General features: G+C 36.5%; 1 pseudogene across 1 annotated transcript; it reads right to left on the reverse strand.

Moving 5' to 3' along the window:
• Positions 1-35,011: 35,011 nt before the first annotated feature.
• On the reverse strand, positions 35,012-99,114 carry LOC309870348 (ATP synthase subunit d, mitochondrial pseudogene; annotated as a pseudogene). The gene is made up of 2 exons: positions 99,108-99,114; positions 35,012-35,598 (listed from the first exon to the last, which is right to left on the reverse strand). The product of its transcript is annotated as an ATP synthase subunit d, mitochondrial pseudogene (transcript).
• Positions 99,115-144,179: the final 45,065 nt, after the last annotated feature.

The raw sequence follows: 144,179 nt of genomic DNA on the forward strand, positions 1-144,179 counted from the left end.
ATGATTTTTCTGCATCAATTGAAGGACCATGTAGTTCTTCTCTCTTCTCTTATTAATTTGCTCTATTACGTTGATTGCTTTGCAAATGTTGAACCATCCTTGCAGCCCAGAATGAGTCCCACCTGGTCATGGTGGATAATCTTTTTAATGTGCTGTTGGATCCTGTTTGCTAGGATCTTGTTGAGAATCTTAGCATCCGTATTCATATTTGATATTGGCCTGAAATTCACCTTTTTGATAGGGTCTTTATCTGGTTTGGGGATCAGGGTAATGCTGGCTTCATAGAAGTAGTCTGAAAGTTTTATTTCTGCTTCAACTTTTTGAAACAGCTTTAGGATAATAGGTGTTATTTCTTCTTTGAACGTTTGGTAGAATTCCCCAGGGAATCCGTCAGGTACTGGGCTCTTGTTAATTGGGAGGTTTGTGATCACCGCTTGAATCTCATTACTACATATCGGTCTATTCAGATTGTCAATTTCTTCTGGTTCAATTTTGGGAGTTCACCCTGGAACGTTTCTGAGAAATCCGGATTCCCCACCCAAATGAGGGAAAAAAGAAAAGAAAAAGAAAAAGAGAGAGAGAGAGACAGGAAAGAAAGGGAAGATAAAAGAGAAGGTTCAGCCCAAATGGGCCCCAAATTAAGATTGATGAAGTATACAAACAAAACCGACAAACAAAAAGACTGATCAAAGTATATGACTAGAGAAAAAAGTATATATATGCAAACAAAGGAAGATCCTCGTCAAAAAAAACCCCAAGTATAAGATTTATATACTAGCAGGACAAACACAAAAACACAGAAACACTGGCAGAAGAAAAAGATGGGAGAGCGGTTATAATTTCTCAGTGTGGGCCAGGAAGGTTGTTTTGATTCTTCCTGGATGGATCTTGATATCTTTGTTAAAGGACTCATCTTTCCTAAGATAAAGGGGGATTAAAAATTGGTTTACCTATAGGGGTGGCATTGATTGGGGAAAGGGAATTACCTTGAAGTTTAACTCTATATGAATATTAGAAAATAAAAATAAAAAAGGAATAAAATAAACTAAAATTGAAAAAGAAAATTTAAAAAAATAGAAACGCAAAAGGAATTACACAGGTGTAGGTATCAAAAAGTACAGGTTAGAAGGGTATTATGGAATTTGATGTACTGGACATCTCACTGTGATGGTAAATGGGTTAAAAAATTATATATATATATATATATATATATATATATATATATATATATATATATATATTTAAAGAAATGAACAAGAATAATGGTAACGAGTTAAAATAAAAGTTGTCCTAGGAAGTAGTAGTGGTTCTTCTCTTGTAGTCTATTTCTTTTTTTTTTTTTCTTTCCTGGTTGGTTTTCTGGGGGAGGGGCCTGGCACATGGGTTTTCAGTAATGATGTTCCCTGAGTAAAGTCCCCCAGCCCCCCTCAAGGGGGTGGGCTCTGAGGAAACCGGTTTTTTCAGGCTTTTGTTCTCTGGAAGTGTTTATGTTTGTTCATTTTTTTTTCTCTTGCCTTCACCGCTTTTGATGGGTTTTATAGGTTTAGAGGAAAGCAAACTGCACCCTGACCTCCCTCTCAGAGAGAAGCCACTGTCTTGAACCCTTGTGGGTGCTGCATAGCCCATATAAATTTCCCCCTTGGCCACTGGTGGAGCAGGTTCCAAGTCGCGGTCCCTGGGGACACAGGATCTTCTGCTTGTACCCAAAACCACAGCAGCAACAGCTGTCTGGGCAGATCCAGACCCCCAGAGAGGTTCCAAGCAGCGATTACACACTGAGATTTTCCCTCTGGCCTGGGCTGGGAGTGCCTGGTCTCTCTGGGTCTAAGAGTGCCAGGCTTGGGCGCACCTCTCTCAGGGGAGGGTCTGGGGTGCATGTGCGTCTTGGGCTCTGATACAACAGCACGGGTCTAAGAGCGCCGGGCTGGGCCTTCACGCACTTTTCTTAGGGGAGGGTGAGAGGCACGTGCATCTCAGTCTCTGTTAGCACGACTCAGCCTTCTGCTGTCTGGTGAGGCTCCCAGCCCCGCACAGGAGCCAGACCCCACGCATTCTCGGGCACGCTGGCAGCTCAGGGACCAAGACCTGGTTTCTCCGCCACACTGTCTCTGGCTCCGCACCAGGGGAGGTTGTCCTGGGTCCAGGGACTTAAGCCCCTGCCCCTAGCTGCCCCGCTTCCCCCAATTTCCACCCTGTGATCCTTTGCTCTTTTAGAGTGCTTTCAACCAGTCTCCAAGTTAATGCTGGTCCCCAGATGCAGGGCACTCTCATATTATGGGTATTACGTTTCAATCGGTCACCTCTGGTGGCTCCCCCCCACTTTTGTTTATCTTCCGATATCAGTCTGACATTCCCATTCCACTTTACCTGCCCACTGGCGTCTTCTGCCCCTGTAGAGATCCAGACATGTATAATTCTGATCTCAGGCTGGTTTCATGGGTGATCAGAGTTCTTTGGTAGGTAATCAGCTCACTTTAGGGTACAGGTTGAAATGGCGCCTCCTCCTACTTCCCTGCGATCTTGTCTCCCTCATGATCATAGGAATTAACTGAGAATATCACCATTTCCAGTGTCATCTGGTTTGGAACACCTTTCTCTCCTGCAGAGTTCTACATATAAAAGCTAAATTTGAAGCTGGCTAAATATAAGAATAAGTAAATTAAGAAGTATTTGCATGACTATAGTCTATTGAGAGGAGATTGTATCTGTGTTCTAAGATAATTTAAATATCAATATAATCAGAAAAATAAAAGACATTGTAGGATTAAAATCATGTTTAAAGGAAGTCCCCAAATAACTACACATTTGAGGTTTCCTAGCTCAAGATGTCTGACTCAACCTATACATTTTTTCTGACCTCCAATGAGACACTATTAAAGTGACAATAAATGAATTAAAGGTTATAAAACCATTAATGACAAAAGAAAAAGAAAGAAGGAATCCTTGGAAACGATGAAAAGTTGATAAAAGGACGGAAATGATTAAACTAGAGATAGAAGGCAAATTTTATAACAAGAGGTGGAAACTAAACAAGTCTACATGTTAAATGAGACTCAGAAGAACAAAATATGGGAGTGAAAATAACATGAAAAATCAAAGGGTAAATTAGTTTCTTTAAAATATAAGTGGAGGGGCGCCTGGGTGGCTCAGTGGGTTAAAGTCTCTGCTTTTGGCTCATGATCATGAGGTCATGATCTCAGGGTCTTAGGATTGAGCCCTGCATCGCATCAGGCTCTCTGCTTGGCAGGGAGCCTGCTTCCTCCTCTCTCTCTACCTGCCTCTCTGCCTACTTGTGATCTCTGTCTGACAAATAAATAAAAAATAATCATAAATAAATACAATAAAATACAAGGGAAATCATAGATTCCCTATCATTTCATGCCTCATTCCATCTCCTTGTGCAGAGCAGAGGGTACAGGTTGAACAGCATTTTGGAGAGTTGTTCTCTATAAAATGACAAATAGTTTGGGAAAACTAGGGCACTTAAAATAGATATTATCATCCTAGAATAAAGGAATAATGATTCTGGGATTTCAGAGAACCTTTTTATAAAGGGCAGCTTCTTGCTCACTCATGCTACAGCACTTTTTGAACATCTCCAAGCTTGTTGACTATCCTAGCCTCTCAATATAAATTATAAAAGAAAAAAAATAAAGACAACTAGATATTTGAAGAATGCCTCCAGCATAAATAAAGACCTAGATAAAACTAACTCAAAAGAAGCAAGTATCCATGTGAAAAAAAAGACATTTAGAAAAATCAATAAAACCGCACCTCCCCTTAATAAGTTTCAGTAAGTATTTTGTGATAGAGGAAAAACTCAACATCAGAAACAACCAAAAGAAAATTATATGAAATAAGCTAGTCTTAGAAAAAAAGAGGGGTGGGGGTACAATGGATTAAATTATGAAAATCAATAGATCTATGAGAAAATAAAATTGGACTTTTCCAAGAACTTAAACTAAAGGACATAATTTATTAATCTAGAAAATTCAGTATCTGACTAGGTAACTTTCAAAAAAAAATAAAAAAAGAATGTAGGGGAAAAGAAAGGGAAACTATCAAAGAATAATGGAAGAAATTTTCCCCAAGCTGAAATAGGACAGATTATTTTAAATACGTTGCATATTTAAAGAGCCCTCTAAGTACCATTTCATTTTATTTTTAATTTTTTCTATTTATTTATTTTCAGAAAAACAATATTCATTATTTTTTCACCACACCCAGTGCTCCATGCAATCTGTGCCCTCTATAATACCCACCACCTGGTACCCCAACCTCCCACACCCCCGCCACTTCAAACCTCTCAGATTGTTTTTCAGAGTCCATAGTCTCTCGTGGTTCACCTCCCCTTCCAATTTACCCCAACTCCCTTCTCCTCTCTAACACCCCTTGTCCTCCATGCTATTTGTTATGCTCCACAAATAAGTGAAACCATATGATCATTGACTCTCTCTGCTTGACTTATTTCACTCAGCATAATCTCTTCCAGTCCGGTCCATGTTGCTGCAAAAGTTGGGTATTCATCCTTTCTGATGGAGGCATAATACTCCATAGTGTATATGGACCACATCTTCCTTATCCATTCGTCCATTGAAGGGCATCTTGGTTCTTTCCAAAGTTTGGCGACCGTAGCCATTGCTGCTATAAACATTGGGGTCCAGATGGCCTTCTTTTCACGACATCTGTATCTTTCGGTTAAATACCCAGGAGTGCAATGGCAGGGTCATAAGGAAGCTCTATTGTTAATTTCTTGAGGAATCTCCACACTGTTCTCCAAAGAGGCTGCACCAACTTGCATTCCCACCAACAGTGTAAGAGGGTTCCCCTTTCTCCACATCCTCTCCAACACATGTTGTTTCCTGTTTTGTTAATTTTGGCCATTCTAACTGGTGTAAGGTGATATCTCAATGTGGTTTTAATTTGAATCTCCCTGACGGCTAATGATGATGAACATTTTTTCATGTGTCTAATAGCCATTTGTATGTCTTGATTAGAGAAGTGTCTGTTCATATCTTCTGCCCATTTTTTGATATGATTATCTGTTTTGTGTGTGTTGAGTTTGAGGAGTTCATTATAGATCCTGGATATCAACCTTTTGTCTGTACTGTCATTTGCAAATATCTTCTCCCATTCTGTGGGTTGCCTCTTTGTTTTTTTCACGGTTTTCTTTCCTGTGCAGAAGCTTTTGATTTTGATGAAGTCCCAAAAGTTCATTTTCGCTTTTGTTTGCTTTGCCTTTGGAGACATATCTTGAAAGAAGTTGCTGTGGCTGATATCGAAGAGATTACTGCCTATGTTCTCCTCTAGGATTCTGATGGATTCCTGTTTCACACTGAGATCTTTACGATTTCTCTTCTCCTGCTGGGCTTAGGGTTTCTTTCTTGTTCTATCTCCAGCTCCTTTAGGTGTAGGGTTAGGTTGTGTACCTGAGACCTTTCTTGTTTCTTGAGAAAGGCTTGTACTGCTATATATTTTCCTCTCAGGACTGCCTTTGTTCTGTCCCACATATTTTGAACCGTTGTGTTTTCATTATCTTTTGTTTCCATGATTTTTTTCAATTCTTCTTTAATTTCCCAGTTGACCCATTCATTCTTTGAAGGATGCTGTTTAATCTCCATGTATTTGCTTTCTTTTCAAACTTCCTCTTTTGATTGAGTTCTAGCTTCAGAGAATTGTGGTCTGAAAATATGCAGGGAATGATCCCAATTTTTGATACCGGTTGAGTCCTGATTTAGGACCGAGGATGTGATCTATTCTGGAGAATCTTCCATGTGCACTAGAGAAGAATGTGTATTCTGTTGCTTTGGGATGATATGTTCTGTATATATCTGAGCTGTCCATATGGTCCAGTGTGTCATTTAAGACCTTTATTTTCTTGTTGATCTTTTGCTTGGATGATCTGTCCATTTCAGTGAGGGGAGTGTTAAAGTCCCCTACTATTATTGTATTATTGTTGATGTGTTTCTTTGATTTTTTAATTTATTGGTTTATATAGTTGGCTGCCAAGCATCTCTGTCACTGGCACACAACCCCACCTGGAGTTTCCAAACCCTGCAGATCCCTGAGCTCTTCCAGGGGTGTCTCCCCACATCTTGTGGGGTCTCCTCCCAGAGCAGTGGCCTTTGCCATGGACCACAATATAAGGTGACCCAGAGTTGAGAGCTCACTCCTCGGCTCCATCTCTGTAGCCGGCTTCCCTGCTCTAATACCTGTGAGCTCTGTGACACTCAGACACCCCCAATCATTATGTGACCCTGCAGGACCTGAGACCACGCTGCCCCTGTGTGGGCTTCACCCCAGCTTAGCCTCTGGATGATGTCCCTCAGTGGAACAGACTTTTAAAAGTTCTGATTTTGTGCTCCATTGCCCCGCTGCTTGCCGGGAGCTGGCCCCTCCCCCCAAGGTCTATGTTCCTGTTGCTTTGGATTCACTTCTCTGCCTGTCCTACCTTTCAGAAAGTGCTCAATTTTCTGTTTCTAGAATTGCTGCTGTTCTTCTCTTTGATCTTCTGTTGGATTTGTAGGTGTTTGGAATTGTTTGATAAACTTTCTAGCTGATCTCCTGCTACCTGAGGTCATCTCAGCCTGCTACTTCTCCGCCATCTTGACCCTATCTCCAATATGTGTCCTCCTTAAAAGTCACTTCCAAGATCACCTAATCCCCCAACCCCCACCCCTACAACCCTCGGTTTGTTTATCAGAGTCCACAGTCTCTTATGATTCGTCTCCCCCTCCAGTTTCCCCCAATTCACTTTTGCTTTCCTTCTCCAAATGTCCTCCGTGTTATTCCTTATGCTTCACAAGTAAGTGAAACATATGATAATTGACTTTCTCTACTTCACTTATTTCATTCAGCATAAACTCCTCCTGTCCCATCCCTGTTGATACAAAAGTTAGGTATTCATCCTTTCTGATAGAGAAGTAATATTCCATTGCATGTATGGACCATATCTTCTTTATCTATTGGTCTGTTGAAGGGCATCTTGGCTCTTTCCACTGGTTAGCAATTGTGGCCATTGCTGCTATGAACATTGGATACATATGGCCCCCCTTTTCACTACATCTGTACCTTTGGGGTAATTACTCAGCAGTGCAATTACAAGGTCATACAGTAGCTCTATTTTTAATTTTTGGGGGAATCTCCACCATGTTTTCCAAAGTGGCTGCACCAACTTGCATTGCCACTAACAGAGTGGCACCTCCTCTCCAACACATGTTGTTTCCTGTCCTGTAAATTTTGGCCATTCTAACTGGTGTGAGGTGGTATCTCAATGTGGCTTTGACCTGAATTGCCCTGATGGCTAATGATGATGAACACTTTGTCAGGTGTCTGTTAGCCATTTTAATGTTTTCTTTGGAGAAGTGTCGGTTCATGTCTTCTGCTCGTTTTTTGACATGATTATCTGTTTTTTGAGTGTTGAGTTTGAGGAATTCTTCATAGATCTTGGATATCAGCCCTTTGTCTGTAGTGTCATTTGCAAATATCTTCTCCCATTCCGTGGGTTGCCTCTTTGTTTGGCTGAGTGTTTCCTTTGCTGTGCAGAAGGTTTGGTCTTGATGAAGTCCCAGAAGTTCATTTTCGCTTTTTTTTCGTTTGATTTTGGAGACATATCTTGAAAGAAGTTGCTGTGGCTGATGTCAAAGAGGTTACTGCATATGTTCTCCTCTAGGAATTTGATGGATTTCTGCCTCATGTTGAGGTCTTTTATCAATTTCGAGTTTATCCTTGTGTATGGTGTAAGAGAATGGTCATATTACATTCTTCTATAAAGAGCTGTCCAATTTTCCCAGCACCATTTATTGAAGACACTGTCTTTTTCCCACTGGATATTTTTTCCTGCTTTGTCGAAGATTAGTTGACCATAGAGTTGAGGGTCTATATCTGGGCTCTCTACTCTGTTTCCCTGGTCTATGTGTTGGTTTTTGTGCCAGTACCATGCTGTCTTGGTGATCACAGGTTTGTAGTAAAGCTTGAAATCAGGCGATGTGATGCCCCCAGCTTTGTTTTTCTTTTTCAAAATTTCCTTGGCGATTCGGGGTATTTTCTGGTTCCGTACAAATTTTAAGGTTGTTTGTTCCAGCACTTTGAAAACTGCTGGTGGAATTTGGATCGGAATGGCATTGAAAGCATAGGTTGCTCTGGGCAGTACAGACATATTAACAATGTTTATTCTTCTGATCCATGAGCATGGAATGCTTTTCTATCTTTTTGTGTCTTCTTCAATTTCCTTCATGAATATTTTGTAGTTCCTTGAGTACAGATCCTTTACCTCTTTGTTTAAGTTTATTACAAGGTATCTTATGGTCCTTGGTGCTATAGTAAATGGAATCGATTCTCTAATTTCCCTTTCTATATTTTCATATTAGTGTATAAGAAAACAACTGATTTCTGTGCATTGATTTTGTATCTTGCCACAATACTGTATTGCTGTATAAGTTCTAATAGTTTGGGGATGGAGTATGTTAGGTTTTCCACACAAAGTATCATGTCATCTGCAAAAAAGAGAGAGATTGACTTCTTCTTTGCCAATTTGAATACCTTTTATTTCCTTTTGTTGTATGACAGCTGTTGCTAGGACTTATGGTACTATGTTGAACAAGAGTGAAGAGAGTGGGCATCCTTTTGTGCTCCTGATCTCAAAGGGAAGGTGACTGCTTTTCCCCATTGCAAATGATAGTCTCTGTGTGTTTTTCATAGATAGATTTTATGAAATTGAGGAATGTTCCCTCTATCTCTACCCTCTAAGGAGTTTTATTCAGGAATGGATGCTGCCTTTTGTCACATGCTTTTTCTGCATTAATTGAGAGATCAATGTGGTTCTTCTGTCTTCTCTTACTGATTTGTTCTATCACATTGATTGATTTGTAAATGTTGTACCACCCTTACATCTCAAGGATGAATCCCACCTGGTCTTGGTGGATAATCCTTTTAACGTACTGCTGTACCCTATTAGCTAAGATCTTGTTGAGAATCTTGGCATCCATATTCATCAGGGATATTGATCTGAAATTCACCTTTTTCATGGGGTCTTTGGCTGGTTTGGGGATCAAGGCAATGCTTTCTTCATAGAAGGAATCTGGAAGTTTTCCTTCTGTTTCTATTTTTCAAAACATCTTCAGGAGGACAGGTATTATTGCCTCTTTGAACATTTGGTAGAATTCCCCAGGGAATCTGTCAGGTCCTGGGCTCTTGTTTTTTGGGAGGTTTTTGATCACTGCTTCAATCTCATTATTAGATATTGGTTGATACAGGTTGTCAACTTTTTCCTGATTTGGTCTTGGAAGTTTACAGGTTACCAGGAATGCATCCATTTCTTCTAGGTTGCTTGACTTATTGGCATATAGCTGTTTGCAATAAAATCTAATGATTGTTTCTATTTCCTTGGTGTTAGATGTGATCTCTCCGTTTTTGTTCATAATTTTATTAATTTGGGTCCTCCCTCTTTTCTTTTGGATTAGTTTGGCCAGTGGCTCATCAGAGTTATTGATTCTTTCAAAGAACAAGCTTTGAGTTTCACTGGTGTGTTCCTCTGTGTCTCTAGTTTCTAACTCAATGATCTCTGCTCTAATCTTGATTATTTCCTTTATTGTGCATTTGTTAACTTAATTTTTTGTTGACTGTCCAGTTATTTAAGGTGTAAAGAGAGCTGGTGCATTCTGGATTTTCCAATTTTTTTGAGTGAGGCTTGCGTGGCTATGTATTTCCCCCTTAGGACCGCCTTTGCCATATTCTAGAGGTTTTGGAGCAATGTGCCTTCATTCTCATTGGTTTCCATGAACTGTTTCAGTTCTTCTTTGATTTCCTGGCTGATCCAAACGTTCCTGAGCAGGATGGTCTTCAGCTTCCAGGTGTTCAAATTCCTTCCAAACTTTTTCTTGTGGTTGTGTTCCAGTTTCAAAGCAAATTCTCAAAGTCTGAGAATATGCAAGTAATAATCTCAATCTTCTGGTATTGGTTGAGCCCTGATTCGTGACCCAGTATGTGGTCTATTCTGGGAGAAAGTTCCATGTGCACTCGAGAAGAATGAGTATTCTGTTGTTTTAGGGTGGAGTGTTCTGTATATATCTATGAGATCCATGTGGTCCAATGCATCATTCAAAGCTCTTGTTTCTTTATTGATTTTCTGCTTAGATGATCTATTGCTGAGAGTAGTGTGTTAAGATCCCCTACAATTAATGTGTTCATATCAATATGACTCTTTATTTTGATTAACAGTTGTCTTATGAAGTTGGCTGCTCCCATATTGGGGGCATAAATATTTACAGTTGCTCGATCTTCTTGTTGGATAGACCCTTTAAGAATGATGTAGTGCCTTTCTATACATCTGACTACAGTCTTTAGCTTAAAATCTAATTTGTCTGATATGAGAATTGCTACCCCAGCTTTCTTTTGAGGCCCACTGGCATAAAAGATGCTTCTCCTTTGCTTTACTTTCAGTCTGGATGTATCTTTAGGTTCAAAATGTGTCTCTTTTAGACAGCCTATGGATGGGTCCTGTTGTTTTATACAGACTGCTACTCTGTGCTGTTTTAAGGGAGCATTTATACTATTCACATTGAGAGTGATTATTGAAAGATACATTTTATTGACAACCTGTTGCTTGTGAAATCCTTGTTTTTATATATTGTCTTTGTAAATTTCTTTCCTCCATGTCACTCTTGGGTTCTTTCTTCTTTTATAGATCCCAGCTTAATATTTCTTGTATTGCCAGCTTGGTGGTCACATAGTCTTTGCAACCCTGCCATCTTTATCTCTCCATCCATTCTGAATGTCAGCCTTGCTGGAATAAGTATTCTTGGCTGGATGTTCATCTCATATAGTGCTCTGAATATGTATTGCCAGGTGTTTCTGGCAAATTTCTGGAGATGTCTGACATTATTCTGATTGTTCTTTCTCTCTATGTAAGGAGTCTCTTCCCCCTATCAGCCCTTAAGTCCTCCTGTCAGAATTTAGGATTCCTGATTTTCACTATTAAGTGTCTCGATGTCCTTCTCAACTTATTGATTTTGGGGGGTGTCCTCTCTGCCTCTAGGGCATGAATACTTGTTCTATTCTCAGATTAGGGAAATTTTCATCCTGTATTTGTTTAACTGTATCTTCTAGTCTTCTCTTTTTCTCCACTCCCTCAGGGATCCCAATAATTCTGACTTTGGAATGTTTCATGGTATCATTTATTCTCCTAATTCTGTTTTCACAACTTCTAAGTTGTCTGTTCCAGGCTTCCTTCAGATCCCTCTTTTCTATCCATTTGTTCTCTAGATCACTACTTCTCTCTTCTGCCTCAGTTACCCTAGCTGTTAGAGTATTTACATTAGACTAGTTCTTATTGATAGGATTTTTAACTTCTGCCAGATCAGCTCTCACTTCTGCTCTTAGAGATTCTACGTTACCATTAATGGTCGTCTCCAACCTGGTCATTGTCTGGATAATTGTTACCCTGAATTCCATTTCTGACATAATATTTATGCCTGTATCCAGTAGTTCTATGGCAGAGGTCACAATCTCTGAATTTTTCCTCCATTAGGTGTTCCTCCTCCTAGTCATTTTGGTGAAAAGTGGTTTCTGGGGAACTATAGCTGAATATATCAACTATGACCCAGTCAAGGTGCCCATTGGAACGTCTTGGAGCAATCAAAAATCACCACCAAAAAGAAAGAATGAAGAAAAAAGAGAGAGAGAAAGAGAAAAACAAAACAAAACAGCCAAAATGAGCCCCCAAACTAAGATTTATAAAGTACATAAACAAAAATGAACAAACAAAAAGATTGATGGAATTAAAAGAGACAAAGAAAAAAAAAAGAAAATCCCAACCAAAGTGAACCCCAAGAATAAGATTTATATAGTACAAAAATGAACAAACACACAGAAACACTGAGAGAAGAATCAGATGGGAAAGTGGTTATAAGCCCTTGATGAGGACAAGGAAGTTTATTTCAGTATTTCCTGTGTGCTTCTTGTTATCTTAGTTAAAGGACTAAGCTCTTGTTTATATATAGGGGCAGTATTGAATAGGGAAAACATTACCTTGAAGCGTATAACTATATGTGTATTAAAAAGAAAAAGAAACAGAGGTATATGTATGAAAAAAGTTCAAGTTAAGAAGTTGTTATGTAATGTGTTGTATTAAACATCTAGTTGTAATGATAAGTAGGCTTAAAAAAATAAAAGAAGAAGAATCATGAGGATGAATTTTTTAAAAAGGTGTTATCTATGAAATATGTAGGCTTGGGGCAATACAAGGGCCTTAATATATTATTTTCCCCTGATATGACGGTTTTACAGTTTTATGGGGATCCTGTGGATATTTTTCTCTTATTTTTTTGGCTTGTCTTCTGGGGGAGGTCCTGCTGCATTGTTTTACAGTCAGTATTTCTTGGGCTGGGTCACCCTACCTCCTATTAAGTGGCTGGGCTCTGTGGAAACTGGTTTTGGGGGCTTTTGATCTCTGGAGGCTTTTGTTCTTTGGTGGCTTTTTATGGGTTTTCAGAAGATTAGTGCAAAGTAAACTGTCCGCACCCAGTTCTTGGCATCAGAGAGAAGCCTCTATCTGCTCTCTGGATGGTCCAGAACACACAGATTCTGCCCCTGCAAACTCCTCTGAACGGCACAACCTCCCACAGATGCTGTGCACACCCAGGCACCATCTCAGTGGTCACCCGAGGGCCCTGCTTGTCTCTGAACCCCTGTGCCACCAAAACCACAAGTTATATTGGCTCAGGGAGCCCGATCCTGACAGCTGCCATTGACAGGACTGCTGTCTGGGGTCCATGCCTATGACTCACCTGGCAGCAGCGCAGGTCATGGAAGGCTGTGTGTCCAGTGACTTCTGGCAGGAGCCTGAGCCAGGCTTTCTCAGGCATGGGTGTGGGTGCATGCATCCCCAGAGGTGGTGCAAGCGGCAGAAAGCCATGGGCTCAGGGACCACTGACTGGGGCCCATGCCTTGCTCTCTCAGACATGGGTGGGCACCAGCTATGACTGCCCTGGGACTTTGGGTTTATATCCAAAGTGGATATGCTTGTGGCTGCCTGATTCCACCAGTTACCCCTTAAGACCCTTAGCTCTCTTTGAGTGCTTTTAACCAGACCCCAAGTTAATACTGGTCCCCAATCACAGGGGACTTTTGTATTGGGGTATTACCTTCCAAGAGGTAACTTCTGGCGGCTCCCTCCCCATTCTGTTTATCTTCCAATATCAGTCCAATTGCTGACACTCGGCTGACCTCTCCACTGATGATCTTCTGCTGCTGTAGAGATCCAGAAGTGTATAACATTACATCTCAGGCTGATTTAATGGATGTTCAGAGTGTTCTGGGAGATATTTAGTGCAATTCAGGGGACCAGTTGAAACAGTGTCTCCTACTTCTCTGCCATCTTGCCCCTCCTCATTGAACTTGAGTTTTCTGCCAGTGGAGGCATTTTTTTTATTATTATTTTAAGATTTTATCCATTAATTTGAGAGAGAGAGCCAGAGCAGTGGGGGAGAGTCACTCAGACTCCCTGCTGAGCTGGGAGTCCCGTGTGAGCCTTAATACCAGGACCCCAAGAGCAGGACCTGAGAGGAAGGCAGATGCTTACCTGACTGACCACCTCACAATCCCAGGTAAATATAATACTGAGCAATCAGTGTGGTATTGTTATCTTCCCTTCTTTTCTGCTGTTAAGACCTCATGCCGTACACCAAAACTGATATCTCTAACATCAAAGAAATTATATTTCCCTTTCATTCTTGTCTATTAAGTGGTTATAATAAGACACATTCTATCTTGCTTTAAACTTAGGTAATATTTTTCTTGGGCACGTTTTTGTTTTCCTGCAATTTGAGATTGCTTTCTATTTTTCTTATTGCAATATAAAATCAATGCCATATTTATTTTAACATCTTGCAAATTCTTATATTTTAATCTTTCTTTGTACTATTCTTTTATATTGCATGCAACGTCTTTTTTTTTTCTTTCCTGTTTTCCATCCTGGTTTTGTGAATGTACAATTTTAAATTCTTCCTCATGGAGAATGCTTTTAGGATAAAGTTAATGAATCTGTTATCATATACAAGATTTATTCATACTTAGACTTGATCATATCTTGACTAAAATCATAATTTCAGTTTCTTAAATAGATACTTCAATCTTTTAAAAATTCTATTCCCTGTGTTGTAGGATATATTGTTTTTGTAAAAAAAAAAAAAAACCAGATGCAAAACTGATTTTGTTTCATGTTTTTAAGAGATTTTATTTATTTATTTATTTATTTATTTATTTATTTATTTATTTATTTATAGAGAGCAGGGTGAGAGCCGGGGTTGGGGGAGAATTACAAGCAGGCTCCATACTGACTAGGGAATTCCACTTGGGGCTTCATCTTATAGCCCCAAGATCATGATTTAAGCCAAAACCAAGAGCTGGATGCCCAACCAACTGAGTTCCCCTAGGCACCCCAGTGATTTCTGTTTCATTATAGAAGATGTTTTATTTTGTTTTCCTCTACAGAATGTAGACTCTTGTTTAGATATATTCAATACTTCAATAATTGATAATTTTCCTGAGTGTAGATCTTTTTCAAATTCTTTTAAAATGGTACTTAGAGAGGGGGACAAGATGGCGGGGGAGTAGGAGGAGGCGCCTTTTCAGCCGGTACCCCAAAGTGAGCTGATTACCTACCAAAGAACTCTGATCACCCATGAAATCAGCCTGAGATCAGAATTATACACATCTGGATCTCTACAGGGGCAGAAGACACCAGTGGGCAGGTAAAGCGGAGTGGGAATGGTGGACTGATATCGGAAGATAAACAAAAGGGGGAGGGAGCCACCAGAGGCGACTGGTTGGAAAGTAATCCCCCAATACGAGTGAGAGTGCCCTGCATCTGGGGACCAGCATTAACTTGGAGACTGGTTGAAAGCACTCCAAAAAAGCGAAGGTTCACGGGGGGAAATTGTGAGAATCAGGGTGGCTAGGGACAGGGGCTTAAGTCCCCCATCCCAGGACAGCCTCCCTGGTGCTGAGGCAGAGAGAGTTCGGCGGAGAAACCAGCTCTTGGTCCCTAAGCCGTAGCGCACCCGAGAATGCGTGGGTTCTAGTTCCTGTGAGGGGATGGGAGCCACGCCACTAGGCAGAACGCATGAGCCCTACCACAAAGCTTGAGATACGTGTATGCTCCTCTGAGTTACAAAGGCCCCGCCAGCACTCTTTGACCCGCACCATTGTTTCAAAGCCTAAGCCCTGCGCCCCAAACTCTCCCATGACAGAGGTGCGCAAAAGCCCAGCCTGGTGTTTACAGACCAGCACCCAGTTCTCAGTGCCCGAGATGCGCACCACCTCTGAAAGAGGTGCATGCAAGCTGGGCACTCTCAGCCTGGGCCAGCGGCAAAATCTCAGTGTGCGATCGCTGCTTGGAACCTCTCTGGTGGTCGGGAGCTCCCAGACCGCTGCCACTGCCTTGGCTTTGGGTACAAACAAAAGATCCTGTGCCCCCAGGTCTGCAACTTGCAACCTGCTCTGCCAGCGGCCAAGGGGGAACTTATTTAGGCTCTGCAGCCAGACTGAGGCCTCTCTCTGAGAGGGAGATCAGGGTGCGGTTTGTTTTCCTCTAAAACTACAAAAACCATCAAAGGCGGTCAAGGTGAGAGAAAAAAAAAGTGAACAAGCATAAAAACCGCCAGAGAACAAAAGCCTGAAAAAAACCAGTTTCCTCCGAGCACCCCCCTTTCGGGGGGTGCGGGGGCGGGAGGACTTAATTCAGAAAACATCATTGACTGACAACCCACGTGGCAGGCTTCTTCCTCAGTAAACAAATCAAGAAAGAAAAAAAAAGAAAAGAAAAAAAAAAAAAGACTACAAGAGAACAACCACTACTTCATAGGAAAACTTGTATTGTACACTTGTTCTCACTATTCCGGTTCATTTTCTTTTTTCTTACACATAGGTAATTTTTTTAACCTATTTACCATCACAGCGAGTTGTACAGTACATCAAACTCCATAATAACTTTCTAACCTGAACTTTTTGATACATACACCTATGTTTTTCTTTTGCATTTTACTTTTTGAGTTCCTTTCTTTAAATTTTAGTTTAGTTTAGTCTAGTTTATTCCTTTTTATTTTTATCCTCTAATATTCATATAGAGTTAAACTTCAAAGTAATCCCCTTTCCCCAATCAATACTACCCCTATAGTAAAACCAATTTTTCATTCCCTTTATCTTAGGAAAGTTGAGTCCTTTAACAAAGATATCAAGATCCATCCAGGAAGAATCAAAACAACCTTCCTCGCACACACTGAGAATTTATAAGAACTCTTTCATCTTCTTCCACCAGTGTTTCTGTGTTTTTTGTGTTTGTCCTGATAGCATATAAATTTTACACTTGTGGTTCTTTTTGACGAGGTTCTTTATTTGCATATATATATTTTTTTTTCTCTTGTCATATACTTGTATCAGTGTTTTTATCTCTTTTTGTTTGTCTACTTCATAAATCATACCTTGGGGCCCATCTGGGCTGAACCTTCTTTTTAATCTTCCCTTTATTTCCTGTCTCTCTCTCTCTCTGTCTTTTATTTTTTCTTCTTTTTCTTTTTCTTTTCTTTTGTCTCTCATTTGGGTGGGGAATCCTGATTGCTCAGAAGTGTTCCAGGGTGCACCTGGACTGCACCACAGTTGATACATCCAGCTACATCTGTTCAGTCATCTCCCATCAAAATGACTAGGAGGAGGAATGCCTAACAGAAGAAAAATACAGAGGATGGACCTTCTGCAACAGAGCTAACGGCTATAAACATAGACAATATGTCAGAAAGAGAATTCAGGCTAACAATTATCCAGGAAATAGCTAGGTTGGAGAAAGCCATGGATGACCAAACAGAATTGATTAGGGCCAAACTGAAAGCGACCAGACAGGATGTTCACAATGTTAGGGCGGAGCTTAAAGCTACCAGGGAGGAGGTTCAAAATGCTCTCAATGAGTTCCAATCTAATCTAAACTCTCTCAAAGCTAGGGAAACTGAGACAGAAGATAGAATTAGTGATCTGGAAGACAAACAGATAGAGAGAAAGGATCAGGAGAAATCCTGGAACAAACAGCTTAGAAACCACGGAAACAGAATCAAGGAAATAAATGATGCCATGAAACATTTCAATATCATAATTATTGGAATCCCTGAAGGGGAGGAGAAAGAAAGAAGTCTAGAAGATATAGTGGAACAAGTCCTTCATGAAAATTTTCCCAATCTCGTGAATGGAACCAGCGTTCACGTACTAGAGGCTGAATGGTCTCCACCCAAGATTAATCATTCCCCCCCAAAAAAAATCACGACACGAGATAGTCAAATTGAGGAATTATAATTGTAGGATCCAACAGCACATTAATAAGATTATCCACCATGATCAGGTAGGATTCATTCCTGGGCTACAACGTGGTTCAACATTCGCAAATCAATCAACGTGATTCAACAATGAGAAGAGATAAGAACCACATGGTCCTCTCAATTGATGCAGAAAAGACATTTGACAAAATCCAGCATCCGTTCCTGATTAAAACGCTTCAAAGTACAGGGATAGAGGGAACATTCCTGAACTTCATCAAATCTATCTATGAAAGACCCACAGCAAATATCATCCTCAATGGGAAAAAACTTGCAGCCTTCCTGTTGAGATCAGGAACACGACAAGGATGCCCACTTTCACCATTCTTGTTCAACATAGTATTAGAAGTCCTAGCAACAGCAATCAGACAACAAAGAGAAATAAAAGGTACCCAAATTAGTAATGAAGAAGTCAAACTCTCTCTCTTCACAGATGACATGATTCTTTATATGGAAAACCCAAAAGACTCCACCCCCAAACTACTACAACTCATACAGCAATTCAGCAACGTGGCAGGATACAAAGTCAATGTGCAGAAATCAGTGGCTTTCTTAAACACTAACAATGAAAATAAAGAAAGGGAAATTAGAGAATCGATTCCATTTACTATAGCACCAAGAACCATAAGATACCTGGTAATAAACCTAACCAAAAAGATAAAGGATCTGTACTCAAGGAACTACAAAACACTCATGAAAGAAATTGAAGAAGACACAAATAGATGGAAGATCATTCCATACTCTTGGATGGGAAGAATAAACATTGTTAAAATGTCTATACTGCCTAGAGCAATCTGTACTTTAAATGCCATTCCTATCAAAATTCCACCTGCATTTATCAAAGAGTTGGAGCAAATAATCCAAAAATTTGTATGGAATCAGAAGAGACCCGAATCGCTAAGGAAATGTTCAAAAACCAAATAAATCTGGGGGCATCATGTTACCTGATTTCAAGCTTTATTACAAAGCTGTGATCACCAAGACAGCATGGTACTGGCATAAAAACAGACAAATATACCAGTGGAACAGAGTAGAGAGCCCAGATATGGACCCTCAACTCTATGGTCAATTAATCTTTGACAAAACAAGAAAAAATATACAGTGGAAAAAATACAGTCTCTTCAATAAATGGTGCTGGGAAAACTGGACAGCTATATGTAGAAGAATGAAACTCGACCATTCTCTTACACTGTACACAAAGATAAACTCAAAATGGATAAAAGACCTCAATGTGAGACAGGAATCCATCAGAATCCTAGAGGAGAACATAGGCAGTAATCTCTTCGATATCAGCCACAGCAACTTCTTTCAAGATATGTCTCCAAAGGCAAAGCAAACAAAAGCGAAAATGAACTTTTGGGACTTCATCAAAATCAAAAGCTTCTGCACAGGAAAGGAAACCGTGAAAAAAAAACAAAGAGGCAACCCACAGAATGGGAGAAGATATTTGCAAATGACAGTACAGACAAAAGGTTGATATCCAGGATCTATAATGAACTCCTCAAACTCAACACACACAAAACAGATAATCATATCAAAAAATGGGCAGAAGATATGAACAGACACTTCTCTAATCAAGACATACAAATGGCTATTAGACACATGAAAAAATGTTCATCATCATTAGCCGTCAGGGAGATTCAAATTAAAACCACATTGAGATATCACCTTACACCAGTTAGAATGGCCAAAATTAACAAAACAGGAAACAACATGTGTTGGAGAGGATGTGGAGAAAGGGGAACCCTCTTACACTGTTGGTGGGAATGCAAGTTGGTGCAGCCTCTTTGGAGAACAGTGTGGAGATTCCTCAAGAAATTAACAATAGAGCTTCCTTATGACCCTGCCATTGCACTCCTGGGTATTTAACCGAAAGATACAGATGTCGTGAAAAGAAGGCCATCTGGACCCCAATGTTTATAGCAGCAATGGCTACGGTCGCCAAACTTTGGAAAGAACCAAGATGCCCTTCAATGGACGAATGGATAAGGAAGATGTGGTCCATATACACTATGGAGTATTATGCCTCCATCAGAAAGGATGAATACCCAACTTTTGCAGCAACATGGACCGGACTGGAAGAGATTATGCTGAGTGAAATAAGTCAAGCAGAGAGAGTCAATGATCATATGGTTTCACTTATTTGTGGAGCATAACAAATAGCATGGAGGACAAGGGGTGTTAGAGAGGAGAAGGGAGTTGGGGTAAATTGGAAGGGGAGGTGAACCACGAGAGACTATGGACTCTGAAAAACAATCTGAGAGGTTTGAAGTGGCGGGGGTGTGGGAGGTTGGGGTACCAGGTGGTGGGTATTATAGAGGGCACAGATTGCATGGAGCACTGGGTGTGGTGAAAAAATAATGAATATTGTTTTTCTGAAAATAAATAAATAGAAAAAATTAAAAATAAAATGAAATGGTACTTAGAGGGCTCTTTAAATATGCAACGTATTTAAAATAATCTGTCCTATTTCAGCTTGGGGAAAATTTCTTCCATTATTCTTTGATAGTTTCCCTTTCTTTTCCCCTACATTCTTTTTTTATTTTTTTTTGAAAGTTACCTAGTCAGATACTGAATTTTCTAGATTAATAAATTATGTCCTTTAGTTTAAGTTCTTGGAAAAGTCCAATTTTATTTTCTCATAGATCTATTGATTTTCATAATTTAATCCATTGTACCCCCACCCCTCTTTTTTTCTAAGACTAGCTTATTTCATATAATTTTCTTTTGGTTGTTTCTGATGTTGAGTTTTTCCTCTATCACAAAATACTTACTGAAACTTATTAAGGGGAGGTGCGGTTTTATTGATTTTTCTAAATGTCTTTTTTTTCACATGGATACTTGCTTCTTTTGAGTTAGTTTTATCTAGGTCTTTATTTATGCTGGAGGCATTCTTCAAATATCTAGTTGTCTTTATTTTTTTTCTTTTATAATTTATATTGAGAGGCTAGGATAGTCAACAAGCTTGGAGATGTTCAAAAAGTGCTGTAGCATGAGTGAGCAAGAAGCTGCCCTTTATAAAAAGGTTCTCTGAAATCCCAGAATCATTATTCCTTTATTCTAGGATGATAATATCTATTTTAAGTGCCCTAGTTTTCCCAAACTATTTGTCATTTTATAGAGAACAACTCTCCAAAATGCTGTTCAACCTGTACCCTCTGCTCTGCACAAGGAGATGGAATGAGGCATGAAATGATAGGGAATCTATGATTTCCCTTGTATTTTATTGTATTTATTTATGATTATTTTTTATTTATTTGTCAGACAGAGATCACAAGTAGGCAGAGAGGCAGGTAGAGAGAGAGGAGGAAGCAGGCTCCCTGCCAAGCAGAGAGCCTGATGCGATGCAGGGCTCAATCCTAAGACCCTGAGATCATGACCTCATGATCATGAGCCAAAAGCAGAGACTTTAACCCACTGAGCCACCCAGGCGCCCCTCCACTTATATTTTAAAGAAACTAATTTACCCTTTGATTTTTCATGTTATTTTCACTCCCATATTTTGTTCTTCTGAGTCTCATTTAACATGTAGACTTGTTTAGTTTCCACCTCTTGTTATAAAATTTGCCTTCTATCTCTAGTTTAATCATTTCCGTCCTTTTATCAACTTTTCATCGTTTCCAAGGATTCCTTCTTTCTTTTTCTTTTGTCATTAATGGTTTTATAACCTTTAATTCATTTATTGTCACTTTAATAGTGTCTCATTGGAGGTCAGAAAAAATGTATAGGTTGAGTCAGACATCTTGAGCTAGGAAACCTCAAATGTGTAGTTATTTGGGGACTTCCTTTAAACATGATTTTAATCCTACAATGTCTTTTATTTTTCTGATTATATTGATATTTAAATTATCTTAGAACACAGATACAATCTCCTCTCAATAGACTATAGTCATGCAAATACTTCTTAATTTACTTATTCTTATATTTAGCCAGCTTCAAATTTAGCTTTTATATGTAGAACTCTGCAGGAGAGAAAGGTGTTCCAAACCAGATGACACTGGAAATGGTGATATTCTCAGTTAATTCCTATGATCATGAGGGAGACAAGATCGCAGGGAAGTAGGAGGAGGCGCCATTTCAACCTGTACCCTAAAGTGAGCTGATTACCTACCAAAGAACTCTGATCACCCATGAAACCAGCCTGAGATCAGAATTATACATGTCTGGATCTCTACAGGGGCAGAAGACGCCAGTGGGCAGGTAAAGTGGAATGGGAATGTCAGACTGATATCGGAAGATAAACAAAAGTGGGGGGGAGCCACCAGAGGTGACCGATTGAAACGTAATACCCATAATATGAGAGTGCCCTGCATCTGGGGACCAGCATTAACTTGGAGACTGGTTGAAAGCACTCTAAAAGAGCAAAGGATCACAGGGTGGAAATTGGGGGAAGCGGGGCAGCTAGGGGCAGGGGCTTAAGTCCCTGGACCCAGGACAACCTCCCCTGGTGCGGAGCCAGAGACAGTGTGGCGGAGAAACCAGGTCTTGGTCCCTGAGCTGCCAGCGTGCCCGAGAATGCGTGGGGTCTGGCTCCTGTGCGGGGCTGGGAGCCTCACCAGACAGCAGAAGGCTGAGTCGTGCTAACAGAGACTGAGATGCACGTGCCTCTCACCCTCCCCTAAGAAAAGTGCGTGAAGGCCCAGCCCGGCGCTCTTAGACCCGTGCTGTTGTATCAGAGCCCAAGACGCACATGCACCCCAGACCCTCCCCTGAGAGAGGTGCGCCCAAGCCTGGCACTCTTAGACCCAGAGAGACCAGGCACTCCCAGCCCAGGCCAGAGGGAAAATCTCAGTGTGTAATCGCTGCTTGGAACCTCTCTGGGGGTCTGGATCTGCCCAGACAGCTGTTGCTGCTGTGGTTTTGGGTACAAGCAGAAGATCCTGTGTCCCCAGGGACCGCGACTTGGAACCTGCTCCACCAGTGGCCAAGGGGGAAATTTATATGGGCTATGCAGCACCCACAAGGGTTCAAGACAGTGGCTTCTCTCTGAGAGGGAGGTCAGGGTGCAGTTTGCTTTCCTCTAAACCTATAAAACCCATCAAAAGCGGTGAAGGCAAGAGAAAAAAAAATGAACAAACATAAACACTTCCAGAGAACAAAAGCCTGAAAAAACCGGTTTCCTCAGAGCCCACCCCCTTGAGGGGGGCTGGGGGACTTTACTCAGGGAACATCATTACTGAAAACCCATGTGCCAGGCCCCTCCCCCAGAAAACCAACCAGGAAAGAAAAAAAAAAAAAAAAAAAAAAGAAATAGACCTGTACACAGAGACCTGACAAGCCAGAAAGAAGTAGAGAAGAACCACTACTACTTCCTAGGACAACTTTTATTTTAACTCATTACCATAATTCTTGTTCATTTCTTTAAATATATATATATAGATAATTTTTTAACCCATTTACCATCACAGTGAGATGTCCAGTACATCAAATTCCATAATACCCTTCTAACCTGTACTTTTTGATACCTACACCTGTGTAATTCCTTTTGCGTTTCTATTTTTTTAAATTTTCTTTTTCAATTTTAGTTTATTTTATTCCTTTTTTATTTTTATTTTCTAATATTCATATAGAGTTAAACTTCAAGGTAATTCCCTTTCCCCAATCAATGCCACCCCTATAGGTAAACCAATTTTTAATCCCCCTTTATCTTAGGAAAGATGAGTCCTTTAACAAAGATATCAAGATCCATCCAGGAAGAATCAAAACATCCTTCCTGGCCCACACTGAGAAATTATAACCACTCTCCCATATTCTTCTTCCGCCAGTGTTTTTGTGTTTTCGTGTTTGTCCTGATTGTATATAAATTTTATACTTGGGGTTCTTTTTGTTGAGGTTCTTCCTTATTTGCATATATATATTTTTTCACTTATCATATACTTTGATCAGTCTTTTTGTTTGTCGTTTTTTGTTTGTATACTTCATCAATCTTAATTTGGGACCCATTTGGGCTGAACATTCTCTTTTATCTCACCTTTCTTCCTGTCTCTCTCTTTTTCTTTTTCTTTTCTTTTTTCTCTCATTTGGGTGGGGAATCCTGATTTCTCAAAAGGGTTCCAGGGTGCATATTCACTGCACCATGGTCAATACATCCAGCTATACCCGTTCAGTCATCTCTCACCAAAATGACTAGGAGGAGGAATGCCCAACAGAAGAAAAATACAGAGGTTGGACCTTCTGCAACAGAGGTAATGGCTATCAACAAAGACATTATGTTTGAAAGAGAATTCAGGCTAACAATTATACAGGCAATAGCTAGGTTGGAGAAAGCTATGGATACCCAAATAGAATTAATTAGGGCAGAACTGAACGCCACCAGGGATGATATTCAACTGTTAGGGCAGAACTGAAAACTACCCGGGATGTGGTTCAAAATGCTCTCAATTAGTTCCAATCTAATCTAAATTCTCTCAAATCTAGGGTAACTGAAACAGAACATAGAATTAGTAATCTGGTGGACAAACAGATAGAGAGAAAGGATCAGGAGGAAGCCTGGAAGAAACATCTTAGAAGCCACAAAAACAGAATCAGGGAAATAAATTGTGCCATGAAACGTTCCAACGTCAGAATTATATAAATCTCTGAAGGGGAGGAGAAAGAAAGAAATCTAGGAGATATAGTGGAAGAAGTTTTTTTAATGAAAATATTCCCAATATCGCAAATGTAACCAGTGTTCATGTACAAGATGCCCAGCGGTCTCCACTCAATATTGTAGATTCAAAAAAAAAAAAAAATCAAGGCACCTGATAGTGAAATTGAGGAATTATAATTGTAGATACAATCTCTTGAAAGCCGCTAGGAAAAAGAGGCTCCTTGCTTACAGAGAAAAGCCCATCAGAATAATGTCAGACCTGTCCACAGAGACCTGACAAGCCAGAAAGGGGTGGAAAATATATTCACCATGCTAAATGAGAACAACATGAAGCCAAGAATACTTTATCCTGCAAGACTGACATTCAAAATGGAAGGAAAGATAAAGAGTTTCCAAGACCAGCAAGGCTTAAAAGACTATGGTGACAATGCAGGAAATATTAAGGGGGGATCTGTAAAAGAGGAAAAATCCTAAAAATAGCATTGAACAGAAATATAGAGATAAGCAACAGAAAGAAAGACTTCAAGGTAACATGATGACAATAAAAACATATCTATCAATAATCACTCTCAATGTCAATGGCCTAAATATGCCCATAAAATGACACAGGGTTTCAGATTGGATAAAACTACAGGATCCATCTATATTTTGTCTACAGGAGACCCATTTTGAAACTAAAGATATACCCATACTGAAAGTAAAGGGATGGAGAAGCATCTTTCATGTCAATGGGTCTCAAAAGAAGGCCGGGGTAGCGATTCGCATATCAGATAAATTAGATTTTAAACTAAAGACTGTAGTCAGAGATACAAAAGGACACTACATCATTCCTAAAGGGACTATCCACCAAGATGATCTAACAATTGTAAATATCTATGCCACCAATATGGGAGCAGCCAATTACTTAAGAAAACTGTAAATCAAGATAAAGAGTCATATTGATATGAATAAATTAATAGCAGGAGATCTTAACACACCTCTCTCAGAAATAGACAGATCATTGAAGCAGAAAATCAATAAAGAAACAAGAGCATTGAATGACACATTGGACCAGATGGACCTCGTAGATATATACCAAACATTCCATGCTAAAACGATAGAATACTCATTCTTCTCAAGTGCACATGGAACCTTCTCAAGAATAGACCACATACTAGGACACAAATCAGGACTCAACCGATACCAAAAGACTGAGATTATTCCCTGCATATTCTCAGATCACAATGCTTTGAAACTGGAGCTCAATCACAAGGAAAAGTTCTGAAAGAACACAAACACCTGGAAGCTAAAAACCACCTTGCTTAAGAATGCTTGGATCAACCGGGAGATCAAAGAAGAACTGAAGCAATTCATGGAAACCAATGAGAATGAAGACACTTTGGTCCAAAACCTATGGGATACAGCAAAGGCAGTCCTAAGGGGGAAATACATAGCCATCCAAGCCTCCCTCAAAAAAAAAAAAAAAAAAATTGAAAAATCCAGAACACAGCATCTGTCTCAACACCTTAAAGAACTGGAGAATCAACAGTAAATCAAACCAACCTCACACATAAGAAGGGAAATCATCAAGATTAGAGCAGAGATCAATGAGGTAGAAACCAGAGATACAGTAGAACGTATAAATGAAACTAGAAGCTGTTTTTTTGAAAGAATCAATTAAGATCAATAAACCATTGGCCACACGAATCCAAAAGAAAAGAGAGAAAGCCCAAATACATAAAATTATGAATGAAAAGGGAGAGATCACAACTTACACCAAGGAAGTGGGAACAATCATCAGAAGTTATCATCAACAGTTATATGCCTATAAACTAAGCAAACTAGATGAAATGGATGTATTCCTGGAAAGCTATAAACTTCAAAAGTTGAACCAGGAAGAAATTGACAACCTGAATAGACCAATATCTAGTAACGAGATTGAAGCAGTGATCAAAAACCTCCCAAAAAACAAGAGCCCAGGACCTAACGGATTCCCTGTGGAATTCTACCAAACTTTCAAGGAAGAAATAACACCTATTCTCCTGAAGCATTTTCAAAAAATTGAAGCAGAAGGAAAAATTCCAGACTCTCTCTACGAAGCCAGCATTACCCTGATCCCCAAACCAGGCAACGACCCTACCAAAAAGGAGAATTTCAGACCAATATCACTGATGAATATGAATGCTAAGATTCTCAACAAGATCCTAGCAAACAGGATCCAACAGCACATCAAAAAGATTATCTAACATGGCCAGGTGAGATTCATCCTTGGGCTTCAAGGACGGTTCAACATTTGCAAATCAATCAACGTGATAGAACAAATTAATAAGAGAAGAGAGAAGAACTACATGGTCCTCTCAATTGATGCAGAAAAAGCATTTGACAAAATCCAGCATCTGTTCCTGATTAAAACGCTTCAAATTATAGGGATAGAGGGAACATTCCTGAACTTCATCAAATCTATCTATGAAAGACCCACAGCAAATATCATCCTCAATGGGAAAAAGCTTTCATCCTTCCCATTGAGATCAGGAACACGACAAGAATACCCACTCTCACCACTCTTGTTCAATATAGCATTAGAAGTACCAGCAACAGTAATCAGACAAGAAAAAGAAATAAAAAGTATCCAATTGACAAGGAAGAAGTCAAATTCTCTCTCTTCACAGATGACATGATTCTTTATGTGGAAAACCCAAAAGACTCCACCCTCAAACTACTAGAACTCATACAGCAATTCAGCAATGTTTCAAGATACAAAGTCAACGTTCAGAAATCAATGGCTTTCTTATATGCTAACAATGAAAATACAGAAAGGGAAATTAGAGAATCGATTCCATTTACTATAGCACCAAGAACCATAAGATATCTGGGAATAAAGCTAACCAAAGAGGTAAAGGAACTGGACTCGAGGAGCTGCAGAACACTCATGAAAGAAACTGAAGAAGACACAAAAAGATGGAAGACCATTCCATGCTCTTGGAATCGGAAGAATAAACATTGTTAAAATATCTATACTGGTATGTGCTTTGGTGAGTGCTGTGAAGTGTGTAAACCTGGTGATTCACAGACCTGTACCCCTGAGGATAAAAATATATGTTTATAAAAAATGAAAAAAATTAAAATGCAAAAATAGTATATCTATACTGTCTAGAGCAATCTATACTTTTAATGCCATTCTGATCAAAATTCCACCAGTATTTTTCAAAGAGCTGGATCACATATTCCTAAAATTTGTATGGAATCAGAAGAGACCTCGAATCGCTAAGGAAATGTTGAAAAACAAAAATAAAACTGGCGGCATCACGTTACCTGATTTCAACTTTACTACCAAGCTTTCATCACCAAGACAGCATGGTATCGGCATAAAAACAGACACATAGACCAGTGAAGCAGAGTAGAGAGCCCAGATATGAATTCTCAACTCTATGGTCAAATAATCTTGGACAAAACAGGAAAAATATACAGTGGAAAAAAGACAGTTTCTTCAATAAATGGTGCTGGGAAAACTGGACAGCTATATGTAGAAGAATGAAACTCAACCATTCTCTTACACCGTAAACAAAGATAAACACAAAATGCATAAAAGACCTCAATGTGATACAGGAATCCATCAGAACCCTAGAGGAGAATATAGGCAATAACCTCTTTGAAATCAGCCACAGCTACTTCTTTAAAGATATGTCTCCAAAGGCAAAGGAAACAAAAGCAAAGATGAACTTTATGGACTTCATCAAAATCAAAAGCTTCTGCACAGCAAAGGAAACAGTCAAGAAAACAAGAGGCAACCCACGGAATGGGAGAAGATATTTGCAAATGACAGTACACACAAAAGGTTGACATCCAGGATCTATAAAGGACTTCTCAAACTCAACACACACAAAACAGACAATCATATCAAATAATGGGCAGAAGATATGAACAGACACTTCTTCAACCAAGACATACAAATGGCTATCAGACACATGAAAAAATGTTCATCATCACTAGCCATCAAGGAGATTCAAATTAAAACCACATTGAGATATCACCTTACACCAATTAGAATGGCCAAAATTAGCAAGACAGGAAACAACATGTGTTGGAGAGGATGTGGAGAAAGGGGAACCCTCTTTCACTGTTGATGGGAATGCAAGTTGGTGCAGCCTCTTTGGAGAACAGTGTGGAGATTCCTCAAGAAATTAAAAATAGAGCTTCCCTATGACCCTGCCATTTTACTCCTGGGTATTTACCCCAAAGATACAAATGTAGCGAAAATAAGGGCCATCTCTACCCCAATGTTTATAGCAGCAATGGCCACGGTCGCCAAACTGTGGAAGGAACCAAGATGCCCTTCAACGGACAAATGGATAAGGAAGATGTGGTCCATATACACTATGGAGTATTATGCCTCCATCAGAAAGGATGAATACCCAATCTTTGTAGCAACATGGATGGGACTGGAAGAGATTATGCTGAGTGAAATAAGTCAAGCAGAGAGAATCAATTATCATATGGTTTCACTTATTTGTGGAGCATAACAAATAGCATGGAGGACAAGGGGAGTTAGAGAGGGGAAGGGAGTTGAGGGAAATTGAAAGGGGAGGTGAACCATGAGAGACTATGGATTCTGAAAACAATCTGAAGGTTTTAAATGGGCAGGGGGTGGGAACCAGGTGGTGGGTATTGGAGAGGGCAGTGATTGCATGGAGTACTGGGTGTGGTGCAAAAACAATGAATACTGTTATACTGAAAATAAATGAATAAAAAAAATGAAAAAAAAATTCCAGGAGAATTGCATTTCCAGACAATAGTAGTTATTTACAGAGTTGAATGGTCTAGCATTGGAATTATTTTTTTTCCTTTTTATGAATAACTTTTATTTTTTTATTGTTTTATTTTGTTTTAATTTGATTTTATTTTTTCAGTGTTCCAAGATTCATTGTTTATCTACCAAATCCAGTGCTCCTGCAATACATGCCCTCCTTAATATCCAAAACCAGGCTCAAAACCCTCCAAAACCCTCAGTTTGTTTTTCAGAGTCCATAGTCTCTCATGGTTTGTCTCTCCCCCATGATTTCCCCCATTCACTTTTCCTTTCCTTCTCCTAATGTCCTCCCTATTATCTAATTCCTTGTGGCAGCATGGTTAACACAGGAGGAGATGCTATCAGTGATGTTTTTAAACATTCATATAAGCCTACCCCAGGGGATTTCTGCCTTGAAAGACATATCACCCTACCCCAGGGGATTTCTGCCTTGAAAGACATATCACCCTTTTAGGCTGCCTCTTATCTAACTTTAATTAACTGCCCTAGAGGGAGATCAAGAAGGCCTTATGGAAAGAGATAGTCAGATTTCTTTCATTGCTTTCTTTTCCCTGGTCACTTCTTAAGGTAACATATGTTAAACACATTTATTAAAGTTGTAAATAAGTAAGCAAATGCAAACACAGTCCTTTGGCTTCAGTCCTCCCCTTCTATCCTTTCTCATGAAGGGAGTGTTGCATGCACAGAAATGTGTGGCTGGACAAAAACCCAGAAAACTGGAAAGTGTATTATGTGGGATTCCCCACAGAGAAGCACTTGGCTGCCAGCAGCTCTAGCTCTAGGTTTCCACACACCATCTATCTGGTGCCTGGCAGTCACTGCTCCCCTCCTCACCTCACCTCATGCAGAGAACTGACAGAGTGCAACTATTTGTCTCATATTGCAGCAGCCAAGCTATTTATGGAAGTTAAAGAGAGAGAGAGACAGAGACAGAGACAGAAACAGAGACAGAGACAGAAAGAAAGGAAGGATAATGGGGAGGGAAAAATAACTTTCAAACAGTGCTTACAACTCCATTTTAATGTCAGATTTCTTGTTCTTGTTCCCAGCTTTAACATAGACTTTCTGATGTAGACCATAGGAGGAAACAAAGGGAATTGACTTATAGTGAAAGGGCCAGTATTTTGGTCAGCCTTCAGGAATTCTTTCACAGTTGAACTAAGTGAAACTTCAGGTATTCCCAGAAAGGAAGGGAAACAGTGTCTGAAGACACTTTCCAAGTGAAAACAGAAGCTAAACTTTTCACAAAACCCTCTCTGATTCTGATTTACATCCTTTGTACAGAACAGGAAACTGAGGCATGCAGAGGTCAATTCAGCCCTGAAAATCACACACATATTATCAGGGCCAATAACATATATGTTAGTAATCCTGTTGTTAGAGTGAAATGCATGTGCTTTCTTAAGCTCCTGAAACTGCCTTGACATTTGAAAAAAAGCAATAAGGAAAATATTCCTGTAAAAGGAAAATTTCCTTAAACCTTATGATGTCTATCATTTGGAAAGTTCTTCTGGTTTTGTCAGAGGAGTGCTCTGTATGTTTGTGCCTTTTTAACTGCTATTTCAACAATGGCTAACAAACAAACAAACAAAAACCCATAATATTATCCAGAGAACTTGAGGACATATAAACTCCTGCTTTCACTTGCTTCAACTTTGACCTTGACCATGAGTCCTAATATTTCTTACAGTAGAAAGGGACACAAACTTGCTTAATCAGTTTTTCTATATCTGCTCTAAGGCCTGAGACCTGAAATATAAAGCATACTTGACTAGTGAGTAGAGTTACTTTTTAACCATGATGAGTGCAAGTTATAATAGTAAAGAAATTTAGAATAAATATAGACACTTCTAATAACAAAAGATAAACATTTGTATATACTTTAATTTTCTTTATTCATATTAGAGGTTTGTGTCAGAGACTAAACATTTTCAGTGACTGTAAGGAATGCATGAAAGCATAGATTGGTCCCTGAATAAAATATTATTTCATGTAAATGTATGTTCAAATATATTTTTTGCTAAAACTCTTGAGTTTTTCCTTTCTAGACATAGCCTATGAGTGTTTGTTCTATATCCAAAACTCAGCTACTCAGATTTTCTTAATCTTTCATTAATGCCAGCCTCACCTTCTTTGGAGACTCTAATTTCATACAGATGGATGTGGGTGAAATTTCACTGTTGGCAGAAAACAACTTTATTCAGCATATGCCTATTTAGTATCTCATGAGATTAAGAAAATTACAATACTTGGCCTAAATAAATAAATGCTTGATTCACTGAACTCACATGTTTTAGCTTCCAAAAATATTATAGAAGATTATTTATAATTATAATTATTTTTATTTTTAGAAGATTTATTATACTTTGAAGCTTGGCAGTACTGTACTTTATGTATAGAAGCTTTCAACCTGGCTGTGGATCTGGAGCTAATGAAAGTATGAGAATAACACAAAATAGGAAATGGCTCATTGGTTTTAAGACTTCATTTATTAAAAAAAAAAAAAAAACACTGATATTGTAAAAAAGGTAAACAATATTTGTGTTAGAGCAATTGTAAAAATTTTATCTTCCATACATAAGTAAAATGGGAATGAAAATTAGCTTAACTTTAAAAGAGAAAAAATAATTTAGCCAGCAAGCCTGTTTTAGTTCTTTGATAAAGATATTTTAACATTTTACACTGCTTTACACTGAAATAATCAGTCTAAATATTTTGTCTTATAATCACGATAGTAAAACATTACTTCATTCTTTATTATCAAATGATCAAGATTAGCAGTTCAAAAGTGAAGATATTTACTTATTACCGATAAAATTATTATAACTCCTTCTTTCAACTCTAGTTTGTCAATCCTTTTCCACGAACTTTTCAAAATCTGAGCCTCTGTTAATATTTTGTCTCATCACATTACTTTTCTTTATCATTTCCTAACTTAAGGAAGACACTTTTGGTGCCTAATTCAATAGATTTGAACTCCTCCATCATACCTGTGGGACTTTACATGAGTCAGACTCAGACAAAATGACTAGTAATAATTTCCTTTTTTTGTTGTTAAGGGTCATGGGTGTGGAGGTAGAAAGCAAACTGAAATAAAATAAATAAATCTCAGCTCTGTGAGGTTTGCTTGGGAAAACATAATTATTACAAAAGTCCATGTCAGAAGCATTTGTTATGATAATTCTGTATGTGTTTGATTCTAATCAATAGAATCTATGAGATCAAAGATCCCTAAGACTGTGTCTTTTGTTTCTAAATAACAAGCACCTAGGTCATAAGCTGTTTCCTTTTTACTCTTCAGTGACTATTAATTGATGTTTCTCTGACTGAATACATGTTTGAATTTCTTATACACATGCAACCCACAAGGAAAGAGTAATCAGTCAACAAATATTTACTAAATGTATTATCTATTAGTGTTCTTGAAAGATACGGTTAAGTCAGCAATACTAGTATTAATTTCAAAGAGTACATTCTGGGTTTGGTTGTAATACGTAAGAAAAAGCTCAGCTCTTGATATGAAATCTCCCCAAACTTAGCCCAATGACTTGATAAAGTTAGGGTGGCAGTCATAAAAAGAAAACAGAAATAGGTTCCTTCAGAAAAAGTTTTAAATCACAGTTTTGACATTTATACCTATAACTAGTTCTATTTTAGAGAAAAATTAAAGGAAAACTTGTATTGCTCTTCAAGAAGTTCACTGCAAATGTTTAGATTAATTTTAAAAGCTTAATAATTAGAAGTAATAGAAAAGTTTCCTTTGTCCTTAAATAAAGCACCTTGATCTTCAAATAGGGTAGCCTAGAATTACCACTTTTTTATTAACAGGTTAAACAGTTCATTTTATTTGAGGTGATTGAATTGTCCAAGTGTAGTTTTTTTCTCTAATTTATGAGCTTAGCACGAGGAAGATAAATAATACCCACACTGCTCTGTATTCAGGAGTTAGCCTTGGTGTATAGAAATACCTGGTTTAATTTGACAAGATTGATTCTTTTATTTCAGAATCTAGTAAAGAAAGCTGGGCTTTTTCCTCATCGCATTTGATAGCCTTTATTTTAAAAAAATAGTTGCTGAGTACTTGAACTTCATAGTAGATGCTTATAAAGTGGTGATTCTTTCTTTTCTTTTTTAGATTATGTTTATTTATTTGACACAGAGAAAGAAAGAGTACAAGCAAGGGGAGCAGCAGACAGAGGGAGAAGGAGAAGCAGTCTCCCTGTTGAGAAGGAAGCTGGATGAGAGGCTGGATTTCAAGACCCTGAGGTCATGACCTGAGCTGAAGGCAGACAATTGACTAAGTCACACAAGTGATGATTTTATTGATATGGAGAAGAGGACTTAGGACATACTGCAAATACTTAAATTGCTTTTACTGGTTTGTTTTGACATCTGAGGAATGTAGAATGTCAGTAGTGAAATTTGTACCTAATATCATGATTTTTTACTTACTATGATAATGTTTGTACTGATTTGTGTATCAAGAGTTAGAAAGTAAGGACAAAAGGATTCCTGTGAAGAGAGGATTGTAATGTCACAGCATTATTATCCAAGTTATCATTTGGCCAAGGCATCATTCTTAGAGTTGTGTATGTGTAACTGTATACTCCTAAAATTCCGGTTAAGAAGTCATATGGGAATATTTGGCACCTTTTTTTTTAAAAAAAGATTTTATTTATTTATTTGACAGACAGAGATCACAAGTAGAGAGGCAGGCGGGGGGGGGGGGAGAAGCAAGCTCCCTGCTGAGCAGAGAGCCAGATATGGGGCTCAATCCCAGGACCCAGAGATCATGACTTGAGCAGAAAGCAGAGGCTTAACCCACTGAGTCACCCAGGCACCCTGGCACCCTGGCATCTTTTTTAATTTAATAAGTCAATACAGTAAAGGAAACTGCAACAACTATAAGGGAACAGAATAAATATTTTACATATTAAGCCTCTCATAACCACAACTGGTTGTCCCCCAGTGGTACTACTCCAGATCCTTTTCAACTCCCCTTGGAAGTTGAGCTTCAACATTTTAGCCTTTGGCTGTCATTAACTTCCAAAAAGATCAACTTTAGGGAGTTGAAATTAGAAACAAACATGTATATTTGACTCACTCAGTTTCCCACTCACTCATTCATTTATTCTTTTTTCTTGGTGTATTCATTTTTATTAAATATATGAATGCCACAGATATTGTAATATGCATATACAGGATGAATAGCCTACCATCTTTCTTTAAAGTGATTACATTCTAGTGAATGTAACATTCACTAGAAATATAACAATATAAAGAACAAATAAGATGATATAATTAAAATTAAACACAAGAGATAGCTTACCTAACTTGTTTTATGTGAGCAAGGAGGTCTTTTTTAATACTGTTAACATCTGAGATCATGTTTGAAAAATGTGTGGAAATATCCTAGGCTTTCATGTCTACAAGGACATTTCGACATAGAGAGAAGTATTTATTTATTTATTTATTTTTTAAAGATTTTATTTATTTATTTGACAGAGAGAGATCACAAGCAGGCAGAGAGGAAGGCAGAGAGAGGGGAGGAAGCAGGCTCCCTGCTGAGCAGAGAGCCCGATGCGGGGCTCGATCCCAGGACCCTGGGATCATGACCTGAGCCGAAGGCAGCGGCTTAACCCACTGAGCCACCCCGGCACCCCGAGAGAAGTATTTAGTATAAATTAAATAGCAAGGGCACCTGTGTGGTTCAGTTGGTTAAGTGACTGCCTTTGCTTCAGTTCATGATCTGGAGTCTTAGGATCTAGTCCTGCATCAGACTCCCTCCTCAGCGGGGAGTCTGCTTCTCTCTCTGACCCTCCCTGCCTCATACTCTCAAATAAATAAAATCTTAAAAAATAAATCAAATAGCAGGATATGTATTCTAAGAAATATAGGTAGTCTGATACACATGGAATGTACAATGCTTGTTTGGCTTTTGATATGACTCTAAAGATATGTTTGGAAAGGTAAACATAAACTAAATGATGAAAGCCATATAGCCGTATATGCCAAAATAAACAGTAATATTTTGTCCTCCTTCTTGAGAAAGAGATTTAATTATTTAAGCAACAGAAAATGTTGAATAGGTAAAGAATGTGGCACTATTGAGGGAGAATAAAACTGTTCTGTATGATTGTAATTATGGATAATGACATATTTGTCAAAACCTATTAAAGGAGATAATGAAACTTAATGTATGCATTTTTTTACTGTATCCATTATTTTTAATGTCCAGTGTTTATAATACAAGGCCAGAGCTCTCTCCCCTCCTCAAGTTTATAAGTTTTCAATTGGCTTGTGAGGCCAATAGGTATACTTCTTCTTGTCTAATCTGGTTTCTGGGAAGGCTTCATTTAGGTCCTCAATGGTCATCTGATCAAACAGAATTACGTTCCTTAGCTTCTCCAGCTGTTTTTTGTATTCCATAATCCTGGCCTTTGAGAGAGACAAAAACTCAGCACAACTTTTCACATCTTCTTTTTCTTCAGCGTCCACCTGAACATTGTATTTATTCTCTGGCACAGTAATCTTCAGGGCATTGAACTTCTTCTCAAAGTCATCTACCAAGCCAGCCTTCACCACATTGGTCTTGTAGTAAGCTCAGTTAATAGCAGGGAATTTCTTAGGGAGAGTATCCAACTTGGAGGTAAGTGTCTCATACCAAGATTTCAGGAAGTTAGCGATGGCCTTCTGGTTTTGGGGTATGATCTCACCAAAAACTACCTAGTCAATGGTTTTTAGAGCAAGTTTTCACCCAGCCATCTTGAGATCCTTCACTGACCCCAGCTGCCCAGTATCCACAGCAGCAAGGAACGGAACCCAATGTATGCAATTTTTTAAAATTATGTACAACTTCAATGGGTCTTATGAGGGGTTGCAAAAACCAACTAACAAACATTCTAAGTGTACTACAGATGTATGAAACTATCTTACCAAAACAGTAGGGAATAGTTGTTGACTTAGGTAATTTTGGAAGTTAGTCGATTCTATAAAATCAAGGCAAAAGGAGCTATACATAAGCACAATACTTTAGTTGACTGATTAAGTGAGTAGAAGGTTAGAGACACACAAAGGAAGAAGACTAGAATGATCCATGAGTAATGGCTTAAAATTGGAGACATCAAAATAAACGCATGTTTAGCCTAATATAGATACAGATGGTTACATATAGAAATACATATAGTTACATGTATATATATGACTTAGTATATATATACATCTTTATCAGCTGAGAAGGTTATGATACTTGAGTAGTTATGAACACAAAGAATCCATTACTTGATTTCTTTTTTTTTTAAAGATTTTATTTATTTACTTGACAGACAGAGATCACAAGTAGGCAGAGAGGCAGGCAGAGAGAGAAGGGAGGAAACAGACTCCCTGTGGAGCAGAGAGGCCAATGCAGGGCTTGATCCTAGGACCCTGGGACCATGACCTGAGTCAAAGGCAAAGGTTTTAACCCACTGAGCTACCCAGGCGCCCCATTACTTGATTTCTAATATCGTTCACAGACAAAGGAAGCAAAGCTTCTTGGAAATATGGCAGATTCCAGGACTGGAGCAGGAAGTACACAAGATGAGCCTAAAACATTTTGTAGTGCCAGAAAGTAAGGAATGTTAAAACAAAACAAAACAAAAAATACAACAAAAATATAAAAATACTGGTAGGCATATCATAAAAGGACACAAAATCCAAATAAAGAAGTTTCTAGTTGCTAAATGTCTTAGAATTAATCAAGTATCAAAATAAATAATAAAAATAATGATAGTATATTTTTTATGTTTTCTAATAGTCCTTCTACATATCATTTAGAAGACATATGTTATGTGTGATATGAATTACATGTTTGGTCGAAGTACTGAGTACTCTCCAAACATGATCATATCAGTTGGGATAAAAATCTAGTAGAAGATGGGTGACATAGGAAATAGTAACTTTTGGGACAATTAAATATATAGACAATGTATAGACAGAAACATAAATTTTCCACTGAGAGATGACCATTATCATGCATTAGATTGTCCTGAATTAACAAATTATATACTACATCATGACAAAGGTGTTATATCTTAAATAAACCAATGTTTGTGAAGAAAGCATAGCTTGGATAATTTTTTCCCCAGACTAAATTGGATTGAAATATTGGAGAAATTTTTCTCCAAATAGTTTAAAATTTTTCTTATCCTTAATATTTTTCAATGACATTTATATTTTTTTAATTATAACTAGAAGAAAAATGGCAGATCTATACCTAAAGAAGGCCGATTTATTAAAGATTACTTTTCAATGTTTAAAGAGTATGTGGTTAAATATATCAAATATATCAAATTTTTATATAAAATTATCAAAATATATCAAATTGAAAATAACAATTTATTTTAAATTTTAATAGAAAAATATTTTTCTATTGTTTTCTCTCTGTCTTTTGTCTTTACTTGCGTTTATTGTTCTGGGTAGATTCTTACAGAAGATCAATCATTTCTGAGTTAGTGTTTTGTTTCCTATACAAATTAGAACCATCCCTGTGTCACTGATGTTACCAAATTCAGAAGCATATGAAGAAAAAAGAAATGAATCTAAAAAAATAACTTTCCTATCTTCTCCACCTGAATCCACATTACAATGTTTCTGTTTACACTGTCTGCACAGAAAACTAGTAAGATGGTAAATCAACTTACTGACATATTGAGTCCTTGGCTAGAAATTTCACACATCCATACATAATTTATTAAGACTGGATGGCTCAGTTGTTTAAGCAAACAACACTTGATTTTGACTCAGGTCATGATCTCAGGGTCCGGGGATTAAGTCCCACATTGGGATCTGTGCTCAGTGCTGAGTCCACTTGAGGATTCTCTCTCTCCCTCTGTCCCTCACCCCACTCTCTATCAAATGAATATATAAATCTTGAAAAAAAATTAATAATAATGAAGCAGAATAATGCCTCATACCTAACATTAAATTTTCCTTACTTTCTCATTTGTTTCTGGATTCTTGATTAAGCTTTTTTGGACTCTGTAGGCCATCATCATCTTACTGCACATGTTTCCAGATATTCCTGATATATCACCCAAAGGACATTGTGTTCAGAATTTTTTTTAAAGATTTTATTTATTTATTTGACAGAGATCACAAATTGGCAGAGAGGCAGGCAGAGATAGGAAGAGAAGCAGGCTCCCTATTGAGCAGAGAGCCCTAAGTGGGGCCCAATCCCAGGACCCTGGGATCATGACCTGAGCTTAAGGCAGAGGTTTTAACCCACTGAGCTACCCATACATCCCAGGACATTGTGTTCTGACATCCCCTGGCATTATCATCTGAGGCAGATAAATAAATATTTTTTAATTGACAATAATCTTGAAAATAAACTGAAAATAACAATTTAGTCTTGGATCTTAGGACCAAGTTTCAGCACCAACGCCAATTTTTAAGTCAATTTCTAAAATGGAGGTCAAAGGAAAGAAAAGAAACCAAAATGCTAACTCAATTTTGATTCACCCAAACAAACTACATATATAGATTTAAATGTAAAAATTCCCCTCTGTTAAACTGTCTTCCTACAAAAAGTATTTGTTTAATAGTCATGCAAAATATGTTTTGATCTACTTAACAATATAAGTTGTATGAACTGACTCAACAATTTGATATATTTAGCCACATACTCTTTAAACATTGAAAAAGTAATCTTTAATAAATCAGCCTTCTTTAGGTGTAGATCTGCCATTTTTCTTCTAGTTATAATTTTAAAAAATAAACATCATTGTAAAAATATTAAGGATAAGGAAAATTTTAAACAATTTTACACTGAATAGCCAATACTTGCTCCTTAGATTCTACCAATAATATTAAAATGTGTTTGCTCATCACTAGCCATTAGGGAGATTCAAATCAAAACCACACTGAGATATCACCTTATACCATTTAAAATGGCCAAAATTAACAAGATAGTAAACAACATGTGTTGAAGAGGATGTGGAGAAAGGGGAACCCTCTTACACTCTTGGTGGGAATGCAAGTTGGTGCAGCCACTTTGGAGAACAGTGTGGAGATATCTTAAGAAATTAAAAATAGAGCTTCCCTTTGACCCTGCAATTGCACCTTAGGGTATTTACCCCAAAGATATAGAGATAGTGAAAAGAAGGACCATGTGTACCCCAATGTTCATCGCAGCAATGGCCACAGTTGCCAAACTGTGGAAAGAACCAAGATGACCTTCAACAGATGAATGGATAAAGAAGATATGGTCTATATATACAATGGAGTATTATGCCTCCATCAGAAAGGATGAATACCCAACTTTTGTATCAACATGGATAGGACTGAAAGAGATTATTCTGAGTGAAAGAAGTCAAGCAGAGAGAGCCAATTATCATATGGTTTCACTTATTTGTGGAGCAGAAGGAATAATACAGAGGGCATGGGGAGATGGAGTTGGGGGAAATTGGAGGAGAGATGAACCATGAGAGACTCTGGACTCTGAGAAACTAACTGAAGGTTTTGGAGGGGGTGGGGGTGAGAGGTTGGGTGAGCCAGGTGGTGGGTAATAGGGAGGGCACATATTGCATGGAGTACTGGGTGTGGTGCATAAACAATGAATTCTGAAATACTGAAAAGAAATAACATAAATAAAAATTAAAAAACATGTTTGTTCTATCACAAAATTGCATATCAATCAGTGCATACTTTTACTGCATTTTTGACACAAATAGGTTGCAGACATTAGTACCATTTTCTTAAACACTTTAAAACAAATACCATTAAGAACAATTCTGTAATTGTTCATTTATTTCTTTGAGATGAAATTTATATACAATGAAATACAAAAATCTTAAACATACTATCTGATGGTTATTGAAAAATGTTTATTCCTGAACATGTCATGATGACATTGATATTAATTCAGATAATAATGCTGTGTCCTTTCTTTCTCCAAATAGGCTCCACACCCTGCATGGAGCCCAGTGTGGGTCTTGAATTCTCAGCCCTGAGATCAAAGGCTGAGCAGAAATCAAGAACTAGATGCTTAACTGACTGAGCCACCTAGGCTCCCCTGTTGTCTCAATCATAATTTTTAGTTTATAGAAATTTAAGTGAACATTACATAGTGAAGATGCCTTCTCCTACCACCTTATTGATTTTGTAAAAATAGCAAATCAGAAATTATTTTATGAATTCAGTAAATAAGAGTAACTGTGTTTGAAGAAGATAATATTAAACAAGAAACCTCAATTCATTCTTCTTGGTACAAATAGAGAAAATGTAATTACAAATAGAGTGGAAAGTTTCTTATTTCTTGAACAGAATTGCTTTATACCTGATAATCATCAAAGAAAGAACTACTTATTATTTCCCCAGATTTTCTATCCTGGCTCAAGAAAACAAAGTGTTAGTTATTCTTGGAAAAGTATTTTGTATTAATCTTTGTTGATGATTTAAAATTTGAAAATATTATCTTTTATGCCTTGTGGAAAAATTTTCTTATAGATTATTATCCAAGCAAATAGCCAGTGTTTTAAAACAGAAAAATTTATGAAATAATGCTAACCCATACATATATATAAAAAAATCAAGCCTTCTTTAGATTTAATTAAATGTTAGAAATGTTGTGAAAAGAAAGTGCAACTCTTTTTATTAAAACCTCAAGCTTTTAAACTATTGGACAGTGAATGCTATGTTATTGAGTGGATACTAATTTTTACAAATATTACTCAATGTATTCAGGCTTATGATTGGATGGTTAAGGTTCTCAGACTGGGAGATACTTAGTCATTCAAGCTAAATCTTAGACTTCTTGAAGTTTATCTCTCTTTTTTAAAGATTTTAATTTAATTTAATTTATTTATTTGACAGATGGAGATCACAAGTAGGCAGAGAAGCAGACAGAGAGAGAGGAGGAAGCAGGCTCCCTGCTGAGCAGAAAGCCTGATGTGGGGCTCCATCACAGGACCCTGGGATCATGACCTGAGCTGAAGGCAGAGGCTTTAACCCCCTGAGCCACCCAGGTGCCCCTTGAAGTTTATCTCTTAGTTAACACATTATAAGTTCAAAAGTCTTGTTCCTGGGAAATTCTTTAAGGAAAATAGGTAGGTTTGCCAACGACTAAATAATAGTTTGAAGAATAAAAATTTTCACCTTAAAGATGTCTTTACTTTAAAATAATGAGAAATATTAAGAGCTATCTATTTTTCCCAAAACTTTTTTTGAAGATTTTATTTATTTGAGAGTATGTGCATGTGCTCCTGCAAGTGGGAGGAGAAGCAGAGGGGAAGGGAGAGGGACAGGCAGACTCTGCCTTGAGTGTGCAACCCAATTCAGAGTTAAACCCCAGGACCCTGAGATCATGGTCTGAGCAGAAACCAAGAGTGGGACACTTAACAGACTGAGACATCTGGGCACCCTTCCCCCAAAACTTTGAATCACTGGTCCATATGTATTAAATCTCTGCTCTTGCAATTGTAGTAAAGTATATTTAAGTGCTAAAAGTTATTGTCCATTTATCCTTAAACTTACCACACACACACACACACACACACACACACACACACACACACATTAATATAGTAATATGTATATATTACTGTGTATTACTGCATATATGATATGTGTATAACTCCCTGACATTCTGACATTGTAGGAAGAGACCATTCAGTCAGAAACACATAAATCTAGGTATTATTTTACCAGGAAATATGAAATGTCTTGGAATAAAAGGGGGCTAGGTATTTAAAGAGGAGTATCAATAGATATAAGCAATTTTCTCCCTTAAAACTGTACAACTCAGACTCTCTTTATTACCCATGACTTACTATTAAATTATTTCTGAAAAAATTTAATTATTCAAATTAAAGATAGAATAATTAATATATTAATGTCATTCAAATGTACTTTCATGAGTAAATAAAAATCACAAACATTTGTTTAGTTCATCTGCTGTTCTATGGTATAGAAAATTTGTTTGAGGCAAGCTTAGGTCCAGGATTATGTTTTTGCAGATTTAAAGCTATTAAAATGTCATCATTGAAAACTTTAGGTCACCAAGGTCAATAAAGGAAAGTCTCAATGATGTTGAAATAGAACCTTATCAATATGCTCCATTTCACATTGGTTTTTAAAACAATGAAAGTTCTTTTTAGAGGACATATCAATTTTAAGAACAAATTTCAGGAGGTAAGTAGCTAATATAAAAAAGTCTCCATATTTCCCTCTTTTTTTTTTTTTAAGATTTTATTTATTTATTTGACAGAGAGAAATCACAAGTAGGCAGAGAGGCAGGCAGAGAGAGAGAGAGGAGGAAGCAGGCTCCCTGCTGAGCAGAGAGCCCGATGCGGGACTCGATCCCAGGACCCTGAGATCATGACCTGAGCCGAAGGCAGCGGCTTAACCACTGAGCCACCCAGGCGCCCCTCCATATTTCCCTCTTACATGCAAGTAACATTTACTAAATTCTTTCCCATTTATATTTGGCCTTCCCCTCCTCATTCTCAGATTATCCCTTCAGCAACAACAAAGGGAAGAAAAGAACTGGACAGAAATATCAGAATTGAATAATGGTATTTAATAAATGTTCAATAACTTTTAGTGTTTAATATACAGTTTCACAATTTCTTTATCTATAAGAATATAATTTGAATTATTTTCTTCAGAGGGGTGTTGGAAGATGGGGGAAGAGTAACAGAGCTCATCCCATGAATATAATTACTATCAAATCATCTTAAATACTCCATAAATTGACCTGAAGTCTGGGAGAACAATCTCCACAACCAAAAGTAGAGAAAAGGCCCCATCAAAGAAAGTAGTAAGTGGGGAGATATGGTTTGAGAGAGAAATATAACTACTGTTGTGGGGAGGGGGCTGTGGTCATGGAGAAATATGAGAGAAAGACTAATACATAGGGAAGAAAACAAGGAAAATGAATCTCCATAACAACAACTTGGAAAGTGAGAGGCACTGATTTTTTTGACTTGTGGCAACTAGCAAGACTAAAAGCCTCAGAAAGGCTGCATTCATGGAGAGACCTCTCTGGGAAAAAAGGATCTGGCCACCATTTTTCTCCCCTGCCCTATCAACATAAGCACAGGGCCACATTCTTGAGTCAGCACAGCCCAGGTCTTCCTACCTGGCTTGTTTACTACAAGCACTGTTTCATATGATCCAGTAAGACCACCCACCCAGTCTTGCTTGGCTCAGTCCTAATGTGATAGGCTTCATCCCCAGAAGACAAGCCCAAACAATTGTTCACACCACATCTCCTGACTCAGGAGTTTTGCCTAACTTCAGTACCTGCAACAATGGCAATAGGTCTCACTTCACAAGCAGATCTAATTAAGTTTACTATGTTCAGGACAGGGACCAAACACTGCCCCCAACCAAGAAAGCCTTTGCTTATGGTTAGCCTTAAGGATAAAGTGATCAGGATAAAACAGGAGAACACAGGCACCATACATTGGAGACACTCCCAGAAGTTCCAGGACTAAGAGAACAGGGGACATGACATGTCAGGGCACTAAAGAACATCTACTTCAGAAACAAGAAGAAGAGATATAGTTGACTTTCCTAAAATACAGAATCAGGCATAGAGACTTAGAATAAATGAGAAGACAGGGAGTTTTATCTTAAAAAAACAAACAAACAACAACAACAACAACAAAAACAAAGCCACAGCCAGAGATCTAAGCAAAACAGATAGAAGTAATGTGCCTCATGGACTATTTAAATCAATGATCATAAAGATATCACTGGATTTGAGAAAAGAGTGGAAGGCAGAAGTGAGACCTTAACACAGAGATAAAGAATAACAGCAGAGATAAAGGGCTCTGAATGAAATGAGAAATATTCTTGATAGAATGAATAGCAGGATGGAAGAAGCAGAGGAATTAATTAGTGATTTAGAAGACAGAGTAATAGAAAGTAAGAATGCTGAATAAAGAGAGAAAAAATAGTTATGCAAAATGGAAATAGACATAGGGAACTCAGTGAACCCATCAAATGTAACATTTATATTGAAGGAGTCCTAGAAGAAGAGAGAGAGAAAAATTTATATATATATATATATATATATATATATATATGGAAGTAATACCTGAAAACTTCCCTAATATGGGGAAAGAGACAGGTATCTAAATCCAGGAGGCACAGGGAATGCCCATCAACATCAACAAATGCAGATGTTTGCCAAGAGATATTGTAATTAAATTGGTAAAATATACTGATAAAGAAAAAATAATTAAAAGCAGGAAGACAAAAGAAGATAGCAATATACAAGGAAGCCCCATAAGCCTATCAGGGAATTTTTCAGCAGAAACTTTGCAAGCCACAAGAGAATGGTGACATAATATACTGAAAGTGCTCAATGGAAAGAATCTATAGCCAAGAATATTTTATCCAGCAAGACTATCATGCAGACTAGAAGGATAGATAAAGAGTTTCTCTGGCAAACAAAAACTAAAGAAATTCATGATCACTGCAAGAAATTAGAGGAAGAAGAGGCCAAAAGTGAAAATAGTGGAAAGGAGAGACAACAAGTGGTAGTTAAAAAAGGTAGGAAACACAAAAACAGTAAATATGAATATTTCTATAAAAAATCAATCAGGGAACTAAAAAAAATAAAAAGGTGTAAAATATCACAACATATACTTAAAACATGGGGAAGAGAGGAGAAAAGAATGAGTTCAAACCTAAAAGACCATCAACTTAATATAGACTGTGATATGCTTAAGAGGTAATTTACAAACAAAATAGTAACTATATATTAAAAATGACTAATAAAAATGCAAGAATAAAGAGAAATAAATCCAAATATATCACTAAAGAAAATCTGAAAGCTATGAAAGAAAGTAACACAAGAAAGGACCAGGGGAAATCTTCAGAAAGAACCACAAAACAAATAATAAACTGACAATAAATACATATCTATAATTACTTTGAATATAAGTTCTCCAATCAAAACTCATAAGGCGACATAAGAAATAAAAACAAACAAACAAACAAACAAAAAACAAGACCCATCTATATGCTTCCTACAAGAGACTCATTTTAGACCTAAAGACACTTAGCAGACAGAAAGTGAGGGGATGGAGGAATACCTATGATGTAAATGGATGTTCAAAGAAAACTGGAGGCATAATACTTATAAAAAATAGATTTTAAGACAAAGACTGACAAGTTACAAAGAAGGGCATTATATAATCATAAAAGGCACAACCCAACAAGAAGATATAGCAATTATAAATATTTATTCAACCCAACATAAGAGCACTCAAATACATAAAACAATTAATTATGAACATAAAGAAACTAATCAATAATAAAATAATAGGGACATATAACACCCACTTTCATCAATGGGCAGATAGATCACCTAAACAGAAAATAACCAGGGAAGGGAGTGGCTTTGAATGACACACTAGAACAGAGGGACTTAACATATATTCAGAACATTCCATCCTAAAACAGCAGAGTACACATTCTTTTTAGTGCACATGGAACATCTCCAGAATAGATCACATATTAGGTCACAAAACAAAAACAAATTTAGAAAGATGAAACTCATATTATGAGCCTTTTCTAACCACAATACTATGACACTAGAAGCCAACCACAAGAAAAAGTCTGGAAAGACCACAAATACATGGAGATTATATAACATGTTACTGAACAATGGAAGAGTCAGCCAAGAAATCAAAGAAGAAATTAAAAAGTGAATAGATTAAGAGTCACTTATGGTTTGTCTCCCTCCCAATCCCATCTTGTTTCATTTATTCTTCTCGTACCCACTTAAGCCCCCATGTTGCATCACCACTTCCTCATATCAGGGAGATCATATGATAGGAGTGCTGTGAAGTGTATAAACCTGGTGATTCACAGACCTGTACCCCTGGGGATAAAAATATATATTTATAAAAAATAAAAAATTAAAAGTAAAAAAAAAAAAGTGAATAGAAACCCTCCAACACTTTGGGAAGCAGCAAAAGCAGTTCTAAGAGAAATGTTTATAGCAATACAGTCCTATGTCAAGAAGCAAGAAAAATCACAAATAACTTTAACCTTATAGCTAAAGTATCTAGAAAATGAACAATAAATAAAATAAAAATTCAGCAGAGAAAATAAAATTTAAAAAAAGATAAAATAAAAATAAAATACATCAATGAAACCAGGAGCTGGTTCTTTGAAAAGATCAACAAACTCATAAACCTCTGGCCAGGCTTATCAGAAAAAAAGAGAAAGAACTCAAATAAGTAAAATCACAAATGAGAGAGGAGAAAAAGCAATCAACACAACAGAAATACAAACAATCATAATAGACTATTATGAAAACTATATGACAACAAACTGGGCAACCTACAAGAAATGGATAAATTCCTAGAAACATGTAAATTACCAAAACTGAAATAAGAAATAGAATATTTGAACAGACTAATAATAAAAAAAGAACTGAATCAGTAATCAAACACTATCAACAAAAAAAGTCCTGGATCTGACAGCTTAACAGGTGAATTCTACCAAGTATTTAAAGATTTAACAGCTACTTTTCCTCAAACTATTAAAAAAAAAGAAGAAGAAGTAAACTTCCAAACTCATTCTATGAGGCCAGCATTATACATATACCAAAAATAGATATAAACACCACTAAAAATAAAATTACATAAAATTAAATTAAAAAAAACAACAACAACAACAATACTACAGGCTAATATCCCTGGTGAACTTTGATGCAAAAGTCCCTAGCAAAATACTAGCAGACTAAATCTAACAATGCATTAGAAAACTCTTTCACCACAATCAAATGGGGCTTATTCCTGGCTTATAAGATTCAATATTAACAAAACGATCAATGAGACATAGCACAACAATAAGATAAAGGATAAAAAACATATATTCATTTCAGTAGATACAGAAAAGGGATTTGACAAAGTACAACATCCATTCATGTTAAGAATCCTCAACAGAGTAGGCTTAGAAGGAACATACTTCAACATAACAAAGGCTACATACCCTCATAATTTTTATTCAACATAGTATTAGAAGTCTTAGCCACATGATCAGAAAATAAAAAGAAATAAAAACCACTCAAATTGTTGAAGAAAGAGTAAAATATTCAGTATTTGCAGATAACATGGTACTCTATATAAAAAACTTGAAAGATGCCACCAAAAACAAAACAAAACAAAACAAAACAAAACAGCCAAAACCCTACTAAAACTAATAAAAGAATTCAGTAAAGTTGTTGGATACAAAATCAATGTGCAGAAATCTGTTGCATTTCTATAAACCAATAGTGAATTGGCAGAAAGAAAGCAATTAAGACATTAAGAACAATTAAGAAAACAATCCCATGTTCAACTGCACCAAACATAACAAGATACCTAGGAATAAACTTAACCAAAGAAGTGAAAGATGTGTACTCTGAAAACTATAAAAAAGTGATGAAAGAAATTGAAGATGACACAAAGAAATGGAAAGGTATTCCATGACCATAAATTGAAAGAACCAATATTGTTAAAATGTTTATATTACCCAAGCAACCGACACATTTAATGCACTCCTTATCAAATTACCCACAAAATTTTTCATAGAACTAGGGCAAGCAATCCTAAAATTGGTGTAGAACCACAAAAGACCCAGACTAGACAACACAATCTTGAAAAAGAAAAGCAAAGCTGGAGACAGCACAACTCCAGACTTCGAGTTTTTTTGTGTGTGTATACACACACACACACACACACACACAAATATATATAAATAAATATATATATATAATATATATATATTATATATATATAATAAACACACACATATATATGTGTGTTTTTAGTTATTTTAATTAATTTAATTAATTTATTTATTTGAGAGAGAGACACACAGTGAGAGAAGGAACACAAGCAGGGGGAGTGGGAGAGGGAGAAGCAGGCTTGTCGAGGAGCAGGGAGCCTGATGCAGGGGGGTGACCTGAGCCAAAGGCAGATGGTCAGTGACTGAGCCACCCAGGCACCCAGGACTTCAAGTTGTATTAAAAGTAATCAAAACAGTATGGTACTAGCACAAAACTAGACACATCAATCAATGGGACAGAATAGAAAAACTCAGAAAGAAACCCACAAGTGTATGGTCACTTGATCTTTGACAAAGCAGTAAAGAATGTCCAATGAGAAAAAGACAGTCTCTTCAACAAATGGTGTTAAGAAAACTGGACAGCATAATGCAAAAGAATAAAAGAGGACTGTTTTTTTACACCGTACCCAAAGACAAACTCAAAGACCTAGGGGAAGGAGTAAAAATGGTGGGGGAGTAAGAGAACTCTAAGCTTGACTTGTCCCTTTGATACAGCTAGATAAATGTCAAATCATTCTGATCACCCCAAAAAATCAATCTGAGGACTGAGAGAACAAAAATGCAGCTCTGCAAGTAGAATAGTGAGTGTTTCATTTAACAAGCAGATCATAACACACTTAAGCTCTAGACTTTTTCTTAAAGTTTACTATTTATTTATTTATTTATTTATTTGACAGAGAGTGAGAGTGCAGGAGAACCCAAGCAGGGGAAGCGTCAGAAGGAGAAGCAGGGTCCCAGCTGAGTAGGGAGACCGATGTGGGAGTCAGCCCCAGGACCTTGAGATCATGACCCAAGCTAAAGGCAGTTTCCCAACCAACTGAACCATCCCAGACACCCCTAGATTTTTTTTTTTATAGACAGAATGAGAAGAGAGAGGAATCCACCCCAAAAAGGAAATAACAGAAAGTAGAAATAATAACCAGGGATTTGATCAATACAGATATAAGTAATATGTAGAAACTAGAATTTAAAACAAAAATTATAAGGGTACAAGCTAGGATTGAAAAAAAAAAAAAAAAACATAGAAGAGAATCCCTTAGCACAGACGCAAAATTTTGTCCTAATCCTAATCAGGATTAAATTAAAAATGCTGTAATTGAGATGCAAACCTGAATGGATGCCATAGCAAAGAGAATGGGGAGCACCAGGGTGGCTCAGTTGGTTAAGTGGTCGACTCTTGATTTCAGGTCAAGTCAGGTCCTGGGATTGAACCCCAAATGGGACTCCCTGCCCACTGGGGAGTCTGCTTGAGGATTCTCTCTCTTCCTCTCCCTCTGCACCTCCAGCTGCTTGCACTCTCTCTCTCAAAAATAAATAACAAATGTAAAAAAACAGAGAGAGAAAAATGAAGCAGAGGAATGAATCAGTGATAGAGAAGATAAAATTATGGAAAATAATGAAGCTGAAAAAAGAAGAGAGAAAGGTGTTGGATCACAATGGTAGACTTAGGGAACTTAGTGACTTTTTAAAACATGATAACATTCATATCATAGGATTACCAGAAGATAAAAAGAGAGAGAAAAGGGCAGAAGATTTACCTGGCAGTTTATAGGTGAAAATTTCCTTTATCTGGGCAAGGACACATACATTGAAATCCAAGAAACACAAAGAACTCCCATTGAATTTAAAAGCCAGACATTATCTAGACATATAGTCAAATTCACAAAGTACACAAACAACAAAACAAATCCTTAAAGCAGCAAGGGGGAAAAAACGCCCTTAACTTACAGGGGAAGACAGATCAGATTTTCAGCAGGCCTATCCACAGATACCTGGTAGGCAGAAGAAAGAAGCAGGGTATATTGTGTTCTGAATAAAAAAAAAATATATGCAGGGAAGAATACTTTATACAGCAAGTCTGTCATTCAGAATGGGAGGAGAGATAGTTTCCCAAACAAAAACTGAAAGAGTTTGGGACTACCAAACAAGCTCTGCAAGGAATATTAAAGGGAACTCTTTGAATGGGGAAAAAAACAGCAACAAAGACCAGAAAGGAACAGAGAATATCACTAGAAACATCAGCATTATAGGTAGTAGAATGGAAGTAAGTTCATATCTTTCAATAATCACTATGAATGTAAATGGGCTAAATGCTCCTATCAAAAAACATATGGTATCAGAATGGATAAAAAACAAGAACATTCAAATGGATAAAAAAAAAAATAAGACATTCATTTTAGACCTAAAGATACCTGTAGTTTAAAAGTGAAAGGATGAAGAGACATCTATCATGCTAATGGACATCAAAAGAAAGCCAGAGTAGCCATACCTATACCAGACAAGCTAGATTTTAAACCAAAGACAGATATATTCAGAACATCTCATCCTAAAGCAGGAGAATACACTTTCTTTTTGAGTGCCCATAGAATATTTTCCAGAATAGATCACACACTGGGCCACAGATCAGCCTTCAACAACTCCAGAAAATGGAGATTATAGCATGTATATTTTCAGACCACAGCACTATGAAACTTGAAGTCAATCACAAGAAAAAAAAAATGAAAGACCACAAATATATGGAGGTTAAGGAACATCCTACCAAAGAATGAATTGGTTAACCAAGAAATTAAAGAAAAAAAATTTAAAGTGCATGAAAACAAATGAAAATGAAAATATGACATTCCAAAACCTTTGGGATGAGCAAAGGCAGTTTTAAGAGGGAAGTATATTGCAACACAGGCCTACCTTAAGAAGCAAGAAAAGTCTTAAAATACACAACTTAAACTTATACCTAAAGAAAAAAGGAAAGGAACAGCAAACAAAACATAAAGGAAGCAGAAGAAGGGGAATAATAAAGATTAGAGCAGAATTCAATGCTATAGAAACAAACAAAAAAGTACAACAGATCAAGGAAACTAAGAGGTGGTTCTTTGAAAGAATTAATAAAATTGACAAACACCTAGCCAGACTTAATTTAAAAAGAAAAGAGAAAGGACTCAAATAAAATCAGAAATGAAAGAGAAGAGATCACAACCAACACCTCAGAAATACAAACAATTATGAGAATATTATGAAAATTTATATGCCAACAAACTGGGAAATCTGGGTGAAATTGACAAATTCTTAGAAACACAAAAACTACCAAAATGGAAACATAAAGAGAAAATTTTGAAAGAAACATAATCAGCAAATAGATTGAATCAGTAATCAAAATTCTACCAACAAATAAAAGTCCAGGGCTAGATGGCTCTCAGAGGAATTCTACCAGACATTTAGAGAGAACTAATACCTATTCTTATCAAATGGTTCCAAAAAGTAGAAATGGAAGGAAAACTTCTAAACTCTCTCTACAAGGCCAGCATTACCTTGATTTCAAAACAAAAGACTTCACTAAAGAGAATTACAGACTGATGAACATGGATTTAAATTTTTCAACAAGATACTATCAAATTGAGTCCAATAGTACATTTAAAGAATTATTACCATGATGAAGTGGGATTTATTCCTGGGCTGTAGGGTAGTTTAATATTCACAAATTAATGTGGCATGCCACCTTAATAAAAGAAAGGATAAGAACCATATGATCCCATCAGTAGATGCAGAAAAAACATTTGACAAAATACAATTTTCATTCTTCATTAAAAACCCTCAAAAAGGTAAGGATACATGAAGATTTACATCAACATTATTAAGGCCACATACAAAAGACCTACAGCTGATATATGTTCAATGGGGGAAAACTGAGAACTATTCCTCCACAGTCAAGAACAAGATAGGATGTCTACCCTCACCGTGACTATTTAACATAGTACTCAAAGTCTTAGCCTTAGTAGTTGGCAACAAAAAGAAATAAAAGTCATCCACATTGGCAAGGAAAAAGTCAAACATTCAATACTTGCAGATACTCAGTATTTTGAATAGAAAACTCAAAAGACTCCACCAAAATATTGGTAGAACTAATACAGAATTCAGCCAAGTCACAGGATATAAAATTAATGTATAGAAATCTTTTATATTTCTGTACACTAATAATAAAGCAGCAGGAAAAAAAATCAAGGAATCTATCCCATTTACAATTACAATGAAGATGATAAGAATAAACCTAACCAAAGATGTATAAATTCTGTATCCTAAAAACTATAGAAAACTTAAGAAAGAAATTGAAAATACAAAGAAATGGAAGAACATTCCATACTCATGGACTTGAAGACCAAACATTGCTAAAATGTCTATACTCAAAGCCATCTACATATTTAATACAATCCTTACCAAAATACCGCCAGCATTTTTCACCAAGCTAGAACAAACAATCCTAAAATTTGTATGGAACCCCAAAAGAAACTGAATAACCAAAGCAGCCCTGAAAAAAAGAAAAGCAAAGCTGGAGGGATCACAATTCCAGACTTTAAGCTATATTACAAAGCTTTAGTCATCAAGACAATATAGTATTGGCACAAAAACAGACACATAGATTAATGCAATAGAACAGAAAACCCAGGGGTGCCTGGGTGGCTCAGTGGGTTAAAGCCTCTGCCTTTAGCTCTGGTCATGATCCCAGGGTCCTGGGATTGAGCCCTGCATCAGGCTTTCTGCTCAGCAGGGATCCTGCTTCCTCCTCTCTCCCTGCCTACTTCTCTGCCTACTTGTGATCTCTGTCTGTCAAATAAATAAATAAAATCTTAAAAAAATCAAAACAAACAAAAAACAGAAAACCCAAAAATTTTCCCAAAACTACATGGTCAAGTAATCTTCAATAAAACAGGAAAGCCTATCCAATGGAAAAAAGATAATCTCTTCAACAAATGGTGTTCAGCAGACTGGACAGCAACATGCAAAAGGAAACTGGACCACTTTCTCACACTATAAAAAACAATAAATTCAAAATAGATGAAAGACCTAAATGTGAGGCAGGAAATCAACAAAATCCTAGAGAACACAAGAAGTAACCTCTTTGACATCAGTATAATTTCTGTATCCTAAAAACTATAGAAAACTTAAGAAAGAAATTGAAAATACAAAGAAATGGAAGAACATTCCATACTCATGGACTTGAAGACCAAACATTGCTAAAATGTCTATACTCAAAGCCATCTACATATTTAATACAATCCTTACCAAAATAACTTCTTACTAGACACATCGCCACAGAGGAAAACAAAAACAAAAATGAGCTATCAAGACTTCATCAGGATAAAAACTTCTGCACAGCAAACGAAACAATCAACAAAAATAAAAGGGCAGCCTACAGAATGGGAGAAGATATTTGTAAAGGACATGTCTGACAAGGGTTGGTATCCAATATCTATAAAGAACTTAAAAAATTCAACACCCCCCAAACCAAATAATCCAGTTATTAAATGAACAGAAAACATGATAGATATTTTTTCAGAGACCTCCAGATGACTAACAGACACATGAAAAATGTACAATATCAACTCATCATCAGAGAAATATAAATATATTTCATGATAAGATATTATCTCACAACTGTTAGAGTGTCTAAAATTAGCAACACCAGAAAGAACATGTGTTGGTGAGGATGCACAGAAAGAGTAACCCTCTTGCACTGCTGGTGGGAATGGAAACTGGTGTAGCCAGTCTGGAAAACAGTATGGAGGCTCCTCAAAAAGTTAAAATTGTAACTACTCTATAATCCAGCAATTGCAGTACTAGGTACTTACCAAAAGGATACAAAACTTTGAAAGTGTATCTGGACTCCTATATTTACAGCAGCATTATCAACAATAGCCAAAACTATGAAAAGAGCCCAAAGAAGTTGCAGTGTATATATATACAATGTACATTACTCAGCTATCAGAAAGAATGAAATATTGACATTTGTAATGACATGTATAAAACTAGAGTATATTATGCTAAGTGAAATAAGCCAAAGAGTCAAAAATGTCCTTTGTGATGAAATAGGAGTCAAGTCACATTTAGTCTTAAAAGATAAGCACATTATGGCAGAAAGCAGGGAAGAACATTTCAAGCAGCAAACAATTGGTACAAAGGCTTGCTACCAGCAGACATGGACTCAATATGTCCAACAACAGAGCAAAGGGCCTATGAGACTTGGGGCACCTGGGTGGCTCAGTGAGTTAAAGCCTCTGCCTTCGGTTCAGGTCATGATCTCAGGGTCCTGGATCGAGCCCCACATCGGGCTCTCTGCTCAGCAGGGAGCCTGCTTCCCCCTCTCTCTCTGCCTGCCTCTCTGCCTACTTGCGATCTGTCTCTCAAATAAATAAAATCTTTAAAAAAAAAAAAAAGGCCTATGAAACTGGGGAGTAAACAGTGAGATGAAGGAGGAAAAGCATAAGAGAAGGAGTGAGGGAAGATAGTGTAGACCAGCCTGGGCATTCCAGTTAATATAAATGTGATGGGAACATCTAGAGCCAGTGAATGGCATACTATGATTCATGTTTTAAACATTTTTGGGGTATTTGGGAAAGAGAAAATGGTATTATTTGCACTATCATTAGCTCTATAAAAATATTACGATCTTTTCCATAAATGCTAAAAATGGTGTATTTGATGCTAATTTTAAACATTACTCAATTTATTTTTCTGACTTTTCGTTATACTGCCATTAAGTCAAGGACAAAGATTTCTACTTTACAGAGGTGTTTAACATTTCTCAGAGTACCTACAATGTAACATATGTTCCATTAATATTTGTTGAGTAAATGAACAAGTAAAAAAAAATAACAATATATGTAAATGCCATTGCTACATATGTGTTTCTTAAAAAAAGAAGTTTAATTCAAAAATTTTTCTCCAAATACCATCTCAAATGTACACATTAGCCAGTGATTTCCTGGCTCTTTCTTGTGGAAGAAACTCATTTATGTTAAAAATGCCCCTCAAAATAGAATCTATTCTTCTGAAATTTTCTAAAAAGTATTTAAGAGGAAAGTTTATTCAGTAATTATTTAAGGTACAACTTTTATTCTAAATGTTCTTAGATCACTGAAATTTCTAGATAAAAGCATGGATAAAATATGGCGTGTGCATTAAATAAGAGATTCTATATATAACAATAGAATTTTGCTCAGTACACAAAGGATGGTATATGTGCTGCCGAAGCGAGCACAAGTACACAAAGGATGGATACCTACCATTAACATTGATGTAGATGGAACTGGAGGTTATTATGCTAAGTGAAATAAGTCAGTTAGATAAAGATAATTATCATATGGTTTCAATCATATGTGGAATATAAGAAATAATGCACCCGATCATAGGGTAAGGGAGGGAAAACTGAATGAGAAGAAATCAGAGAGGGAGACAAACCATGAGGAACTCTTGAACCTGGGACAGAAACTGAGAGTTGCTGGAGGGGAGATGGGTGTGGGGAAGAGGTGATTGGGTTACAGGCCTTAAGGAGGACATGAGATGTGATGAGCACATGGTGTTATACACAGCTGATGAATCATTGAACACTACATCTGAAACTAATAATGTATTATATGTTGATTAATTGAATTTAAATTTTAAAAGACTATATGTATTTTAAAAAATACATTAAAAATACATTATATTAAAAAATATATTTCCTCAGATGTATATGGATCATAATGTCTTACCACAAATTTTATTCTATTTAGAGTATAAAATATTTCCTATAAAATGCTATATATTCTATTCTAACTGCATAAACCATCTTTATTATTAGCTGACTTGAATATACTCATATTCTTATTGAAAAATTTTAAGAAGAATTTAGGAAAATTAGATGGCTTACTTAAAAAGTCAATCTTTGGTTTCTTCCCTTTTATTTTTTAAGGTTGTTTGTTTGTTTATTTATTATAGTTTCCTCTCTTTTCAAGTGTTTTTCTGGGGAGAGCCAGTGTCAGCCTTGTGGAGTGGCTGTGTTTGTTTTACTCCACACGGTGTCACTCTACCCCTGCCAAGGACATAGTTTTCTCTAGTTCATTTTCTGAACTTATTGCACTGGATATTAAGGAGGAAAATCATTATATTTATTTTAAATCATAATAATGGAAAAAATTCCTATTTTCACTGTAAGACAGCATGACCAATTTTTCCAGTTGCCTCTTTCATTTCTTTCAAACTTCAAAACAAATGACACATTTTAACATAAGTAGGAAATATATTATTTTGTCACTGTAGGTTGATTCACTAAATTAATAAACAAGCAATAGTCCCAAAATTGTAATGCTTCATTAAAAAACATTGTTTTCACCTATACTTAGTGTATTTATTTAGTATATGCACTGCCGAAGCGAGCACCTTAGTGTATTTATTTAAATATGGTTTCATATTCAAATATATATTTTAAAAATTAAAATAGTTATGTTTTAAAACATGCTTTGTTATATTTAGGTTAAAGTTATATTTTAGTTACAGTTATAGTTTATAAAATATATTTATATTTCAAAGTATAGTGTCTTTTTATATTTAAATATAAAATATATCACTGAGTGGTTTAGTAATTTCTTGAAAAATACAAAAATTATGGAAGACACAGTTTAATTGAATTATATATTTTAAAAAAGCAGATGCTAGGTGACATAGTGTAGTGTTTAGTAGAGCTTGCCAGGAGAAACTTTTGACAATGTTCACCCCAACTTTGTGGCTGTATAGGCAAAATTCCCTTAATATACTGCAACTCTCACTGAGAGAAAATAACAAGCTATACACTTGTCACTGTATTGTGATTGTATTATGAGAGACACTCTATATCATATGGAGGGACTCCAGAAACAAATTTTTTGATCTCAAATTTGAAATCCATTATTATACACTGGGTGACCTTAGGGAAGTCATTTCACTTCTTGGTACTTCAGTTTCTTCATCTGTACTATGGAAATCATTACAGTACCTATTTTAAAAAATCATTGTCAGTATTAGGTAAATATAATATATATTAATTAATATTTATATATATATAATGCAATATATAATATCGATATATAATATTTAGGGACCAATAAAATATTTTGATAATGGATAATAATAACAGGCCAAGTCTAAGAGGAAAAATTTTATTTTGGAGATATATACACTTCTATATGGTTCCATAAAGTCAACCCACAAACTGGCTAATCCCTGTCCAGATTAGATTGGGGGGGTTATTATTTATTTATTTACTTTTAAAGATTTTATTTATTTGAGAACAAGAGAATGCATGCACAGGGGAGGGGCAGAAGGAGAAGGAGACTCCTCATCAAATGGGAAACCCCACTTGAGGCTCAATCCCAAGACCCAGGATCATGACCTAAGCTAAAAGCAGATGCTCAACCCACTGAGCGACCCAGGTGCTCCACATTAGGAATTTTTAAAAATATTTTTTTAAGATTTTTTTTTTATTCGACACAGAGAGAGAGAGAGAGAGAGATCACAATTAGGCAGAGCAGCAGGCAGAGAGAGAAGGGGAAGCAGGCTCCCCACTGAGCAGAGAGCCTGATGTGGGGCTTGATCCTAGGACCCTGAGATCATGACCTGAGCTAAAGGCAGAGGCTTAACCCACTGAGCCACCCAGGTGCCCCCACATAAGGAATTTTTAAGTAGCAGTAAAAAGAAGATTCAGAAGGAGCAAAGTATTTATTTTCAGATATTCACTAATCAGTAGGTGAAGAGGGACTGGACTTGGTCTTGATGTGATTGGAAACAACAGGAGAAAGTGCAAAGTGGTTACATCTTGCAAAACCTGCAGTTAACATAACTGTAGGTATTCAAGTCTGTGCAATATTGCCACCTGGTGATACTCTTAATGGAGACATTCAGGCAAATAATAGTTTAACCATTAAAGGTTTTTCAGTTCTTTTAAGTGTTAAATTCTATGCCTCAAAAGTAAGTATAGGAAAACAGAAGGGACAGATGCAAGAGGAATAGAATGCAAAATGTGTTAAAATATATAAAGTTTAACTTTGAATATTTTTATTATTATATTCAGTTAGCCAACATGTAGTACATCATTAGTTTTTAATGCTCAATGATTCATTAACTGTGTATGACACCCAGTGCTCCTCAAAACACAAGCCCTCCTCACCACTTATCATCCAGTTACCCCATCCCCAAGTTTGAATATCTTACAAACAAGTATATATACAGCTCCTGAATACCTGATCAAAAAAATTCCAAGTCTTGCTATTTGAGGTTGGGGGGACAAGATGGCGGGGGAGTAGGAGGAGGCACCTTTTTCAGCCTGTACCCCAAAGTGAGCTGATTACCTACCAAAGGACTCCATTCACCCATGAAATCAGCCTGAGATCAAAATTATACACGTCTGGATCTCTACAGGGGCAGAAGACGCCAGTGGGCAGGTAAAGGAGAGTCGGAACGGTGGACTGATATCGGAAGATAAACAAAAGGGGGAGGGAGCCACCAGAGGTGACGGATTGGAAAGTAATGCCCCAATACGAGCAAGAGTGCCCTGCGTCTGGGGACCAGCATTAACTTGGAGACTGGTTGAAAGCACTCCAAAAGAGCAAAGGATCACAGGGAGAAATTGTGGGAATCAGAGCACCTAGGAACAGGGGCTTAAGTCCCGGTCCCACACGTGCATGTCCCTCATGCTCCCCTGAGAGAGTCACAAAGGCCCTGCCTGAGCTCTTTGACCCGCGTCATTGTTTCAGAGCCTAAGCGGCGCATCCCAAACTCTCTCCCCTGACAGAGGTGCGCAAAAGCCCAGCCGGGTGCTTTTGGACCTGCGTCCTGTTCTCAGTGCCTGAGATGCACATGGGACCCATAGCCACCCCTGAAAGAGGTGCGCGCAAGCCGGCACTCTTAGACCCAGCAAGACCAGGCACTCCCAGCCCGGGCCAGCAGCAAAATCTCAGTGTGCGATTGCTGCTTGGAACCTCTCTGGCAGTCGGGAGCTCCCAGACAGCCGCCACTGCCTTGGCTTTGGGTACAAGCAAAAGATCCTGCATCCCCAGGGTCTGAAACATGGAACCTGCTCTGCCAGCAGCCAAGGGGGAACTTATTTAGGCTCTGCAGCCAGACTGAGGCCTCTCTCTGAGAGAAGATCAGGGTGCGGTTTGTTTTCCTCTAAAACTACAAAAACCATCAAAAGTGGTCAAGGTGAGAGGAAAAAAAGTGAACAAACCTAAAAACCGACAAACAACAAAAGCCTGAAAAAAAAAACAGTTTCCTCAGAGCCCACCCCCTTGAGGAGGGCGGGAGGTCACAACCCACGTCGGAGGCCCCTCCCCCAGAAAACAAACCAAGAAAGAAAAAAAAAAAAAGAGGAAAAAAAAAGAAAAAAAAGGACTACAAGAGAACAACCACTACTTCATAGGAAAACTTTTATTGTTCACTCATTCCCACTATTCTGGTTCATTTTTTATTTATTTATTTATTTATTTTTACACATAGGTAATTTTTTTAACCTATTTACCATCACAGCGAGCTGTACAGTACATCAAATTCCATAATACCCTTCTAACCTGAACTTTTTGATACATAACCTATGTTTTTCTTTTGCATTTTTATTTTTTTGAATTCCTTTGTTTTAATTTTAGTTTAGTTTAGTCTAGTTTATTCCTTTTTATTTTTATTCTGTAATATTCATATTGAATTAAATTTCAAGGTAATCCCTTTTCCCCAATCAATACTACCCCTATAGGTAAACCAATTTTTAATCCCCTTTATCTGAGGAAAGTTGAGTCCTTTAACAAAGATACCAAGATACATCCAGGAAGAATCAAAACAAACTTCCTCACACACACTGAGAATTTATAACCACTATCCCATCTTCTTCTTTCACCAGTGTTTCTGTGTTTTGGTGTTTGTCATATAAAACTTACACTTAGGGTTCTTTTTGACGAGGTTCTCCCTTTATTTGCATATATATATTTTTTTTTTCTCTTGTCACGTACTTGTATCAGTCTTTTTGTTTGTCTAATTCATAAATCTTACCTTGGGGCCCATCTGGGCTAAACCTTCTCTTTCATCTTCCCTTTATTTCCTGTCTCTCTCTCTCTCTCTCTTTTTTTTCTTTTCTATTTTTTCTTTTTCTTTTCTTTTGTCTCTCATTTGGGTGGGGAATCCTGATTTCTTAGAAGTGTTCCAGGGTGCACCTGGACTGCACCACATTTGATACATCCAGCTACATCTGTTCAGTCATCTCCCACCAAAATGAGTAGGAGGAGGAATGCCCAACAGAAGAAAAATACAGGGGATCCTGGGTAGCTCAGTGGGTTAAGCCACTGCCTTCGGCTCAGGTCATGATCTCAGGGTCCTGGGATCGAGTCCCGCATCGGGCTCTCTGCTCAGCAGGGACCCTTCTTCCCTCTCTCTCTCTCTCTCTGCCTGCCTCTCCATCTACTTGTGATTTCTCTCTGTCAAATAAATAAATAAAATCTTTAAAAAAAAAAAGAAGTAGAAAAATACAGAGGACGGACCTTCTGCAACAGAATTAATGGCTATCAACATAGACAATATGTTGGAAAGAGAATTCAGGCTAACAATTATCCAGGCAATAGCTAGGATGGAGAAATCCATGGATGACCAAGCAGAATTGATTAGGGCCGAACTGAAAGCGACCAGACAGGATGTTCACAATGTTAGGGCGGAGCTTAAAGATACCACGGAGGAGGTTCACAATGCTCTCAATGAGTTCCAATCTAATCTAAACTCTCTCAAAGCTAGGGTAACTGAGACAGAAGATAGAATTAGTGATCTGGAAGACAAGCAGAGAGAAAAAATCAGGAGGAAGCTTGGAAAAACAGCTTAGAAACCACGAAAACAGATTCAGGGAAATAAATAAATGATGCCATGAAGCGTTCCAATGTCAGAATTATTGGAATCCCTGAGAGTGAGGAGAAAGAAAGAAGTCTAGAAGATATAGTGGAACAAGTCCTTCTTGAAAATTTTCCCAATCTCATGAATGGAACCAGCGTTCATGTACTAGAGGCTGAACGGTCTCCACCCAAGATTATACATTCCAAAACAACATCACGACACCTGATAGTCAAAATGAGGACTTATAATTGTAGGGATAATCTCTTGAAAGCCACCAGGGCAAAGAGGCTCCTTACTTACAGAGCGAAGCCCATCAGAATAACATCAGACCTGTCCACAGAGACCTGGCAAGACAGAAAAGGCTGGCAAGATATATTTAGGGCACAAATAGAGAAGAACATGCAGCCAAGAATATTTTATCCAGCAAGACTGACATTCAAAATGGATGGACAGATAAAGAGTTTCCAAGACCGGCAAGACTTAAAAGACTATGGAACCACCAAGCCGACACTGCAGGAAATATTAAGGGGGGGTTCTATAAAGGAGGAAAAATCCTAAGAATAGCATTGAAAAGAAATATAGAGACAGTCTACAGAAAGAAAGACTTCAAAGGTAACTCAATGTCAATAAAAACGTATCTATCAATAATCACTCTCAATGTGAATGGCCTAAATGTGCCCATAAAACGGCACAGGGTTGAGGATTGGATAAAACGACAGGACTCATCTATTTGTTGTCTACAAGAGACCCATTTTGAACCTAAAGATATACCCAGACTGAAAATGAAGGGATGGAGAAGCATCTTTCATGCCAATGGGCCTCAAAAGAAGGCTGGGGTAGCGATTCTCATATCAGATAAGTTAGACTTTAAACTAAAGACTGTAGTCAGAGATACAGAAGGACACTACATAATCCTTAAAGGGACTATCCACCAAGATGATCTAACAATTGGAAATATCTATGCTCCCAATATGGGAGCAGGCAATTACTTAAGAAAACTGTTAAGATAAACAGTCATATTGATATGAATACACTAATCATAGGAGATCTTAACACGCCTCACTCAGAAATAGACAGATCATCGAAGCAGAAAATCAATAAATAAAGAAGAGCATTGAATGACACATTGGACCAGATGGACCTCATAGATATAAACAGAACATTCCACCCTAAAACAACAGAATACTCATTCTTCTCAAGTGCACACAGAACCATCTCCAGAATACACCACATACTGGGTCACAAATCAGGACTCAACCGATATCAAAAGACTGAGATTATTCCCTGCATATTCTCAGATCACAATGCTTTGAAACTGGAGCTCAATCACAAGGAAAAGTTCAGAAGGAACTCAAACACCTGGAAGCTAAAGGCCACCTTGCTTAAGAATGCTTGGATCAACCATGAGATCTAAGAAGAACTGAAACAATTTATAGAAACCAATGAGAATGAAGACACTTTGGTCCAAAACCTATGGGATACTGCAAAGGCGGTCCTAAGGCAGAAATACATAGCCATACAAGCCTCCCTCAAAAAAAAAATGAAAAATTCAGAATACACAAGCTGTCTCAACACCTTAAAGAACTGGAGAATCAAGGACAAATCAAACCAACTCCACACATAAGAAGGGAAATCATCAAGATTAGAGCTGAGATCAATGAGGTAGAAACCCGAAATACAGTAGAACGTATCAATGAAACTAGAAGCTGGTTTTTGAGAGAATCCATAAGATTGATAAACCATTGGCCACACTAATCCAAAAGAAAAGAGAGAAAGCCCAAATTCATAAAATTATGAATGAAAAGGGAGAGATCACAACGAACACCAAGGAAGTAGAAACATCATCAGAAGTTATTATCAACAGTTATATGCCAATAAGGTTAGCAACCTAGATGAAATGGATGCATTCCTGGAAAACTATAAACTCCCATAATTGAACCAGGAAGAAATCAACAACCTGAATAGACCGATATCTAGTAACGAGACTGAAGCGGTAATGAAAAAGCTCCCAAAAACAAGAGCCCAGGACCTGATGGATTCCTTGGGGAATTCTACCAAACTTTCAAAGAAGAAATAACACCTATTCTCCTGAAGCTTTTTCAAAAAATTGAAGCAGAAGGAAAACTTCCAGACTCTGTATGAATCCAGCATTTCCCTGATCCCCAAACCAGGCAAAGACCTTACCAAAAAGGAGAATTTCAGACCAATATCACTGATGAATATGGATGCTAAGATTCTCCACAAGATCCTAGCAAACAGGACCAACAGCACATTAAAAAGATTATCCAGCATGACCATGTGGGATTCATCCCTGGGCTACAAGGATGGTGCAACATTCACAAATCAATCAATGTGATACAACAAATCAATATGAGAAGAGAGAACAACCACCTGGTCCTCTCAATTGATGCAGAAAAAACATTTGACAAAATCCAGCATCCGTTCCTGATTGAAATGTTTCAAAGTATAGGGATAGAGGGAATATTCCTAACCTCAGCAAATCTATCTATGAAAGACCCACAGCAAATATCATGCTCAATGGGAAAAAGCTTGCAGCCTTCCCATTGAGATCAGGAACAAGACAAGGATGTCCACTTTCACCACTCTTGTTCAACATAGTATTAGAAGTCCTAGCAATAGCAATCAGACAACAAAGAGAAATAAAAGGTATCCAAATTGGCAATGAAAAAGTCAAACTCTCTCTAATCACAGATGACATGATTCTTTATATGGAAAACCAAAAGACTCCACCCCCAAACTACTAGAACTCATACAGAAATTCAGGAAAATGGCAGGATATAAAGTCAATCTGCCAAAATCAGTGGCTTTCTTATACACTAACAATGAAAATACAGAAAGGGAAATTAGAGAATCAATTCCATTTACTATAGCACCAAGAACCATAAGATACCTGGGAATAAACTTAACAAATGAGGTAAAGGATATGTACTTGAGGAACTACAGAACACTCATGAAAAAAATTGAAGAAGACACAAATAGATGGAAGACCATTCCATGCTCTTGGATGGGAAGAATAAACATTGTTAAAATGTCTATACTGCCTAGAGCAATCTCTACTTTTAATGCCATTCTGATAAAAATTCCACCAGTATTCTTCAAAGAGCTAGAGCAAATAATCCAAAAATTTGTATGGAATCAGAAGAGACCTCGAATCGCTAAGGAAATGTTGAAAAACAAAAATAAAGCTGGGGGCATCACATCACCTGATTTCGAGCTTTATTACAAAGCTATGGTCACCAAGACAGCATGGTACTGGCATAAAAACAGACACATAGACCAGTGGAACAGAGTAGAGAGCCCAGATATGAACCCTCAACTCTATGGTCAATTAATCTTTGACAAAACAGGAAAAAATATACAGTGGAAAAAAGACAGCCTCTTCAATAAATGGTGCTGGGAAAACTGGACAGCTATATGTAGAAAAATAAAACTCGACCATTCTCTTACACTGTACACAAAGATAAACTCAAAATGGATAAAAATCCTCAATGTGATACAGGAATCCATCAGAATCCTAGAGGAGAACATAGGCAGTAATCTGTATCAGCCACAGCAACTTCTCTCAAAATATGTCTCCAAAGGCAAAGGAAACAAAAGAGAATATAAACTTTTGGGGCTTCATCAAGATCAAAAGCTTCTGCACAGAAAAGGAAACAGTCAAGAAAACAAAGAGGCAACCCACGGAGTGGGAGAAGATATTTGCAAATGACAGTACAGACAAAAGGTTGATATCCAGGATCTATAATGAACTCCTCAAACTCTACACACACGAAACAGGCAAACATATAAAAAAATGGGCAGAATATATGAACAGACACATCTCCAATGAAGACATACAAATGGCTAGCAGACACATAAAAAATGCTCGTCATCACTAGCCCTCAGGAGATTCAAATTAAAATCACTTTGAGATATCACCTTACACCAGTTAGAATGGCCCAAATTAGCAAGACAGGAAACAACATGTGTTGGAGAGGATGTGGAGAAAGGGGAACCCTCTTACACTGTTGGTGGGAATGCAAGTTGGTGCAGCCTCTTTGGAGAACAGTGTGGAGATTCCTCAAGAAATTAAAAATAGAACTTCTCTATGACCCTGGCATTGCACTCCTGGATATTTACCCGAAAGATACAGATGTCGTGAAAAGATGGGCCATCTGTACCCCAATGTTTATAGCAGCAATGGCCACGGTCTCCAAACTATGGAAAGAACCAAGATGCCCTTCAACGGATGAATGGAAAGGAAGATGTGGTCCATATACACTATGGAGTATTATGCCTGCATCAGAAAGGACGAATACCCAACTTTTGTAGCAACATGGACGGGACTGAAAGAGATTATGCTGAGTGAAATAAGTCAAGCAGAGAGAGTCAATTATCATATGGTTTCACTTATTTGTGGAGTATAACAAATATCATGGAGGACAAAGGGTGTTAGAGAAGAGAAGGGAGTTGGGGTAAATTGGAAGGGGAGGTGAATCATGAGACACTATGGACTCTGAAAATCAATCTGAGGGGTTTGAAGTGGCGGGGGTGTGGGAGGTTGGGGTACCAGGTGGTGGGTATTATAGAGGGCATGGATTGCATGGAGCACTGGGTGTGGTGAAAAAATAATGAATACTGTATTTCTGAAAATAAATTAATTAAGAAAAAGAAAATTCCAAGTCTTATGTATATATGCTATTTTTTTTTCTCTTCAAAAGTTTGTGAAATCTCCTAAAACAGTTGTAAAATTGTTCCTTTCTATCATAGCACCTAGTTAATTAGTAATATCGTGACAGGAATTTAATACACAATTGTTGAACATAATTTGATTCCATAACCAAATTAAGGCTCAAATCCTGGTATCAAGATGCCACTCAAGGACGTGATATGCAAAACCACTTGAAATTTCAGATGCTATGACTCTATCCTGTTGTGATAAAATTAGAAGTAACTCTTATAACCTTTTTCTCATGCTTGATTGCATTATGCAGGCAACTTATGAATGTATATTTTTATAACTTTTATAAATATTTTGCTGTGTAGTCTTCTGATTATTTTACTTGCGTGTATGTATGTGTGCCAGTATGTGCATCAGTTTTTCTTGCATATAAATTAGGTCACACCATGGGCATTTTGTGCACTTTTATTTTCTTATCATTCATTTATTCAGTCATGTATTAAATAAACATTTATTGAGGGCATTTTCCATATCTAATTGATTGTGAGGCACAGTGGAGTGAGGATACAGGTGAGGGAATAGGAAACTACAGGACAATATGATCATTGAACTAATATGGACTGTGCAGAATATCTGGAAACATGTAAAAATCTTGTCATCAGTGATTTGAAAAATCTTTGGAGGAAGTCATGACTGTATTGATACTAAAAATGGAGGAATTTTCAATGATAAAACAGGAAGGGGTAAAGACATTCCAATACAAAAGAGAGAAAACAATATGTGAAAAAAAAAAAAAAGGTGAAGAGAACATGACATGTTGAAGAGCTGTGAAAAATGTGCAGAGAAGGTAAAAAGTGAGAAGGGCTAGACCACAAAGTACTTTCTCTTCCCTGCTGAGGATTGCCCCGAGGGATATATAAGACCACTGAAGGCTTTTGGCAGGTATATCATGAAAAGTTTTACTTTTTAGAAAGATCAGTCTGGCTGTAGTTTGGAGAATCAATTGGAGTCTGGAAAAACTGCAATTATAGATACATTTAGGAAGTGGATATAGTTCTTAATAAAAGATAAATTTTAAAGTGTCTAAGGTAGGAGAAAAATGATCATGAGAAGTGGAGAGATTTGTGGCAATTTGGGAGACCAGGAGATGAAAGAGACATGTATCATTAAGGGATATTACTGGAGAACAATTGAGGTGGTATAACAGATGCTGTAAACAGAATTAGCCTCCCCTACTAATTTATCAAACAGCCAGTGTCATCATAATATACAGACCCACCTGTGTTGGTGCTCTAGCTAGTGAGAATGTAGGCTGGAAATATCGTTCGATGATATCTTATCCTTAGATTTTAAGAAAGAAAAAAAAAAGGAAGTGGTTGAGAAAGAGGAAGAGAGAGCTTGAATGAGAATGAAGGGAAGAAATGAAAAAGAAAAGAAAACAGAAAGAATAGAGAGCATTTGTCTAAAAAAGACAATAAAGTAATAATGCTTTCTTTCATACAAACTTGTCTTTTAAACTTGGCTTTACCATTTACAGATACGCAAATTTTTACAATTTACTTGATGTCTCTATACTCATTTGTAAGATATAATTATTTATCAATTTTAATAACTAGTATTGAAATATATATATATATATATGTACTTAAAAGAGTGCCTGGAACATAATAAATATGTTTAAAAATATATTCTTCTTCAACAGTCTGTTGACTGTCATTCTATGCTAGGCACAGTCAGGCATTCAATCATGTTTAATCATAATTAAAAACAGACCAAAATGCAGAAGTGTATTCCCATGCATGTGTTCATGTATGTGTGTGTGTGTGTTTGAAAGCATCAGAGAGCTAACAAATTAGTGAACACCTATGGATCTGTGGATTGTGAGGACAAGATTTTGGAATTCAGTTTGATAATGTGAGCTCTATATTCTGTGTTGCTTTTCCTCTTTAGATAGTTTGATTTTCGATGAGGCCTCTGAAGGGTTGAAAATCTGGCAGAGCTTTCAAAAATCATATGAAGTTATGAGTACAGAACTTGGATTACAGAGATCATGAAGGATAAGTGATCATTTTAACACTTCAGGCTCAGCTGGGACCACTGAAAGTACTACATGCTGCTAATTGGAGTGATTCAGAAATAGATCCGCTCTTAAAAATTCAGAAGTCCTGCTCTGGATCAGCCCTCATTAGTATTAAGTTATTTTGTACCTATCCTAAATGCTTACCAGAAGTAACAGTAAATCCCTTATGGAAGAAAATATTCAGATATGCATCTTATAACTTCCTCATAGACCAGTCTAGAGGCCAACAAAATTTCCAATCAAATCAGGATACAACGCACACAATTTAAAACAAAGAGGATAAATAGATCATAAAAAGAAAGCTAAAAGAGGCATTTTGGAGCTTTCAAATACAATAATTAAACTTGATAACCCAGTAGATTTTTTTTTAAAGATTTTACTTATTTATTTGACAGAGAGAGACCACAAGTAGGCAGAGAGGCAGGCAGAGAGAGAGAGAGGAGGAAGCAGACTCCCTGCTGAGCAGAGAGCCCGATGAGGGACTCGATCCCAGGACCCTGAGATCATGACCTGAGCCAAAGGCAGCGGCTTAACCCACTGAGCCACCCAGGCGCCCCCAGTAGATGTTTTTAATAGGAGATTGTTCACAGCTGAAGACTCAAAGATATATCAAGAAATTCATAGACTGAGATTCAAAAAGCCTTAAAGGTAGAACATTTTATTTAAAAAGAGAGCTATATAAAAAGATACACATGTCAACATGTGTTGATGGAGCTTAAAATGTGACAGAAAAAATATTTGAAAGAAAATGCAGGGATTTTGAAAAATAAATTAAAAACAATAACCCACAAGTTAAAGAGGGACTTCACATCTAAAGCAGAATTAAAAAAAAAATTATACCTAGACATACCACACTGATGTTTAACTGATTTCTGAGGACTTACAAGAGTGCTTAGAAGAACAAACACCAAATTTTTATAGTTATTATTATTTTTATGCATTTCTCCTATGTAACTAAACTGGTAAACTAATTTAGGAAGAGTGTGTGATTATATATCATTTGTCTGGGACAATTACATTGAGCAGCCTCTTACAATTATATATTGTGATATGTTGTTCAAAGCTTTTAATGTGTGTTAATGTATATGTTTTAAAGTTTCTTAAAATAAATTGATAGTATTCTTCTCAAAAACAACAAAGTGACAAAATAATGGAATGATAAAATTGAGACTGTTTACCAGTAACAGATCAACACAAACAGAACTTCTGGATGATATATTTCAGAAAGAAACAAAGAAAGCAAACTAGATGTAGGAAGAGTAGAGTCCAAAGAAATAATAATAAGTAAGCCTAAGTAAGTATTATTTATATAAAAAATTAAAATTATAATATATAAATTGTCATGCTTTTTTAAAAATATAAAATGTAAAAAGCAAACTGGATGAATACCCAAGTTTTGTAGCAACATGTATGGGACTGGAAGAGATTATGCTGAGTGAAATAAGTCAAGCAGAGAGAGTCAATTATCATATGGTTTCACTTATTTGTGGAGCATAACAAAAAGCATGGAGGACATGGGGAGTTAGAGAGAAGGGGGTTGGGGTAAATTGGAAGGGGAGGTGAATCATGAGAGACTATGGACTCTGAAAAACAATCTGAGGGGTTTGAACTGGCTGGGGGTGGGAGGTTGGGGGAACCAGGTGGAGGGTATTAGAGAGGGCACGGATTGCATGCAGCACTGGGTGTGGTGAAAAAATAATGATACTGTTATGCTGAAAATAAATAAATGAAAAAAAGAGAGAAAGAAATTAAAAAAAGAAAGAGAAAGAAAAAAAAACAAAGCAAGAAATAATTAAAATAAACAATCTCTGAAAAGCAAGACTTACATAAAGCTCAAAGTAAGATAAAGTTAAATCTAAATATACCAATAGTCATTATAGTTACTAATAATTCATTTTGCCAATTACAATACATAAATGATCAGATTTCTTTAAAACAATCCAGCAACATGCTATTTTTGAAATGTATATCTAAAACATGAGAACAAAGAAATATTGAATATTGATTAAAAATACACATAAGGACATAAAATCCAAAAAAAGCTAAATAACTTACCTTAATTTAGTGAAAAACAAATATTAAGAAAAATAATGATAATAAATAGGCTAAATAGGAGGTAAACAAAACTTCTGGGTTATAAGCTCAGAACTTTTGAGATATACTGCCTCACTTCAAATCTTGGCAGTTTTATTTATAAGCTTTGTGAACTTGAATATGTTACTTAAAGTTTGAAAATTCTTTTTTTTTACTTATCTGTAATGGAAAATCATTGCATCCATCTCAAGAGGTTATTAAAGAGGAATTGAGCTAAAGCATCCAAAACACTTAGATCCTTAGCTATAGAATGACAAACCCCTGTATTTCTTGGAAGGAACAAGATCGTTAATGAAGTAAATCAATATTGTAAAATTTTCACTTTAGACTACTTCTCTAATTTGCTCCTCATAACTTTTAAGTAGAAGCTCCAACTGATTTTTATTTCATTCTATTTTATTTATTTATTAAAGATTGGAAAAATGCTTGAATTGTTGAGAATGACAAACTGAATGGAATATAAAAACCTAAATAACCAAGAGTTGTTTAGCAGAGTATTGGTATATGAAAGGAAATATTCAAAATTATTATTGAAAAAAGTCATCCTAGAGATTGTATTTTGTATAGAGACACTCAAAACTATATTACCACCAAAAGGGCAAATTTGGAGTTTGTGGTTCTCCATCTCATGTTTTTGTTGATAGTATCATTTGAGTAATTAGATATTCAGGTAAGAGAAAGTCATTAAGAGTTCTTGCTCTCCAGATTGTTTTAACATAAATACATGGCTACCAAGACCAATGATAATTGATCTTCCTTTAAAATGAAATAAAAATATCAACATGTTGTTGATGGAAGGAATTTGAGTAACATTGACCTTTCTTGCTAAAAGCTATTTGTTGCTTGAATGAAGGAAAACAATTAGATACTGTGTTTAAAGATGACAAGTTAAATTCACAAACATCTGCTGTTTGGGCAGTCTGCTGGTACATTTGACATGATCCAAAGGATCCATATTTCCCTCTTATAATGAGCTAATATGCCCATAATGAAAATGTTGTGTGATTCATTCCTGTTTTTTTCTCCATGTTTTCTAAAGATGAAGCTTTTCAGCTGTTCTTTACTAGTCTCAAAATAAGGTTTAAATAGGCCAGAAGGCCCACTTCTGAGAAAAGTGACATTGTAAAATAAAAGACTCATATTTATGTCCCAAAGTAATAAATAAATAAATAAATAAACAACAACAAAAAATAAACAGGAAGCCTTCATTCTCAGTGTCACTTTTGTGTAAGTACAATGGTGTTAATAAAAAACAAACAAACAAAAAATAAAAAACAGTGAAATCACTTGTGAATTACCATCAACCTTTTGGAAAAGCTTCTGAGTTTAGTGACTTTTCTCTTTATTTGGACCAAATGTGAGAAAAAGGTAAAGAATACTCATTCCTAAAAAGTACATGACAAATACTATATGTCTTTGTTTTTAAGAAACTTATTGGACTGAGTGAACAGTTTGTTAATTTTTATGGTAACTTTTCCCTCTGGGAAATGTAGTTTAAAGAAATCACATGTAACACAGTGATGGTAACACTAATGTTCTTAAAACTCCACAAATCAGTGATGTCCATACTTTTGGGTAATGTCACATTTTGAGATTTAGATAAAATTTTGAGCCTCTCCTCAGAATTAGACAAATTATTTAGACAAATACATCTTCCATGTGGCATACTATTTCAAGAGTTTCCCAAGTCCCTCTATCCATTTGTGGGTCTAGAAGTTTCCTTGGACAAATGTACCCTCTGTAGAAGAATATGATGATTTGTTATTTTGGGAGAAAATAAACTACTGAGCCTACCATAGTGAGGCATGTAACCAATCTGTTACAGGGTTAATTCCTGTAGTTTCCTATTGCTTTCTTCTTGTGTTTGTGAAAAAATAATGTCATTATTGATTTTTTTTAATTTAAAATCTGGTCCAGGGAAATTTCATTTTCTAATTAGAAATGCTCTGAGAGATAGTAATAAGGCATATGGATAGTCAAAGTGTAGCTGGATAAGCACCATTATCAAGCCAAGAGCTTCTCTTCTCAAACTAACTGTTGATAGTGAGCTTTCTTCAAGCATCATTAAATTTTCTTTGAAATAATTATCTTTTACCTGTGCCTTTTCCTTCCATAGACCACTTCTAAGTATTTAACTTTATTTTTTTTAATATTTGGAAACTTACCATAAAATAGGATTATTTGCAATTTATGTGTTTAAAAGTAATATTAATAAATTCAATTCCTCTTCCCTCTACTCTTTGCCTAAGATTTACAGTAGCACACAGGTATGGGCTTGGCAGAGATAACATCTAAGTTTTACTGATAACTCTCAAAAGATGAAATCTTGAAGGTATATTTTTGTTCCATAGGAGTGCAGGCTTGAAAAGAAGTAGACAAAACTGAGTGTGGTAGGAGCATGAATGGAGGGTGATCTGCCCGCAGCACTCTTGACACTGAGATGCCCAGTGCTAGATGGTTTTGAGTCCCAGGCTTGAAATGATAATATCAGCTTCCTAGAAACTAAATGCAACTATTTACACTGAAAGTGTCCATTTCTTCCCCTTGTCATAAGAAAACCATTATGATTTCTTCTAGATTAAAATTTTTAGAAGTAATAAAATTAATGGCTTCCTACCTGATTCTACGTATCAAAGATGGCTTTTTCACAAGGTAACATCTGATACTAGCTATTACACATGAGGAAAATGACTTTTTGTCCTGCACATATCAACAACTGTACATTATCAACCCTAAGGTCTACAACGTTAGAGGAAAATTCAGAAGGTGAGTAAAAAAGAAGGAATTTTAAGACCTTTGTTAAACATCTGAAATACTATGATCCCTTTACCATTGAAATTTCCAAAAAAAGACTTAGTACAGTTCATACTTTAGCCCTAGGACAAATATACTCAGAAATTAAAGTCACTAGAAGTCTTATTTCTTTATCAATTATTTTATAGCTGACAAATTGGAACTGAATAAAAGTCTATTCTTCTGAAATTATTATCAAGTTAAAAATCACAGAAACTCTCTGAAGACCAATGTGATAACCTCTCAAGTAACTCAGTTGGATTGGAAGTATATTATGTAATCATCTGCTCATATTTCAAACAGAACTATGTTGAAATGGGGATGAAGAAGTATTACTAGAGTCATTTGGATTTTTTTTTAATCAGTAAACATAAATAAGAGTAGTCTCTTAGAAAGTTAAATATAATAGAGGAAATGCAAATATGCTTATAGGTACAATTGTGATATTGAATATAAAATTAAAGATTGGTATTTCTGAGCCATGTATCTGAAAAATGAATGTGGGAGATAATTCTTCCATGATTCTTTTATTCAAATAATACCAAATTATATGTAGGGATGTCATTTTACCTTTTCTTGTCCTTTTTGTTTTTCAAATGACCATGACTTACCTAACTGATATCCAAATACAAAAAACACATGGAACTCTAGACTAAATAAAGACCATTCCTTGTATTTTGTTATAGGGACTTCATAGTTCACTGTTTTTCTTCTCCTAATCCTTGAAGGATGGTAAAAATTGAGGAAAATAGAACCTTATAAAAATTGGTAGCTTCTAAATGTCAATAAAATGTCTGATGTTATGTTTTATTTCACATTAAATGAAATTACTTCATACTGTATCAAATGTGTTCCCAAATGGAAAGCCAAAATCTACATAAACTATTTTTCCAAGATATTTTCTGTCATAGTTCTCACTGTTGATATAGAGTTTAAATGAAGACCTTAGATGAAGAGGGAAAATGCATTTTTACATCCAGTCTTCTTGGCAACAGAAGAAAGTACTGTATTGTTCTTCAGACAAACCACCCCCATTAGGGCTCAAGATGTTCTTTTCCTTCTAATCCTCATTTGTACCCCTTAGCTATTTGTTTAGAATTAAATTAACTACAATTTGGAAAATGTGGATGAAAGGTAATGCATTGAGTAGATATCACATGTTTCCTGAATGGTGCCTGTTCGGACTCTTTCACAGCCATTCATTGTGCTTGAAAGGGTGTAGTGTGTGAATTGTTGGACTGTCACTCTGCAGAGAAGTCTGGCAGCCAGTATTACCATGGAAACAGCAGGAAAATGACAATTAACAAAATGGCTCTGATTTTTTTCCTCTTTCTTTTTCTACTCTTTAAATTTAGAGAGGATATCCCCCTTTAAAATGGTCACAGACATCCATGCATACAAAAAATACACAGGCACAAATAATGAAAATAAACAATATTTGAAATTTACTTATAATTGAATTCCTCCATGGATAGTATCAGTGATTTTTTTTAAAATCATACTTCAGGTATAAAATATTTATAAATGGTTTTCTCAACTTATTCCTTCCTCCCCCTTTCAGTTTTTGTTCTTTTCAGACATTGAAAGAATTCTTTGGAAATACTCTTAGGTAAATGACTGTTAATGAGCAGAATCTGTGATTTTAACCCTGGCACATTCCTTGGACTTCTAATTAGTCCCCCTTACCATCATTCCTATGACAGAAACACAATGTAGGCATAAGAGCTTAAACCAAAAGGAGACTCTATTTAGATTTGTCAAACTTAGTTTAAGTTAGAACATTAGGAAAAGTGGTTTAGGTATGGCAGTTATGACTAGAATTTGTGGCTGAAGACTTAACAGAGCAAAATGAGTAAATGTTTGATGCCACCATTAATACTAAAAATGTCTTACAATCCAAACTTTGTCAGACTTTGACATCTTTAAAAAGGCTATTTGTAAATAATGGAAATGATTGTACATTTTAAGTATCAAGCTTACAGTAAAATATGAGTGGACTCTGAGAAAAAGACTGGGGGTTTTAGAGGGAAGGGGGGGAATGGGTAAGCCTGGTGGCGGATATTAAAGAGGGCACATATTGCATGAAGCACTAAACAATGAATCTTGGAAAACTGAAAAACATATGAGTGGGAGACCTATTGAGAATATATGTTAAATATTCTGTTAAATGAAACAATGTGGTTTGCAGATAGGCACTCTAAGGACAAAGAGATACTTAGGAGTATAAGAATGCAGGTTTCTTTTGCACACTGTTTTTAAAATCTGTTCTTTCCAAAGCCTTATGGAAAAACATAATTTTAGAGGAGGCCTAAGTCTAGCAGTGATCCTGAACTTGTTCTGAGTTTAGTATAGATTGAAAAATAGTTTTCTATTAGAGTGAAATGGCCTACTTACTATTTTACAAAATAACTTAATGACATCTCTAAAATTCTAGACAAACCTTCAGAAATCATTCTTAAAATTTCCCCAAAACCAAATAGGGCTTAACCCGTGTTGAACTGTGTGTACTTTTAGGAAAGGATGTAATCTGTTTTTTTTTTTTTTTTTTTTTTTAATTTTAGAATCTGGGTAAATTTTTAAAAGAGCCTATTAATTTCTGCAGAACTTTTAGGTTATACTTTAATGTGGCTGAACAGGTGATTGTCTTTATGAACTAACTCTAAAACAGATCTTTAGAACATGAACAAGTATTCTAGACTGGTATATTTTCATATTTGGGAGAACAGTAATCATTTATAGTATTAAAAACAAAGAAAGTGTTAGGCATACTAGGAAGGCAGTATTTGAGAAAAAAGTCATGTGCAATTTTGGAAAGGCATATATGGATTTTAATTGAAGTCAAGCAAACTTGGCATTTTTAACAAAAGGGGAAAACAAACAGTGTAGCAACTTTAAAATTCACTGCTACTATGCAATTCTACTGTAAGCTGTATTTAACTTATTGTAAACTGTATCAGTGAGATGAACACAAAGTATTAATGGGGCATATGAGAAGATAACCGTTTTTGATTCATAGTACAGGATTCTAGAGTAGAGAAATTGAAAATCTTCCATATTAAAATGAAAAAAAAAAAAAAAGACGCAACCAGTCATTATTACGACATTTATATATTTCATTAGCGGAAACTATATAGCATCATTTGTGTTCATGAAGGATGACGTATCTGGGTCAATAAATAAGTTTGGATTTCATGAGACTCACAGAGATATCAGCTTCATCAATATTTTTAAAATCATCCAAAAAATGTACACTTAATAATAGGGATTTAGTTCTGCTTACTACCCTACCCCCAATGCCTACACCAGTCCCTGAAATGGACTCTCACTTCAGAACACGCTTGTTTAGTAAATTAGCTTCCCTTTTGCACTCCCTTTATCAATCACAGTTGAATGACAAATCAAGAAATTATGAACAAATCATCTGTTTATGCATCCCTTATTATGCATAACTTATGATTTTAGGTTTTCTCCCTCAATTAGTTTCATATAAGGCTGTTAGGTTATCTGTAGAATGGATTAACATTATTTCAAATTGTTGCCCATTTTCTTATTTTTTTAAAGATTTTATTTGACACAGAGATAGAGTGTACAAGTAGGCAGAGCACGCAAGCAGAAGGAGAGGGAGAAGCAGGCTCTCTGCTGAACAGGAAGCCTGAAGTGGGGTTTGATCCCAGGACCCTGGGATCATGACCTGAGCTGAAGGCAACTGCTTAACCAACTGAGCCACCCAGGCACCCCTTCTTACATTTTTAAAATATTTTTTACATTATTTATAGCCAATATAGAATAATAGTAAGTTATAACTAATATAAAAAGTTATGAACATAAAATATAACTAAAATTAAATGTGTTAATCTTGTTTCCTCTTTTCCTTATTTTCCACTTTAAAGGTGACTTTATAGTTTTACCATATTCTACTATATGGCATTAAACAAAAAGAAAACAATATAAAAAAGAGGAAAAAAAACAAAGAATAGATGAGAAAAGAGTAAAAGAGTGTGTGGAAAGTGAAAGAAATAAATGAAGAGCAAGAAAGAGTAAAAAAATACAACATCCTATATTTTGCACCATAACTAAGGACCTAGCCTAGAAGAGGTTGTAGCTTTGAGAAAGCATTCTTATTTTATGAGCACTATCTTATGAGTTAATTCCCGAGTACATATCTAAATGCTTTTAACTATTTCCTTAAAATGACGTTATGAAGCACAGAGAAATTTTAAATTCTATATAAGCGAACAACCTAGTTACAAAGAAAAAATATAGAGGGATTTGAGAATATTGAGATACGTTAGAAGTAAAAAGATTAAATGAATATTTAGTCTTGAAAAAATAAATTTAAAAGACTTTAATAACTTGGATATTCCTCAGTCACACTAGGTACATGGTCAAGTGCTCACATGCCACATGTAGGTATTGATTACCACATTAGGCACTGCAGATTATAGAACTTCTTTTCTTTTAAATTATTATATTCAGTTAGCCAGCATTACTTTTTGATGTAGTGTACAGTGATTCATTGGTTGCATATAACACCTAACACTCATCACCACATGTGCCCTTTTTAATACCCATCACCGGGTTATCCCATCTTCCCACCGTCTTCCTTTCTGTAACTCTCAGTTTGGATTCCAGAGTCCAGAGTCTCTCATGGTTTTTCTCCCTCTCTGATTTCTTCCCATTCACTTTCCCCTCTCTTCTTTCTCTATCAGCATATAAATTTCCCTTGGTCATTGCTGTTCTAGATCCCCCTTCCCCCAGTGCTGTCATTTACTCCACATAATTGCTTGTTACTAAATTTTCTCACTTAATAGTATATTGAGTAACTTTCTGTATGACACTGAATATGTATGTAGTACTAAATATATGGTGTTACCTGAATTATCTTGATAGGCAGATATTGGCAGACATTACTCTTTTGTTTTATTCTTTTTGAAAGTGTGCCTGAATACAGAACATTAATTTATAAATGTATAATTTTAACTTGTACCTATAAGATTATTTTATTTTTTCAGAGCCTTTATTATTATTATTATTATTTTTTTATTTTAGAGAGAGAGCAGAGGAGAACAGAGGTAAGGGAGGAGAATCTAAAGCAGACTCCCTGCTAAGCACAGAGTGATGAAGGGCTTGATCCCAGGACCCTAAGATCATAACCTGAGCTGAAACTGACTGAGCCACCCAGGCACCCCTAGGACTTTTAATTTTAGTAAACAATAAGACAGACATAGCTGGTGTTATGTAAGCAGAAGTCTCCACTATTATATGTTGCATTTTAGATTTAAGTGGTAGCTTAAGTATAAACTCTTCTACTCTGAAGTATGAGAGTTTACTGGTGAAACAATATATTTTACACACATAATTCAAAACATATATTTGATTTTTTTCAACAGTACAGAGAGCAACATAGATTTGCAAGTTTCTGAAATGATATACCAACTATCCTACCATTATACAGTTGTAATTCCTTCTCTAAAGGGAGGATTATTTTCTATTCAGATGCATTAGGTGAAAATAAAGTCACCATTAAAAGTCTGTCTGGTCTATAGAAAATACATATTATTTTACTTAGAGTTTAACCATTTAAGAGTCTTCTTCCAATTTTTTCAATATTTCCAAATTTAAGTTATGCATTCCTTTGAACTATTTGAATCAAATTATTGATTAATATAATTGCAGTTTTTTTCCTAATTTATTTTTTCTTAGGCTCTACCCTTGTTCCTGAAACTTTGTGCTCAAATATCTTTGCCCCCATTTGATATCTCAGTGTTTAATTTCATTGAGTTTAAAGTTCCTATTAATTTTATTACAGAATAATCTCTACGTAAACTTAGAGAGTAATTTACACTGGGATTCTCTAAGTTTCAAAGAAAAAGATGAGAAAAAATGTTTAAACACATGTGTTTCAGAACTTTGATAAATTAAATAAGATTTTTTTTCTACTAACAATATTTCAGATGGTAACAGAGTTTACAAGAAAGTCATAGGATAAAACTAGTATTTACAGAAGCAGAAATTACTCCTTTAGGGGCACCTGGGTGGCTCAGTGGGTTTAAGCCTCTGCCTTCAGCTCAGGGCATGATCCCAGGGTCCTGGGATTGAGCACCATGTTGGGCTCTCTGCTCCGCGGGGAGCCTTCTTCCTCCTTTCTCTGCCTGCCTCTCTGCCTACTTGTGATTTCTCTCTCTCTGTCAAATAAATAAAATCTTAAAAAAAAAAAAAAGAAATTACTCCTTTAAAATTGTGTCCCAGAATTTTAAAGTCCCGATTACTTCAAATAATTTTTAGTACAAGTATTGTCATAGACCTCTTCTCATACAACACAGATTTCAATGGGTAGGGTTTATTTGTTTTATACATTTATAAAACATATAAAACCCATATATCGGTATGATTTTACATGCATATTTATTAAGATTATTCTCACTCAGCACATTAACAATAACAATCAATTTTGCCTTTCCATTCATTTAGGCACATATGAAAGTAAAATTTGATATTCTTTCATGTTAGCAGTATTACTTGAATCGGTACTTTTATATTGCATTTTTTTGCCTTTTGACTACATTTGTCAACTTTACAGGTAATAAAAATAAGTCTTCTATACTCAGGAAAGGTGGTGTCCTGAATTTGTCTCACTGAACTCTATGCTTTTACCTCCCAGTCTACATCCATGTTCTGTTGCCAACACCAAGAAATGACTCTTCATAGCCTCAAATTTTTGTAGTCAGTGACTTGAATTGTTTGCTTCAATAGGTGCATGCCCTGCTTCCAAACTTGTTCCTATGTTCCTGTATTCCAAACTTCTTTGCTCATTTCAGGTCATTGGAAAGTCTTTGCCGGTTCAGCACCTGCTCAGATTAGAGGGATTTATCCTCAGTTATTTCTGATTTGCAATGACCATTTCTGATTTCTTTTCTTTTTTAATTTATTTATTTTCTTCATTTATTCATTTTCAGCATAATAGTATCATTATTTTTTCACCAAACCCAGTGCTGCATGCAATCCGTGCTCTCTATAATACCCACCACCTGGTACTCCGACCTCCCACCCCCCAGCCACTTCAAACCCCTCAGATTGTTTATCAGAGTCCATAGTCTCTCATGATTCACCTCCCCTTCCAATTTACCACAACTCCCTTCTCTCTAACTCCCCATGTCCTCCATGCTTTTTGTTATGCTCCACAAATAAGTGAAACCATATGATAGTTGATTCTCTCTGCTTGACTTATATCACTCAGCATGATCTCTTCTAGTCCGGTCCATGTTGCTACAAAAGTTGGGTATTCATCCTTTCTGATGGAGGCATAATACTCCATAGTGTATATGGACCACATCTTCCTTATCCATTCATCCATTGAAGGGCATCTTGGTTCTTTCCACAGTTTGGTGATCGTGGCCATTGCTACTAGCCATCAGGGAGATTCAAATTAAAACTACATTGAGATATCACCTTACACCATTTCTAAGTTTCTAAGGAACTTTCTGTTTCATCCATAAGATAAAATCTAATTAAGTATTTAATTTTTGGCTGATAATGGCATAACATCTCTCTTCAGGATAATTTTCTTTCAAAGTTTACACTTTATCTTCCCCTGACACTGTACCATAGTTAAGTTTACTTTGGGCTATTCCTATGGATAAACTTCAGAAGCTAGTATTAAAGGAAATATTATCCCTTCCCATAAAAAAGGTATTTTATTATAAATTAGAGGAATAGGGAGTATCTTTTGTGATATAATTAAGACTACCATTCCCAGAAACCTCTGGAATGCAGAAATTGTTTTAGGTGGAAGGAATAGTTGCATCAACTTATATTAAAATATTTTTATATTTTCCTGGTCATTAGAGAATTTTTTTAAATTGAAGCTTCTAAAATAAGTCCTCTACTGAAACTTAACAGTGTTTTCCTAAGACCAATAAATTCAAACTCTTTTACATATATACATGACCAAATATGATTTAATTCACAATGAATTTTTCTGCATATGTTGATTAAATACACTAGAAGTATTTTTTTTAAGGCATCAATTAAGAAAAAAAAAAACATTAATCGTCTAGAGAAAGAAACATCTTATTGCCTTGGAGGGTTTGCAGTATATTTGTTATACTCCTGTGGTGAACCCAAGACATGAGAAGCATGAGGGAATTGAAAGGAACAATGGATCTGGCATCTGAGTAGTTTCTCAACTCTAATTTTCAAGTAAAATTGATTTTGGCAAAAGTAAGAATAAGAACATATCACAATTCATACAGTTGTGGAAATTATTCTCCTCTAGACCACCATGATACTTTGGGATGCAGCAGAACTTTATGCATACATATTAAGAAGATGTTTTTTGTGAGTCAAATATCACTGCATTCCACCACATAATAGTACTTTACAAGGGTTTGCCACAGACACCCACAGATGGGTCCTCTTGTAATTTTTTCCAAAGGGCTTGCTTGGACTTCTTGCTCTTAAAATATCTTCAAGTATAATACATTATGTATACAACTGATGTATAAAGACTTCCTTTGTTTGGAATCCCACAAAATACCTTCACTTGAATCAATATATCCCCCCAAAGCCCAAGGTTTAAATCAGTCTGAAAGAAAAGACCAAGTGCCCCTTCCTGTTCCTATCTACCTCCCTGTGGGTCATTTCAGCATTTGAGGATACAGAAACAACCTTGCAATCTCAAGTTATTATTTATAATTTTCCCTGATCTCTGAACTATTAGGTAGGTTAGAGAAAGCCATACCGATTATAGGGAGATTCTTAGAGAAAGTGAACAATAGGAAATCTAAAATAATTAATTATTTTTTGTAAGGCAATGTGATGCAACAGAAAGAACAATGGCTTTGGAATAAGATGACTTTCTTCTCAAAGCTGTTAATATTGGCTATGTGATGTGGAGCACATTACCTTTTTTTTTAATTTTTTATTTTTTATAAACATATATTTTTATCCCCAGGGGTACAGGTCTGTGAATCACCAGGTTTACACACTTCACAGCACTCACCAAAGCACATACCCTCCCCAAGCACATTACCTTTTTAAGGACCTTGTTTTTTCATGTGCAATACTGAAATAGGATTAGTTATCTTGAAAGATTGCTGTAAAGTAGACAACTTAAATAGTGCTGTACATTGCCCATAAATACTCCTTAATGAATTGAGATTGTCATTATAATTATAAATTCTTTAAATCTAGTTTTTCTCATCATTGTCAAGAATTCAGTGACATAATTTAATAAAGATCTAGACATTCTTTCCACAAATTTGTATGAGACTTTGAAATTTCCTGTTTCCTTCAGACTTCATTGGAAAAAGTTTTCATCTCTAATGTTAATATTCTAAAAAGAGCTTCCTGGGAAAGCGATATGCTATTAGTACCTGCCATAAAAACAAACAAACAATACTTAGTAAAATCATAGAATGTGTGGCATGGTAAAATTTTATTGAAATTTGAGAGAAATTTAAGACTAGAATTTTTAATATTATATATACATTAAGAGAATTTTAAATAAAATAAAGCAATCATTTCACATTTTGTGGTTTTATATAGAGAAAAATTGCTGCTGATATAAACAAATTGATATTTTAAGTTTGAACAACAAAGACTGACATATTGGTGAAATATTGAACTTAAGCATGTAAGTACAAGATAATAAAATTCTGTCAACTCCTATTTATATATTTTGTAGAATAATGAACCACTGTCTATCATCAATACTCTGACTCTTTTCCTCTTCTTTGCTATCCACTTACTTAACTGCTCATTTTCAGTATACATGTATATTAGTATCAGAATTGTCATTGCATTGCACTATGGGAAGCAGTTTTACCAACTACAGTGCTTTATTTATGTGCAGTTTGTTTGCTTTACTGTTAGTCACACTATCTCCATTCACTTTCAAAGATATGTAGATTAGCACACCACCCCCTTCACCAAACCCACTAGACTTCCTTCAATGACATTAATTTATACATTTATAGTGTAGTTAAATTGTTAATTACATTCTGCATTCTTTTTTTTTAAATTTTTATTTTTTCTAAACATATATTTTTATCCCAGGGGTACAGGTCTGTGAATCGCCAGGTTTACACACTTCACAGCACTCACCAAAGCACATACCCTCCCCAATGTCCATAACCCCACCCCCCTTCCCCCAACCCCCTCCCCCCAGCAACCCTCAGTTTGTTTTGTGAGATTAAGAGTCACTTGTGGTTTGTCTGCCTCCCAATCCCATCTTATTTCATGTATTCTTCTCCTACCCCCTTAAGCCCCCATGTTGCATCACCACTTCCTCATATCAGGGAGATCATATGACAGTTGTCTTTCTCCACTTGACTTATTTCCCTAAGCATGATACCCTCTAGTTCCATCCAAGTTGTCACAAATGGCAAGATTTCATTTATTTTGATGGCTGCATAGTATTCCATTGTGTATATATACCATATCTTCTTTATCCATTCATCTGCTGATGAAAAACATCTAGGTTCTTTCCATAGTTTGGCTATTGTGGACATTGCTGCTATAAACATTCGGGTGCACATGCCCCTTCGGATCACTACATTTTTATCTTTAGGGTAAATACCCAGTAGTACAATTGCTGGGTCATAGGGCAGTTCTATTTTCAACATTTTGAGGAACCTCCAAGCTGTTTTCCAGAGTGGTTGCCCCAGCTTGCATTCCCACCAACAGTGTAGGAGGGTTCCCCTTTCTCTGCATCCTCACCAGCATCTGTCATTTCCTGACTTGTTGATTTTAGCCATTCTGACTGGTGTGAGGTGATATCTCATTGGGGTTTTGATTTGTATTTCCCTGATGCCGAGTGCATTCTGCATTCTTTCCTTGAACATATATCATCTCATTTTTTAAATTTGTGCACATCAAACTGTATTCTTTGTATTATAAAGTTATTTGCTTTTTTAATTTTTTTATTAAATTAATTTATTTATTTTCAGAAAAACAGTATTCATTATTTTTTTACAACACCCAGTGCTCCATACAATCCATGCCCTCTATAATACCCACCGCCTGGTACCCAAACCTCCCACGCCCCGGTCACTTGAAACCCCTCATATAGTTTTTCAGAGTCCATAGTCTCTCAGGATTCACCTCCTCTACCAATTTATCCCAACTCCCTTCTCCTCTCTAACACCCCTTGTTCTCCATGATATTTGTTATGCTCCACAAATAAGTGAAACCATATGATAGTTGATTCTCTCTGCTTGACTTATATCACTCAGCATGATCTCTTCTAGTCCGGTCCATGTTGCTACAAAAGTTGGGTATTCATCCTTTCTGATGGAGGCATAATACTCCATAGTGTATATGGACCACATCTTCCTTATCCATTCCTCCATTGAAGGGCATCTTGGTTCTTTCCATAGTTTGGCGACCATGGCCATTGCTGCTATAAACATTGGGGTACAGATGGCCCTTCTTTTCACGACATCTGTATCTTTGGGGTAAATACCCAGGAGTGCAATGGCAGGGTCCTAGGGAAGTTCTATTTTTAATTTCTTGAGGAATCTCCACACTGTTCTCCAAAGAGGATGCACCAACTTGCATTCCCACCAACAGTGTAAGAGGGTTCCCCTTTCTCCACATCCTCTCCAACACATGCTGTTTCCTGTCTTGCTAATTTGGGCCATTCTAACTGGTGTAAGGTGATATATCAATGTAGTTTTAATTTGAATCTCCCTGATGGCTAGTGATGATGGACATTTTTCCTGTGTCTGATAGCCCTTTTTATGTCTTCATTGGAGAAGTGTCTGTTCATATATTCTGCCCATTTTTTGATATGTTTGCCTGTTTCATGTGTGTTGAGTTTGAGGAGTTCATTATAGATCCTAGATATCAACCTTTTGTCTGTACTGTCATTTGCAAATATCTTCTGCCATTCCGTGGGTTGCTTCTTTGTTTTGTTTCCTTTGCTGTGCAGAAGCTTTTGATTTTGATGAAGTCCCAAAAGTTTATTTTCTCTTTTGTTTCCTTTGCCTTTGGAGACATATTTTGAAAGAAGTTGCTGTGGCTGATATCGAAGAGAATACTGCCTATGTTCTCCTCTAGGATTCTGATGGATTCCTGTCTCACGTTGAGGTCTTTTATCCATTTTGAGTTTATCTTTGTGTATGGTGCAAGAGAATGGTCGAGTTTAATTCTGCTACATATAGCTGTCCAGTTTTCCCAGCACCATTTATTGAAGAGACTCTTTTTTCCACTGTATATTTTTTCCTGTTTTGTCAAAGATTATTGCCCATAGAGTTGAGGGTCCATATCTGGGCTCTCTACTCTGTTCCACTGGTCTATGTGTCTATTTTTATGCCAGTACCATGCTGTCTTGGTGATCACAGCTTTGTAATAAAGCTTGAAATTGGGTAACGTGATGCCCCTAGCTTTATTTTTGTTTTTCAACCTTTCCTTAGCAATTCGCGGTCTCTTCTGATTCCATACAAATTTTTGGATTATTTGCTCCAGCTCTTTGAAGAATACCGGTGGAAATTTGATCGGAATGGCATTAAAAGTATAGATTGTTCTCGACAGTATAGACATATTAACAATGTTTATTCTTCCTATCCAAGAGCATGGAATGGTCTTCCATCTTTTTGTATCTTCTTCAATTTCTTTCATGAGTGTTCTGTAGTTCCTCGAGTACAGATCCTTTACCCATTTTGTTAAGTTTATTCCCAGGTATCTTATGGTTCTTGGTGCTATAGTAAATGGAATCGAATGTCTAATTTCCCTTTCTGTATTTTCATTGTTAGGGTATAAGAAAGCCACTGATTTCTGTACATTGACATTGTATCCTACCACGTTGCTGAATTGCTGTATGAGCTCTAGTAGTTTGGGGTGGAGTCTTTTGGGTTTTCCATGCAAAGAATCATGTCATCTGTGAATAGAGAGAGTTTGACTTCTTCATTGCCAATTTGGATACCTTTTATTTCCCTTTGTTGTCTGATTGCTGTTGCTAGGACTTCTAATACTATGTTGAACAAGAGTGGTGAAAGTGGGCATCCTTGTCTTGTTCCTGATCTCAATGGGAAGGCTTCAAACTTTCTCCCATTGAGGATATTTGCTGTGGGTCTTTCATAGATAGATTTGATGAGGTTCAGAAATGTTCCCTCCATCCCTATACTTTGAAGCATTTTAATCAGGAACGGATGCTAGATTTTTGTCAAATGCTTTTTCTGCATCAATTGAGAGGACCATGTGGTTCTTCTCTCGTCTCATATTAATTTGTTGTATCACATTGATTGATTTGTGAATGTTGAACCATCCTTGTAGCCCAGGGATGAATCCCACCTGGTCATGGTAGATAATCTTTTTAATGTGCTGTTGGATCCTGTTTGCTAGGATCTTGTGGAGAATCTTAGCATCCATATTCATCAATGATATTTGTCTGAAATTCTCCTTTTTGATAGGGTCTTTGCCTGGTTTGGGGATCAGGGAAATGCTGGATTCATAGAAAGAGTCTGGAAGTTTCCCTCTGCTTCAATTTTTTGAACAGCTCAGGAGAATAGATGTTATTTCTTCTTTGAAAGTTTGGTAGAATTCCCCAGGGAATCCATCAGGTCCTGGGCTATTGTGTTTTCGGAAGTTTTTGATCACTGCTTCAATCTCGTTACTAGGTATTGGTGTATTCAGATTGTTGATTTCTTCGTGCTTCAGTTTGGTAGTTTATAGTTTTCCAGGATGCATCCATTTCATCTAGGTTGCTAGCTTATTGGCATATAACTGTTGATAATAACTTCCGATGATTGTTTATACTTCCTTGGTGTTCGTTGTGATCTCTCCCTTTTCATTCATAATTTTATGTATTTGAGCTTTCTCTCTTTTCTTTTGGATTAGTATAGCCAATGGTTTATCTACCTTATTGATTCTTTCAAAAAACCAGCGTCTAGTTTCATTGATACGCTCTACTGTATCTCTGGTTTCTACCTCATTGATCTCAGCTCTAGTCTTGATGATTCCCCTTCTTGTGTTGGAGTTGGCTTGACTTGTTGATTCTCCAGTTCTTTAACGTGTAGAAACAGCTGCTGTGCTCTGGATTTTTCAATTTTTTTGAGGGAGGCTTGGATGGCTATGTATTTCCCCCTTAGGACCCCCCTTGCTTTATCCCATAGGTTTTGGATCGAAGTGTCTTCATTCTCATTGGTTTCTATGAATTGTTTCAGTTCTTCTTTGATTCCTGGTTGATCCAAGCATTCTTAAGCAAGGTGGCCTTTAGCTTTCAGGTGTTTCAGTTCCTTCTGAACTTTTCCTTGTGATTGAGCTCCAGTTTCAAAGCATTGTGATCTGAGAATATGCAGGGAATAATCTCAGTCTTTTGGTATTGGTTGAATCCTGATTTGTGACCCAGTATGTGGTGTATTCTGGAGATGGTTCTGTGTGCACTTGAGAAGAATGAGTATTCTGTTGTTTTAGGGTGGAATGTTCTGTTTATATCTATGAGGTCCATCTGGTCCAATGTGTCATTCAATGCTCTTCTTTATTTATTGATTTTCTGCTTCGATGATCTGTCTATTTCTGAGTGAGACGTGTTAAGATCTCCTATGATTAGTGTATTCATATCAATATGACTGTTTATCTTAACAGTTTTCTTAAGTAATTGCCTGCTCCCATATTGGGAGTATAGATATTTCCAATTGTTAGATCATCTTGGTGGATAGTCCCTTTAAGGATTATGTAGTGTCCTTCTGTATCTCTGACTACAGTCTTTAGTTTAAAGTCTAACTTATCTGATATGAGAATCGCTACCCCAGCCTTCTTTTGAGGCCCATTGGCATGAAAGATGCTTCTCCATCCCTTCCCTTTCAGTCTGGGTGTATCTTTAGGTTCAAAATGGGTCTCTTGTAGACACCATATGGATGGGTCCTGTCATTTTATCCAATCTGCAACCCTGTGCTGTTTTATGGGCGCGTTTAGGCCATTCACATTGAGAGTGATTATTAATAGATACGTTTTTATTGACATTGTGTTACCTTTGAAGTCTTTCTTTCTATAGACTGTCTCTATATTTCTGTTCAATGCCATTCTTAGGATTTTTCCTCTTTTATAGGACCCCCCCCTTAATATTTCCTGCAGTGTCGGCTTGGTGGTTCCATAGTCTTTTAAATCTTGCCAGTCTTGGAAACTCTTTATCTCTCCATCCATTTTGAATGTCAGTCTTGCTAGATAAAGTATTCTTGGCTGCGTGTTTTTCTCTATTAGTGCCCTAAATATATCTTGCCAGCCTTTTCTGGCTTGCCAGGTCTCTGTGGACAAGTGTGACGTTATTCTGATGGGCTTCCCTCTGTAAGTAAGGAGCCTCTTTGCCCCGGTGGCTTTCACGAGGTTATACCTACAATTATAAGTCCTCAATTTGACTATCTGGTTTTGTGATTTTTTTTTTTTTTTTGGAATGTATAATCTTGGGTGGCGACCGTTCAGCCTCTAGTACGTGAATGCTGTTTCCATTCGCGAGATTGGGAAAATTTTCATGAAGGATTTGTTCCACTATATATTCTAGACTTCTTTCTTTCTCCTCCCCTTCAGGGATTCCAATAATTCTGATGTTGGAACGCTTCATGGCATCATTTATTTTCCCGATTCTGTTTTCATGGTTTCTAAACTGTTTGTTCCAGGATTCCTCCTGATCCTTTCTCTCTATATGTTTGTCCTCTAGATCACTAATTCTATCTTCTGTCTCAGTTATCCTAGCTTTGAGAGAGTTTAAATTAGATTGGAACTCATTGAGAGCATTGTGAACCTCCTCCCTGGTAGCTTTAAGCTCCACCCTAACATTGTGAACATCCTGTCTGGTCGTTTTAAGTTCAGCCCTAATCAATTTCGTTTGATCATCCATGGCTTTCTCCAACCTAGCTATTGCCTGGATAATTGTTAGCCTGAATTCTCTTTCCAACATATTGTCTATGTTTATAGCCGTTAGCTCTGTTGCAGAAGGTCCATCCTCTGTATTTTTCTTCTGTTGGGCATTCCTCCTCCTACTCATTTTGGTGGGAGATAACTGAACAGACGTAGCTGGATATATCAACTGTGGTGCAGTCAAGGTGCACCCTGGAACACTTCTGAGCAATCAGGATTCCCCACCCAAACGAGAAACAAAAGAAAAGAAAAAGAAAAGAAAGAAAAACAGAGAGAGAGAAAGACAAGAAATAAAGGGAAGATTAAAAAGAAGGTTCAGCCCAGATGGGCCCCAAGGTAAGATTTATGAATTAGACAAACAAAAAGAGACAAAGAAAAAGACTGATACAAGTACATGACAAAAGAAAAAAATATATATATGCAAATAAAGGAAGCACCTCGTCAAAAAGAACCCCAAGTGTAAGATTTATATGCTATTAGGACAAACGCAAAAACACAGAAATACTGGTGAAAGAAGAAGATGGGAGAGTGGTTATAAATTCTCAGTGTGTGAGTGGAAATTTGTTTTGATTCTTCCTGGATGTATCTTGATATCTTTGTTAAAGGACTCAACTTTCCTAAGATAAAGGGGATTAAAAATTGGTTTACCTATAGGGATAGTATTGATTGGGGAAAGGGGATTACTTTGAAGTTTAACTCTATATGAATACTACAGGATAAAAATAAAAAGGAATAAACTAGACTAAACTAAACTAAAATTTTAAAAAAAGGAATTCAAAAAATAAAAATGCAAAAGAAAAACATAGGTGCATGTATCAAAAAGTTCAGATTAGTAGGGTATTATGGAATTTGATGTACTGTACTGCTCGCTGTGATGGTAAACAGGTTAAAAAAATTACCTATATGTAAAAAAAAATGAACCAGAATAGTGGGAACAAGTGAAAAATAAAAGTTTTCCTATGAAGTACTGGTTGTTCTCTTGTAGTCCTTTTATTTTTCCTCCTTTTTTTTTTTTTTATTCTTTCTTGGTTTGTTTTCTGGGGGAGGGGCCTACCACGTGTTAAGTCCTCCCACCCCCCTCAAGGGGGTGGGCTCTGAGGAAACTGGTTTTTTTTCAGGCTTTTGTTGTTTGTCGGTTTTTAGGTTTGTTCACTTTATTTTCCTCTCATCTTGACCGCTTTTGATGGCTTTTGTAGTTTTAGAGGAAAACAAACCGCACCCTGATCTCCCTCTCAGAGAGAAGCTTCAGTCTGGCTGCAGAGCCTAAATAAGTTCCCCCTTGGCTGCTGGCAGAGCAGGTTCCAAGTTGCAGACCCTGGGGACGCAGGATCTTTTGCTTGTACCCACGCCAAGGCATTAGCGGCTGTCTGGGAGCTCCTGACCACCAGAGAGGTTCCACGAAACAATCGCACACTGAGATTTTCCAGCTGGCCCAGGCTGGGAGTGCCTGGTCTTGCTGGGTCTAAGAGTGCCTGGCTTGCATGCACCTCTTTCAGGGGTGGCTATGGGTTTTGTGCACATCTCAGGCACTGAGAACGGGACACAGGTCCGAAAGCACCAGGCTGGGCTTTTGTGCACCTCTGTCAGGGGAGAGTTTGGGGCGAGCAGCTTAGGCTCTGAAATAATGGCACATGTCAAAGAGCGCGGGCTGGGCCTATGTACCTTTCTCAGAGGAGCATGAGGGACGTGCACGTGTATCTCAGGCTTTGTAGTAGGGCTCGCGTGTTTTGCCACCCAGCGTGGCTCCCATCCCCTCACAGGAGCTAGAACCCATACATTCTCGGGCGCGCTGGTGGCTTAGGGACCAAGACCTGGTTCCTCCACTGCACTCTCTTTGCCTCAGTGCTGGGGAGGCTGTCCTGGGACTGGGGACTTAAGCCCCTGTCCCTAGCCGCCCCGATTCCCACAATTTCTCCCTGTGATCCTTTGCTCTTTTGGAGTGCTTTCAACCAGTCTCCAAGTTAATGCTGGTCCCTAGACGAAGGGCACTCCCGCTTGTATTGGGGTATTACTTTCCAACTGGTCGCCTTCAGTGGGTCCCTCCCCCTTTTGTTTATCTTCTGATATCAGTCAGCCGTTCCCACTCTGCTTTACCTGCCCACTGGTGTCTTCTGCCCCTGTAGAGATCCAGACGTGTATAATGCTGATCTCAGGCTGATTTCATGGGTGAATGGAGTTCTTTGGTAGGTAATCAGCTCACTTTGGGGTACAGGCTTAAAAGGCGCCTCTTCCTACTTCCCCGCCATCTTGTTCCCCCCAGTTATTTGCTTTTTTTTAAAATTTATTTGACAGAGAGAGAGAGATCACAAGTAGGTAGAGAGGCAGGCAGAGAGAGAGAGGGGGGAAGCAGGCTCCCTGCTGAGCAGAGAGCCTGATGCGGGGCTCGATTCCAGGACCCTGAGATCATGACCTGAGCCGAAGGCAGACGCTTAACCCACTGAACCACCCAGGTGCCCCAGTTATTTGCTTTTTAAATAAAGGTTTAGTATCATGTTTCACAATTACAGTATCACACAGAATTTTTCAATGATCCATATAATTCCCTGTCCTTTATTAAACCACTTCACTAAACCCTTGAAATTTAATATCACTTATAACTTAACAGTATTTCATTTTATGGATGTATCAATGTTTATCTATTCATCTATTGTAGAACATCCAGTTTCTTCCAGTTCTGGCAATTTCTGATAAAGCTGTTATATGTATATATTCACATACAGGTTTTAATTGAGAACACAATATTCAGATAAGGTGAATAAATACCAAGGACACATTGTTATATTGTATGATAAAACCTTAGCTTTATAAGAAATTGTTAATTTGTCTTCCAAAATTACACCACCATTTTACAAACAGTGAAAGAAAAAAAAATGTTTCTTTGCCTTTGATCCTAGGGGAAAATACCTAATTTCTCACTAAAAAATAAGATGATTAGTTTTAGTGTTATTATAAATGCTCTTTATCACATTAAGGAAAATCTCCTATATTATCTAGTCTGCTGATATTTTAAAATTCATGATCAGATTTTGTCAAAAACTTATTCTTCATCGATTGATGTAATCATGTCATTTTTCTTTCTTAGCCTGGTTATTTGGTGGGTTAACTTGATTGATTTTCTGATGTTCAATGAGCCTTAGATACCTGGAATGAATTCCAGTTGGTTGTGATATACATATTTTTTTATGCTTTGTTGGAGTCAGTATGGTACTATTTTTTAATTTCTTTTCAGCGTAACAGTATTCACTGTTTTTGCACCTTATCCAGTGCTCCATGCAATCTGTGCCCTCTCCAATACCCACCACCTGGTTCCCCCACCCCACCGCCCCTTCAAAATCTTCAGATTGTTTTCCAGAGTCCATAGTCTCTCACAGTTCACTTCCCCTTCCAATTTCTTTCAACTCCGTTCTCCTCTCCATTTCCCCATGTCCTCCATGTTATTTGTTATGCTCCACAAATAAGTGAAACCATATGATCATTGACTCTCTCTGCTTGACTTATTTCACTCAGCATAACCTCTTCCAGTCCCATCCATGTTGCTATGAAAGTTGGGTATTCATCCTTTCTAATGGAGGCATAATACTCCATAGTATATGTGAACCACATCTTCCTTCTCCATTCATCCGTTGAAGGGCATCTTTGCTCTTTCCACAGTTTGGCGACTGTGGCCATTGCTGCTATAAACATTGGGGTACAGATGGCCCTTCTTTTCACTACATCTGTACCGTTTGGGTGAATACCCAGGAGTGCAATTGCAGGGTCAAAGGGAAGCTCTATTTTTAATTTCTAGAGGAATCTCCACACTGTTCTCCAAACTGGCCACACCAACTTGCATTCCCACCAACAGTGTAAGAGGGTTCCCCTTTCTCCACATCCTCTCCAACACATGTTGTTTCCTGTCTTGCTAATTTGGGCCATTCTAACTGTGTAAGGTGGTTTTTCAATGTGGTTTTAATTTTAATCTCCCTGATGGCTAGTGATGATGAACAGTTTTTCATGTGTCTGATAGTCATTTGTAGGTCTTCATTGGAGAAGTGTCTGTTCATATCTTCTGCCCATTTTTTGATATAATTATGTCTTGTGTGTGTTGAGTTTGAGGAGTTCATTATAGATCCTGGATATCAACCTTTTTTCTGTACTGTCACTTGCAAATATCTTCTCCCATTCCGTGGATTTCCTCTTTGTTTTTTTGCTTTTGATCTTGATGAAGTCCCAAAAGTTCATTTTTGCTTTTGTTTCCTTTGCCTTTGGGGACATATCTTGAAAGAAGTTGCTGTGGCAGCTATCAAAGAGGTTACTGCCAATGTTCTCCTTTAGGATTCTGATGGATTTTTGTCTCACGTTGAGTTCTTTTATCCATTTTTAGTTTATCCTTGTGTATGGTGTAAGAAAATGGTCGAGTTTCATTCTTCTACATATAGCTGTCCAATTTTCCCAGCACAATTTATTGAAGAGACTGTCTTTTTTCCACTGTATATTTTTTCCTGTTTTGTCGAAGATTAATTGACCATAGAGATGAGGATCCATATCTGAACTCTCTACTCTTTTCCACTGGTCTATGTATCTGTTTTTCTGCCAGTACCATGCTGTCTTGGTGATCACAGCTTTGTAATAAAGCTTGAAATCAGGTAACGTGATGCCGCCAGTTTTATTTTTGTTTTTCAACATTTCCTTAGGAATTTCGGGTCTCTTCTGATTCCATACAAATTTTAGGATTATTTGCTCCAGCTCTCTGAAAAATACCGGTGGAATTTTGATCAGAATGGCATTAAAAGTATAGATTGCTCTAGGCAGTTTAGACATTTTAACAATGTTTATTCCGATCCAAGAGCATGGTATGGTCTTCCATCTTTTAGTGTCTTCTTCAATTTCTTTCATGAGTGTTCTGTAGTTCCTTGAGTACAGATCCTTTACCTCTTTGGTTAGGTTTATTCCCAGGTATCTTATGGTTCTTGGTGCTATAGTAAATGGAATCGATTCTCCAATTTCCCTTTCTGTATTTTCATGGTTAGTGCATAAGAAAGTCACTGATTTCTGTACATTGACTTTGTATCCTGCCACCTTACTGAATTGCTGTATGAGTCTAGTAGTTTGGGGGTGGAGTCTTTTGGGTTTTCCATATAAAGAATCATGTCATCTGTGAAGAAAGAAAGTTTGACTTCTTCATTGCCAATTTGTTGTCTGATTGCTGCTGCTAGGACTTCTATCCCAATATTTTGTAAAGGATTGTTGAACCTATCCTTCATTAGAAATCTGAATCTGGAGATTTATTAATTTGCAATATCTCTATTGGTTTTTTGTCAGGGTAATGCTTATTTCAGGAATAAGTTAGGAGATGTTCTCTGTGTTCCCATTTTCTTAGAGACTGTGGGAAATTGGTATAGTTTTTGTCTTTAAATGTTTGATAGAATTCACCACTGGGCCTGGAAAGTTCTTTTTTTGGAAGTTTACTATTTACTAATTCAATTCCTTTTATAGGTAGAAGACTATTCAGGTTACCTAGTTTTCCTTGTGTGAGTTTTAGAATTTTGTGTATTTCATGGAATTTATCCATTTCATCTGTGTTATCAAATTTGCTCCTTTATTTTCCTTTTAGTGTTCACAGAATCACTGGTCATGAAACTTATTTCATTTATGGTAATGGTAAGATTTTTGCTTTGTCTTTTTATTTTGGTTAGTTTGACTAGATGTTTTTCAATTTTATTGATCTTCTCAAAGAACCAGCTTTTGGTTTTATTGATTTTCTTTGTTTTCCTGCTTTCAAACACATGAATATCTGCTCTAATTTTCGTTTCTTCTGTTACTACTTTTGATGTTATTTTCTCTTATTTTTCTAATATTGTAAAGTGGAACTTAGACTATTATGTCTAAAAGACATTTTCTAATATATCTATCTAATGCTATAAATTTTTTAAGTCCTAATCTGTATCCCACAAATTTTAATGTTTTAATTCTATTTTCACTTAGTTCAAATATTTTAATGTATTTTTGTCTTCTCTTTATTTGGTATTTAGAATTGTGTTGTAAATTGTATAAGTTCTTTCTTTTTTAAATTTATTTATTTATTTTAGAAAGAAAGTACATGAGCAGGGAGAGAGGCAGAGAGTCAGATTCCTTGCTGAGTTCAGAGCCCAACATAACAATTGATCCCAGGATCCTAAGAGCATGACCTGAGCTAAAACCAAGAGTTGGAGGCTTAACTGACTGAGCTACCCAGGACTCCCCATGTATAAGTTCTTCATACATTTTGGAAATTAACCTCTAATAGGATATTTGATCTGAAAATAAATTTTCATTCACTAGACTGTCTTTTTGTTTATTAATTCACTAGAAAAATAGTGAATTTCATTCACTAGACTGTCTTTTTGTTTTTTTGATGGTTTCTTAAGCTGTGAAGAAGCCTTTAATTTGATGTAGTTCCATTTGTTTATTTTTGCTTTTGTTCCCCTTACATTTGGAGTAAGATATAAAAACATCACTAAGATTAACATCAAGGGAATTATTGCCTATGTATTCTGCTTAAAGTATATGGTTTCAGGTCCCACATTCAAATATTTAATCCATTTTGAACTGGTTTTGTATATGGCTTGATTACCTTGCATGTAGCTGTCCAGTTTAATGACCAAAATTGATTAAAAAGACCAATTTCCCCACTATATGTACTTGACTACTTTGTCATAAATTAGCAGACCATATGTTTGTGGATTTATTCCTGGGTTCTCTATTTTGTTCTATTGATCTGTATGTTTTTGGACAAATACCATAAAGTTTTGATTAGTATACCTTTGTAGTATAATTTGAAATAAGGGAGTGTAATACATTCAGCTATGTTCTCTTTCAAAATTCTTTTGATTATTCCAGGTCTCCTGTGGTTTCAAATAAATTACAGAACCATTTGTTCTGTATATATATTTATATATACATATATATATATATTTATATATACATATATATATATATATATGATATATGGATATATATATATATGATATATGGATATATATATGATATATGGATATATATATGATATATGGATATATATACATATATACATATCCATATATCATTAGAACTTTGAGAGGAATTAAATTAAATTTGTAGGTTGATTTGAGTATGTACATTTTGAAAACATTAATTCTGCAAATACATGAACATGGAATATTTTTCCACTTATTTGTTTCTTTTCATCAATTGCTTTCTCATTTTTAAGAGTCTCATGCTCTACCAACTGAGCTAGCTGGGCGACTGTCTTCTCATTTTTAAAATACAGTTCTTTCAGGGAGCCTGGGTGGCTCAGTGGGTTAAAGCCTCTGCCTTTGGCTCAGGTCATGATACTAGAGTCCTGGGATCGAGCCCAGCATTGTGCTGTCTGCTCAGCAGGGAGCCTGCTTCTTCCCCTCTCTCTCTGCCTACCTCTCTGCCTACTTGTGATCTCTGTCAACTAAATAAATTTAAAAAAATTTAAAAATAAAATCAAATACAGTTTTTTTTGCCACCTTGGTTAAACTTATGCCCAATTATTTTATTCTTTTTGATGCAACTGTAAATTGAATTATTTTTAATCTTTCTGATAATTTGTTGTTAGTGTATAAAAATGCAACAGATTTCTATTGGAAGATGGAGGAAGAGTATGGGACCTTGTTTCAACTGGTCCCTGGATTCAGCTAGATATCTATCCAATAATTCTGAACACCTATGAATTCAACCTAAGACCTAAGAAAAGAATTGTTGCAACTGTGCAAATAGAAAAGTGATCACTTTTTTGCAAGGTAGGAGGTGTGGAAGCAGCTTACACTGAGTCTGGCCTCCTGTGAGGGAAGAGAAACTCTGCCCAGGCAAAGACACCTGAGATTCATTGTAGCAGACCCCTCCCCCAGAAGATTATCAGTAACACCAAGCTAATAAAATGTTTGTGTATCACAAAGAACTGAAAAACTTCAGTGCTAGAAAAAAATAGCATAGAGAATTTGAGGTTTTTCTTATGGTTATTTTGTCTTTCAGTTTAAAATTTTCTTTTTTTCCCTTTAGAACTAGTTCCTTATTTTGTCAACACTTTAAGTCTTTTTAAATTTTTCGTTTTTAAATTTTAAAATTTTCATTTTTACATTTGTTTTTTATAGATATATTCTTCGTTTTAGCCTTTCTTACACCGTATTCTATTTTTATATACATAGATATATTTTATATATATCTATATTATATATATATATATATATATATATATTTTCCTTTCTTTACAAGTTTGGGATATGTCTTCTAACAAACAAACTAAAATAAACCCCAGACCAAGTGTATCACCCTTGTTCTGTCTACCTGTTTGATTTTCTTCTCTTGGGGGCACCTGGGTGGCTCAGTGGGTTAAGCCTCTGCCTTTGGCTAAAGTTGATTTTCTTCTCTTGTCCCCTAACCTTTTTTTTTTTTTTTTTTGGCTTTGTATATTTCCCCGGGGTTGAGGTTGGTATTTATATATTTATATATTTTTATTTTATTTTTTATTTGTTCTCTTGTTCATTTCTTCTTCTCTAGAGAAAATGACCAGAAAGAAAAATTCCCAGAAAAAAGAACAAGAGACAGTACAAGGTGGCAGAGAATGAATAAATATGGATATTGGTAAAATCTTAGAGATAAAATTAAAATATATATATATATATATAATATATTACTATATATTATTTTCAAGCTGGGCTTGAGAAAAGCAAATGAAACACTAGAGAATCCCTTTCTGGAGAAATAAAACAATAAATCAGGTTGAAATAAAAAAGGATATTGCTGAGATGCAATCAACAATGGAAGCTCCTACTGCTAGGATAAATGAGGCAGGAGAGAGAATAAGTGATGTAGAAGATAAAATTATTGAGAAAAAGAAGCTGAACACAGGAGAGATAAACAATTACTGGGCCATCAGGGGAGGATTTGCATACAAAATCACCTTACAGGAAACCGTTGCATTTTTATACACTAACAATGAGAAAGAAGACAGAGAAATTAAGGAATCATAATTGATCCCATTTACAACTGCACCAAAACGCATAAGATACCGAGGGAAAAAACCTAACCAAAGAGGTAAAGGATCTGCACTCTACTACAAATTATGGAGCAAGGACATCTGAGTGGCTCGGTCCATTAACGGTCTGCCTTCTGCTCAGGTCATGATCCCAGGGTCCCAGATCCAGTCCCGCATTGGGCTCCTAACTCAGGGGGGGAAGCTGCTTTTCCCTCTGCCTGCCACTCTCCTTGCCTTTGTGTGTTCTCTTTCTCTATAACAAATTATAAATAGATGTTGAATTTTGTCAAGTGCTTTATCTGCATCTACTGAAATGATTATTATTTTTGTCCTTTATTTTTTAATGTAGTGTATCATGTGGATTGATCTGCAGATATTGATCAATATTTGCATCCCTGGAATAAATCCTACTTGGACATACTATATGCTTCTTTTAATGTATTGTTGAATTTAGTTTACTAATATATCGTTGGGAGTTTTATGTCAGTGTTCATCAGGGATATTGGTTTGTAATTGTGTGTGTATGTATATATGTGTGCCTGTCTGTGTGGTATCCTTGTCAAGTTTTGGTATCAGGGAAGTGTAGGGCTCACAGATGAGTTTGGAACCTTTATCTCCTTTCAGTGTTTTTGGAAAAGTTTGAGAAGTTTATGTCTTAAATACTTAAAGAATTGGTGTAATTCCTTATTAAAGATATCTGCTCCTGGATTATTGTTTGAAGGAGTGTTTTGATTATTGATTCAATCTCCATACTAGTAATTAGGCTATTTAAATTTTCTACTTGTTCTAAATCAGTCTGGGAAAATTGTAAATTTCTAGATATTCACCCATTTCTTCAAAATTGTTCAATATGTTGTACTTCTTTTCATTCATGACTTCTGATTTTGAATCCTCTCTCTCTCTCTCTTTCTCTCTCACTTGGTGAAACTGGCTAAAATTTTGTCAATTTTGTTTATCTTTTCAAAGAACCAGCTCTGAGTCTCCTTCATCTTTTTTATTATCATTTTACTCTCTATTTCATTTGTTTGCGCTATGATCTTAATTATTTCTTTCCTTCTACTAATTTTGTTCTTTGTTCTTCTTTTTCCAGTTCCTTTAGAAGTGAAATTAAATTGTTTATTAGAAATGTCTCTTCATTCTTCAGGTAGGCCTGTATTTCTTAGAAACTGCTTTTGCTATGTCTCATATATCTTGGCATGTTGTATTTTTATTTTCAACTGTCCCAAGATATTTTAAAAATTTTCTCATTTGTTTTCTTCCATGACTGAATGCTTGTTCAGTAACATGATGTTTACTCTCAATGTATTTGTAGTTTTTCCACTTTTCTTTTTGTAATTGATTTCTAGTTTCATGTTATTATTATCAGAAAAGATGCTTGATATGCTATCAATCTTGACTTTATTAAGTCTTGTTTTGTGGTCTAATATGATCTGTCTTGGAAAATGTTTCTTCTGCACTTGGGAAGAATCTGTATTCTGCTCTTTATGGATAGAATACTTTGCATATATATATAGTGTGTTGTCAAAGCCAATGTATCTTTATTGACTTTTTGTTTGGATGATCTATCTATATATATGCAAGTAGGGTGTGCAAACTCCCTACTATTATTGTATTGCTGTTTATTTCTCCCTTTAGGTCTTTAATATTTGCCTTTTATATTAATGGCCCCATGATGCATTCATATAATGCATAAATATTATATATTCTTACTTGATTGACACTTTTATCATTATTTAGTGCCCTTTTGTGACTTCTATTACAATGTTTATTTTAAAATCTATTTTCCCTGCTATGAATATAGCTACACTAACTTTCTTTTGTTTCTATTTACATAAAATACATTTTTCCCTCCCTTTACTTTCTGTGTGCATGTATCTTTACTTCTGAAGTGAAAGTCTTACAGGTAGTATTTAGATGTGTCTTGCTTTTTTTTTAACACATTTATCCACTTTATATATTTTTTAAAAAATTTATTTATTTATTTGACAGAGAGAGAGAGATCACAAGTAGGCAGAGAGGCAGGCAGAGAGAGAGGGGGAAGCAGGCTCCCTGCTGAGCAGAAAGCTGTTACTCTCGCCAGCAAGAACGACCAGGAGACCTCAGTGAAGCAAGCTTTATTTCTGGGTAGCTGTTGGGAACTCCCCTATCACAGCCCACGCATGTATATATATACCAAAGTTGTACAACCAAGCACTTGCAGCCACATAGATACAAGAGGCATTTTGGACTACTTCCTTAATCCTCAGTTCTGCCTACTGGCTCACATCCAGCCGCCATCTTAATGGCGTGTTTACTTTCGGGCACCAGCATCTCTCCCTTTTCTTTTATATTAGGCATGCAAGGCAGGAGATCGTGCCTGTCTTAGGTTGTCAGCTGTCATGAACATGCTTACCCGTCATCGGATAATTCCCCCTGGTTGGAGAACTCCTGGCTTAGGTTGCTATGTGCATGCAGCCAATCTTACCCGTCATTGACTACTGATCTAGCACTGCCAGCCAGATTTGGGGAAATGTACCAGCTTCCAGTGCCATGCAAGCTTGTACTAGCGCCAACTGTTGTCTATGTTGTTGTTTATGTAATGATGCAAAACAGCGGAACATAAGAATCAAGCTCAGGAGTAGTCCAATTAATAGTGCACCCATACCGGCCCACTCTTTAGCAAACGAGAGTGATTGGTACCCAATTCGATAATGGAGCTATGTCAATCTTAGTTGCATTAATAGTGAATATTTGTTGTCTTAACAATATTGTCAAATTATAATATTGATTGGACCATGTCCCATTTAGGTGTCTGCTTAACTCTTTCGACAGATTAGCGGCAATAGAAAGGTTATTATAGGCCATGGAGGTTATGCAAAGTCCAGAAAGTGATTGGATGCATCCAGTCGTCAATAGTTTCTGGAGAATGTCCACTTGTTCCTGGATTAGATCTACTCGCTGATTGATGATCATAATGCCGGCTTGATGGTGGCCATTAATTAGTTCTTGTGTGGTGAGGGCTTCTGCAACTCCGGTAGTTAGGTTATTAAGAGTGGAGGCAGTCTGTACAGACGTGGTGAGAGCTACAGCCGCTGCAGTTGCTGCAGCTGCGGAGGCCGCTACAGCCGCAATAATAGCTGCAGTGATCCCAAAGTCTCTTTTATGTCTTGAGAGCAATACAGGATTTACAGAAACGGGCATGGGAATGAAAGTAGGTTGGTGCATCTGTTGAAGGGATGCTGGTGTCACCAGGATCGCTATCAGGCCAAGCATCAGGACGGGGCGGGCCATGTTGATCCATTCTTCTAATCAGTCGCTCCAGGACCCAGATAGGCACTTGGGCATCCTGTGGAAAAAGACAAACAGAACCTCTGTTCCATCTTAGGACTGGGTCAGGGCCTCTCCATTGGCCTGTGAGTATATCCTTCCACTTTGCCTGGGCTAGAGTGCGTCCGGTAACCGCCGCATGCCTGTCCGCTGTAGATGTACCATTATGGTCCAAGGATAAAAAAAATTAAAATGTAAAGGGTGAGAGATGTAAGATCACGGGGTGACTTGTAGTCATCCTCTATTTCGTCTTTTCTTATTTTTTTTAAGCATCGTTTGAAGGTGCCATTGGCGTGTTCAATTATTCCTTGACCTTGTGGATTATAGGGTATACCTGTAGTATGGACTATACCAAATTGACTCAGGAATTGATGGATAGATTTTGATGTATATGCAGGTCCATTATCTGTGTTTATTTGTTTTGGGATACCCCAATCTGTGAAGCATCGTAGGCAGTGTGTGATGACTTGTTTTGAATTCTCCACCGTGAGGGGAGTAGCCATTATGATACCCGAATAAGTGTCCACTGATATATGTACGTACTTTTGTTGCTCGAATTCAGGTAAATGTGTGACATCCATTTGCCACAGGTGATTAGCTTGAAGGCCTTTGGGATTTACCCCCAAGGAAGGCTGAGGGAGTAATGTGGCACAATTCCCACAGGTCCTTACGTCTTGCCTGTTCTTTGGTGATATGGAATCTATACCTTAAGGTATTAGAATTCACGTGCCATCCCCAGAGGGAAATAGGAATATTGCAGACATGGGGCTGAAAAGTTCCCCTATGGCCTTCGTCATCCTCCCACTCAAGGGTAGCTGTGCTTTGATCAGGACTTTGAGCGATTCCTAAACCCCTGAGTGTTTGTTTTGATTGTGTTAGGGGCCATCTCGGAGGCCACTCTTGTTGGCTGATGATGCTTGTATCGGCGCCTGTATCCAGTAACCCTAAAAATTTTCTTCCTTGCACCTTGAGAGTAATTATGGGCCTATCAGTCATATCCAGGGTCAGGCATGTTAGGTCAACTCCTGTAGACCCCAAACCTCCCGTACCTCTTTCTTTTCCTTTAGTGCGAAAGGCTTCATGATGGCTAGGGAGTATGAGAAGTTGTGCTATCCCATCTCCGGGGCTAATTGCAGTAACTCCCCTTGGGGAAGACACCAGTATCTTGATCTCTCCCTCATAATCTGAATCTATTACCCCAGGGTGAACTATCAGACCTTTGAGATAAGTGGAACTTCGGCCAAGTAATAAAACTACAGTACCATGAGGGGGGCTCCCTCTTAGATCGGAGGCTAATGCTTGAATGCCCATCTCTGGTGTTAGGACCATTCAGGTGGCTGCTCTGATATCGAGCCCTGCTGATCCAGAGGTTGCGCGCCTTTCTCCGAGGGAGGATACCATGTCCTGGGCATTTGTGTTAGCACCCCATAAATTTGTGTCAGGCCCCGGGGCGTGGGACCATGCTTCCCGTTTTTTGAGTCATTGGATTGAATCCAGTTATTCGGTGGCAGGGGATTTCCTTTAATATCTTTCTGGGACCTACATTCATTAGCCCAATGATTCCCTTTACGGCAACGAGGGCACAACCCAGGTGTGGGCTTGACTGGTCTAGGAGATCCTTTACCCTCTGGACAATCCCTCTTAAGATGACCATCCCTTCCACAAAGGAAACAAGCCTTGGAAGAACTCCTGATTCCTCCATTGAAACTTCTTATCCCTTGGGCTACTGCTGCTGCCATAACTTGGCCTTGAACAACTGTATCAGTGATGTCTCGACACACTTTGATATACGTAGTCAGGTCCTTAGACTTCCTAGGGTGGATAGCCTCTCTACACCATTTATTTGCTTGTTCATAGGCTAATTGTTTAACAAGGGACATTGCTTGGTCCACATCCCCAAATATGCGCCTTGCTACTTGGAGCAGACGATCTACAAAGTCAGCATAGGGTTCATTAGGCCTCTGCAACACCTTGGAAAGTTGTCCCTGCAAATCGCCAGAACCCTGTATGGTCTTCCAAGCCCTAGTGGCTGCAGCTGCTATCTGTACATACACCCCTGGGGGGTACTCAATCTGATTATTTTGTCCCACAAATTGACCTCCTCCCATAAACATGTCAATATTCCAGTGGGGATTCCCTGACACGGCATTACACCGGGCAGTTTTTGAGCTACACTCTTGCCAAGCAGTTTTCCATATCAAGTATTGTCCACCAGACAGAGTTGCTTTTGCCATGTTAGTCCAATTGTCTGGGGTAAGGTTCATGCTACCGACTGCTTCCAAAAGTAAAAGTGTATAAGCAGCCTGGGGATATCTTTCCCTATGGTGTATCCCCATACAGAAGCTGTTTGTTTTCATGAGATTGTATCTCTGTTTCTCAAACCCATCTGAATGTGGTTCTATACTTTGTTGTGAAAAGCAGTTAATATAATTTTCAGATTTTTTTAAAGATTTTATTTATTTATTTGACAGAGAGAAATTACAAGTACACTGAGAGGCAGGCAGAGAGAGAGAGAAGGAAGCAGGCTCCCTGCTGAGCAGAGAGCCCGATGCGGGACTTGATCCCAGGACCCTGAGATCGTGACCTGAGCCGAAGGCAGCGGCTTAATCCACTGAGCCACCCAGGCGCCCCAATTTTCAGATATTTTTGACAGAGAAATGACCCTTATGTAGCAGTAGAGTTGGTGTGTCTGTGGAAGGACGTAAGTTCAGGATCTTCCTATTCCATCCCCTCTTATTATGTATTTATTTTTAAAGTGGATTTATTGGGACGCCTGGGTGGCTCAGTTCGTTAAGCGGCTGCCTTCAGCTCAGGTCATGATCCCAGCGTTCTGGGATTGAGTCCCACATCGGGCTTCTTGCTCGGCAGGTAGCCTGCTTCTCCCTCTGCCTCTAGCCTGCCACTCTGTCTGCCTGTGCTTGCGCTCTGTATCTCTCTCTCTCTCTCTAACAAATAAATAAAATCTTTAAAAAAAATAAAAAAATAAAGTGGATTTATTGTATACAGAATATTGATGGGTCTTGTTTTTTCATCCATTCTTGTCATTTTCTTCTAATTAGCATATTTAAACCATTGATGGTTAAAGTAATTATTGATATAGTTACTATTTTCTATTTGTTACCATTCTATTTTTCTTTCTTTTGTTGCTATAATTTAGCATAATATATATTTCCATTTTCTACCAATTCTTAGTATATCAATTATGTTCCTTATTTTGCCTTTTTTAGTGATTGCCCTAGAGTTCACAATATACATGTACAACTAACCCAGTGTACTTTTATATAACAGTATAGCAATTTATGGCCAATTTGAACATCTTATAAGAAAGTATTCTAATTTCTTTTTCCAGTCCCTTTCATTAATAGACTATCATCACCAAATACATTATTGCTATTATTTTATTATTTCCTTTCATTTTCTTTTCTTTTCTTTAATTGTCATGTTACTCACTATACAGTACATTAGTTTTTGATGCAGAGTTCCAGGTTTTATTATTTGCATGTAACACCTAGTGCTGAAAATGGGGCAAGATGGCAGATGAGTAGGAGACCCTATTTCAACCTGTACAATGAAGTGAGTGAGATATCTATCAGAGCACCCTGAACACCCCTGCAATCAGCTTGAGATGTAAGATTATACACTTCTGGATCTCTATGAGAGCAGAGGATCCTCAGTGGTAAGGTACAGAGGAGTTGGGAGTGCACAGACTGATATCAGAGGATAAACAGAAAGGGGAAGGGGCCACCAGAAGCAAGTGTTATCCCAATGACAAAATGCTCTGTGCTTGGTGACCAGCACTAGCTTAGAGATCGGTGGCTGCATGACAGGAAGGGATTAATAATAACACTCAGAATAAAGGGACTTAAGGGACAATTGCTGGGACCTGGAAGCCTCAGGTATGGACCTAAGCATAATGTGCCATGATAGCTAAAGCTGGTACTTGCCCATGCCTGAGAGAGCCCAAAACAGGCTCAAGTTGGCAGTCACTGGGTCTATGGCCACCACAGCCAATTCCACTGCCTCCACCTCCATTGGAGCTGAGCACACCCAGCATGGGTCCACCTAGTCAGTAGTGCTGGGAATGGCAGTTGCCAGGATTGCTTGTGGTTTTGGTGACATGAGGGTACAGAGAAAAGTGGTGGCCTCAGGCAATCACTGAGATGGTGGTTGTGAGGGTGCACCACCTGTGGGAGTTTGCAGTATTCAATGGAGTTTGCAGAGGGGGAGTCTCTCTGTTCTGGGCCATTCAGAGAGGAGCAGAGTGTGGCTTCTCTTTGAGGTGGAGATCTGGGTGCAGTTTGCTTTGCTCTGACCTTCTGAAAAGCTGTGAAAAGCCACCAAAGAACAAAACCTTTGGAGAACAAAAACCTGAAAAACTGGTTTCCAGGGAGCCCAGACCCTTGCTGGGGTCAGAGCAACTCAACCTAAGCAGAAATGACTGAAAAACAACATGGCAGGCCCCGCCCGCAGAAGACAAGCCAAAAGAACAAGAAGACAACCACCACAGGGTTCCTATAAAACTGTAAAAACCCCAACATCAGAGGAAAACAATATATTAACCTCCCAGTGTTGTCCCACAGCCTCTATATTTTGTAGATACAACTTCTTTCTCTCTCTTTTAAAATTTGTTCTCATGATACTTTTCTTTTACTTTTTCTTTTACATACTTCCCATTTCAGCTAGATATTTAATACAGTTGTATTAATATATTTATTCCATAGTAACTTTTGTTGAGCTTTTGAAGAAAGTTGAACTTTTTCATGCAAATACTTTTGTTTCTTTTTTTAATATATATAGATATAAGCTTCAACATATTCCTTTCCTTCTATTCAGTACTACTCCTATAGATAAATACCAGTTTTAACTTCCCAATATCTCTGGAGAGTATAGTCCTCTAACAAAGATAACAAGATACCATCAGAAAGAACTGAAATACTGTTCTTCACCCACAAGGAGGAATTATAATCACCTTCCCATCTTACTCTTTTGTTTGTGTTCTTGTACATTATAAATGTTATTCTTGGGATTCACTGAGCTAGGTTCCTTTTTTTTTTTTTTTTTTTTTTTGGTCTTTTGTTTTGTTCTTGTACCTTATAAATCTTACTCTTGGGGCTCATTTTGGCTGTTTTTTTTCCCTCATTTTTCTTCTTTCTTTCTTGTTGTTGGTGACTTCTGATTGCTCCAAACCTTTGCAGGGTGCACCTTGCTTGGATCATGGTTGATATTTTCATCTATACATCCCCTCAACCACCTCTCACCAGAATGACTAGGAGAAAAAACCTGCAACAGAGGAAAAATTCAAAGACTGTAACCTCTGTCACAGAACTCCTGGATATGGATATAAGCAAGATCTCAGAAATAGAATTCAGGGTAACACTTATCCAGATAATGTTTAGGTTAGAGAAAAACATTAGTGGTAACATAGCATTGCTAAGGGCAGAAGGGAGAGCTGATCTAACAGAACTCAAAAATGTTATCAATGAGATTCCATCTAATATAAAAACTCTAACAGCTAGGGTAAATGAGGCAGAAGATTAAATTAGTGATCTAGAAGACAAAATGATAGAAAAGAAGGATCAGGAGGAGGCCTGGAAAAAACAGGTTAAAAGCCATGAAACAGAATTATAGAAATAAATGATGCCATGAAATGTTCCCATGTAAGAATTATTGGGCTTCCTGATGGGGTAGAAAGAGAGAGAGAAATACAAAATACAGTTGAACAAATCCTAGCTAAGAACTCCCCTTATCTGGGGAATGGTACAAGTGTTCATGTCTTAGAGGCAAAGAGGACACTCCCCAAGATCGATGAGGGTAGAAAGATCTCCAGACATATAATTATGAAATTCATGAATCATAAATTCAGAGAGTAAGTCTCAAGGGAAGCTAGGGGGAAGAGATTCTTTAGGTACTGAGGAAGGAGGAATAACATCAAACCTGTCCACAGAAACCTGGCAAGCCAGAAAGGCTTGGAAAGACATATTCAGGGCACTAATTGAGAAGAAAATTCAGCCAAGAATACTTTATCCCTCAAGGCTGACATTCAGAATGGAATCAGAATGGAAAAATAAAGAGCCTCCAAGACCAGGAAAGTCTAAAAGATTATGTAACCACAAAGCTGGAATTACAAGAAATATTAAGGGGGGGTTCTATAAAAGAAGAAAGACCCCAAGAGGGATACAGAGCAGAAATATACAGAGACAATCTATAGAAACAAGGACTTCATAGGTAACATGATGACATTAAAATCTTATCTTTCAATAATCATTCTAATTGTGAACAGCCTAAATGCTCCCATAAAATGACCCAAGGTTGAAGACTGGATAAAAAGATGGACCCATCCATATGCTGTCAACAAGAGACTAATTTTGAACCTAAAGATACATTCAAACTGAAAGTGAAGGGGTGGGGAACAATCTTTCATGCCAATGGGTCTCAAAAGAAAACTGGGGTAGTGATTCTCATATCAGACAAATTACATTTTAAGCTAACAACTATAGTCAGAGGTACAGAAGGACATTACATCATTCTTAAAAAGTCTATTCAACAGGAATATCAAACAACTGTAAATATTTATGCCCCCAAATGGGAGCACCCAACTACATAAGCCAAGTATTAATAAAAATAGAGGCATATTAATAAGAATATGCAATAAGAGGGGATATTAACATGCCACTCTCAACAACATACACATCATCCAAACAGAAAATCAGCAATGAAACAAGAGCATTGAATGACAGATTGGACCAGATGAACCTCATAGATAGAACATAGATAGATAGATAGATAGATAGAGCATAGATAGAACATTCTACCCTAAAACAGCAGAATACTCATTCTTCTCAAGCACACATGGAACTTTCTCCAGAATAGACCACATATTGAGTCACAAATCAGGTCTCAACCAATACCAAATGACTGAGATTATTCCCTGCATATTCTCAGACCACAACGCTTTGAAACTGGAACACAACCACAAGAAAAATTTTGGAAGAAGTTCAAACACTTGGAAGCTAAAGACCATCCTTCTCACGAATGTTTAGATCAACCAGGAAATCTAAGAAGAATGTAAACAATTCATGGAAACCAATGAAAATGAAGACACATAGGTCCAAAACCTATGGGATATGGCAAAGGTAGTCTTAAGGGGGAAATACAAGCCTCATTCAAAAAAATTGAAAAATCCCAAATATACAAACTCTCTTTACATCTTAAGGAATTGGAGAGTCAACAAATTAAGCCAATCACATGCACAAGAAGGGACATAATTAAGATTAGAGCAGAGATCAATGAGTTAGAAACCAGAGATATAGTAGAACACATCAATGAAAATAGAAGTTGGTTCTTTGGAAGAATTAAGATTGATAAACCATTGGCCAGACTAATTCAAAAGAAAAAGAAAAGAGAAAGGACCCAAATCAAGAAATGAAAGGGGAAAGATCATGAATGATACCAAGGAAATAGAAATAATCATCATAAATTATTATCAACAGCTATATGCCAATAAGTTAGTCAACCTAGAAAAAATGGATGCATTCCTGGAAACCTGCAAACTTCCGAGACTGAAACATGAACAAATTGGCAATGTGCATAGGCCAGTATCTAGTAACGAGATTGAAGCAGTGAACAAAACCTCCCAAAATATAAAAGTCCAGGAACTGATGGATTCCCTGAGGAATTCTACCAAGTATTCAAGGAAGAAATACTATGATACTGAAGCTGTTTCAAGAAATAAAAACAGAAGGAAAACTTCCAGACTCTTTTTATGAAGACAGCCTCACTTTGATCTCCAAACCAGGATAAGATCCCACCAAAAAAGAGAATTTCAGAGCAATATCCTCAATGAGTAGGAATACCAAGATTCTCAAAAAGATTCTAGCTAATAGGATCCAACAGTACATTCAGATGATTATCAAACATGACCAGATAGGATTTATCCATGGGATGCATAGTTCAACATTCGCAAACTAGCTGATGTGATAGAACAAATCAATAAGAGAAGAGAGAAGAACCACATGGTCCTCTCAATTGATGAAGAAAAAGCATTTGACAAATACAATATCCTTACTTGATTAAAACTCTTCAGGGTATCGGGATAGAGGGAACATTCCTCAACTTCATAAAACCCATCTATGGAAATCCCATAGCGAATATTTTTCTCAATGGGAAAAACCTGAGAGCCTTCCCACAGACATCAGGAACACAAAAAGGATGCTCACTCTTGCTACTCTTGTTCAACATAGTACTAGAAGTCCTATCAACAGCAATCAGACAACAAAAACAAATAAAAGCTACTCAAAGTGGTAAAAGAAAGTCAAACTCTCTCTCTTAGCAGATGACATGATACTGTATGTGGAAAACCCAAAAGTTTCAACCCCAAATTACTAGAACTCATACAGCAATTTAGTTATGTGGCAGTATACAAAATCAACGCACCAAAATAAGTTGCTTTCTTATTTACTAACAATGAAATTGTTGAAAGGGAAATTATTAATTTGATTCTATTTACAATTACACCAAAGAACATAGGATGCCTTTGAATAAACCTAACCAAAAAGGTAAGGATCTATACTTGAAGAACTATAGAATGCTCATGAAAGAAATTAAAGACACAAAAAGATGGAAAAAAAATTTCATGCTCATGGATCAGAAAAATATACATCATTAAAAAGTCTATGCTGCCCAGAGCAATCTATAATTTTAATGCTATCCTAATCAAAATGCCAAAGGCATTTTTCAAAGTGCTGGAACAAACAATCCAAAAATTTGTATGGAATCAGAAAAATTCCTGAATCACCAAGGAAATGCTGAAAAAGAAAAGCATAGCTGGGGGCATCACATTGCTGAATTTAAAGCATTATAACAAAGCTGTGATCATCAAGACAGCATGGTACTGGCACAAAAACATACACATAGATCTAAGGAACAGAGTAGAGAACACATACATGAACTCTCAATGCTATGGTCAAATAATCTTCGGCAAAGCAGGAAAAAATATCCATTGGAAAAAAGCCACTGCTGGGAAATTGGAGAGCTATGTAGAGAAGAATGAAACTTGACCATTCTCTTACACTGTACCCAAAGATAACTCAAAATTGATGCAAGACCTCAATGTGAGACAGAAGTCCATCAAAATCCTAGAGGATAACATAGGCAGTAATCTCTTCAACATCAGCCACAGCAACTTCTTTCAAGACACATCTCCAAGACAAGGGAACCAAGAATTAAAATGAACTTTTGGGGCTTCATCAAGATAAAAAGTTTCTGCACAGCAAAGGAAACAGTCAAAAAAAGAAAGAGGCAACCCACAGAATGGGAGATCATATTCACAAATGACAGTATGGACAAAGGGCTGATATCCAAGATATATAAAGAACTTCTCAAATTCAACACCAAAAACAGGTAAGTCAAAAAAGGGCAGGAGAAAAAAAGAGACACTCCTCCATTGAAGATATATAAATAACTAGCAGACACATGAAAAAATGTTCATCATCATTATCCATCAGGGAAATTCAAATCAGAACCACATTGAGATACCACCTTGCACCAGTTAGAATAGCAAAGATTAATAGGGCAGGAAACAACAAATGTTGGAGAGGATGTAAGAAAGTGGAGCCCTCTTACACTATTGGTGGGAATGCAAGTTGCACCACTTTGGAGAACAGTGTGGAGATTCCTAAGCAAAAATTAAAAATAGAGCTACCCTATGACCCTGCAATTGCACTACTGGGTGTTTACCTGAAAGATACAGAGGTAGTGAAAAGGAGGGCCATATGTACCCCAATGTTCATAGTAGCAATTTCCACAACAGCCAAACTGTGGAAAGAGTCAAGATGCCCTTCAACAGACAAATATATAAAGAAGATGTGGTCCATATATTCAATGGAATAGTACTCAGTCATCAGAAAGCATGAACATCCAACTTTTGCATCAACATGGATAGGACTGGAGGAGATTATTCTGACTGAAATAAGTCAAACAGAGAAAGTCAATTATAATACCATTTCATTCAAATTAGAAGGAAAGTAAAAGTGAAGGGGGGGAATTGGAGAGCCAGAGGAACCATGAGAGTTTGTGGACTCCAAGAAACAGAGGATTTTAGAGTGGAGGGATGGGTGAGCCTGGTGGCTGGTATTAAGGAAACCTTGTATTGCATGGAGCACTGGGTTTTATATGTAAACAATGAATCTTGGAATATTACATCAAAAACTAATGATATATTTTATGGTGACTATCATAACACAATAAAAATTAAAAAAAAAACAACACACACACTCAAACCACCCAGTGCTCATTATAACACGTGTCTTCCTTATGTTAAATCAGCTAAGAATAAGAACTGTTCTTATAAGAAGTATACAATTTCAGGCATTTATCACACATGGTATTCTTGGGGCTTCCTGAATCTTTTGTCTTCTAAATTTTTTTTTGAAAGGCAGAAAAATTATAAGGTATATTAAAAGGGAATTCAGGTAGAGAGATTAAAATTCTGAGATCAAAAGTCAATGTTAAATGACAAAACATTGTTTGAGTAAAAACAACTAATATTGGCTCCAGTGGTGGCTTTTGGTCATTTTTTCTTCAAGTAAACTGTCTCTCTGTTTGCCTGGATCTCTAATTTTCAGTGTGGTGGCTTGTACTATGATATCAATTCTTTAATGGATCTAAAGAGCTGTTGATGTTCAGTTTTTCAGTTTTTCTCTTACGGGGATCACTTTCAAGTTACATATAGAATTAGAAACCAGAGATATGTAGCACTTTTTAAGAAGTGAAGTACAGTTGACACTGTTACACTATTTCAGGCATATGACATAGTAATTTGACAGCCCTACACATTATCCTAAACTCACCAAAGTGTAGCTACCATCTATCATACAATACTACTACAATACAACTGATTATATTTCCTATATAGTAACTTTCATCCCCATGATTTATCCATTTTATCACTGGAAACCTTGGCCTCTTATTCCCCCTTTCCCATTTTGCCCATTCCACCTTCTGGCAAGCACCACTTTATTTTCTACACCTACAGGTCTGTTTCTATTTTTTATTTGCTATGTTTTATTTTTAGATTACACATGTAAGTGAAATCATATGGTATTTGTCTTTCTTTGTTTAGCTTATTTCACATAGTATAATAAGCTATATATCCATCCAGCTTGTCACAAATGACAAGATCGCACTTTTTTTTTTTATGGCTGCATAATATTGTACAGCAAAGGAGACCATCCATAAAACAAAAGACAACCTACTGAAGGGGAGAAGATATTTGCAAGTAGTATATCCAATAAGAGGTGAATTTCCAAAAAATATAAAGAACTTCTAAGCACTGCTGGGAATGTAAGCTGCAACAACCACTAAAGAAAATGGTGTGGAAGTTCCTTAAAAAATTAGATATGGAAATAGAAATACAAGAAGCTTAGGAAGATGGCAGAGTAGGAGGACTGGAAACTCACCCAACCCCATGTTTATAATTGGGTATTACTCACATCTGAGTAACTAAACCTGTGAGTAATCCAAAGACTGGCAGGACAAATTCCACAACTAGATGAAGACAAGAAGCCATACTGAAGAGCTTAGGAAGGGTAAAAACAGTGGTCAGTAGTTGCGTGCAAGAGGGAAGAAGTTGTGGGTTCAGAGAGGGGAAAGCATCAAGGAGTCCACATGGGGAAAACAAATTTTCGTAACATCTGACCTTGAAAAACAGACAGGCTGAGTTCCATGAGTTTGTATAACCAGTAAGACTGGATCCTGGAGCTTTAAATTCAGGTGATTCAGCAGTGGGAAAGCTGGGAAGGAGAGAGTAACTGGGTCATCACCCTTAAAGAAGACAGAGGACTCTGGATACGCAACACAGAAGGAACAGTTTGGACAACCACTGGGGCAAAAGGTAGGGAGATCTGTTTATACAGATTTTGGAGTGCTTTGGCAGACTTCTCTGTAAACAAAGGACATGGCGGGGGCTATTTTCCTCCCCTATCCTCCAGTATAAATACAGAACCACCTGTGGAAAGCAGTTTTGCACAGACACCTGCTACCTGAACTACCAGCAGTGTGCCTTGCTCATGAGTTCTCCTGAGGACTAATCTACTCCAAGTCTGTTGGCCTCTATTCTAGGCTCAGCACAAATTTTAACTGAACATGCACTCACCCATCTGCTGCCTCCTCCCACAATGCCCACAGTGGCCACCCTGCTTCAGGAGATTGGGCCTAGGACTAGCAATTCAGCACAGATTTTGCTAACACCACACACATGACCTGTCCTGCCAGCACACTCACAGATGCCATGCACCCTCAGCCACTGACAGCACCTTCACCCACCAGGCCACCAGGTGCCACTGTCACCTTTTGCCACACCTTGCAGCCACCACACTGTGGGGGATCTAGTCTAGGGCTAGAGGCTCACTGCAAATTATGCCAACACTGCCACCCCACTCATGAGCCTTCCAGTGGCCATGGCTCCTTAGAGTCAGCCTGCCTGGGTCTCACTAACATCACAAAGAGCAAGCACAGCCCATAATAGCTAAAAGTCAGTGCAGACATCTGGACTGAAATAAAAAGTGACTACAACACAATAACATGATGCAACCAACACACATAGGAGACTCCACTGAAATGTAAAGGTTCTGGTGAAAAGGGGTCACTACCTTGCAGGGCACCAAAGGGCCTTTTCTTTATAAAGCCACTACTTTCAAGCACAAAAACAGAGCCAACTTTCTTAATGCACAGGAACAGACACAGAAAGGTGGAAAAAATTAAGAGACAGAGAAATGTGTCCCAAATAAAAGAATAGGAAAAATTCACTATAGGAGATCTAAGTGAAATAGAAATAAGTACTATGCATGATGGAAAATTCAAAGTAATGATCATAAAGTTACTCACTGGACTTCAGAAAAGGATGTAAGACAGTAGTGAAACCCTTGACCAAGACATAAAAAATACCATATCAGAGATAAAGAACTCAATAAATGAAATTGAAAATACAATATATGGAATACATAGTAGACTTCAGGAAGCAGAGGAAGGTACCAGTGACCTGGAGGACAGAGTAATGGAAAGCAATCAAAATGAAAGTTGAGAGGCAAAACAAAACAAACAAACAAACAAACAAAAGAAACCAAAACAAGAACAAAAATCTGCATAATAAGAATAGACTTAGAGAACTTAGTGACTTCATCAAAGCATAACATTCACATTATAGGGATCTAGAAGGAGTAGAGAAAGAAGGGAGGCTGAAACTGTATTTGAAGAAATAACTAAAAACTCCCTGAATTTGGGGAGGAAAATAGAGATCTAGATTTAGGACGAACAGAGGTATCCTAGCAAACTCAACCTAAGGGATCTACACCAAGACACAGCAATTAAAATGCCCCCCTAAAATCACGATTAAAACAAAAAAGAAGAATTTTAAAAGTTGTAAGAGAAAAGAAGACAATTATGTACAAAGATAACCCCATAAGGCTATCAGTGGATATCTCAGCAGAAACTTTGCAGGCCAGAAGAAAGTGGCATGATGTATTCAAAGTTTGGAAAGAGAAAAATCTGCAGCCAGGAATACTTTATTCAGCAAGGTTATCATTTAGAATAGAAGGAGAGGTAAAGTTCCTCAGACAAACAAAAGTTAAAAGGATTTGTGATTGCTAAATTGGCCTTACAAGAAAATATGCAGGGAAACTCTGCATTGGAAACAAAAACCATAAGGAAGAGTAAGAAAAAATAGAAAGCACAAAAGCAAAACAAACAAACAAAAATATATATACACATGTATATATATACATATGTATGTACATATATATGTAGAATACAATCAAGAGTAGTACAAAATAAAATAATGTAAAATATGATCTCAAATCCCTGAAATGTAGAGGGGAGAGGAGTAAAGAACGACTTCAAGTTAAGTGATCATCAGCTTAACATAGACTGCTTTATGCAGAATATGTTATATATAAGCTGAGTGGTAACAAAAACCAAAAATCAATAATAGATAAGCAAAAGAGTAGGAAACCAAGTATATCATTAAAGAAAACAAGCAAACCATGAAACAGAGAAAGATTAGAAAGGATCAGAGGAAAAAAAAGACCAACCACAAAAGGAGTAACTAAATGGCAATAAATATGTATCTATCATTACTTTGAATGGTAATGGACTAAGTGCTTTAATCCAAAGACATAGGGTGACAGAACTGATTAAAAAACAAGAACTGTCTATATACTGCCTACAAGATATTCATTTCAGACTTAGAGTCACCTGCAGATTGAAAGTGAGGAGCTGGAGAAAAATCTATAATGCAAATGAATTCAAAATAAAGCAAGAGTATCAATACTTATATCAGACAAAATAGACTTTAAAACAAAGTCTGTAAAAGGAAACAAAGAAGAGCACTAATATCATAAGAAGGATAATCCAACAAGCAGATCTAATAATGATATTTATGCACCCAACATGGGAACACCCAAATATATAAAACAATTAATAACAAACATAAATTAACTCATAATATCAGGGGACTTTAATACCTCACATATATTGATGGACAGATCATCTAAACAGAAAAATCAATAAAGAATGAGTAGTTCTGAAAGATTACCTGGACTTAAAACATATATTCAGAATATTCCATCCTAAAATAGCAAAACACACATTCTTTCAAATGCACATGTAGTAGATCACATATTTGGTCAGAAAACCAGTTTCAAAAAATTTAAAAAATATAGAAGTTATACCATGCAACTTTTCAGAATACAAAGCTATGAAACTAGAAGTAAACCATAATAAAAATTCTGGAAATGCCAGAAATACATGAAGGTTAAATAACATACTACTAAACAATGAATTGATCAACTAGGAAATTAAGTAGAAATCAAAAAGTAAATGGAAAGAAAGGAAAATGAATACAATGGTCCAAATCCTTTGGGGAAGTGGCAACAGCAGTTCTGAGTAAAATTTATAGTAGTACAGGCCTACCTTAAGAAGCAAGAAAAAGGGCTCCTGGGTGGCTCAATGGGTTAAGCCTCTGCCTTCTGCCCAGGTCATGATCTCAGGGTCCTGGGATTGAGCCCCACATTGGGCTCTCTGCTCAGCGGGGATCCTGCTTCCCCCTCTCTCTCTCTGCCTGCCTCTGTTTACTTGCCATCTCTGTCTGTCAAATAAATAAATCTTTAAAAAAAAAAAGAAGCAAGAAAAAATCTCAAACAGCCAACATAACCTTACACTTAAAGGTGCTAGAAAAGGAAAAACAAACAAAACCCAAACCCAGCAGAAGCTAAATAATAAAGAATAGAACAGAAATAAATTATAAACAAACTACAAAAGCAATCATACACATCAAAGAAATCAGGAGCTTATTCTTTAAAAATATCAACAAAAATGATAAACCTCTAACCAGACTCATTAAAAAAAAAAAGAAACATAAATGAAAACAAACAAAATAACAAATGAAAAAGGAGAAATAACAACTAACAACAGAGAATTGCAATTATAGGAGAATATAAGGAAAATATGCCAAAAAATAGACAACCTAGAAGAAATGGATGATTTCCTAGTAACATATAACCTACCAACACTGAAGCAGGAAGAAATAGAAAATTTGAACAGACAAATCACCAGCAAATATATTGAACTGGTAATCTAAATACTTCCACCAAACAAAGTCCAGGACCAGATGCCTTCATATTCTATCTAATATTTCAAAAAGTGTTAATAATATGACAATAATATAATATAATAAAGATATGATATATCATAGTATGATAATAATAATATGATAATAATATGACAATAATAAAAAGTATTGTCAAATTATTCCAAAAAATGTAAGAGGAAGGAAAACTTCCAAATTCATTCTACAAAGCCAGCATTATGCTGATACCAAACCAGATAAAGACACCACAAAAAGAGAGAACTACAGTCAAAATTTCTGAGGAAATTTTGCATGTAGTAACACATGCAAAAATCCTCAACAAAATACTAGCAAGCCAAATCCAACAATGCATTAAAAAAAATCACCACAATCAAATGGGATTTATTCCTGTGTTGTAGGATATTCCTGTGTGTTCAATATTTGCAAATCAATCAATGTGCTACTTCACATCAATAGGGAAAAAGATATAAAACATATGATCTTTTCAATAGACACAGAAAAAGCATTTGGCAAAGCACAAAATCCATCATGCTGAAAGCCCTCAACAAAGTAGTTTCAGAGGAAACATGTCAACATAATAATGGCCATATATGAAAAACCCACAGCAAGTATCATCCTCAATGGGAGAAAACTGAGAACTTTCCTCCTGGGGCCAGAAATAAGACAAGACTGTCCTCTCTCACACTTTCATTCTCCAGAGTACTAGAAGTCCTATCCACAGTAATTAGAAACAAAAATAAATAAAGGGTGTCTGAAGTGGGGAGGAAGAATTAAAAGTCACTATTTGCAGATGACATCTAACTCTACAGAAAACCCTAAAGACTCCACCAAAAAACTACTTGAACTGATAAGTGAATTCGGTAAAGTCACAGGATACAAAACCAATGGGCATAAATCTATTGTATTTCTATACACTATTAATGAGGCAGAAGAAATATAAATTAAGAAAAAAATCCTATTTACATTCACAGAAAAATAATGAGATGCCCAAGAATAAACCTAACCAAAGAGCTGAAAGACCTATAATCTGAAAACTATAAAACATTGATGAAAGAAATCAAAGATGACACAAAGAAATGGGAAGACATTCCATGCTCATGGATTTCAAGAACAAATATTGTTAAAATGTCTATACTACCTAAAGCAGCCTACAGATTTAATGCAATCTCTGTCAAAATATCAACAACATTTTTCACAGTACTAGAACAACAACAAAAAAATAAACACTTAAAATTTATATGGAAGCATGAAAGACACCAAATAATCCAAAACAATTTTGAAAAAGAAAAACAAAGCTGAAGGTATTCCAGACTTCAAATTATATTAAAATATGTAGTAATCTAAACAGTATGGAAGTGGCACAAAAATAAACACATAATTCAATGGAACAGAAGAGAAAACCCAGAAATAAAACCATCATTATATGGTCAATTTTCAACAAAGCAGGAAAGAATATCCAATGAGAAAAAGACAGTCTCTTCAACAAATGGGGTTGGGAAAACTGGATAGCCACATGCAAAAGAATGAAACTGGACCACCTCCTTATAGTATGCACAAAATTAAATTCAAAATGGCTTAAAAATCTATATGTGAGACCTGAAACTATAAAAATCCTAAAAGTAAGCACAGGCATTAACTTCTCTGACAGTGGCCATAGAAATTTTTTTCTAGATAGGCCCCTTGAGGCAAAGAAAAGCAAAGCAAAGGTGAACTATTAGGACTATATCAAAATTAAAAGTTTCTGCACATTGAGTTTGTATAAGCAGTGAGAGAAAAACAAAACTAAAAGGCAACCTACTGAATGGGAGAAATTATTTTCAAATGACATGTTCAATTAATGGTTAGCATCCAAAATATTTAAGGAACTTCTACAATTCAACACCAAAAAACTAAATCAGCCAATTTAAAAATGGACAGAAAATATGAATAGACATTTTTTTCCAAAGACATACAGATGGCTAGTAGACACATGAAAAGATGCTTAACATCACTCATCATCAGGGAAATGCAAATCAAGACTACAATGCAATATGACCTCACTCCTGTCAGAATGTCTAAAATCAACAATACAAGAAACAAGTATTGATGAGGATGTGGAGAAAAGGGACACCTTTGTAAACACTTGGTAAGAATCCAAACTGGTGTATCCACTGTAGAAAACAGTATGAGAGTCCCTCAAAACTACCCAATGATCCACTAATCATACTACTGGGTATTTCCCCCAAAATACAAAAATACTATTTTAAAGGGATACATTCACCCCTATGTTTATTATAGCATTATTTACAATAGCTTAATTATGGAAAATATGGATTATATATATATATATATATATATATATATTCATATTACATCGGAATTCCATTGTATATATAATGTATTATAATATATTATAAAATACATATTATGTAATATATTGTATTCCATTATGTATAATGAAACATTATTCAACCATGAAGAATGAAAACTTGCCATTTTCAACAACATGGATGGAGCTAGGGAGTATAACGCTAAGTGAAATATGTCAGCCAGAGAAAGACAAATACTGTATGATTTCACTCATATGTGGAACTTAAGAAAAAACAACAACAACAACAAATGAACAAAAGAGAAAAAGTGAGAGATACAAACCAAGAAGCAGACACTTATCTAGAGAGAACAGGCAGATGGTTACCGGGGGGAGGTGAAGGGGGATGGATGGAATAGGTGATGGGTATTAAGGAGTTCTCTTGTTATGATGAGCACCAGGTGATGTATGGAATTATTAAATCACTATATTGTACTCTTGATACTAATATAACACTGTATGTGACTATACTAGAATTAAAATATTAAATTAAATTAAATTAAAAATAGAAGTAAAGTACCATAGGAACCAGTAATTCCACTACTGGGTATTTACTCAAAGAAAATGTAATATAATAAGATATATGCACCATTATGTTTCTTGCAGCATTATTGACAATAGCCAGGATATGGAGGCAACCTGATAGATGAATGGATAAAGATATGATTTATATATACAGTGATCTGTATCACTTAAAATTTTTTTTTTTCCAGAACACCTCAGTGGTTCAGTCAGTTCAGTGTCTGCCTTCTGTTGGGGTCATGATTCCAGGGTCCTGGGATTGAGTCCTGAATTGGGACTCCCTGCTCAGCAGGTTGTCTGCTTCTCCCTCTCCCTTTGCCTCTCCCCTCCACTTGTGCTCTCTCTCGTGCACTCTCTTTCTTTCTCAAGAAAATAAATAAATAAAATTTTAAAAAAATTCTTGCCTACTATTTCAATGTCTTTCCTTACATTACCCATATGTTATTGCTTGTCATCTACCTTTTCTCCTAACACGTTTATCATAGTTATTTTAATTCTCTGTTAATTTCAAAATTTGTGTCATATCTGAGTATGCTTCTGATACTTGCTTTATCTCTTAAGACTGCTTTTTCTTTCCTTTAAGTATACCTTGAAATTTATTTTCTTATGGATACCTAGAATGATTTTTTGGGTAATATGAACTGAGATAAACAGGTATTTTGTGTTAAGTTTTATGTTCATCTGGTTAGGAGTTGTTTGCCAGTTTTTAATGGGTATTTTGTGTTAACTTTTATGTTCAGCTGGTTAGGAGTTGTTTGCTAGTTTTTAATGTTTGGTATAGCTTTAAGTGCCGAAGACTTCAAATTTCTTTACTGTTCCTGTTTTGTTTGTTTGTTCATTTTTGTTTTGTTTTGTTTTGTTTTGTTTTTGTCTCCTCTGTTGTCATTGAGTTTCACTAAGAATTCATCATGAGATAGAGAATAAATTTTGCAGTGCTGTCATCTGTAATCCACTGTTCTTACAGTATACGCCTGTCAGTATGTGGTAAACACTCTATAATATTCTAATTAAAATTCAATCTCCTGGTGGCATTTAGGGCTGTGATCTCCAAAAGTGTTTCTTAATTCTCTCTTCTAACCCCTAGGTAGGCTAAGAAGCTTAAGAGGGCCTAGAGTCAGGGCAATGCCTTTCCCCTAAGTCTGATGGAACAATTAAAATTCTTCCCAGGAGAAAGTTCTGGGAATTTTCAAAAGGATTCCTTTTTCCTCTCTGATAAGAGCCATAATAGCATTTTAGTTGGCTCTTCCTCATGACAGTCTGGTGAAGTTTGTGGAGATAAAAACTTTGAAGGTTGGAGAATCCCTTAGAATCTGTCTCTCATCAGTCTTCCTTCAAGCTCTCAACTTCCATTAATTCATAAAAGTTACCATTTAATTTTTCCTATCACTTTCTGGCACCAGGAACTTATTCTTTTTTTTTTTTTTTTAAGATTTTATTTATTTATTTGACAGAGAAGCAGGCAGAGAGAGAGGAAGAAGCAGGCTCCCTGCTGAGCAGGGAGCCCAATGTGGGGCTTGATCACAGGACCCTGAGATCATGTCCTGAGCTGAAGGCAGGTGCTCTGAGCCACCCAGGTGCTCCACCAGGGACTTATTCTTTAAGTAAGTATGTGTTGGTTGTAACTATGAATTGACCTGTCTTTCCAGATTTGGGGTTGGTGGTGTTCATTGTGACCTCAATTCACAATGGGTAGTAGAAAAACCATCAATTCTGTTTGCTCAGCTTTGTGTGATGTGTGTGTGTGTGTGTGTGAGGAGTGTTAGGATGAGATTGACCAATTTCAAAGTTCTTTACATGTTGTGGCTCTAATGATATCTTTATGTCAGGAGATATAATCTTCAGTAATTATGGGTATTTGGGGGTTGCACTTCTTTATAACTTTAAATATCACACTGGCTTGGAATCAATTTAAACTTCACATTGGGAAGGTTCTACCAAGCATTATTTAAAAATGACTTTTTTATAACATTTCAATAAATAGCACCCAATTTTCCTTACTCATATTTTTGAAGTTAGCTATAAACTTTGGGATTATTACCTAGTTTGCCAGTACTACTATTATCCGGTAATGACAAAAGGAGCTCTCAGTGACCTTGGCTCTCATTGGTAATTCTCCTTCTCAGGTGTGGCTGCTCCATCCCAAAGGAGATATTTTATTTAAAGTGGTTAATCAGGGTGGATTTTAAATTTGGAACAGAAAGTCCATATGTCCCTACTGACAGACACTCAATTGACATTTATCCTTCCTGAGACTTACTTATCTGTTCTTTGAATTACATGAAACTCCATCAACTTTTAAATGTTTCCTTTTGGATGAGCAGTAATAATAACACTTTCACTAAGTTTTTGATGCCTTCTAACAACAACTCATTTGGTTCTCCAACCACCCTGAAAGCTAATTACCATTTTTCCCCATTTTAGTGATGAAATTAAAGCAGAGGAACACAAAATAATTTTCCCAAGTTCTTCAAGCTAATGACATATGAAGGGAGATTTCAAATGCTAGAGTCAACAATTAAAGATCTGGTCAACTACGGGGTAGATTAGTATCAAATAAAATATATTTTCAGATAGTTTATGTCTCTGGTGAGAAAATCATGAAGACTTTGATTCAAGTTATAAAAGAAGTAGAGGTAGAAAAGATAGGCCACAAATATGCAGTAAATATTTGAATGACTTTTCTGGGTGTTGTTAGGGGTAGAACTAAATAACTCAAACTTTTTTATTCTGGAAACCTGGGTGGATGACAACATCATTTTCTGACATAAAAAGACTAACTTTAAAAAGGTGGAGAGAGAAATTGAAAGAAATTTATATGAGTTCAATTTAGGGCTTGATGACTTTAGGATCTTATATAACACCCAAGTGGATATATTGAAGTCACTAATTAAACTAGTTAAATTAGATTCTTTAAAAAAAGAGATTTGATATATTTATTTGAGAGAGAAAAAGAGGATGAATGGGAAGGAGAGAGAGAGACCATCTGAAGCAGACTCCATGCTGAGCTCTGAGCTGGATGTGGGACTCAATCCCACCACCACCATGAGTTCATGACTTGAACCAAAACCAATAGCTGGATGCTTAATCACTTGAGCCACCCAAGCACCTCAAATTAGATTCTTATTAAATAAAACAAATGGGTATAGTTTTTTTTTTTTTTTTTTGATTAAGAGAGAGCATAAGCAGGGGGTCCTGCAGAGGGAGAAGAAGCAGGCAGCCCAATGTGGGTTCCATCCCAGGACCTTGGGATCATGACCTAAGCTGAAGGCAGATGTTTAACTGACTGAGCCACCCAGGCACACCTGGATATAGTTTTCTAGACATTAAGTATATTTTTAAAAGACAGGAAACTTTAGGATAAAATTTATAGTGACTGTCTTTGCTTGGAAGACATATTGATGAAGTCCTCTAAATGTCATTAGCTGTTAACAGTGATAGAACACAGAGTGCCTTCTGATCCTGTTCTAAACATTAATTGTTCTAAACATTTCACAAGTATTAATTTAATTTTTACAATGACCTAAGGGTATTATTAATTTTTGTTCCTTTTAAAAAGAACTCTCATAGAATATTGTTTCAATGGTTTCTTCTAAACATCAGATAAAAATAGACCAGACTTGACTCCTAGGCTTAAAATATTTTGTTAATCCAGGTCAGGGAATTATTAATAATGGTCAACCAGCTGTGACCTGTTAGACTAAGCAGTATTTAGATTATTTATAAACTTTTAATGTAGAAATTATGGAAGCTATTTATTACATACCAACCTAAATAAGTTAGTGCTATTTTCAGAGGTAATATCCTAGAAAAACTATTAAAGAGTCTGGCAATGTATTTCTCATTTTGTTACATTGCAAAAAGAAAAATTTTATTTTCTAATCTCAACTTGTGTTTTGTTCTTTCTACTCACTGCCCATGAATTTTATCTAGCATATCAGCCATACCCATGATAAAGTCTCTTTCATCTACCTTAGGCAGAGACTTGGGGAGTTTGATACACTTTATTTAGTAAATTGTCCCCTGAGTTGCAAGGATGAGGGAGGGTTTCCCTTTGAAACTAAAATACCAAGTAAAGTAGATCAACTTCTACCCAAAGGGAATAAATGTAACCCATTTTTAGGGAAGTGTTTAAAAAAGAGATATTGGGAGATTTTTAATTATTGCTTCATTTTCCTTGCTGGTTATGGGTCTTCTCAGGTTTCCTGTTCCTTGCTGGTTCAGTTTTGGTAGTTTATATGTCTCTAGGAATGCATTCATTTCTTCCAGACTATCTACTTTGCTGGCATATAGTTGTTCATAATATGTTCTTATAATTGTTTGTATTTCTTTGGTGTTGGTTGTGATCTCTCCCTTTCATTCATGACTTTAGTTATTTGGGTCATTTCTCCTCTCTTTTGGATATGTCTGGCCAGGTGGTTATTAATTCTTAATTCTTTCAAAGAATCAAATCCTAGTTTTGTTGTAATAAAAAAATCTGCCAACAAACAAGAGACTAAGACCAGATTAAGGAATCTGTCCATTATACCAAACATTTCAAGAAGAATTAATTCCTATTCTCCTGAAACTGTTCCAAAAAATAGAAATGGAAGGAAAACTTCCAGTGATTTCATGAGGCCAGCATTACCTTGATCCCAAAACCAAAGACCCCATCAAAAAGGAGAATTACAGACTAATATCCCTGATGAACATGGAGGCAGAAATTCTCACCAAACCACTAGCCAATATGATCCAATAGTACCTTAAAAGGATTATTCTCCATGACCAAGTGGAATTTATTCCTGTGCTGCTAGGTTGGTTCAACATCCAAAAATCAATCGATGTGATATAATACATTAATAAAAGAAAGAACAAGAACCATATGATCCTCTCAATAGATGCATAAAAAGCATCTTTTTTGATCAAAACACTTCATAGTGTAAGGATAGAGGATATATACCTCAATATCATAAAAGCCATCTATGAGAAACTCACAGTGAATATAATTCTCAATAAGGAAAAAACAGAGCTTTTCCCCTAATGTCAGGAACATGGCAGGGATGTCCACTATCAACACTGTTAATCAACATAGTACTAGAATTTCTAGTCTCAGCAATCAGGCAATAATAAGAAACAAAAGGTATCCTAATTGGCAAAGAAGAAGTCAAACTCTCACTCTTTGCAGATGCTATAATACTTTATGTGGAAAACACAAAAGACTCCACCCTGTTATAACTAATACAGGAATTCAGTAAAGTTGCAGAATATAAAATCAATGCACAGAAATCAGTTGCATTTCCATGTACCAACAACAAGACAGAAGAAAGAGAAATTAAGGAGTTGATTCTATTTACAATTGCACTGAAAACCGTAAGATATCTAGGAAAAAATCTAACCAAACAGCCACAGAGTCTGTACTCAGAAAACTATGGAATACTCATGAAAGAAATTAAGGAAGACACAAAGAAATGCAAAAACGTTCCATACTCATGGATTGGAAGAACAAATATTGTGAAAATGTCTATGCTACCTAGCATAATCTACACATTTAATACAACCCTACCAAAATCCCATCAATTATTTTTACCAAAATGGAACAAATAAACCTAAAATTTGTATGGAACCAGGAAGATCCTGAATAGCCAGAGGAATGTTGAAAACGAAAGCCAAAGCTGGCAGCATCACAATTCCAGACAGCAAGCTCTATTACAAAGTTCTAATCATCAAAACAGTATGGTACTGGCACAAAAACAGACAGATAGATCAATGGAAGAGAATAGAGAGCCTAGAAATGGACCTTCAACTCTATGGTCAACTAATCTTTGACAAAGCAGGAAGACTGCCTAGTAGAAAAAAGACAATCTATTCAACAAATGGCATTGGCAAATTGGACAAACATGCAGAATAATGAAACTGGACCATTTCCTTACACCACACACAAAATAGATTCAAAATGGATGAAAGACCTAAATATGAGACAGGAATCCATAAAAATTCTAGATAGAACACAGGCAGCAATCTCTTTGACCTCAGCCACAGCAACTTGCTCCTAAACATATTGCCAAAGGTAAGGAAAGGAAAGGCAAAATGAACTTTTGGGACTTCCTCAAGATAAAAAGGTTTTGGACAGCAAAAGTAACACTCAACAAAACCAAAAGACGGCTGAGAGAATAGGAAAAAATAAATGCAAATGACATATCAGATAAAGAGCTAGTATCTGAAATCTATGAAGTACTTCTCAAACTCAACACCCAAAGAATAAATAATCGAATTAAGAAATGGGCAGAAGGCATGAACAGACATTTCTGCAAAGAAGACATCCAAAGAGACACATGAAAAAGTGCTCGTCATTTGGCATAAGGGAAATGCAAATGAAAACCTCAATGAGATAACAGTTCACACCAGTCAGAATGGCTAAAATTAACAAGTCAGTAATGATCAGTGTTGGTGAGAAAGCAGAGCAAGGGGAACCCTCCTACACTCTAGGTGGGAATGCAAACTGGTACAGCTACTCTGGAAAACAGTATGGAGTTTACTCCAAAAGTTGAAAATAGAGCTACTCTATGACCCAGCAACTATACTGCTGGGTATTTTCCCTAAAGTTACTAATGTAGTGATCTGAAGGGGCACATGCACCCCAATATTTATAGTAGCCATATCCACAGTTGTCAAACTCTGGAACGATCCTAAATGTCCAGCAGATGAATGGGTAAACATGTAGTATTTAAATACAATGGAGTATTATGCAGCCATCAAAAAGTGATATCTTGTCATTTGCAATGACATGGATTGAACTAGTGGGTATTGTGCTAGGCGAAATAACTCAAGCAGAGAAAGACAATATCATATGATCTCACTGATATGTGGAATTTGCTGAACAAGGCAGAGGATAATCACAGAAGAGAGGAAAAAAATGAAACAAGATGAAACCAGAGAGGGAGACAAACCATAAGAGACTCTTAAATTCAAGAAAGAAACTTGTTGGAATGGAAGAAGAGATAGGGTGGTTGCGTGATGGACACTGAGGAAAGTATGTGCTATAGTGAATGTTGTGAAGTTTAAGACTGGTGAATCACAGACCTGTACCCCGATGCAAATAACACATATGCTAATTTAAAAAAAGAAAAGAGATATTGGAAAAATAGAGTTATTTAGGTTTTTGTTTTTGTTAGGCTGTTTTTAAAAACAGATGTATTTTATTTTATTTTATTTTATTTTTTTAATTAAATTTATTTATTTTCAGCATAACAGTATTCATTATTTTTTCACCACACCCAGTGCTCCATGCAATCCATGCCCTCTATAATACCCACCACCTGGTACAACAACCTCCAACACCCCCCCCACACTTCAAACCCCTCAGATTGTTTTTCAGAGTCCATAGTCTCTCATGATTCACCTCCCCTTCCAATTTCCCCCAATTCCTTTCTCCTCTCTAACTCCCCATGTCCTCCATGCTATTTGTTATGCTCCACAAATAAGTGAAACCATATGATCATTGACTCTCTCTGCTTGACTTATTTCATTCAGCATAATCTCTTTCAGTCCCGTCCATGTTGCTACAAAAGTTTGGTATTCGTCCTTTCTGATGGAGGCATAATACTCTATAGTGTATATGGACCACATTTCTCTTATCCATTCGTCCATTGAAGGGCATCTTTGTTCTTTCCATAGTTTGGTGACCGTGGCAATTGCTGCTATAAACATTGGGGTACAGATGGCCCTTCTTTTCACTACATCTGTATCTTTGGGGGTAAATATCCAGGAGTGCAATTGCAGGGTCATAGGGAAGTTTTATTTTTAATTTCTTGAGGAATTTTAAAATCACAATATGTTGTAAGATTAATACAAATGTTCAGGAGAAGGGGGTTAAGATGGTGAAGGACTAGGAGACCAGGTTTATCTGGTCCCTGGATTCAGCTAGATATCAAATAATTCTGAAAACCTGCAAAATCAGTCTGAAATCTGAGAAAAGAAATGCTTCAGTTCTGATCTTTAGGCTTCAGAAATCTTTTCCAGCATGGCCCAAGAGAGCTTTCCAAACAAGACCATAACAATGAGTCAGAGATGCAGCCACTCAAAATTCACAGATCAACTGAAAATCCTCATCAAGGGATTTGACCAAACTCCTTACCCAGGTTACACTACCAAACAAAGACTTGCTTTAGATGTCAACACTGATGAGTCTAGAACCCAGATTTGGTTTCAGAGTCGAAGGGCTAGACATCAGTGCCAGAAAAAAATCAGAACCCAGGGAGGACTTAGAATAAGCCAAGATCAAGATCATTCTGAAAAGGAGATTCAAAGTACAGAAGACAGATGGTGTCATACCAGCCATACTGCCTCACAATTACACACATCAAGAAGCATTTATGAACAACCCTATCCTGGCATTGATACCAGAGAGAAACTTGCTAAAGAAATTGACATTACAGAGTCAAGACTCCAAATTTGGTTTCAAAAGCAGAGATTTTATAATAGACAGATCATCTAACTGATAATCAATAAAGAAACAAGAATATTGAATGACACATTGGACTAGATGGACCTCACAGATATATATAGAACAATCCACCCAAAAACAACAGAATACTCATTCTTCTCGAGCACATATGGAACTTTCTCCAGAATAGACCACATACTGGGCCACAAATCAGGGCTCAACTGATACCAAAAGACTAACATTATTACCTACATATTTTCAGACTTTGAAAATTTGCTTTGAAACTGGAACTCAACCACAAGAAAAGTTTGGAAGGAATTCAAACATTTGAAAGCTAAACACCATCCTGATCATCATGAATGTTTGGATCAACCAGGAAATCAAAGAAGAACTTTAACCATTCATGGAAACCAAAGAGAATTAAGACACTTCAGTTAAAAACCTATGGGATATGGCAAAGGCAGTCCTTAAGGGGAAATATATAGCCATCCAAGCCTCCCTCAAAAAAATGAAAAATCCAGAATACACCAACTGTCTTTACATCTTAAAGAACTGGACAATCAACAACCCCACACACAAGAAGGGAAATATTTAATTTCAATTTGAATTTTATTTTAATTTAATTCAATTTATTAATTTAATTTAATTTAATTTTAAGATTTAATTTTAAATCTTTATACATTTATTCTTCTCTGGTAATCATCAAATTGTTTAGTTTCTGACATAGTGACTAGTTTTAGTTTTAAATTTCAGTTAAAACTGTCTATTTTGATCAAAGAACTGCATATGGCATATAATGTTTGATGTTAGTGTTTATTATAATTTTATTAAAATACAATAAATATAATATTAACACTATATGTCCTCAGAATGAAATATATTAGTCTAATTCTACTCATGAATTAAAAAATAGATCTATATCTGTGCCATTGTGACACAACTCAAAAGAAGTGGAACTAAACATAACTATTATTTATTTACACAGAATAAACAATTGCCATCAACATTTTTATTTTCTTGAGAAAATGGTGAAACCTGATCTTATAGTCAACTGACTACTGGGCACTGTTTTTTCAGTATTTATCAATTTCAAAAAAGTCTTGGTGAGGAACTATATCTTTCATATAATACTGACTATACCTATTTGCATACTCAGAATTACATGGGATCTATCAACATTATATTCCTTTCACTGCTTGTTTACCTGAAATTATTTTTCATACCTTTAAATTTGAAAATTTTAGTTCTATACTCTTTTCAGGTAAAAATGACTCTGTATCATTTTGAATTTCCTTCAAGCCTTGATCATGGTGCCAATAAAAAATTTTAGGTAATTCTGATGTTAAGAATTAAAACAGAGAGCCAAAGAGAGGAGACAAGATGGCGGGGAAGTAGGAGGAGGCGCCCTTTAAACCTGTACCCTAAAGTGAGCTAATTACCTTCCAAAGAACTCTGATCACCCACAAAATCAGCCTGAGATCAGAATTATACACTTCTGGATCTCTACCAGAGCAGAAGATGCCAGTGGGCAGGTAAACGGGAGTGGGAAAATCGGACTGATGTTGGAAGATAAACAAAAGGGGGAGGGAGCCACCAGAGGCGACCCGTTGGAAAGTAATATTCCAATATGAGAGTGCCCTGCACCTGGGGACCAGCATTAACTCGGGAGTCTGGTAGAAAGCACTCAAAAAGAGCAAAATATCACTGGGGGAAATTGCAGATATCGGGGTGTTAGGGTCAGGGGCTTAAGTCCCCAGACCCAGGACAGCCACCCCTGGTGCAGAGCAAGAGAGAGTGTGCCAAAGAAACCAGGTCTTGGTCCCTGAACCACCAGTGTGCCTGAGAGTGCATGGCATCCTGCTCCCATGAGGGGCCAGAAGCGAATGCCCTGCCGTGCAATCAGAGTCTGAGTCGTGCCTCATGCCCTCCCCTGAGAGAGGTGCACACAGGCACCACCCAGGTGCTGTCTGACTGGAAAGACCAGGCACTTCCAGCTTGGGCCAGCTGGAAAATCTCAGTGTGCGATCGCTGCTTGGAACTTCTCTGACAGTCTGGAGATGCCCAGACAGCTGCTGCTGTCTTGGTTTTGGGTACAAGCAAAAAATCCTGAGTCCCCAGGGACTCTATCAACAGAACTGGTTCTATCAACATAGACAATATGTCGGAAAGAGAATTCAGACTAACAATTATCCAAGCAATAGCTAGTTTGGAGAAAGCCATGGGCGACCAAATGGAATTGATTAGGGCTGAACTGAAAACGACCAGGGATCATGTTTTCAATATTAGGGAAGAGCTGAAAGCTACTAGGGATGAGGTTCACAATGCTCTCAATGAGTTACAACTTAATCTAAATTCTCTCAATGCTAGAGTAACTGAGACAGAAGATAGAATTAGTGATCTGGAGGACAAACAGACAGAGAGAAAGGATCAGGAGGAAGCCTGGAACAAACAGCTTAGAAGCCACGAAAAGAGAATCATGGAAATAAATGATGCCATGAAATGTTCCAACATCAGAATTATTGGAATCCCTGAGGGGAGGAGAAAGAAAGAAGTCTAGAAGATATAGTGGAACAAGTTCCTCATGAAAATTTTCCAAATCTCGTGAATGGAACCAGCGTTCATGTACTAGAGGCCAAAAGGTTCCCCCCCAAGATTACAGATTCTCGAAACTCCTCGAGACACCTAATAATAAGAATGAAGAGTTATAATTGTAGGCAGAACCTCTTGAAAGCAGCTAGGACAAAGAAGATCCTTATGTACAGAGGAAAGCCCATCAGAATAACGTCAGACCTGTCCACAGAGACCTGGAAAGCCAGAAAGGGCTGACAAGATATATTCAGGGCACTGAATGAGAAGAACATGCAGCCAAGAATACTTTATTCAGCAAGACTGACATTCAAAATGGATGGAGAGATAAAGAGTTCCCAAGACCAGCAAGGCTTAAAAGACTATGCAACCACCAAGTCGATACTGCAGGAAATATTAAGGGAGCTTCTTTAAAGGAGGAAAAAGCCCAAGAATAGCATTGAACAGAAATATAGAGACAATATACAGAAAGAAAGACTTCAAAAGTAACATGATGTCAATAAAAACATACCTATCAATAATCACCCTCAATGTGAATGGCCTAAATGCACCCATAAAATGGCACAGGGTTGAAGACTGGATAAAACGATAGGACCCATCCATATGTTGTCTACAAGAGACCCATTTTGAACTTAAAGATACACCCAGATTGAAAATGAAGGGATAGAGAAGCATCTTTCATGCTAATGGGCTTCCAAAGAAGGCCAGGGTAGCGATTCTCAAATCAGATAAATAAGATTTTAAACTAAAGATTGTAGTCAGAGATACAGAAGGACACTACATCATTCTTAAAGGGACTATCCAACAAGATGATCTAACAATTGTAAATATCTATGCCCCAAATATGAGAGCAGCCAATTACATAAGAAAACTGTTAATCAAGATAAAGAGTTATATTGATATGAATACACTAAATGTTGGAGATCCTAACATGCCTTTCTCAGAAACAGACAGATCATCAAAGCAGAAAATCAATAAAGAAACAAGAACATTGAATGACACATTGGACCAGATGGACCTCATAGATAGATACAGAACATTCCACCCTCAAACAACAGAATACTCATTCTTCTCAAGTGCACATGGAACCTTCTCCAGATAGACCACTTACTGGGTCACAAATCAGGACTCAACTGATACCAGAAGACTGAGATTATTCCCTGCATATTCTCAGATCACAATGCTTTGAAACTGGAGCTCAATCACAAGGAAAAGTTCAGAAGGAACTGAAATACCTGGAAGCTAAAGACCACCTTGCTTTAGAATGCTTGGATCAACTAGGAGATCAAAGAAGAACTGAAAGAATTCATGGAAACCAATGACAATGAAGACACTTCAATCCAAAACCTATGTGATATAGCAAAGGTGGTCCTAAGCAGGAAATAAATAGCCATCCAAGCATCCCTCAAAAAAATTGAAAAATCCAGAACTCACCAGCTGTCTCTACACCTTAAAGAACTAGAGAATCAACAACAAATCAAACCAACTCCACACATAAGAAGGGATATAATCAAGATTAGAGCTGAGATCAATGAGGTAGAAACCAGAGATCAATGAAACTAGAAGCTGGTTTTTTGAAAGAAACAATAAGATTGAGAAATCATTGGCCACACTAATGCAAAAGAAAATAGAGTAAGCTCAAATACATAAAATTATGAATGAAAAGGGAGAGATCACATATAACAGCAAGGAAGTGGAAACAATCATCAGAAGTTATTATCAACAGTTATATGCCAATAAGCTTAGCAAACTAGATGAAATGGATGCATTCCTGGACAACTATAAACTACCAAAATTGAACCAGCTAGAAATCGACAACCTGAATAGACCAATATCTAGTAACAAGATTGAAGCAGTGATCAAAAACCTCCCAAAAAATAAGAGTCCAGGACCTGACGGATTCCCTGGGGTATTCTACCAAACTTTCAAAGAAGAAATAACACCTATTCTCCTGAAGCGGTTTCAAAAAATTGAAGCAGAAGGAAAACTTCCAGACTCTCTCTATGAAGCCAGCATTACCCTGATCTCCAAACCAGGCAAAGACCCTACCAAAAAGGAGAATTTCAGACCAATATCACTGAAGAATATGGATGCTAAGATTCTCCACAAGATCCTAGCCAACAGGATCCAACAGCACTTAAAAATATTATACAAAAAAAATAAATAAATAAGATTATCCGCCATGACCAGGTGGGATTCATCCCTGGGCTACAGGGGTGGTTCAACATTTGCAAATCAATCAATGTGATAGAACATATCAATAAGATAAGAGAGAAGAACCACATGTCCTCTCAATTGATGCAGAAAAAGCATTTGACAAAATCCATGATCCGTTCCTGATTAAAATGCTTCAAATTATAGGGATAGAAGGAACATTCCTGAACTACCTCAAATCTATCTATGAAAACCTACAGCAAATATCATCTTCAATTGGAAAAAGCTGACATCCTTTCCATTGAGAGCAGGAACATGACAAGAATGCCCACTCTCACCACTTTTGTTCAACATAGTATTAGAAGTCCTAGCAAGAGCAATCAGAAAACAAAGAGAAATAAAAGATATCCAACTTGGTAATGAAGAACTCAAACTCTCTCTCTTTGCAGATGACATGATTCTTTATATGGAAAACCCAAAAGACTCCACCCTAAAACTACTAGAACTCATACAACAATTCAGAAACATGGCAGGTTACAAAGTCAATGTACAGAAATCCGTGGCTTACTTATACACTAATAATGAAAATACAGAAAGGGAAATTAGAGAATCAATTCCATTTACTATAGCACCAATAACCATAAGATACCTGGGAATAAACCTAATCAAAGAGGTAAAGGATCTGTACTCGAGGAACTACAGAACACTCAAGAAAGAAATTGAAGAAGACACTAAAAGATGGAAGACCATTCCATGCTCTTGGATCGGAACGATAAACAATGTTAAAATGTTGACTACAGAAATCTATAATTTTAATGCTATTCCAATCAAAATTCCACCGGTATTCTTCAAAGAGCTGGAGCAAATAATCCAAAAATTTGTATGGAATGAGAAGAGACCCCAAATTGCTAAAGAGATGTCGAAAAACAAATATAAAGCTGGGGGCATCACATTACCTGATTTCAAGCTTTACTAAAAAGCTGTGATCACCAAGATAGCATGGTACTAGCATAAAAACAGACACATAGACCAGTGGAACAGAGTAGAGAGCCCAGATATGGACCCTCAACTCTATGGTCAATTAATGTTTGACAATACAGGAAAAAATATACAGTGGAAAAGACAGTCTCTTCAATAAATGGTGCTGGGAAAACTGGACAGCTATATGTAGAAGAATGAAGCTCGACCATTCTCTTACACCATACACAAAGATAAACTCAGTATGGATAAAAGGCCTTAATGTGAGACAGGAATCCATCAGAATCCTAGAGGAGAACATAGGTAGTAATCTCTTTGATATCAGCCACAGCAACTTATTTCAAGATATGTCTCCAAAGGCAAAGAAAACAAAAGTGAAAATAAACTTTTGGGTCTTCATCAAAATCAAAAGCTTCTGCCTAGCAAAGGAAACAGTGAACAATACAAAGAGGCAACCCACGGAATGGCAGAAGATATTTGCAAATGACAGTACACACAAAAGGTTGATATCCAGGATCTATAATGAACTCCTCAAACTCAACACACACAAAACAGACAATCATATCAACAAAAATGGGCCGAAGATATGGACAGACACTTCTTCAATAAAGACATACAAATGGCTATCAGACATATGAAAAAACGTTCATCACTAGCCATCTGGGAAATTCAAATTAAAACTACATTGAGATATCACCTTACACCAGTTAGAATGGCCCAAATTAGCAAGACAGGAAACAACATGTGTTGGAGAGGTTGTGGAGAAAGGGGAACCCTCTTCCACTGTTGGTGGGAGTGCAAGTTGGTGCAGCCTCTTTGGAGAACAGTGTGGAAATTCCTCATGAAATTAAAAATAGAACTTCCCTAGGACCCTGCCATTGCACTCCTGGGTATTTAACCCAAAGATACAGATGTGAAAAGAAGGGCCATTTGTACCCCAGTGTTTGTAGCAGCAATGGCCATGGTCGCCAAACTGTGGAAAGAACCAAGATGCCCTTCAACGGATGAATGGATAAGGAAGATGTGGTCCATATACACTATGGAGTATTATGCCTCCATCAGAAAGAAGGAATACCCAACTTTTGTAGCAACATGGACGAGATTGGAAGAGATTATGCTGAATGAAATAAGTCAAGCAGAGAGTGTCAATGATCATATGGTTTCACTTATTTGTGGAGCATAACAAATAGCATGGAGGACATGGGGAGATAGAGAGGAGAAGGGAGTTGGGGGAAATTGGAAGGGGAGGTGAACCATGAGAGACTATGGACTCTGAAAAACAATCTGAGGGTTTTGAAGAGGTGGGGGTTCGGAGGTTGGGGTACCAGGTGGTGGGTATTATGGGAGCAGGGATATCATGGAGCACTGTGTGTGGTGCAAAAATAATGAATACTGTTATGCTGAAAATAAAAAATAAATTAAAAAAATATAATATAACAACCCAAATTATTTTCAGGAAAAAAAAAAAAAAAATAAAAAATAAATAAAACAGAGAGCCACAATAATTATTTTGAAGTGGAAAGAATGCAAAACTTTTTAAACATGGTTCTCAGGAAGGGATTAGCATTTTTTTCTCTTCTAATTCTCCAGTTTTTCAAGTGCAGCTTTTGAAGATGTTCATTTGTCCCAGAAAATTATAGAAATAATCAAACAAAACTTATCTAAACCAAAATAACCAATTTCATAATAAACCCAAATTATCATTAGAGATATTACTATTTAACTAATGTAATTTCTATGCACCAGATTGTATTTTATTTGTCATAGGTATTTTCTATATGCTTAATTTTTGCTGCAGAGGAATATCCATTATATCCAGAATATCCTTATTCTGAGCTCATGTATGTGGCAAATGGTTTTGTATTTTTTATTCTATACCTATTGTGAATAATAATAATAATAATAATAATTTCTTGAATTAATAATTCTTAAGTAATTTCTTGAATTCTTGAATTCTTAAGAGTTTTTTGAATTAATAATTCTTAAATAATAATTTATTGATTATTCTACTACAACCCAGACATGGTTCAAAGAATGTCATAAGCAAATGACTATAGAATTCCAAAATAATGGGTTTTAAGGATTATAATATTTGGGTTTCATTTATTTTCTCCACCTATTTTTATTAATAAACTAGCAATGAGAATGACAGAATTCAGGAGTTAAAAAAAATCAAATTAACACCCTGCTGATTACAATAATGAATTATGGAGTAATCCAATACCTGCAACCAAGATAAAGAAGTTCACATCAATTAAAATGGCATTATATATAAATAAAAGTCTGTTATTCTAAGTACATCAGGCCTATTAATTTATGCTAAAAAACTGTGGTTAGCTAAGTAGTTTGCTCTATAGTTATAATGGCTTCCAAACCCAGTAAAGATGACGGTGGAAAAATAAAAGCAACCTAGCAATTTTCAGCAAGAAGCAGTCATCAGAAATCTGAGAACACCTTTAACCCAATCACAGGTTAAACCAGTTTGATTTATAACAATGAAAGAACCTTCTGCATATACTTGAGTTACAGCATCCTTTTGTGCAACTCTATACAATAGAAAGCCAGGGCACATGACATGTAATAGAACAATGCCTTATTTCAAGCAAAGGAAATTCTGCACTTTGATGAAATTTTATCAGCTTATTTAATTAAGAGGTGGTAGGTAGGGTTGAGTGGGAAAACTATAAGCAAATTCAGTAAACTAGATAAGAAAAATCATATAAAAAGATATATTTATTAATATTTATTTCAGATTGCTTTATGTACTTGTGACTTGGTTCATTGTTTTATGACTACAGGATACAGAGACTTTATTACTCCTTTTATTATTATTATTATCTACTGTTTGAAATGTCTCCTGTAATGTAGCTTGAGTAGGTAAAATATGAAAATCCCATCTTGGAAAATTCTCTCTTTTATTTCCCAAAGCTTTTGAAAATATTTTACCATTTTTCTTTAGGCCTTGGAATGATGTACAAGAAAGTGACCATGTAAATATAGTGGTATTTCATATTCTTTGTAGATGTATTATTCAGGAAGCTTCATTTATATAGGTGTTGCAAATCACAATCTTTCATGATATATCAACTGGAAATTTTATAAATGTATCTAAAAGGAAATGGTGATCCTTTATATTTATTTTCTTAAATAATCAGAAATTCAAAGTGCTGTCTCTGCATTTTATGGTTCATTAATATGAAGGAAAACAAACTTGGCAAAGTAATTGGACTTATCAGCTCAGTTCAATTTATATAATAAAGGACATATGCTTTTCCAGTCAAAATAACATATTCCATATGTATTACACATAATTCCCACTCTTTCTGTTTGTGCATAATCCCCACAGCTCCTTTTTTCAAGCAAAGAAAAAAATAATTTTACAGGTTATAACAGTTGGTAAATTCATTCCAAAATGATAGGGAAAAGCACAGTAAATCACAGGTTGGTTACATAAAACAGTGGACCAAAATTCTTACTAACACTTAACAACTATTGGACTCTGCTTACTCTGTTGAAAAATGGAGTGATAACAATTATCTATGATTATCTCACAAGGTTGATGAAGAGGTCATTAGAGAATAAAGTTCCTAATAGTGCTTCGGAAATCATAAAAGAATATACTTATGTAATTATATTACAAAACTTCATTTTTGAAAAGAAAAAAGTACAATTTAGATTTGAAATAATGTCAACTTATTAAATTATATTATATTCAGAGCCCCTGAAACAGAAAAATATATATATATATCATTTACACCATCAAAGAAGAAATGTCTTGGTTCTGGTCCAAACACACAAAAATTAATCATGATCTGAACTTTTTTCCCTGAAAGGTAGAAATCTCCAATCAGAAGGCTACAGTAAGAACATAAAATATAGTGAACAGTTATACTTGACATGTTATGTCTGCATGAAGAGTGAAGTGATCATTTCCCACAATATAGTTATGGTATTCAGAATTTGAAGGAAACTGGAGGACAGTTCTTATAGTGCAAGTCTCTGGCCCCAAGTATAAATTCCTTTTGAAGCAGAAGAGAATACAACTTGTGTAATTCAGGTGTATACTATAACCTAGACATAACTGGATTTCATTGCAATATAAGCAATATGAGTTTTACATGGGGGGATAATCAGATAAATAGTTGATTGACACTGACATGAAAAGTAAACAAAAAATTTTACTGTTGACTAATTATTCTTCATCTATTTTTAATCTTTGGTGGGAATTATGATAAATGAATGCAGGTTTACTTGTTTTAAGCATTTCCCCTCAAACCACCATTTTAAAAAATTTCTCTAATGAATCTGGCATTTTCTGTTTCTATTACAAGTTTTCCAAGAACATTATTTTAGGATTTGTGAAAAAGATATGGTGGGTTAAAGCAGTTTTTCTACTTAGGATCCAGTAAATTTTTCAAATAAATCTATTTGAAGTTTAACTTGAATAAAATAAAATATACCTGAATTAAGTAGAGAGTTTGGTGTGTTTTGACAAATATACGGAATTGTGTAAGTATTACCATAACCAAGATTTTGAAGATTCCTATCACTCAAAAATGTTTCTTATATTCCTTTTTGGTCTGTCCTTACCCTGACTTTGGGTTCCAGGCAATATCTGTTCTACAATATGAAACTCTAAATTCAATTTACAGAATTTCATAATAAAATTGTGCAATATGTACACTTGTGTGTCATTCTCTCAGCATAATGTTTTGAAGATCCATCCATGTTGTTGCATAAGCCAGTGGTTCTTACCATTTTAAAAATTCTTTATTTAAATCCAATTTAGTTGACATATAGCTTTTTTGTTTGTTTGTTTGTTTTGTTTTTTGTTTTTTAATATTTCAGGGGTAGAATTTAGTGAATCATGTATAGGGTTCTTCCCATACAGATATACCACAATATATTTATGCTTCAACTTGTTGAAAGACATTTGGACATTTTTCAATACTTGGATATAAGAAATAAAGACCTGTACCCCTGGGGATAAAAATATATGTTTATAAAAAATAAAAAATTTAAAAAAAGAAAAAAAAAGAAATAAAGCTGCTATGATTATTTATAGACATGTTTTAATTTCTCTTGAATAAATATCTAGAGGTAGAATATCTGGGTCAAATAGTAAGTGTATGTTTAACTTATTAAAAAAAAAAAAGAAAATCTTCCAAACTTCTATCCAGATTAATTATGTCACTTTATATTCCAACTAGCAGTGTGTGTGACAGAGTTCAGAGTATTACTAGTCCTCTTAAATAAGAGGTATTCTTACTCCTTTTTTGTATCCATTATGATTTTGCTGTAGTACTATTGTATTTTGATTCTAAGTTCCATTATTTGAGGACTTATGATGTTAGCTTATTTAGTGTTGATCAGTCATTCATGTATCTTCTATCGTAGATGTCTATTCAAATATCTTGCTCAATTTTTTTTTTGGTTGTTTGAACCTTCAGAATGCCTGACCCATAGGATTAAATCCCACACAAGATATTAACAGACCAGGGTACACAGTGAAGGATATGTGGAAATGGGCCTGTTACCATGGACTATACTCTTAATGTTACATACTACACTATGAGAAGCAGCTGCACTCATAAGGTGGTGCTAAAGCATTCTGAAGACACAACTGAAACACCACCTTGAATAAAACATTCCAAATGCAAAAGGGTATTATAATTTAGGAAACATTATCTGCATCCTTTCATAGGTTCCTATATGATAGTGTTTCCTCAATAGGAAGACTATATGGGTTCAGGAATCAAAAGAAGGAAGGAGGGATATTCTCACTTAATGTTACTCCCAATGATCCTTTAAGAAATTTTGTATTTGTAGTCCCTGCAACTCAGTTCTTTAAGATTTACTGGCCCTGATCTCTAAAAAGGCTCTCTTAGGCACTTTGGATTCCTTGTGTTCAGAAAAAAGAAATCAAGAAGAGGTATCTTCATTGAGGAAGGCATAACTGACTCTTATTAACAGGAGGAAATTATGCTATCTTTACATAAAAGAAGAAAAAAGGAACACACACACATACACACCAAAAGTTGGACACTGAGAGACAACCTTAAAATTAACTGCATTAGTAATGGCTATAATTTGTTTTATTAGCCCTCCTTTTCTAAGACTCCTATCAGGAAGAAGAAGCTTATGGAAATTATGGAGGAGTTAGTGTGAAGAACATATTTTCAGAGTTATAGTTATGCAGCACTTGAAGCAAGGGGGAATTGCACTGACCATGAAAATTTGCAACTCAAATATCTTGCTACAGAGAGCATAACTGAATGACAACCATGGCTTCTTTTCCTCTGGGAACAGGACTACATGTTCAATGGTCATGTTTCTACAGGTTATAGAGCAAAAAAAGGAATTCTATATTAGAATCATTCTCTACACCAACAGCAAGACAGAAGAAAGAGATATTAAGGAGTCAATCCCATTTACAATTGCATCCAAAACCATAAGATACCTAGAAATAAACCTAACCAAAGAGACACAGAATCTATACTCAGAAAACTATAAAGTACTCATGAAAGAAATTGAGGAAGACACAAAGAAATGGAAAAATGTTCCATGCTCCTGGATTGGAAGAATAAATATTGTGAAAATGTCTATGCTACCTAAAGCAATCTACACAATGAATGCAATTCCTATCAAAGTACCATCCATCTTTTTCAAAGAAATGGAACAAATAATGCTAAAATTTATATGGAACCAGAAAAGACCTCGAATAGCCAAAGGGATATTGAAAAAGAAAGCCAAAGTTGGTGGCATCACAATTCCGGATTTCAAGCTCTATTACAAAGCTGTCATCATCAAGACAGCCTGGAACTGGCACAAAAACAAACACATAGATCCATGGAATAGAATAGAGAGCCCAGAAATAGACTCTCAACTCTATGGTCAACTAATCTTCGACAAAGCAGGAAAGAATATCCAATGGAAAAAATATAATAAAGATTAGAGCAGAGATCAATGAAATAGAAACCAGAAAGACAGTAGAGCAGATCAACAAAACTAGAAACTAGTTCTTTAAAAGAATTAATAAGATCAATAAACCTCTGGCCAGACTTATTCAAAAGAAAAGGCAAAGGACACAAATCAATAACATTATGAATGAAAGGGGAAAGATCATGACTAACACCAATAAATAGAAACAATTATTAGAAATTATTACCAACAGCTATATGCCAATAAATGAGGCAACCTAGAAAAAATGGATGCCTTCTTGGAAACTTGTAAACTACCAAAACTGAAACAGGAAGAAATTCACAATCTGAACAGACCAATAACTGATAACAAAATAGAAGCAGTAACCAATAACCTCCAAAAATAAGAATTCAGAGTCCAGTGGATTCCCAGGGGGAATTCTACCAAATATTTAAAGAAGAAATAATGCCGATTTTTCTGAAGTTGCTTCAAAAAATAGAAAGAGAAGGAAAACTTGCAATCTCATTCTATAAGGCTAGCATTACCTTGATCCCAATACATGAAAAAGACTCCATCCAAAAGGAGAAGTACAGACCAATATCCCTGATGAACATGGATGCCAAAATACTCAACAAGATCATAGCCAGTAGGATCCAACAGTGTATTAAAAAGATTATCCATCATGACCAGGTGGGATTTATCCTGGGGATACAAGTGTGATTCAACATTTGCAAATCAATCAATGTGATAGAACACGTTAATAAAAGAAAAGACAAAAACAAAGATCCCCTAAATTGATGCAGAAAATACATTTGACAAAATGCAGCCTCCTTTCCTGATTAAAACTCTTCAGAGTATAGGAATAGAAGGAATATTACTCAATTCCATAAAGACCATTTAAGAAAAGCCCAAAGCAAATATTTTTCTCAATGAGAAAAAAGTGAGAGCTTTTCCCTTAAGGTCAGGAACATGACAGGGATGTCTACTATCACCACTGTTATTTAACATAATACCAGAAGTCCTATCCTCAGCAATCATAAAACAAAAATAAATAAAAGGTATTCAATTTGGCAAAAAAGTCAAACTCTCTCTCTTCACAGAAGACATGGTACTTTATATGGAAAACCCAAAAGACTCCACCTCCAAATTACTAGAACTCATATAGCAATTCAGCAACATGGCAGGATAGAAAATCAATGCACAGATATCAGTTGCTTTTCTATACACTAACAATGAAAGTGTAGAAAGAGAAATTAGAGAATTCTTTCCATTTACAATAGCACCAAAACCCATATGATATTTTGAAATAAACCTAACAAAAGAGGTAATAGTTCTATACTTTAGAAACTAAAGAAAATTTATGAAAGAAACTGAGGGAGACACAAAAAGATGGAAAAGCATTCCATTCTCATGGATTGGAAGAATAAACATTGTTAAAATGTTTATGCTGCCCAGAGCAATACACACTTTCAACACCATCCCTATTAGAGCTGAAACAAACGATCTTAAAATCTGTATGGAAGGAAAAGATCCCTAATCACCAAGGAAATGTTGAAAAAGAAAAAGTTGGGATCAACTTTTTGCCTGATTTTATGCTATATTACAAAGCTGTGATCATCAAGATGCATTGTATTGGCATAAAAAAAGACACATAGATTAGTGCAAAAGAATAGAGAGCCCAGAAATTGATCCTCAACTCTAGGGTAAACTAATCTTTGACAAAGCAGGAAAAAATATTCAATGGAAAAAAGACAGTCTCTTCAATAGATGCTGCTGGGAAAACTGGACAGCCACATGTAGAAGAATGAAACTAGGCCATTCTCTTACACCACACACAAAGACAAATACTAAATGGATGAAAGACTTCAATGTAAACAGGAATCCATCAAAATACTGCACAAGCAGTAACCTCTTTGGCATCAGCTATAGCAACTTATTGCAAGACACATCTCTAAAGGGAAGGGAAACAAAAACAAAAATGAACTTTTAGGACTTCATCAGGATAAAAAGCTTCTGCACAGAAAAGGAAACAACCAACAAAACTAAAAGGCAACCCACAGCATTGGAGAATATATTTGCAAATGACATATCAGATAAAGGGCTGGTATCCAAGGTCTGTAAAGAAATTCTCGAAGTCAACACCCAAAAAACAAATAACCCAGTCAAGAATGGGCAGAAGACACGAACAGACACTTCTTCAAATAAGGCATACAAATGGCTAACAGACACATGAAAAAATGTTCATCATTAGCCATCAAGGAAATACATATCAAAACCACAATGAGCTACACCAGTTACACCAGTTAGAATGGCAGAAACTAACAAGGCAGCAAATAACAAATGCTAACAAGGATGGAGAGAATGGGGAACACTGTAAGAACACTGTTGGCAGCAATGTAAGTTGGTACAGCCACTTTGGAAAACAGTATAGACACTCCTCAAAAGTTAAAAAAAAAAAATAGAGCTAAACTATGACCCAGCAATTACAGTTCTGGGTATTTACCTCAATGATACAGATGTAGTGTACCCCAAAGATACACATGCACCCTAATGTTCTTAGCAGCCATGTCCACAATAGCCAAACTGTGGAGGGAGATGAGATCCCCTTCAACTGATGAATGGATAAAGAAGATGTGGTTCATATATACAATGGAATATTACTCAACCATCAGAAAGAATGAATGAATACCTGCCATTTGTATCAACATGGATGGAACTGGAGGAGATCATGCTAAGTTAAATAAGTCAAGCAGAGAATGACAATTATTGTATGGGGGAACATAAGCAATAGCACAGAGGACATTAGAGGAAGAAAGAGAAAACTGAAGGAGGGGAAATCAGAGATGGGAAGAACTATGTGAGATTATGGCCTCTGGGAAAATATCCAAGGGTTTCAGATGGGAGAGGGGTGAGGGATTGGGGTAGCTCAGTTATGGGTATTAAGGAGGGCATGTGTTGTAATGAGCACTGGGTGTTACACCTAAATAATGAATCACTGGACATTACGTTAAAAAAAAAAAGTGTCAGTATATTTTTAATTGGGAAGGTACAGATTTAGATTCTACTTAAAAATAACATGAATGTATAGACCATCTTAAGTTGAATAATCTATGTCAGTCCTTAAAAATCTATTAAAACCAGGAATATTTATATTGAACTTTTTACAAAATCTTATATCCTTAGAGATATTTAATTTAAAAAACCCAATTTAAAAAAATTATAAGTTGTGCCTTACCTCAATTAAATTGTTCTTCTGTCTTCTATTTTTGATTAGAATTTCTCTAGTGTATACCTCCATAAACACAACTGTTTATTATTCTAATTTAATCTATTCTGAATATTCTGAATGTGCTTTATTTATAAGATATTTTTTTTAATTTTATTTATTTATTTGACAGAGAGAGGTGACAAGCAGGCAGAGAGGCAGGCAGAGAGAGAGGAGGAAGCAGGCTCCCTGCTGAGCAGAGAGCTCGATGTGGGGCTCGATCCCAGGACCCTGAGATCATGACCTGAGCCGAAGGCAGCGGCCCAACCCACTAAGCCACCCAGATGCCCCTATAAGATATTTTAACAAAGAAATTTTTAACTGTAGAATGTAGTTTTTAATTTTTCATATTTTAAGAAGCTCATTTTATCTATTTTCTATTTTTCCTTTCATTTTGTTTTTTCATTGGTAAATTTTAATGAAGATATTATTCAATTTTTACCACTTCAAGTTGAATTTTATATAAGAAAATATAGTTTCTAAAATCAATGCCAAGAATAGAATGGAATATGCAATATTACATTGTATAACATTACAAATTAAGTACATTATCTCTTCCCAACATTTTGTCTGGCAACTAACTTGATTCTTGAATTTATCCAGTTTTTCATTCTTTTTAAAAAATTCTTTATTTTTTATTAACATATAATGTATTATTAACCCCAGGGGTACAGGTTTGTGAATTACCAGGTTTATACACTTCACAGCACTCACTGTAGCACATACCCTCCCAATGTCCATAACCCAACCACATTTTTCCTTCCTCCCTCCCCCCAGCAACCCTCAATTTGCTTTGTGAGATTAAGGGTCTCTAATGGTTTGTCTCCCTCCTGATCCCATCTTGTTTCTTTCTTTCTTTCTTTTTTTAAATTTTTAATTTTTTATAAACATACATTTTTATCCCCAGGGGTACAGGTCTGTGAATCACCAGGTTTACACACTTCACAGCACTCACCAAAGCACATACCCTCCCCAATGTCCATAATCCCACCCCCTTCTCCCAAACCCCCTCCCCCCCAGCAACCCTCAGTTTGTTTTGTGAGATTAAGAGTCACTTATGGTTTGTCTCCCTCCCAATCCCATCTTGTTTCATTTATTCTTTCCCTACACCCACACCCCCCCACGTTACCCCTCAAATGAAGATCATATGATAACTGTCTTTCTCTGATTGACTTATTTCACTCAGCATATATACCCTCTAGTTCCATCCACGTTGTTGCAAATGGCAAGATTTCATTTCTTCTGATGGAATCATAGTATTCCATTTTCTATATATACCACATCTTCCTTAGCCATTCATCTGTTCATGGACATATAGGTTCTTTC

This window comes from Mustela nivalis (genome assembly GCF_964662115.1).
Source record: "Mustela nivalis genome assembly, chromosome: 7".
Lineage (NCBI taxonomy): Eukaryota > Metazoa > Chordata > Mammalia > Carnivora > Mustelidae > Mustela > Mustela nivalis.